Source organism: Lepisma saccharinum, chromosome 21 (genome assembly GCF_977018435.1).
Source record: "Lepisma saccharinum chromosome 21, izLepSacc3.1, whole genome shotgun sequence".
NCBI classification, from domain to species: domain Eukaryota; kingdom Metazoa; phylum Arthropoda; class Insecta; order Zygentoma; family Lepismatidae; genus Lepisma; species Lepisma saccharinum.
In genome coordinates, this window is record NC_139249.1 from 46,558,258 (window position 1) to 46,702,436 (window position 144,179).

The 144,179-nt window shown below is 37.8% G+C and overlaps 1 protein-coding gene across 6 annotated transcripts; it reads left to right on the forward strand.

The window, feature by feature from the left end:
• The first annotated feature begins 4,959 nt into the window (after window positions 1-4,959).
• LOC146004072 (extended synaptotagmin-2-like) lies at window positions 4,960-65,225 on the forward strand. 6 transcript variants are annotated; one of them, XM_083142694.1, is made up of 17 exons: window positions 4,960-5,486; window positions 5,824-5,865; window positions 10,941-11,081; window positions 12,585-12,661; window positions 16,465-16,531; window positions 17,729-17,794; window positions 20,959-21,104; window positions 23,125-23,245; window positions 24,925-25,098; window positions 30,578-30,660; window positions 31,703-31,751; window positions 34,171-34,260; window positions 50,679-50,762; window positions 54,745-54,900; window positions 56,585-56,734; window positions 62,116-62,207; window positions 65,098-65,225. In XM_083142694.1, the coding sequence occupies exons 1-16, from the start codon at window positions 5,229-5,231 to the stop codon at window positions 62,128-62,130; spliced, it is 1,719 nt and encodes a 572-aa protein (XP_082998820.1). In that variant the 5' UTR covers window positions 4,960-5,228; the 3' UTR covers window positions 62,131-62,207; window positions 65,098-65,225. The 6 variants fall into 6 exon arrangements, with proteins under 6 accessions (XP_082998820.1, XP_082998821.1, XP_082998824.1 ...); XM_083142695.1 differs by having other exon boundaries at window positions 10,941-11,078; XM_083142698.1 differs by lacking the exon at window positions 56,585-56,734.
• Window positions 65,226-144,179: the final 78,954 nt, after the last annotated feature.

Sequence of the window (144,179 nt, forward strand, 5' to 3'; positions counted from 1 at the left end):
TTTCCTTTGTCTGTTAGACATGATTCAAACTCTGGATTTGCTGAAGTTCTCTAATTTGAGGTCCCACAAAGTACCTTTCTTTCGCTTTGCTGGTGAAAGACGAGGCAATTTGTTAGAAATACACTTAAATCTTCTCCCAGTTGTGTCCATAGCCTTTACAAATTGTTTCGTAAGGCCTAGCTTGGTGTGAAGAGGGGGAAGAGGAACATCACATGCTGTATAATTTTTCTCCCACTTGTCAATTTCGTTGAGACTAATTCTTTTTTGTGTAGTGGTTCTTCTGTCATTTGTATACCACTTGCAGAGGAAGCAGGTATACTTTGTGTAGCCATGTTGGATTCCCAATATCATTACAACTATTGAATTGAATTGAAAAGTCTTTTTATTTACTACAGAGCGAGATTCATCCTTGGGCTGCTCTACCACCTAACTCTGGTGAATAAAAATTACAATACATATATTTATAATACTAAAATCAAATATATAACATAACATAAATGAATTTGACATAAATGAAAAATAATAAAATTATAAGAGAATACAATGACAGATATTTAACACACACGCACACACATACACACATGTAAATACGCAATTTCCAAATCGATACTAAAATAGCATGCACACTGGTTGAAATATTCGTTGTGTCAGATAAGTGTTTGCAAAATACATGGTTTTACTTTACTTGATTCCTGTTGCTTAGCCGTACAAGATAATGCTCAAATACACATGCTGTAAGAAACGTATGTATATTTTTGTGTTTTGTCTTTTACTATTAAATTAGTAAAAACAATAATACTTTAAGAAAGTTAAGAAATAATGTAGTGTATTTTGTAATAATAAGAAAAAGTTTCAAAGTTAATGTTCCTTAATGGAAAATGTGACCCAAAAACAAATGTTACATTAGCAAGCTCTTTACTGTGGTTCTAAATTTAGATGTATTTTTATTCTTGAAAAGATAGATAATAGTAGGCAAATTGTCCATCGCTACTTTCATTTTTTTTTGTTCTACATCCTGTGTTGTTTTAAATAATGGAAAGCAGATGTTGTCCTATGCTTATTTCAATTTGTGATCACCAGATTGATGAAAACAGACTGGAGGAAAATGGTGATGGGCAATTCGCCTACCATTTCTTTTGCCATTGGTGTACAATTTTCTCTCGCTTTTCTCTACATATTCACATAAAGCAATAAAAATACAAACTGCTAATTTTTCATTCTATTTTGGTTATTTATTAAACAGTTGGTGTTTGTATTTATATTTGATAAATTTACTTTGCTCTTCCGGCCATTTAAGTCATTTGAGATGATGATGAAATGATAAAATAGATGAATGACCAATCACAGTTCCCCTTACTTACAAGAGCGACCACAAGAAAAAGAACTTCCGTCGAAAAGTCCCACGCACCTTCCTCCTCTTTCGTTCAACTCGGGCTATAAGAGAGCATGCTTCACTCTCCCCTCCCCTCCACACTGGAGTACGGTGCACAGGACTCGCGAGTCTGCGCAGGTTTCTTTGCTTGTGGTTCCACTATAATAGTAATATAAAATTGTGCACTCACCTCACTTAGTTCTCCGGCAGTTTGTTTCTTTATGCATCATATTTGGAGAAGATGCAATTCAATCTATAGGTAGGTGTACACTGTATATAACACACCTTATTACTGACTTTCTTGACCCTGGATGTACAGGGTCAAGGAAAACAAAGAAATGAGCATAATTTTCTCTTCGGAGAAGATAGATGTTGAACCTAAACCAAAAATAACACAAATAACGAACTCAACAATGTAAATTGATGAGATTTATTAAATCATTTGATGAAGTGAACTAATTCTGAGTGGACTAATCGCAAAGGACATAATCAGCTCAGATCCCATTACTTCTTCATGGTATGTGACGTAATGTTCCCACCCAACCATTTGACGGCTTTAGTGGCTATCGCATCTCCTTTTCCACAACCTGTACCTGTAGTACATTCTCATTTAGACATTATTCTTGTTCTGGTGTTTAATATCTGCATACTGCAACACTGTCGTTCTGTCATTTCACGTGAATTTACATTGAAGTGATACATTAACTTGGCCAGTTACACGTCATCGCATGCAAAAACTTCAACCGTTACCATGGATATGGGCCAGGGCTGCCCGGAACCCCTTGATTGCTTATAGAAATTCATTCATTCCTTTATTTGGAACCTAACAGCTTTTATGCCATTTTTGTCCATAACAATACACATATAAAATATACACAATTGTTTTCCATTAAAATTATCAGTCCTTCTCCCCCTATTTTACAGATATTAGATTTTTTTAGAAAAAAGAAAAAACACTTTGCCTTTTACAATTGTATATATTACTTCCTTAAAAATGATAACAAAATATAACCAATCCAAACATCTGGATTAACAACTAAACTTAACAAATTTGTTGGAAACTGAACCTTTAGATTATTTAAAGTTTTATACAAGATATTTCTCTCTATTATATTTTGAGCATTCCAGTATTATATGTTGAGCATCTGCACTTTCCCAGCCACATTCACATTTCTTATTGTTCGTTATTCCAATTTTGGATAAATGTTGCCTAGTACATTATTAATTAATACAATTACATTTCTTGTACACGAACCATGGTTCGTGTGTTTTGAATTCAGCAAATAGTCTGTATGATTTTTCAACTGTTGTAAGTTCGTTTCGACACCATCAAACCATTCATTCAGAATTTCCTTCTTTACTCTAGGGAGAAGATCCGTATAGTATAATGATAAGTTCGTAATATTTGGAAGACGCACTGCTTTCTTTGCACATCCATCTACTTGTACATGAGAATTGCCTGTAATATTGCTATGAGCTTTAACTCAAGAAAATTCAATGGTTTTTCCAGATTTTTTGTATTGTTTGAACTAATTGTATACAATTTATAATATAAGGGGATAATTTGTAAAGACTCTTGTAAGAAGATTTAAACACTTGTAATACACTTTGCGAGTAAGTATTAAGAACTTTCGTAAATTTAATTTTTGGACATATATTAAAGCTTGGTAAATTGCATAAGATTCTGCTGTAAATATTGAACAGTCTTGTGGAAGCTGAAATAACAGATCTGTTTTATGTTGTGTATCGTACACTGCACATCCAACTCCTGACTCACTTTTAGATCCATCTGTGTATATGAAATAAAAACTTGACCATTGAGTAAAATATTCTGATATGTGCGAATAACGAGGGAAATGAACATTATCCAGAGACTGTTGAGGATAATCAAATGAAAAAACAGGCCATGAACGCATCTGTAGAACATCCTGGTATTCTTAATAAAACGAATTATAGAATTCTATCCACATAGCAGCTTTTCTGTTTCTTAATTTTCCTCTTTCATGTAAGTGTATCATATTTGTTAGTACATTGTTGAAAGGATGCTCATAATACGATTTCATTTTGAAGAGCATATTTGCTGCTAACATCTTCTGTCTACGTGAAATGGAACATTCACCCACTTCCATGTATACTACTACGTTTGGAGTGCTGTTCATAACGCCTAAACATCTTCTCAAGAATTTCCTTTGTATGACATCAATGGAATTCAATTTTCCTTCTGTCAAGTTACACATTGCCAATAGAGAGTTATCTACCATAGGCCGAAAATAATTCTTAAAAATAAAAGCATAACTTGGGGATGACATCCCCACTGAATATTTGCTATTGCTTTGAACAAATTAAACACTTTTTCTGATTTGACTTGTATTGTTTTAATTTGATCCTTCCAAGTTAGTTTTTCATCCAAGATGACACTTAAATATTTTACTCTGGATGTAATGGGAATTCTTGTTTTTCGAGACATTGAGTGGACTATTGGAGGTGTTCCCATTTTACTAAAAATTGTAATATTAGATTTTCCATTGAAATCTAGAGTTTTTTTTTATTTTCAAGCCACTTTTGCACTTCCAATATTTGTTCCTCTAAAACAGGAAAATCAGCATGAATTTGTGTCGTGGACATATAGATACAGATATCATCTGCATATTGAAGATAATTGACTGTTGGAATTAATTTCCTTTTCATTCTGATCATATATATGTTGAATGTCAAAGGACTTAAAGGACTTCCTTGAGGTAACCCTTTGCAGGCTGAATACGTTCCTCTACTTTCACTGGTTTTGGTTTGAGTTGCTGTTTTAAGTCCACTTTATGCACAGTAAGGCTAATCGGGACTATTTTCACTGAAAAAGTGGAATATACAGCTCTTTTACTCAGTAACTTCCATAATATCAAAACATAGTTGTGAGGTATTTTTAGCTGTTGTATTGTTTGGATTAGGATAATAATATCTACATTATCATAAGCTGCACATACATCTAAGAATGCAGCTAATACAATTCTGTTTCTTTTCAGTGAGTCGAAAATATGCGAGGAAAGAGTGATTAATCCATCCTGGCATCCTAATCCCTTTCGAAATCCTATTGCCTTTAGAAAATAATTAGCACATCTACTTGGGTAGAGTGGGGTGCTTAAATAATATAAGTCAAGTTGTCCATCATCGTGTTCTTTCACTCTATATGCAATACAATGTTCAAGAACTAAAACAGAATATCAGCATCAGTACAATTTATTTTCTTAAAATCATGTACAATGCAAGAGAAAAGTCAATGAAATTAGTGGTGGACAATTTACCTGGTAATTATTTATTACACTATACCAAAACTTATCAAGAACTTACATTCATTTGTGGATATGCTGAACCTTCTAAGTGCAGAGTACTTAAGAGATGTAAAAATGGATTGTGAGTCATTGCCATTATTAGAGACATTAATTATTCATTGTTATAAACAAATGAGTAAGTATAAGTGCCTGCAGAGCCACCTACCGCAGTAATTGAAACTATTTTCACTTCATACCTTTCATGTAGTTTAATTTAGTATACACTACAGATGCACAAAGTGTATTTGTTGGTTCAGTAAGCAAAGAACTAGACATTTTATCTGTATTGTAATTCTTTTATAGTGCTCGCCATCCAAATCAGACATAAAATAGACAAATTATGTTCAAATTCTTAATAAAAATTAAGTATTCTTAGCATTGGAATGTCATTGATGAGTTAACATGTGCTTAAAGGGAGAGATTTTCTAGGAAGATGAGTGAATGATTTTGAACTAGTGAAAATGAAATAGTGTTTTGTAGCCAAGCATCATTACTATATTGCATGTTAGGGCTAATAAAAATAAACACACAGCATGGACTCGTTTATGGAAAGTTATAACATTGGGAGCATTATTTATTTACTTCTTAAAAACATGATTCTAATTAGCATATTTTATGTGGGCGGATACTACAAAATCAGCATAATGTGGTTTGTGTGTCCAGCGTTATATTCTGCAGTAGTTGAAGATGCTCGCATAGAAAGAGATATCAGAAGATATATTTTACAAAGATTAGCTCTCAATGAACGGAATGTACTTTCATATCTTCCCCATTCAAGCCTTCCTTCTTGGGTAAGTATTGTTGGAGATTTCATATTTGTATGACATGAACTTTTTTCTAGTACAAGTATTTTTCCTAAGTAGATACCAAATCAATACAAAAGTGATTTGAACATAATGTGACGTTAACACCAGAAAACATGCTGATTATATTGTAACATTAATTTCATCCACATGCTGCAAATTTTATTTTAATATTTTAAGATTAATTTGCTTCCAATCTTAGATTTGGATATTTCCTTTCCACTGTTCATATCTTGTGTTGTATTTTGCATTCCTTATTTTTATTTGGTTTCATTTGATTGGTTCAGCTCATTTTTGCTGGATAAATAGTTTCATTTTCTTACAGGTGACCTTTCCAGATATGGACAGAGCAGATTGGTTGAATTCGGTATGTACTTTTGCAATGAGGATCATTTAATGATAACTTCCATGAAACGTGTATAATCATAGACACCTCCAGATTGTAAAAACCCACATTGACTTTCAATGATATCATCATAACCAAGAAGTGTCCTTGACAGTACAAGATCTCCCTTAAGACATTCTGGGTAAGACTGCAGAATATGGGCTGCTTAGGAGGAATGCGATTCATAATTTTTTGGTAACGTTTTGTAGTTAGTAATCGGGGAAAGTAAGTTTTAAGGTGCGGAAAAAATTTTTTCTTTAAAAAAAACAGAAAAACGTGTCCAGGTTTGGTGGTATTGAAATCGTAGCAACGAAGGAAAAGGCATATTCCTGCACAAATCTAGCGAAAGCAAAAAATGCCTATGTGGTTAGGTAGCTAGGTTTAGTTCAGTTAGCCTAAATAATAATTAGTCATTGTATTTATGCTAATGAAACCTAACCTAACAGGCCTAACCTAACCTTGTAGGCATTCTTCGAAGAAATAATGAAAGAAACTGTGCGTAAACAATATGGACACAAACGAATGGAGAAATGCATTGCTTTTAGTAGCAGGAAAAACATTTTTCATTGTATTTATGCTATTGGAACCCAACCTAACAGGCCTAACCTAACCTTGTAAGCATTCCTCGTCTGAAATAATGAAAGAAACTGTGCGTCTGTGGGTGGAATCCGGAGCGACAAATCAACTCGAATGCCGCGAAACGAAGGGTCTCACTTATCGCACAACACTTGAGCGCGTAAACAATATGGACGCGAACAAATGGAGAAATGCATTGCTTTTAGTAGCAGGAAAAACATTTTTTACAAGCAATAATATAATACTAATCGTAAAAGGAACACCGGAAAATGGAAGTAGAAGGTACGTACTTTCAGGGGATATAAATTTTGTTAGTCTATTTAGAGGAAAAAAGCAGCCCATGTTCTGCAGTGAGACCGACATTCTGTTTTAAATATTGTTTATTTTTGTACCATTTTTGGTAATTTTTTGAATTATTGCAAACCTGAATTTTTGTTCTTACTTGAAGAAACTGGTTGAAAATTAATGAACAGATAGGTGAAAATTTTTATTACAAGTAGTAATTCACATTTTGTATTATTTTAATCACTGTCCAGTCATTAATCTTCTAGTGGATTTAAGGTGTCTTCTCAACAGAGTAGTGATTAATGATTTGCCTTGTAGGCTGAGGTTCCCAGTTTGATCACCAGTTAGATTACCACATTGCACAGTGGTTCAGATTCCCTTTAAACACAAGGTTCAGTTTTTGTTAGCCTATGTAAGCACAAGGTGGACAACTTTGTCTATTGGATTTAGGGTGATTATTAAAGGATAAGGAGCAAATTGGCAATGTAGAGAAAGTCTCCAACTTTGTTAATTTTCAGTATACTAACTAATTTTGGCCTCCTAATCATGAATCTGTTGTAAAAAGCAGGCGGTCACGTCTGGAAATTTGAAAAAAAGCAGATTGATAAATATATATATATATATATATATATATATATATATATATATATATGTGTGTGTGTGTGTGTGTGTGTGTGTGTGTGTGTGTGTGTGTGTGTGTGTGTGTGTGTGTGTGTGTGTGTGTGTGTGTGTGTGTGTGTGTGTGTGTGTGTGTGTGTGTGTGTGTGTGTGTGTGTGTGTGTGTGTGTGTGTGTGTGTGTGTGTGTGTGTGTGTGTGTGTGTGTGTGTGTGTGTGTGTGTGTGTGTGTGTGTGTGTGTGTGTGTGTGTGTGTGTGTGTGTGTGTGTGTGTGTGTGTGTGTGTGTGTGTGTGTGTGTGTGTGTGTGTGTGTGTGTGTGTGTGTGTGTGTGTGTGTGTGTGTGCGTGCGTAGTTTTACGAACGAAATGTTATAACTATGCTTGCCTAACCTAACTGAACCTAACCTAACATTCCGTGACTGGTTTGTGGGTCAATGATCACTTTCAATAATGAATTCCTAGTTTTGTAGCATGTAATCGACGAACAATGTTTCATGGAACATGCCATTTTTCGTGAAATCAGCGGTGGAGTATATGCATAGTTTTATGAACGAAATATTATAACTATGCTTGCCTAACCTAACTAAACCTAATCTAACCTTACCTGAAATGGTTATCCATGAATGATTTGTGGTCCAATGATCACTTTCAATAAGGAATTCCTAGTTTTGTAGCATGTAACCGACGAACAATGTTTCATCACTACGGAACACGCCATATGGAGAATTATTGCGGTAAATAACAACGTTATTTTACAACTTCTACATGTAAATGTACAATTTTAACATGCGACCCCCACATCGTAACTCCAGATACTTCACCAGGAGTGCATAAGAAGTGAGTATAAGAATTAGGAAGTGAATTACAGACTTTCTCTATATTGCCAATTCTTACCAAGGGTAATAATATAATAAGGATTGTCTTCGACCAGATGGGGAGAGTAAGGCCCACTTTAGACGAAAGCATTTTCCTTAGCACTTTTCTTAACATTTATGCCATGACCAAAAATCTGCCGTGTAAAGTGAGAAATGTTATGGCATTTCTCAAGGATAGAACCGGCTCTATTTCTGCAGCATTTTTCATAGCATAACCAATCAGAAGCGACCTCATGGTCACAAGTGCAAATGTAATGGCGGTCATGTGAGATGTAAACAATGTATCACCAGGTATCACTTCACACTTTCAAATGATGATAAATATTCAACCAAGAGGAATATTGCTTCATATTAAATGGTTTTAGGTAGAGAAGAATGACACTGATTAAATACATACTTCACAACATTTAGAGTACTTGAGTCACGAATAATAGGCATAGTTAGCATGTATTGTATATTCCTGGTCTGGGCAGTTGGGAAAGGGGGATTGATTGAGTGATTGATTACACTAACTAGATCATAGTACATAGTGCAATAGATACAGGCTGATAGGACAGGTCACATTTACAATTAAACTATAACATTTTCATTGCAATGATTGCAATAAACCATAAAATTACATACTCTACAGTTAATAGCAGATACATATGCAGCAACAATTATGAAATTCATTAAAAGCATACAGATACAGTAAAACCTTGTCAATCCCAATAAGCTGGACTTCGCTTAATCCGGACAGGCAAAATGCCCCCCAAAAAAAGGTTTTAAATGTGGCTAGAAGTCAACAAGAGAACTTCCCAAAGAAAAGGCAGTCAACCATTGATGAAATTCTGTTTCCAGCAAACTTTGTACTGTTCTGTATAGTGTATTTAGGCTTATGCCCTTTAAAAACACCATAATAAACTTGTTTTGTTGCTATAAACTGAGTTTTAATGCACTTTCTACTGTTCTTTTAGGTTATTTCAGTTAATCCGGACTTTTGTTAAACCGGTCAACTTATCCCCCCATTAGTCTGGATTAACGAGGTTTTACTGTATTCTTAAACTACGTACATTTGTATTAATGTAGGATGTAAAAAAGGGAGATAATTAACAAAATATACTGAAAGACAAGTAAAATGCCCCCATGGGAATTATTCAGTGACATAACATACATTTTGGGTGTGTTGACTTGTAATCAAGGGGTCCCAGGTTCAATACCCGGTGGAGGCACATAGTGGTTTCGATCCCACTTTGAATTCTAGGTCCAGTCCCGATTAGCTTTACTGTGCATAAAGTGGACTTAAAACAAACTCATTCACTCATAATATGCATTTTCTAGTTTATCTTCCTCTTGATTCTTGTGGTTGGGTTAAGCAGTGATGGTGGAAAGAAAATGAGTGTGAAGGTGGGAGGTTATAGGAATATTTTCTGGATGCATGTTTGGGCCAAAAGAGTATTTATTTATCTACTTTCTGCTTTGCTGGTAGTGCCCCCCCCCCCCCCCCCGATTTTGGCTTCATCACTAGATATAATCCATATTCTGCAAGTTCCATTCTTCTGATGTGTTGATATGATACAAGGAGTGGGGAGGTGTAATAACAAGGTCACCAGAACAAGACCGAAAGTGAAATATTCACTGTTGTTCCCAATAAGACAACTTGCTCTTCACCCTTGCTATGTTTATGGGTCATCATTGGACAATTAATAAGACCCCAGAAACCAACACTTTCAGCTGCTTACTGCAATATGATTGTCCTTTGGACTTTGATGATTTAAATCTACGAAGAGGTGTCTTTTGATTCGTCCATATTTTCAAAAAGGAGAATTTAGTTTATTATATTTATTTATATAGATTCATGTAAATAGATGTGTTTGTTATCCTTCCTGCAGTATCTGCTAGGACTGTAGAAGTAATGGAACACACATCGTTTGCTAGTTGCTAGCTAGTGACATGTGTATAAGTTTCAGCCTTTATTGTGTAAAGGTACAACATTTGATTAAATTCATCGCTTTACCAAGAACTATATAGTCACTGTTTTTGTCCTTATTTTTATATACCATATAGTCAAAAGTCACCTGACACCCAAGTGTCATGGTCTTGGGCTGTTTTCCTGGTTTGGGCTGAGGCCTTTAATTTTGGTCAGTGGTGTTTATGAGGACATTTTAGACAATAGCATGCTGCTCACACTGTAGCAACAGTTTGGAATGGGCCCTTTTCTCTATCAGTACGATAATGCCCCTTCCCATAAAGCAGGGTCCATTGCATCGTGGTTTGAGGACAATCAGGTGGATGTGCTTAGCTGGCCCACTCAAAGCCCCGACTTGAACCCCATAGACCATATTTGGGATGAACAGGAGCGTCAGTTGCATGCCAGACCCACTCGACTGAAAACCACCCATGAACTATTAACGAGACTACAGAACGAATGGATAAATTTCCACCAGCAATATACCAAAACTAAGTGGAAAGCCTGCCCCGAAGAGTAAATGCTGTAATAATAACAAAGGGAAGTCCGACATCTTATTAGTTACCTGGCTGGGCTCTTTGGAATGAACGTCATTGAGTGTCTGGTGACTTTTGGCTATGTAGTGTAGATGTGCATTTTTATTTACAATTTTGCTTGTATAATGGTGGACAATTAGCAACGACCAATTTGAATGGCATCTTGCAAGTATCATGTTGTAAGTAATTGAGTATGTTTCTATTTTTCTATTATTCTTAGATTTTGCTTCAAATATGGCCGTATCTCAATCATTTAATTAAAAAGGTCTTGAAGGGTACAGTTGAGCCTATTATAGCAGATGCTTTGAAACCATATAAATTTGTTGGATTCAAGTTCTCCACAGTTCGTCTTGGAACCGTTGTAAGGAAATTATTGTTGTTTTTTTTTATTTAGTAGTTGTTGTAGTTAATTTTTATTTAGTTCAAACAAGAAATTAATATTATTCATACGCTTGCTCAATGTTCTAGCACATTAAATGATGAACTTTTGATCTTGACACCAAAACTGGGAGTAGAAGTTTATTGTGTGTTCCTTCATCAGTTTGATCTCATCACCTATCCTCTTCATCGTGATTGACAAAAAAGTGTCAGAAAAGCAAAAATAAAAATACAGGATTCTTCATGACTAATAACAAGAATAACGAATTTACATATTTTCTTTATTATGTTACTGTTATCTAGTATGCAAGGAAATTATCTGACAGGGTCATACATGTACGCAGTAATACAATAAGTGTAAAAAGTAATCATACAATCTGGATTTTTGACATAACGTAGTTTACTCACAGCAATTTTGGACAAATTTCATAAGTTTCTCATTAGACATATTTACATTAATGTAGTGTGATTATTGATAGAACTGCATCATAATATTGTCTTCTATTTGATATTATGGTCTTCATTGCCAGTGTAACGAAACTTATTCCTAAAACGTATTCCTAAGTAGATAATGCGAGGCATATGAATGCATTTTACACTTGTATATTTAAGCTCCCAAATTCTGCATACATTTCTGTTCCATATTTAGCAAATGTGTATCACAACAAATCATAAGTTTGTTATCTGAGTGTTACAGAATGTAAAATACTAGTAATTGAAATTATTACACTCATGTAGAGTCAAGGAAGGAAATAACATCTATTGTTTATTTTTTAAATGTAGGCCTCTCTTACTAGAGAAATAGAAAATTTAGACGGCTCTGTAAAAACAATACGGGACTTTTTTAGAATTCGTTTGTTTCATCATTAGTAAATATATATATTGATATTTTAAACTTAGAAATTGAATATATGTTTCAGCTCAACTTTCAATTGGGAGGCACATTTGCGATTAGTTGCAGTCAGTTAGGTATAATGTGGTTTGCATTTATATTTTGAGCATGTTAGCCTAGTTAGTTTTGCTTGCATTCGTATTTCCACAATTTCCTTCTTCTGTACATGTATAATGTGTTTCATAATGTGAAAAGACTGTATCAAACACCTGAAATTTACAAACACAAAAATGTCAACAACCAAATATCTTCAAAATGAATAATTTCTTAAAAATCACCAGGATTGTACTCGGAAAGTTTTGAAGATGATTTAAAATAAATTTTGATCTTGCAAATATTTTCCTTGTCTTGTATATTTTGCAAGAAGAAACCTTTATACACACTAATAATTGTTTCTAGTTGTGTGTATGTAATTACATTAAAATTACTTAGGGAGCCCCATATTAGTGATAACATAAATCATCATCATAAAGTTAATGTAGGACTTAATGAAAAAAATATATATTAATTATGACTTTTAGATAATCGATCAATCTTTCAATGTTCATGCAATGCAAATAAGCATTCCATTGATTTTGTTAAAATCTATTTTAGCCTGCGAAAATTGCTGGGATCAAGACTTACAAGTTCAATGTAGCAAGGAATGAAATTATTATGGACGTGGATATTATGTAAGTAGTAGTATATCTTCTCCTCTCTGTAGACGTGAAAAATGGCTACTTTTATTAAGCCAAATCTCATTGCATTTATACATATTTATTAATGCCCTGAGACAAGTTTTTCACAACTTAGCTTTTATTTTCATCAAGGAAGAAAAAGAAAAGAAAGTGCGTGGAAAATAAAACAGAATTCTCTATGAATCCGTTTGCTTTGCTAGTGTCCTTTGCTAAACAACCTATCTAACAGATGGAAGATTATTGCAAGATATCTTAAAGTTGATTTGGTAAATTTGAAATTTTTACACAATTAATAATTTTTCGTACATTATATATACACAGCGTGTAACAAAAGTCCGGGAACATTTTAAGAAAATTATTGTAGCCAAACGAGTAGCACTACAAAGTGAGAAAGTACATCATATCAAAGAGTAAAGCTGTAAGTTTTTGTTATCATTGCAGGTGTTACGTGTAGTTCCATATATCGTCGCTAGATGGTTTCATAATCAAGATGGCGCTTTCTGGAGCTGAGAAGGCTTTCTGCGTGCTAGAATTTGACAAAACAAAGAGTGCAACTGATGTCCAAAGAAAATTTAGGATGAAGTATGGGAAAGCATCACCAACAAGGAAGGCAATCTACAATTGGCATGTAAAGTTTGTTGAAACTGGGTGTTTGTGTACCAAGAAGAGAAGTGGTTGGCCAGGTGTGAGTGAAAATGACATTGAGCGAGTGAGAGAAGCTTTCACAAGGAGTCCAAGAAAATCTATACGCAGAGCTTCACGTGAGTTGGAAATGTCAACAATGACTGTGTGGCGTGTTTTGCGTAAAAAATTAAACATGAAACCGTACAGACTACAGTTAGTGCAAAAGTTATATCCTAAAGACAAAGACCAGCGATTCCAGTTTTGCTGTGCATTGGAAATCAAACTTACATGCCAATTGTAGATTGCCTTCCTGATTGGTTCAGCTTTCCCGTACTTCATCCTAAATTTTCGTTGGGCATCCGTTGCACTCTTTGTTTTGTCAAATTCTAGCACGCAGAAAACCTTCTCAGCTCCAGAAAGCGCCATCTTGATTATGACACCATCTAGCGACGATATATGGAACTACACAAAACACCTGCAATGAGAAAAAACTTACAACTTTACTCTTTGGTATGATGTACTTTGTCACTTTGTAATGCTACTCGTTTGGCTACAATAATTTTTTTTAAAGTGTTCCCGGACTTTTGTTACATGCTGTATTACTATATCCCATAACATTTGTGACTTGTAGATGTATTTCTAGTCTGAGTATGTGAAATGGCAAATGTAAACTCCGCACTTTAAATAAAATATGTATATCGTTCAATTGAATTAGAAGTTTTGGATACATTGGAATCACACAGACAATATATTTGTGTGTGTGGGGGGGGGGGGGAGGTGAAAGCCGCTAATATGTAAGGTTGAAACAGAGAAAACATCTGATTATACCTTTGAATTTTTGGAAAGTTCACCTTGAAAACCTGGAATTATACTTGAATTTTATCATGGTCCTAAAGTGGCCACCCTGAATAAGCATTGCACTAGTCAGTAAAGTGTACTTTTTCTTCATAAGTGAGTTTGCCACCTTGACGCAAACAATATTGATGCAAACTTAATCTTTCTTCATAAGTGAGTGTGCCACCTTGACACACAAACAATATTAATGCAAACTTAATCTTTCTTCATAAGTGAATTTGCCACCTTGACACAAACAATATTGATGCAAACTTAATCTTTCTTCATAAGTAAGTTCGTCACCTTAACACAAACAATATTGATGGAAACTTAATCTTTCTTCATAAGTGAGTTTTCCACCTTGACACAAACAATATTGATGCAAACTCAATCTTAAGGGCTATTCGCTACATTTTTCAAAATATTCTCCCTGACATTCCACACTGTGCTTCATTCTCCAAAACCATTCCTGGAAGTACTGGCACTACTGAGTTTCATCTTCATAGGTAGGAAATCACTTCCCACAAAGTTTTTCCCTCACTACTTGGGAACAGGAAAAGTCACACAGTGTCAGGGCTGGACTGGAAGGTAGGTGTGTAAGTAGTTTAACTGGAGTGCTTTTCAAAAAATTGATGATTAGGTTGGCAGAATGGATTAAAGTGTTTTCATCATGCAACACGTTTCCCCTCAAACTGGTTTTCGATTGCTTTCCTCAGACGAATTTGGTTGTGAAGAACAGTTTAAAAAATCTCAGCAAACTAATCAGGGTATTCACAGCCCTCCACACCATACCCTTTTGTGAATGAAGACAGTGGATCTTCGAAATTAATAGGATTGAACTATTAAATTGTGCAATGTGGAAGTGTGAAATCTTCTAAATTTTACGTAAGTAATCAGGGTATGTCTGATTTCTTTGAAGTGGGGTGGTATTGTTTGACAAGTACAGGGTGGTTGGAGGCAAAGTTCTTGGTGGGGAGTGAATGAGGCATGTCCTTCTGATCCTCCACAGTGATCCTGACACCAGAAACATCTTTCCTGGCAAGCCAAGCGTTGTTTTCAAATGTAAACCAACCTCCTAAACATCCTAGTCCACCATACCCCTTCACCTCACAACCAACTCCTCCCACGTTTACAAATGCAACTGCCCCAGGTGCAAAACCTGTCCCATTCTTGTCACTTCCCATACTCTCCAGATCCACTGGAAATTTACTGTCTGCTCCAAAGGAGTCTGCCACACTTCAAACATTATCTAGATCCTCACATGTGACATCTGTGGTGGCTTCTACCAGGAGGAAACTTTCACAGTCCTCAGTCTCGGAATCAACAACCACTTCTATACCACCAAAAATCTGGACTTTACTGTTGTTGTTCGTATCAACTACCACAATATCCCCTTCAATGACTGCTTCCAGGACCATCTACCACTTACTCCCAATCCAGCAACACCTCAGTACATAAAGGATGGCAGAGGGACTACATATCAGCCACCCAGTAGCATTCCCCATCCCCACCTCTCCACTCCATTGCTACCCCTCCCTCATATTGCACCCCCTCCCTTCCACATCACATCATACCACTCACAGCCTGGTGAGAGAACCATGTTTTTCTGTACCATCCATAACTTCACTCTGGGCCTGGCAACTATACAGGTTGAAGTTGTACTTCCATTTCTGCCATCTTTCTATCTTCGACATTCTGAAGGTGTACAGTGGAACCTCGATTTCACATTTTTCAGGGTGAAAAACTTAAAATGTGGGAAAATTCAAAATTTTGGAAAATTTTGTAATATTTTGTTCTATTATTGTTCTATTAAATATTGAGTGCAGAAAAATATAAAATCTGGGAATGTAAAATAGGGGTTCCACTGTGTTGTGTTCTGTTCAGGAATAATGTTAATGCATACTGACATTACTTTTACTGTCTCGAAACCGGAAGTTGAGCTACTATCCTCCTGGGTGGTATATCTAGTAGGATTCATAACTGGACAAATTACATTGAGTGGATCTTGCTGGCGATGTTGTTGAGCAGTTATTGCAGTGCACATGGTATGTAAATCAACTTTTCATCTGTTTTATGTAAATAGAAATAAATGCGTAGCTGAGTTGAGTTGAGCTTAGATTTTAAGTCCACTTTATGCACAGGAAGGCTAATCGGGACTTGACCTACAGTTTAAAGTGGAATCCGAACCACTTGTGCCTCCACCAGGTATTGAACCCGGGACCCCATAAGTGTCTAGCATTCCATAGAATGTTAACTCCTCGATATAAACTTCTTTAAGAAACAATGTTTTATAGTCGTATGTAATTATTCACAGTCATAACATCATATATTTGTTTCAGATATGCTGGTGATTGCTATTTTGAAATTACTGTCATGAGCATGAGAGCTGGTATAAAGGATCTCCAGGTAATTCATTATTATTAGTAATTCTGAGTAGTAGGTGCAGTGCTATTAATAAAGAAGTAAAGTGCTTTATGCAGTTTATATCTCACAGTATAAGCATGATCAATCTTGAATGACACAGGCAGATAACAGAAAGTTCGTTTCTCAAATTTTTATAACGACTTTCTTCCTCAAGCAGTTGCATGGCGTGACTTTTTCAAAAGTGTTACCGGCCATCAGACGTTATCATCTCCACCCTAGCCCCCCCCCCCCAAATATGCCCTCGATCTACATTTTTGTTCATTTCATTCTTTTTTTGCATTTCGCTCAGTGATTTAGCCACAATCACTCCTAGAAAGAACTATCACTCTTGAGAGAGTTACTGCAAAAATCCAGTGAATAGTGGTCAAGCCTTGCCAACTCTTCATCTCTGTTTCTTTGCAAAGAAGTGGAAAGGGGAAGAAAAGAACCACACATTTCTCGGATCAGTTTGATGTTTATGCGGTGAGCACACAACATAATTCCACTGTACGTACTACTGTTGCCAACTTAGTTCTTTGGAGCAAGGTTTGTCCAATTCACTAATCGCACCAAGACGTATCTTTTCGTGTATTACGTAAATGGTCTCAGTTGTAGTTAAATCCAGCCTTGGCTTTTCAGTCTAGCTCTAGTTGGTTCAGAGAAATAGTATCCCCGTTTTAGGTGGGATTTAGCTCTTTTCTGCCAATCCAATGTGACAACACTGGTCTGTGTCCTGCAGGCCTGATCGGTAACTGGGCCCCTAAACAGGCATATGGATAACCCCATAGCACACTTGCCCCAAAGTCTTTCCCCACTCTTCCCTTGCATTGGTGCCCTCTCCTCTTGTTACCTCTTGAGGGTAGTGGAACGGCCTCTCTCTTCGCTACTGTCGGCTGCAGAAAAAATTGTCCTCTGAAATATCTACTTGAGGGCAACGCTATTGGTTAATGTATTTAACAATGTTGTCATTTTATTGAAGCAACTTTTTAAATCTTTACATAGGTTACAAGATGGCGGATCGTACTCGGAGCATGTTTTTTCTCTCCGCAAACTGTGTTATCGTTCTTCTGGTGTTATGTTATATTTGTGTGTTTCAACATCGTATTTGTGGAGAACATCTTCCTAGTGTGTCAGTGTTGAGTATTGACTCTAAGTTTGATGGATGGAACCTGGGAAATAGGAGCTTTTTATTTCTTGCAGCTGGATGTGTACCTGGACTCTCTGCAGCCATGTCGCAGTCACCGACCCAAGGGGAGCAACCACGAGGTAAGCAAACTGTTGCCCGGCACTTTCACCTGCTATGCCTCGCGCTCATGTGCGGTGACATCCACCTGAACCCCGGCCCCTCAAATCAAAATGAAACTGCTTTTTCTGTATATTATCAGAATATGCAAAGCATATAAAACAAGCTCTCTGATTGTGCTATAAACCTCAGTGAATTAATACAATTTGACTGTTTAGTTTTTACCGAGACCTGGCTGAATGATACTGTGAGTGACGCTGAACTTCCGTTCGCCAAGAACTTTAATATTTTTAGAAATGACCGCCTAAATCAACATGGGGGTGGTGTCATGATTTGTTTAAACACAAAATGGAACTGTAAACTACGTGGTGATCTAAGTCGAGCTTGTGAAATAATTTGGGTGGAAGTTAATATTCTGAAAGGTAAAAAACTTCTTCTTGGTGCCTACTACCGCCTGCACAAAAACTCTCCCCTGCATATCCTTGAAGCTTGCAGGGATTCGGTGTTGACAGCCATGAAGTGTGGAAATGTCCTATTGTGTGGCGACTTCAATCTTTCAATTGACTGGGAAACTCCAACCACCGGAAGTGCAAATTGCTCAAATGACAAATGGTTTATCGACACTTTCATACGCGGCATTTGTTTGAAGCAACATAACATGCACAAAACACGAGGGGAAAGTAATTTGGACTATGTGCTGGCAACACTGTGTGAAATGGAGATAACTCCACAAAGGAACTTGCTACCGTCAGACCATGCCTCTCTAGATGTCACTGTGCACCTCCCGTCCGCTGAGAAGGTCAAGAACCTCCAACCCCAGAATGGACCACACCGCCTGTGGCGAAAAGCCCCCTGGAATGAAATTCGCAGAGCACTAGATGCCTACCCCTGGTTTCTGCTGGAACAGGAAGAGATCAACGACGCCGTGGAGATGTTTGTGGAAGTTCTGCATGCTGCAATAAATGACTTTGTTCCCACTAAGAAAGCGTGCTCTGCGAAGTACCCGGTTTGGTTTGATAGTGAACTAATTCATATTTTGAAAAACAAGAAACAGGCTTGGAGCTTGTGGAAACAGTGCCCTAATGAACACACTTATAAAACATTCTGTGATATTCGGAGGCACTCAAAAAATCTATTCAAAAATAAGTATATTGATTATGTAAATAACTTAACATCAGAGTGTATGACTGATCCAAAGAAGTTCTTTTCGTTAGTTAATTCAAGAAAGCAGAACCTGCGTGTCCCGATCGAAATTGTGCATTATTCTACCACCGCTGTAGGAGATGAGAGAGCGAAACTTTTTAATGTGTTTTTTCATGAAAATTTCTCCTCAGAGACAATTTCTGAACCTCTTCCTAACGTCAAGTCTGTCAGTTCACACACTCTCTATTCGATTAAAACCTCCCTTGAAGAAGTAAAATCCAGATTTAACATCCATGGGAAATTTCTATCCTTACTACAAGACTATCTGAGTGCACGAGAGCAGCGTGTTATCCTTCCTGGCACCTCTTCCAGCTTTCTTCCTGTTTTGTCTGGAGTTCCCCAAGGGAGCATCTTAGGCCCACTTTTGTTTCTTCTTTACATGGATGATCTCCCCGAGAGACTGTCCTCTCTCCCTTTTAATATACTTCTGTTTGCCAATGACTGTAAACTCTTCACAGAAATCTCAACAGAACACGATGCTTTAATCTTACAGCAAGCTCTTACAGAACTACTTGTGTGGTGTCGCCAGTGGAAACTTAAATTGAATCCTAAAAAATGCTCCTGCCTCACCATTTCCCTAAGAAGGAACAAACTCGATTCTGCTTACTATCTTGAAAACAATCCCATCAAAAAAGTTTCCTCTCAAAAAGATCTCGGAGTTATCATCGACGAAAAACTAAACTTTAATGAGCACATTACGAACACTAATAAAAGAGCAATGCGTCTTCTCGGTCTTCTGTACAGGTTCACTGAAATCCAAAACCAATCATCAATCAGCATATTTTACAAATCCCTTATCTCCCCCATTCTTGAATACTGCTCTCCTATCTGGACCATGGCTTCAAAAACAAATCTTTCCCGGATTGATTCTGTTCTCAACTTTTTCCTCGCCATTGCTCGCCACAGAATACCTTCTCTGAGGCACCTTCAGAAAACAGATATTATGCCTGTCTTCAATATCCAACCACCACACACTTGTCGCGAATTAGCAGACATTAAATTCTTGCACAAAATCATGAATGGTAAAATTAAATCCGAATTTCTGCTCAACAAATTTCATCTACGTGTTCCCACATGGCCAACCCGCAACATTAAGCTCTTCCACAATCCCACCACAAGGCTCTCCTATCTACAGAGGTCTCTTTTCTACAGGCTTCCTCACTCATATAATAACCTGCCTCCAAATGTGGACATATTCTTGCCAGAAGAAAGTTTTAGAAAATTGTTAACGATATATGTATAATTTTGATTTGTTGTACTCTATTTTGTTGTTGTTGTTATTGTTGTTTTCCTACTGTTACTATTTCAGTGTAAAATGGTCATTCAGTGCTGTATCTGAAACTTTAGGTAAAATAAATAAATAAATAAATTTTGCTATTTCCTGTGGTAACACCGGTTACATGCACTCCTCTGTCCTCAAGTAAAGAATGCTTATTACAAGTTAAGGTTAAAGGACATTTTTTAAAAGGTGTCATGACTTCCAATTTGAGAAACAAGTTTTATTATACAAGAGTCATTAAAACACTGAAATCTGCTATTGTGGTACAATCAAAATTATGAAACATAATTATTTTTTAAGGCAAAACAATGGGAAGTAAACAGTAAACTTATGATTCAATACTTTCATATTTTCAAGTAAAAATGTATTCCTACCTTCAAATACAGAGAGTGAAATCAGGTACAGCTAAGGTTTCAATGCCCCCAATTGTGTTTCCAGTGACCAGACCAGGGACAGAACCTTAGCTAATAACGATGCACTACATATTATATTTCACGTTACAATGCTTAAACACTAAATATTTTGATTTGATTGATTTTTAGTAGCTTTTAGGAGTGGCTGTTTTATAGAAATACATGAAACTTTGTCTTAGATAGCTTAGAGCTCAATAGATCTACTACAAATGAAAAATCACTGTTTACTTGCTTGTGACCTCTTCACTATATAATTGATGATATGTAATTGAAAATTTATTTATATTTCCAGATTCACGCTCTTGCTCGCATTATTCTAAAGCCACTATTTGCTGATATCCCTCTCATTGGTGGCATTCAGATATTTTTCTTGAATAACCCTTCAATAGACTTTCAACTTCTGGGTATTGCAAATATTCTGGATTTACCAGGTCTTAGGTAAGTGCTGCCATGTAGTGGAAAAATTTAAATATTTGAGGTTCACATGTTTAATACTAGTATATCAGTGTTGTTTAATTATGCCAAAATTCCAAATTATATAATTTAACTAAACTATATTGCACCTTGTATGGGATCGGGTAATATTGAATTAATGTACAGAGTATCCATAAATATTCTGTACAACTTCACACCCCAATAACAAGAATTGTAATTGGTATGCACAACATTTCATATGATTCACCAGGTTTGTCTCAGATTTACCAATAAGACATTACACAAGCACATTGGGTTGGTAGAGGAAGTTCAATTGCCTGGCCTCCGAGGTCTTTTAAAATTACACCTCTGGACTTTCTTGTGTGGGATTGTGTCAAGGACAAAGTGCACCAACTCCTTCTGTGATTAATTTTGATGATTTGAAGACCAGAATAACCTATGCCATTGGCGCTGTTGATTGGGACATGCTGTGTGGTAGGTAGTGCCATTGTGTGACATTGGTTGCTCTCACAAACCTAAAGAAAATCTCCCTGTAGATGGTGAACTTTTCACACAGTATAAGCACGTTATACTCCTCGGTGTTATTTTTTGTAACCAACTGACTGTAGTGGATTTATATATCATTCCTTCATATTCAGATTGAACAAAGCAAGGCACAATTGTGCATTTAATAAGAGACTATTTATAGAAATATCAATTTTTTAATTTGCAATCTTATCAATGATCTTCTAATCGAATATTCCAAAATCAGACATTGCATACAGGGTGTATCATAAGTAATAGCGCAAACTGACGCAGTTGAAAGTACACGATAATAGAAGCAAAAAAGTCTTGGTAAACATGGGTTTGCAAACGAGCCATTTTTGAGATAATTGAAAATGTGTGGTTACAGGCTGCTACTAACTTCATTGTTTGTAAACGTCATCCTAGTTGGTAAAATGTACTCTTCATTGCTGTAAGGTTCCATTTTCACTACGCAGTACAGCACAACTGATGTGACTCCCACAGTACGATTAGACTGTGTACTGATTGTATCCATCCTGTTTTATTACAACGCCACCTCTCGGAAATGTTCTTTTTTGTAAACAAGGAGCAAACCTTGGAACACACTAGGAGTAAAGCACTCGGTTTTTACAAAATGCAATCAGTGATGGCTTCTAACCACACATTTGCACACATTATTAGCATTTTACCAACTTGGATGACATTTACAAACAGTGGAAGTTAGTGGCGGCTTGTAACCACACATTCGCAATTATCTCGAAAACGGCTCGTTTGCAGACCCATGTTTACTGAGACTTTTTTGCTTCTATTATCATGATATGATATGATATGATATGATTTATTTCCATCCACTTGATCATATAAGTACAAATAGCACTATGATATGGGATAGGTCAATTACATGTATAATTTTGAGTACAAAGGAATTAACACATACTTATGCATATAAAAATGTATAAAGGAGTATAGAATAACATAAAAAATACAAGAAAAATCAAAGGTTATGTCTATTAATGAAAAATATGATCTAAGTACTCCTCTGTGCTATAAAACAAATACTTCATAAGCAAGCTCTTTACTATTATTTTAAATTGTTGGATTATGATTCTTGAATTCCTCTGGCAGCTTGTTATAGAGTTTTACACATTGAAATCCTAGACCACTATGTGTTTTGGATGTGCGGACAGTAGAAAGGTGGAAGGAGTTATTCATACGAGTGCTCTACTTGTGTATGTCCAGATTTTTTTAGAAGATTTTTAGAATTTGTATGAATAAAGTACAACATTTCTAATATGTACAAACATGGAAGTTTGCGCTATTACTTATGATACACCCTGTATAGAGCATTAATTAATCAGGCCTATTCATATTATACTGCGTATGGAATAAATGTGCTGTTCTGAAGGGATGAAAATTGCCACAAAGCATGAATGGTATTTATAATCATGTATATAACATTTTATTGTGATACTTTTTTACTGGGAAAATAATGTTTAGCATTATTGTTGTTATTTTTCAGCAATATTCTTCACAACATTATTGAAACACAAATAGCAGAAGCAATGGTATTGCCAAATAAAATAGCAGTTCCATTTACCGATGACATACCATCTCAAAAAGTGAAAATGCCTTGTCCACGTGTAAGTACAAAAAAATACAAGATATACATTATTTTTTTGATTGTAGCATGTCTTGACACTATTCTGATTTGTGAAACATTTCCTCAGAAAATGACAAGATATTCACTCCATTTAAGGCCATGGAAAGACCTACATGCTCTTGTTGATTTCATATTATGTTATAAAGGTATTATGGAGTTAGAAAATATCATGAAGCCAAATCAGAAATTGGCATGAGCTTGGAGTCAGTCGGTAATTCTTTGTAAAAATTTAAATTGCTTGCATAATTGGCATGACATTATCAAGATGATTACAAGTTCAGCCTGAGTTTATTAAAGTGAATTACCTCTCTGCGTAACCACCAAACGAATATCTTTAGATGCGATGTACCTTTGCTTTGTTTTTTTGTTGATTGTTTTCATGTTGTGCGTGATTTTGGTTGTAAGTGTGAGGAAAGGAATATTGTTGCATTCAGATGCCCGTGATTTAGTTGCCAATATTTACAGGTTCTTCGAAGAAAAATTCAAATGTCATAATTCCTCCAGTCAAGTTATTTTATCTGTAAACTCTTTACCATTACAAGCTTGCACCTCCAAATGACTATGCGCTATGGTAGTCTAGTCGGTAGGGTGTCTGACTGTCATGTAGGAAACCTGGATTCGATTTGAATTGAATTGAAGTTTTAAGTCCACTTTATGCACAGAAAGGCCAATCGGGACTGAGCCTACAGTTTAAAGTGGGATCCGGACCACTGTGCAATGTGCCTCCACCGGGTATCGAACCTGGGACCCATTGATAAACCCAGATTCGATTCTCAGGGTGGGTGATTTAAGGTCTGAATTTTTCCAGCCTTGTCCCCACATAAAGCGGCTCCAGGGGACACTCAGTCTCAAATCAATGGACAATATTGGGGAGTAATATCAGCCAGAGCATGGTGGTGATCACATCACCTCCAAAAAGGCTGAGAACGAGAAAGTGTCTGGCTCTACTTACACATCCCCTAATTGTGCCTTCATGGCATGGTGCGTCATGCATAGGGAACTTTACCTTTCTTTTTTTACCTTTACCCCCAAATGACTGCTCACAGAATGACCCATCGTCACATTTGCTTGCTTGCACCAAAATCATTGGCAACAATGCTCTGTAGATGACAGAGCCAAAGCAGGTTAAACCTTCTGGTCTTTAGTGCTCTTTCTTTGGAGCAAGTAGTCCTTGGTTCAATTCCCGATGGGAGCATCAAAAGCTTCAGTGTTCAGCCATCTTGTGGACGATTCGGGAGCTACTTGAATAAATGAAGTAGCAGACTGTAGTTTTGAAGGCCAGAAGACAGTAGCAATAGAACTTCAGAGCTTACCCCACACCACCCAGTGGAAAAGCTGCTTATCAGGCTTTGGCCCTCAACGGGCTGTTGCTTGGTTTGATTGGTTTGAGTTGGTGTTTTAAGTCCACTTTATGCACAGTAAGGCTAATCGGGACTGGACCTACAGTTTTTAAAGTGGGATCCGAACCACTGTGCCATGTGCCTCCACCAGGTATCGAACCTGGGACCCCTTGACTACAAGGCGACGACGCTACCACTGCGCCATCGGGGAGGCCCCTCAACGGGCTGTTGCACCAAGGACTTTAGGTTACTTTATTTCATAGTATTTAAATCTTTTGTTTTCCATTCCAACCTAGTTCATTGTTTTGTGTTTACATAGGGTGTTTTGGTAGTTAATGTTGTTGAAGCCACAAAATTACCACATAGAAATGCGACTCTGTTAAACTTTAGTGGGATGCCTGATTCCATTTTGATAGTGCAAGTTGGTGCTACACGCTTCAGAAGTCCGGCCATCACTAACAATGCAAACCCTAGGTTCGATTTTTGGTGTGAGGTATGTGAAATGTAGTTTGTTGATAAATTTCTCACTTAAATTATTTACACTGGGGCTAATAGTTTTTGATTCCATGAATAAATTACTCTGGGTCAACTGCAATGGTGAAGATTAATTATAAATTGATGAAATATATGATAGACAAACGTAATGGAATATTTATGCCTTATACAGGATTTGAAGCAGCAGAACGAATATCTTGCTATGAAGACTAGCCATCATGTAACATGGAAACTGTTGTCCAGGGCATTCTTTATTGATACGTGGGCGAATCAAAAAGTAAGTTACACCCGAGCTGTGTTCCTGTGCTTAAAGAGAGAAAATAATCACGCTTGGTGGCAGCACTGTCCGGAATGTACTCTCCCCATATCCAAAGCAGCCTTGCTGCAGCTGCTTTAATATGAGAGTAGTCGCCGTATCAGTATGGCGTGTCGTACTGAGGTGGGTTTCGTCCAACATTGAGTTGCGCTCAGCCGTCCGATTTTTGTGGACATGAAGGCATAATCAAAGTGAAATCCATCGCCAAATTGTCGAGGTGTATGGTAGGAATGCAATGTCACATCCCATGATCAGGAAATTGCCATATGTTCGAAAGATTGAACGTGAACGACGAACAGTGTGTCGGACAGCTTGCAACTGGAACACTATCGACAAAATGGAGCATGTGAATGCAATCATCCTTGCCACCATGTGAAAATTAAAAGAGATTGCAAGTGAACTGAATATATCATACAATAGTGTGTCTATGCTGATTTATGGCCAGTTGGGTGTATAGTAAACTGTGCTCTCACTGGGTGCCACAATTGTTAACCAATGAGCACAAAAGTCAACTCAATTGAAATTGGATGGAATTTTTACACACAAGAAATAAAAAAAATGGTCACAAGATTCGAAAAGTGCTTGGAACACCTTGGTGACTATGTCGAACAAAGTTAAATGTTCATGCATTTTTCTCCAATAATTATTTTCTTTCTAACATGTTTTGTTTGTTTTATACAGGGGGTGTAACTTACTTTTTAATTTGCCCTAGTAGTTAGAGCTTGTATTAAGATACAAATATGTACTTAACCATGTTATTTTTTCTTTAAACGAATGTACTAGTATTTTAATCTTGTTCCAATGATAAGTTCTATCCTTGGTTCAAATAACATGCATTTGACTTATAGGGAAGGGGACATAATAATTAGATGGTAGCACAATAACAGCATAACATGATAACAGCATTTATTTGCATAGGCTTATTTGCTAATAATATTTTATAGTTCTCTAAATATAATTGATATTCTCTCAGTATTAGTCAATGTAGGTATATAAATGTATTGATTTTGCAGGTAACTTTACTCATCCAGTATTTCTATAAATATCCTGTAATTTGGGGCAAAATTCTGCTTTTTTTGGTTTTCTTTTTTATACAAACATACAGATATAATTCATATGTGATGATTTTCTAAAGTAGATGTCTAAGTATGCAGTATTTCTTTGTAAGCCCATAGAGTCAAATGGTTACATATGTACATCATAAATTAAGGTGAATGAATTAATCGGGGTCATCATGGAACATGTACATGTTTGATTTCCAATCAGTTAACAATAAATACACTCCTGACAAAAATTTTGGAATATTATTGTATTAGGCAATAGGTAATAGGCATTGCCTTGGAATGCAACAACACATGGTATCTGTCTGCTGAATGTTCTCGTGGTTTCGTCGACATATGCCACCCTGCCTATCACCTATTGCCTAATACAACAACATTTCAAACATTTTGTGCCAAATTTAGCAATATTCCAAACTTTTTGTGAGGAGCGTAGTGTGTCAGTACTTTATAGGTATCAGTAAAAAAAAAAATTTCATACTTGTCTATTCTTAATAAATATTCTTCAAGTTACATTAGTAGACCAGCCAAGAAGCAAAAAAAAGCTTTAAAAAAACCTTTACCTGCATGGAATGTTAATAATCGTCACCCTTGCTAAATCAATCAGTCATAGGTCGAGCAGAAATACTAGGGTGGATGCCACTAGAAATTTTTATCCTCTAAGGTCCTAATTGTGACCCAAAAAGGTCAAATCGCAAAGTCATCCAAATATAGTCAAAACTTATCAAATGAAAGGTATGGATAAGACAAACAGTTTGATTTGATTTTTGAGTCTGAATATCAATCTCAGAAGTGGGTCATATAGGTCAAAGTCAAAAGTCAAAATGGGCCTTCCCTGTCGTCACCTTGAAATCAAGGGGTCCCAGGTACGATACCCGGTGTAGGCACATAGTGGTTCGGATCCCACCTTAAGCTGTAGCTCCAGTCCTGATTAGCCTTACTGTGCATAAAGTGGACTTAAAACACTCAATCAATCAATCAAAATTCAAAAGTTTTTATGAAACCTACTCAGATAAAAATATCTCGTGTTCCATCTGGACCGTATGTTATGTACAGTCCTGGAGATAATATATCAAAAAGAATTAGAAACAATATGCCAATACTGATCTGTGATATGAACATTTTTATAAAGTTATGCTACTGTTAATAAACAGTAGAAATTTCCGAAACTTAAACGATGTTAATAAACTACTTTTTTGAACACACATATACTGAAATAAGTTTTGAAAATGATAGAAATATATCTAATAATAAGCAACAACTGCTGGTGTTCACACAAATACAAACTACCTATGTACAAAATTTTACAAAGAGACCAAAATTTTCAGAAAATATCAAATAATACTTCACAAATTGAAACTTGTTTTTTGCATCGAAAGTTTGAGCTCTTGTTTTTAAGTCCAAATCATGTGCTAACTGGGGACTAGATCTTCTGTTTAAACTGGGATATCCACCGGATATCAAACTTGGAACAATTTGATTGCAAGGTGCATCGAAAGTAATCTATTGTTTATCTAGCTATTTCCATCCAATCAATTTTATGGCATTTTTCTACTTCATCAAGACGATAAGGATGAGCGATTAACAGGTGAAATGAATGAACAGAATAAACACAATGATGCATACATGCCTTGACCAGGGTTCAAAGCTGGGACTCCTGGTTTGATGCTGCCCACTCTGCCACAGAGCTGACTGTTATTCTTATTTTACATGATCAACTAAATACAAGTGAACAGCTTGCGAGACAAAAATATTCTCCTTTTAACATGCATGTAAGGTTCTAACATGCTATGAGGTTGGCAACGCTGGAGGTGATGGCTTGATTGATTTGGTGTTTTAAGTCCACTTTATGCACAGTAAGTGAAATCGGGACTGGACCTACAGTTTAAAGTGGGATCCGAACCACTATGTGCCTCCACCGAATATCGAACTCGGGACCTCTTGATTAAAAGGCAACGATGCTACCACTGCACCATTGAGGAGGCCCTAGGAGGTGATGGCAATCGCCCTACAATCACCTGCCATCCTTAGACTGGGATAGGGATAGAGGCAGGTATAGCATCCGAAATGCATGTAAAAGGATCGGAAGGCCTCCAATGACATCTTGAAGTGACAGGAGTTGAGTATACCATGGCATGGGAAGATGTAAATTTTCATCCCTTGCATAGGTAAACAACAACAGAAAATGCTCAGGATGTTTTGTGATTACATGATATAACTATTATTCACTACATAATAAGTTTTATAATTTTCGATGTAAATTCAGAAAGTTGGAGAACTTTGCTACCTAAGGAGCAGCCACTGCTTCTTTTCATCCAGTTCTATCATGAGTCCTTTCACATTCTTGTCACTGAGAACACCATAAAATTGGCAAATTGCATTGTGGAATGCATTTCTGTCAATTGCAGCCTTCTTTCTTAAAGGCCACATCCAAGGAAAATGTAAAAACCTATGCTTTTTTTCCATTCAGTGTGGTTTTAGTTGTGTTGGTTGCATACATGCCAGATTCTGTCCAGCACAGCATTTGCTTTCAGGAAGTTCAGATGTGAAGGCCACTCATCAGAAATACAGGGTTATTCAATGTGATTGTCGGGGTTTCAATATATTTTTTTAGGAGCAGGTCATGAAACATTTGGAAATTATAGCTGCACCAATTGATGGAGACACTCTTAAAGTTGTCTTTCGTAATAGGCAGTAGTTACTATTTAGCCACTAGGAGGCATTTTAAACAAGATGGTGCCTCACAGATCTGAGAAGACATTTTTTGCTCTCGAATTCCTTAAGTCAGTCAGTTACCATTGACCAAAACACTTCTCCAAAAGTCTTCTTTCGATCATGATCCTCAGGTGTAAAAGCTCAAAGCAGCATAAACAATAGGCTTCATTCTTAATCAGTTTGGTTTGCCAAGTTGCACATGGAATGCGTGGTTGGACAACTACAACTGACTGACTATCATGAAACTCAAGCACAAAAAACATCTTAGCAGAGCCATAACCTGCCATCTTGTAAAACCTGCCTCCTAGCCATCAAATGTGTAACTACAGGACACTGCCTATTATGAAAGAAAACTTTCGGAGTGTGTGTATCAACTGGTGCGGTTATAAATGCAAAATGTTTCATGACCTGCTGAGGAAAAAATATGGAAACCTCGACAACCATTTTGATTAACCCTGTATAGCAATCTCAAATTTGGGACTGGGGTGTAAGGGGTGACCTTCCACGTAGTACACCCAAATGTCAACCTCACTTCCACATTAGTACACCCTGGACTGAAGACTAACGAGGCTCTGGCGACTGGCCCCGTGGCCAGTATAATTTTGTTTGTATTGTCCTGTTCTTTTGTCCTTATGTGTGCTGAGTGCCCCTTTACAGCCTCAGCTTTTAACGAAAGTCAGAAGATTTTAATATTTTATGATTTTAGTTCTGCAACGTTAGAGTTGTTATTTGTAACGATAAGGGGCTGGATCCCGTATAATGTGACGGGTGCAAAATAGCCTTAGTGCTGACGCACCCAAAATTTTAAATTCAAATTCAAATTTGGGACTAAGACCTACTTCTGAGATCGATATTCTGACCTAAAAATAATACCAAACTGTTCGTCTCATCCATACCTTTAGTTTGATGTAACATTACTATATTTGGATGACTTTGTGATTTTACATTTTTTTGGTCACAATACGACCTTAAAAAGACCATAAAGGTCAAAATTTCTGTCTGACCTATGACTCATTTAGCATAGATAACATTCCATGGAGATAATAGTCACAATTTTGGTCTTTGGCTGGTCTACTACATCCATAATTTTACTATTATGCATTTTCCATTCTGAATATTAAAACAGATTCATGTACAGTCTTTTATGAAATGCATTTATAAGTATATGGTTATTTTTTCCCTAACTCAAGGCTCATAGTATTGAACTCATTCATAACTGCTTGCAGATTACCCATCTACTACTTTTTCTTTGTAGTGACTAAACTGTTTTATTACTCAACACTTCGACATAATTTCAAATTTTAAAACAGTATAGTTTTAATTAGTGGTACTCCATTGATGTTTCTGAAACATAGAACCAACACAGATTTTCTTTTCTTTAATTTTAGTTTGTTATAGAACACTCCAGTTCTCAGGAAATGACCGTAGAGATATACGATGAAGGCCCGGATATGGCTGCATACATTGGCAGGTAAGAATCACATTTCCTCATTGACAGAATACTCATGTAAAATAAAGTATAGTGGAACCACGAGCAAAATAACCTGCGCAGACCCGTGACTCCTGTGCAACGTACTCCTGCGAGTAGGGGACGATGAGAGTGGACCATGCTTCCTTATGGCCCGAGGTGCAGGGAAGAAGGGAAAGCTGCGTGGGGACTTTTCGTCCCAAGGTTTTTTCCTTGTGGTCGATCTGTAATAAGTGTTTCCACCTTTAAGGGAAAATGTCTTGAGTGCATGCACGAGTTATGTTGCTGGTGTATCTCTTTTATTTTAATTTGTCATCTCTAATTCCAGTCTTCATTCATTGCTACTCATCCATCTCTGCCACAACTTTGCATTTATTCTAAGAAGTTTAGCACAAAATTGATACAAAGATAAGATGTATTTGCTTCAAACTTGAAGACCACTGCACAACACTGTCAGGGAGTAACCAGCAAGGACGGTGCATTCTGCTGCAGGTTCTGTGAAAGCATTAACTGCACATGTCCGTTTCTTGGATATCAAGGTTCAGCTGTATCTGTTACCATGTATTTTGCGCACATACCCACCTTGAGCTTCTGCCTGCCACCTGGTGCTTTCACTTAGCATGAGTTGTCTTGTGGGTGATTCAACTGAAAAACTGCACCAGTACAACTGACTAGCTACTAGCTGTTTAATTTTCTGAGCAAAAGAGTTCATTGCATTATGGCCACAAATACAGTACTTATTATGCATAAATTTTAGCAAGAAATTGTGAAAAGGAAAATACATTGCTTATTGTTCATTCTCGAAGTGAATACCGTACATCACTGGGGGCCAAGTGCCCATGCAGGGAATGTACCTAATACCGTAAATAGGAATACCATTCAGGCATTTTGTGTGTTACAAATGTCACCACATGACAGGTCAATATTGTTAATATTGCCCCCAGTGACTTTTGTTTTAAAAGAACCTAACAGTTTTTTAAATACTGTTGTATAATAATTTTTATCATGTCAACATAATGTGAGTAATGCAGTATATTTCTTACAGGGTCGCAATAGATATATCTATGATAATGAAAGAAGGAGAGAGGGACGCGGTAAGCAAACCCTATACTAAGTAAATGTTAGCCTTATATGTATTCACATGTACACACACATGTACTTGCAGCATAACTGACCAAATAGCAATACCAATGTATTGCCTGATTCTAATAGTATCAGTATCAGAGAGTATTGGTTAAATCTAGAGGCACATATTTTTGGTAAATAAAAAAGCAAAATTTAGGTACAAAACCAAAGTCAATTTTGGGTTCAAAAGCAGTAAAAAAAAAGAATAATTAAATGTTATATCGGTGAAAAATTGGATCAAAAGCAGTATATAAAATTACATTTTTGCTTTAAAATTGTGAAAATAATCCTAAATTTGATTTAAAAACTGCACTCATTACACAAAATAAACATAGCCCTTTTAATAGCACATTTATGTAGTTACCAGAGTATTAAGTTTATGACTGTATAAAGGGATCCATTTTTGCTTCTCAAATATTTACAGCAGAATTAAACTATTTTCCTTGAATTGCATAACTTACAGGATAATTCAAACTTCAGAAAGTGTCATGTCAGTGAATAAACTCTAAATTTCGTGTTTATGAGTCTATTTCGCATTTTGTAGTTCATTTCGCATCATTTTGTGACAAAACAGGGTAGGAAATGCACCTCACACCTTTCAGAAACATGTGTTATTTCACATTTCGTATTTCGTCAAAAACGAAATATGCATGCCTCTAGTTATATCCAATCCTGGTCAATAATATAGTAGTCTGAATGTCTCACGGAGTGCGTTAAAATGCCAAATGACACTCTCACAATCTAAATATCCTTGCAAATATGCAAATGTGCAAAATATTTAATTTTCCCAATTTGCAACAACATTTTGGGAAGAAATGGATTTTATGATTAAGTGATTATCTCATGTGAGATTATAAATACTTCAAAGATATTAAAGGAAAAACCCTGATAAATTTTCATGATACAGTTCCAATGGAAACCTTGTATTATAAATTTAATAAATATTCATAGCTACTTTGAAAAGTTATAATTTTCAAATATTGGTATTAGTGGAAATCTTTAAGAGTATTTGCAATGGTGCCCTAATTTATACTTAAGGAGAATAATAGTTAACATGTGAGTAGGTGGCACTATTATGTACCCACAGGTTAGGCTATGTATTCTGCCAAAGAAAATAGGATATGAAGGTCGTACATGAATGTGAAATGTAAATATGAAGTGTACAATATAGTCTAGAAAATATTTCCAAAGTTTCGAGAATGGTCCATAGCCAGACAAACAGATTGGAAATACATATTTCTTTAGATACATGAATAGCAAAGAATTGTCGACAAAACAAATATGGTGATGATAGGCGTAACTTGGTGGGGCAAGGGGAGGGGGGGTGCTTGTCCCCCAAACTTTTCAGGCTTAATGAAATTTCAAGTTAGAGGTTCTTTTATTAACCTCCTGGAACATGAGGAGCAAAGTAATAAAGAGTAATATTTGTGATTTCGCAACTGTAACAATTAATTAGCAAATAATCCTGAATGTTATCTATTTGGAATGCAAAACTTTTTGGTTGTGCCCCCCCCCCCCACAAAGTTAAGTATTAAGTTCGATTCTGCCCCCTCAAAATTAGGCCCCAAGTTACGCCCATCATGATGATAGTACAGAAAATAAAGGCTGCTGCAGTGATGGGTCAGAAAAATATAAAGTATTGTTGTAGGAGTATGAAACGTAGGATCAAAACTCCATAATTATGCACAAAATGTGTGAAACTTTTTGGGTAGCAATTTTCAAAACTGAAAATAAATTTATTATAGATGTATATCGTAATGTTTGGTGTTTAGTTGGTGCTTATGCCATGAAGTGCAATGCAAATGATTTATGTTATACATGAAATCATCCGTGTTTACATTTAATGATTTACTTTTGCGATTTACATTTTGATGAGCTGTTTGGGGTGTTTCATGGAAATGGTCTATTGTTAATTGATGGAGCTTGCTGTGTGATTCGGAGCATTTGAACCCTTACATATTGAGAGCCGACTTCGAGCCTTCTGTCTGGTTGAGTTGAGTTGAGTTGGTGTTTTAAGTCCACTTTATGCACAGTCAGGCTAATCGGGATTGGACCTACAGTTTAAAGTGGGATCTGAACCACTATGTGCCTCCACCAGGTATCGAACCCGGGACCCCTTGATCACAAGGCGACGATGCTACCACTGCGCCGTCGGGGAAACCCCTTCTCTCTGGGACTGTAACAGACTAATCTTATGTATCTGTAAGCTGGACACAGTGTGTCATTAGAGGGTCTCAGTCGGCCCTCATCGCCTCAGGCTGAGGTCAGTGTTTTTCCAGGTCAGTTTTATGATTATTTTAAAATGTCTTTCTCAAGATCAGATTTCAATAATAGAGTTTGTAGTGAAAAAAATAATTGCCTTTTCATGAGATCTTTTATAAATTGCAGTGGCTACAGCTAGATGATGTAAGGGAAGTTAAGATCCATTTAAAGACATTGTGGGTGCCTGTGACTTCAAATGCAAAGGATCTATGTCCAGTAAGCATTGTGTTTGAGTATTTTTTTTTTGAATAAATATGAAATAATGAGTAGAGTGTACATATTGAATTTGACAATTATAAGAAAGATGTTGAGGGAAATAATACACCTACACCAGAGGTTATGAAATTGGACATCCAGCTAGAAGTGTGCTGGTCCCACACATAACTACAAAATGAGAAGATACATTGTCAAGGTTTTCACTGACCTGGAAATGTCAGGGAAATCAGCTTAGGTCAGCAAACTAAAAGTATACAAGGTTTGTTCAAAAAGTATCAGACTTTTATTAATAAAAAATGTGTGTGTTCAGATACCACAATCTTACATTAATCTCCTTCAAAGTAGTCCCCTTGGGCTGCCACACACTTCTCCCAACGGTTCTCCCACTGTTGGAAGCAGCGCTGGAACACCTCTTTTGGGATTGCATGCAGCTGGTCCATCACATTTTGCAGGATGTCTTCTGTGGACTGAAATCTGGTTCCTTTCAGGGACATTTTCTGCTTGGGGAAAAGCCAGAAATTACATGGAGCCATGTCAGGAAAGTAGGGAGCCTGATGAAGCACAGGTGTGCTGTGTATGGCTAGGAAAGTCTGTATCTCCAAGTGGAGTTTCTTCTGCTCGATCGTTAGCAGCTTCGGCACAAACTTCGCTGACATTCTCCTGAGACCCAAATCATTAGTCAAAATGTAATGAACATATCCAATACTGATGCCGACCTTGTCTGAAAGTTCTCTGATCATGATTCAACGATCCTGCATCACCAGGGTCCTCACTTGGTCAATGACGATCTCATTTCTGGATGTTGAGGGCCTACCATAATGTGCTTCACTCTCCACTGACGTGCAGCCATCTTTGAAGTGGTTGTACCACTCCTTTATATAGGATAAATCTGTGTGGTGCCCATTGCTTTGTCCACGAAGGCCTGTCGAATCTTGCGTATCGTTTCCACTTGGGATTCTCCAAGCTTGACACAAAATTTAGTGCAGTAGCGTTGTTCAAGTTTTTCAGTCATTTTGTCAAAAAAGAAATTCCGATGCTGCTCACTTACACCTCCTCACTTATCGGCGGTCTGCCGGTGACTGACTGCTTCTGTAGGCTTGAAAAAAAAATGTGCATTAGGATCACCTACATACGTGCATCAAACCATGCCTCCCTAACTACATTTGCTTAAGCCAAAAAAATTAAGGTCGGATACATTTTGAACAAACCTCGTACATATCACACACATAATTTTTTTTTTGTCAGAGTAATTTATGTCAATTACTTTAAGGACATTGCAGGAATTGATAACTTAAAACTAAAAGGGTATTTTCTTGAGAAGGCAACAGTTTTATGGGGAAAATATGCCTCGTTGACCCCAGCCTGGAAAAAAATACCTTGCTTGCTTGTCCCTTCCTGGTAAAAAAATCCCACAGATGTCCATTATGTACAAGTTTCATGAGCCCATACATTTGCTATTAGCCATTCTTGTGTTAGCCGTCTGAAATGAAATATGAAATAGGAGTACAGAATTTCATATAAACATATGGTGGTGATGAAATCATAGCGTTCCAACCTGAACGCGGGGATCTTAAATAGGGATGTAACTTGCCCCTCCCGATTAGTACTAGTTGATGGTAGAGACAGCCCTGAATGGGCAGGTACAAATATCTAACTTATCATTAAAATAGACTCATGATTCGTTTTAGACTGAAGTGAGCAATGTGAATGGCAGAATGGGGTGTAGACTAGCTTACCCTGTTCGGTTTAGAAATAAGACCAGTAGCTCCTGCTTCTCCGATGATTCCAGATTAAAAGACCTCGTGTCGCTCTCATGCACACCTATTTAAACCCTCGCTTGGCCTCTCGTCACCTCTCGCCAAAGGCCAGTGTTCTTACCATTTCCTGTGAAAGGCTTACCCAACACATTTCTGAGCAGGAGCTGACAAGGTCTGCCAGGGTCAATATTTCTTAATCGAACGGGTATGGTACGACACTCCCTCTTGCGAGACAATTTCTAAAATTGAAATTGTAATCATTAAAAGTTTAAATTGAACCTTCTGCCATTCATCAAAATTTAAAAGTATTTTTTATTACATGAAAAAGGTTACATAAAATAAAATAAAATAATAAAAAAAATGTCGGAGACCCTTCACCGAAAATTAAATGGAACAGAATTAAGCTCAAACTTGACTGCTGAAATAAAGTCCTTTGTTTACATTAGCTGGAAGAGTCTTTCGTAATGAGAGATGCTGACGGTATATCAACATGCGATAGCAAGTGTTGTTCGCAGGTCCGCGGAGTCAGCGGAAAAGTGCATCACACTGGATCGTAACCCGATCCATGGGAATGACTTCTGCGTTTCGCATAACAACTCGGAGAGATTGGTAATGGCATCTGAACAACTGCTAACTAAGCGCCGAACGTAAGCTGTGAGAAACCTTGATGCCGTATGCTCGCAGTCTTCCACCTAGTCAGGTTGATCGTTCGAGGCGAGAGCAAAAAAAAGCCATGGTAAACACCAATCTCCACTGGACTTCGCGGCATTGACATGGATGCACTAAAGCCAATAAAAGAAAACAACACAAGCAGTATTGGCTATCCGCAACCATACGAAGAGAAGAATATAATTGAAGAATAAATTTTCACTTGCTATTTACGTTCGTAGCACACTAATGTGGGCACACGATGACCTGCGAAGTCAGAAGGCAGGGCAATCCAAATACACTCAAACCCCAGAGTCCTGGGATATGAAGCATTGTTCCGGGAAATACACGGTCCTGGACCGATCACAATTGCACTGGGGGACCGGGTTCGAATCCCGGTGTGGAAAGTTCAGGAATACTGTTCAGCACAGGTCAGATGAAAAGACGTTGGCCGTGGAGCGGCGAACACAGGGTAGTCCATGGAGAGCCACTCCAAGTAGCGTTTCCAAGCCCCAAAATATGCATCGTACAATGGCGGACATTGAGGGGGGGGGGGGGAATGTTAGGCCCCCGAAAGTTTACGGCAGACGCCATTGCATATTTCCGGCACACATCTTACGGCGACACATTTCGTACGCTGGTTGCATGCGAAAACGGAAGGTGTACCGTGCCGTTGCATACAGTATGGAAGGTGTCCGGGGGGTTGCGACGCCTCGATCACTCCAAGAAGGCGAACACTAAACATGGCCACTGGTATGATGAAACTGTTCACAGGTAGCCTGGCAGGTTGCTGATCCACAGGGGTGGGGTCTCAACACATTTGGGTCATTGACTGTACCCGGAAAGTTCCAATATGTCGTGAAGTACTGCCTGACCTTACAGAGCAAAAGGGGACGATGTACATGAAATGTTCATGCTTCTTCTTAAGGGGGTTAGAGTCATGGGGGGGGGGGGGGGTTGCTCTGTAAGTGGAAATTTCTTCTGGTGTTCCTGGTGCTGTTCCGATCCTGGGATGTCACTTGGGATAGGATTTTCGTTGCTGCTACGCTGGTCCCAATTGTTGGTAGATAATGGGAACAGGGGCAAAGATGACCAAAAGGGGATAGATCGTTCTGATTGTGATTATCGAAGATGCATAAAAGCAGCAGCGGCGTCTTGAGGTGAAAATTACAGCTCTCACACCAGTGACATACACCGCTGAAATCCAAAGGAGGCTGGTGAGCTCCAAAGCCTTTAGGAATGCGTTCTTCTTAAGGCCTCAAAAAAAATCGCTGGACTACTTTCGAAATACCTTGAACTCGTGGAATTTCCGAACAGGGTAGGAAACAGGTAGGACATTGGAAAGACTACATTGCTCTCAGTCATTCAGTATTTAAAATATATAAAAAATGTGTAAAGTAATCGTCTTTTATAGGCAAGTGAAAATCATGAGTAAAGATAAGTAAACTAAAAGAAAATAAACTGCCTAATAAGTGATATAAAGTATAAAACAAAGTTTGAATGAAGTCTAAATAAAATAAAAGGCGGAAAATGTCATTTGACGCCTTAACACTGGAACACCATTAAAATGAAAATATGACCATCAAAAGTAATATATGTATATATTGACTAAATTATATATAACCCCTGGCTTCTCCCAAAATATAAAATAATGTGCAATATAAAACTAAAGTTATGATATATCACTAAATGCCCTTTGTTGGGACATGATCAATATACAATAAAATAAACGAAAATATCTAGGATTAAAATATTGATAAATATATAAAAGTAATATGTAGATGGTATAAAATATATCCCATGGTATCAGAAAAATAACCCGACGAAATCCATTAATATCATGTCAGAAGTGTCAAAGCATTGTAAAAAATGAGGAACTGACGAAAAAAAAATAATTAACCCAAAATTCGGTAACGTCAGAGCTGGTAAAACGGACCTACCCACAAGTAAAATAAAAGAGTAAATGACATGGCTCCAATGACGTTAAAATCATTAATTACGAAAGATACATAATAAAATGGATGAATAAATCAAGGCGACATAGTGACGCATTGTTAACGCTCACTAGTCAAGGTTGGTTTGCGCTTGCATACGCCTGACGTATAGCATAAATAAACAGTTAAAATGAAGTTCCAAATTAGTAATAGGATAACAGTAACGATTTCCTCACCCCTACAAACAACCTGGGAATCACGTTCCTTTCGTATGATATTACTTCAACTAAAGTCTATCACGTGTGGGAGATTAAAATATGAGCACAATTGCTCACTATTACCTACTTTACGAAGATTAACACAAAATTAATCTGTAAGAAGTAATTAATTTCATTCGGGAAACTTTTGAAAATTCTGAAGGAACAAGGAAAAAATCGCATAAATAAGCGCCCTTGAAGAGGCTCTTATTAACACCTCGGTTTGAGGCTAGGAATGGCAGTGTCGAAGCCACCTGAGTGTAAAGTTCATCTACAACAAATTCCGCATCCATCCCGACCCTCGACGAAAAGAAAAAAATGTGTCATCAAATTCTCTCTCTTTCCGAGACTGAAATAGTATATGTTTCTTCCGCTAACGCGAAACTGGAAATTTCCGCACGGAAATCTGTCGACTTACATGGAAGGAAAATCCTGGACTTGAGTCTTGCGACTGCACATATCCTGAGTTCGAAGGAACAAAAGGAAAACAACGAATGAATCGTGCTTTCGGTGCAGAGATTAAACTTGCGTGTTTAAACCTATCGTAAGCTGACGGAATGTAAACGTGATTATACCTAAGGGGAGGGCTTGATTGATTATACTATTCGCAATACTTCATCGTTATTTAATGAAAAAAAAATGACAACCAGTTTTGCCTTAATTTAAACAACCTTTTTAACTTTTATCGCTATTTAGTGATTTAGTGATTTGCGATGCGATTAAATAACTTCACGAAATCTCTTGAATAATGCTGAAGAGTGTTTATTTAAACATTAAGGAATGCCGTAACTTGAAATATAAATATCATAATATAAATACACATGAAATTTAAGGTATTTAAAATTCAGAGCTAGAAAATGCAAAGGGAGGAATATTAAGCTATCCTTTAATAAGTAGCTGAGAGAGACAATATATGGATAATAACAAAAGAAAATCTCGTTAATATGTGAAATACTCCATGCCTTGAATACCGCTTACGCTTCGTTCTACTTTTCATTACAAGTTGGCTTACGCCTAATTATGGTGTCTTAACAAACTAAAAGTCATGCAGACTAAGTCATTCTTATGTCATTGCGCTACAATGACAGTGTCATTCCTCTTGCTACGGGTACCTCTGTGTACACAATTAATTCGTAGAGGAAGACATAACCTTAAAACTAATGGAAGGGAGCGTCACACTTACTACCTTTAGTAGTGGACATCATTGCTCCTCTATTCCTTGAAACATATATATAAACACTTGCGCACTCTTTTTTATTTCACTACCGGTATTTCTGCACGTACAACTAAAAACACCTATTATTAATCCTTAGCTAGAACATTGAATCAACGAGCGGGTTATACTCTAACCGAATGATAGCGTCACTCTGACTACTTACGCCAGCGTATAGTAGCAGACATATAATTGCTCCTCTATTCCTAGAAATATAATTAGCATTTCGTTTTTTTTTAAATATTAACTTTACTTTAGTAAAAAAAATCCTTAAATAAGGTAAAATAAAAATTGCATTGCGACTGACTCATGTATTCTCTCGACTATCTCCTTATCAATTTGCACTACAATTATTAGTATCAAGGCTTCCATCTTCGGGGCGAGGAGATTTCAGTCATTTTAATTATAATGGAGTCGACCACTGAACCTTGTGCATTTCAAAACTAAACGTGATAAAATTAAATATCCTCCTTGCGATAATCATTAACAGTTTAAACTTAAAAGACATAAACACAAACGGCGTTACTTTTCGGATCATTAACAAGGTACGGTCTGTTTTAAAAATATATATGAAATTGAAACTTTAAAGGACTTTAATTAATTAAAAACACAATTGACTTCAGCAATACTCTCTGCTGTGACCCACTAAGTACACACACCATGGTGTGATTGAGTCGTATCGTTTATAGCCGAACTATTATAAGTCACGCACCAAATGCATATAAAAAAAATACCAAATTGTATTTCAAGAGACTACTGCAAGGACAAGGGTCATCAAAATCAAATGCCACTTTCAAAATTTAGATAAAATCCTGGGAATTGATGATAATTTCCCAGGTGGTAGTTCTGTCATAGCCATCAGGGCCTGACCGAAGGTACCGGGTTCGAGTGAACCACGGCGTTACTAGGAGCGGAATGACAAGGGCTCGTCGGTAGACGTGCCCGGGCTGGCCAAATTCTGGGTGGAATATGACACTCGAATGTCCGACAACGAACCTTCCGGCATGCGGAATGACGGACGTACCTTATGCCTAGAGGCACATATTTTTGGTAAATAAGAAGGCAAAATTTCGGTACAAAAACTGGGTCAATTTCGGGTTCAAAAGCGGTAAATAAAAGAAAATATTGGTGTTATAGCGGTGAAAAGATGGATGAAAAGTGGTATATAAAAAGACATATTGGTTTTAAAATTGTGAAAATAATCCTAAATTTGATTTAAAAACTACACTTATTCCACAGAATTAACATTTCACTTCTAATAGCACATTTATGTAGTTATCAGAGTATTAAGGTTATTTCTGTGTAAAGGAGTCTATTTTTGCTTCTCCAATATTAACAGCAGAATTAGTCAATTTTCCGGGAATTGCATAACTCTCAGGATAATTCAGACCTCGGAAGGTGTCCCGTCGGTGAATAAACCCTGAATTTCGTGTTTAAGGGTTAATTTCGCTTTTTGCAGTTCATTTCGCATTATTTCGTGACAAAATATGGTCACAAAATGCACCTCACACCTTTCAAAAACATGAAAAATTAACACTACAATGTGTTTTTTCAAATTTCGTTTTTTCGTCAAAAACGAAATATGCATGCCCCTACTTATGCCACATTGCATCGACGCAGAAAACCGCGACGAAGCAAGAGCGCAGAGCTGTTGCCTCATTGCCCGTGGCTACCAAAGGAAACATTCTATTTTCGTTTCCTCCGCATTGTAATGTGCTTTAATGCAGCGGGTGATTAGCCTATTGGGTGGGTGTGGTGGGTAAGGACTGAATTAAAGCTGAGTATCGACATTAACCATCATTAACATTAAAACTGCATGCTACGCAGCTTTCCCCAAAAATAAAGATTCGCGGAGAAAAAAACAATTCTGACATGTCACTATTTAACAAATTTCAATTTTCATTTATTTCAAATGATAAATGAAAAATTCCGCAACTTCAACACGTAGTGCTAATTTTCATCACATTTCCGTAAAATGGATGAAAAAGCCCAAGCATCTCACCCCGTAGTGATGCCTATCCTTTCAATTTTCATGTCTGTTTAAGAAAACAAGCCTTTCACGCTTTTCATTTCCAAAAGAAAATGAAAAGGCCCACATCAATCCACCACGCAGCGCTAATTTTTCATCACATTTCCGTAAAAATGGATGAAAAGCCCACGCATCTCAATCCACGTAGCGTTCCAACCTGAATGCGGGGATCTTAAACAGGGATGTAACTTGCCCCTCCCGATTAGTACTAGTTGATGGTAGAGACAGCCCTGAATGGGCAGGTACAAATATCTAACTTATCATTAAAATAGACTCATGATTCGTTTTAGACTGAAGTGAGCAATGTGAATGGCAGAATGGGGTGTAGACTAGCTTACCCTGTTCGGTTTAGAAATAAGACCAGTAGCTCCTGCTTCTCCGATGATTCCAGATTAAAAGACCTCATGTCGCTCTCATGCGCACCTATTTAAACCCTCGCTTGGCCTCTCGTCACCTCTCGCCAAAGGCCAGTGTTCTTACCATTTCCTGTGAAAGGCTTACCCAACACATTTCTGAGCAGGAGCTGACAAGGTCTGCCAGGGTCAATATTTCTTAATCGAACGGGTATGGTATGAAATAACTGGAGCAACCTGTGCATCAAGTAAGAGAAGCCTGATATATTTGATATTTTATGAAAATTTAAAATCTGAATTCCATTACAATAAAAATAATAATAAAATTACTTTTCTGCTACCACTTATGAACAGAAACTAGAATATAGGCATGAAATGATATGAAATTTTTACCGATGCCGATTAAGTATTGAAATGAAATGCACTGACGCTGAATTGATGCAAAGTTGTAAATGCTCCTTCAAGAACATGACGACCTCTTTAACCTCTGTAATTAATGCATGAAACCATGGGACTGCATTTGCCTCTCCAAAAAGAAACTGCATATTACACACTTACTTTACAAAATTAGGGCATACAAATGGAAATGAATGTATAGTATTAGCTGAGCGTTAGTATACCAGTGTTATCAATATCAAATAGTATCATTCAAAATTTAATCACCAATGCTGGCTCGTACTTTTCCAAAGTTTGGTAATCTTACAGGGTATACAAAAGTAGTTTCCCAGAGTCAGAATATCCTGGAAATATTATAAAATGCATGATTTTAATTATTGTAATGCTTGTAATAACTGTAAACTACAGGAAAATAATTCTACAATGCAAGCAATGCGTACATACAAGAAAAACTTGAATATTTAGATGACATGATTTAAAGCCATTTTCAGATTTATTTATTTCAGCTTCGAGCTGTTTCTTTATGTTGTAATTACTGTGGCGGATATTAATGGTCAACTCCTCAAAGCATATTGAGTGAATTTTGATTAGGAATGGCATTACTGCACCATTGACTACATTGGTAGGGTCATTTATATTTATCGTTTCCTCCACTGTTGGTCATTGAGTATATATACTGTCCCGACTGTGAATTACATAAGGCAATAGCAATGGAAATGTGCATACACATAACACTTAATTTTTTAAAAAACAGGTGCTAGTTTTCATAGTGACTTATTACCTATAATAAAAAAATTAAAATATTAAAAATAAAATGTAAAGAAAAGTAAAAAAGTTAAGAATAAAAAAGTTTTAAAAATAATAAAAATGTAAAAGAAAAGTATAAAATGAGAGTACTAGCACGAAATAAAAAAAGATAATGAAAGTATTTGTTGATAACTAAAAATTGGTGAGCTTGTATGTATGCTGGCGTGAGTTGGAATAGTAGCTGAGGGCTGAGGGTTGTTTACATTTTACATATGTCATTGATGGGGGAAGTGGTTCCAAAAATAGACACCCCCCTTTAGGAGGGGAGTTTGGCGAAGCAGAGCAGCGTTACTTTCTGCTAAACTTTGCAATGTCCTACAAGTCGCTAATCCTAACCACGTTTCCATTGTGTAGGGCAAGTACATTTCCATCGGTTGTCCACACTGTTTCGAATAGTTATTTTTCATGATCCGCCTATGCTGCTCCATTAACAGCTCTCGTTTTAGCATTTTTTCAATGCCTTTGCTGACTGGATGCTATGTAGGTTTGGCTAAAGGGCTCTGCCTGCCAGGAAGAATGCTTGGATCTCTCCAGTATGCATGAAATGCTCTCTTGTACGCTAGTGTACAGAGCAACCTGATTGGTTCAACAGTTCATTTGACCCTTCCTGCCTTCCAACGCAGAGGACAGCAGTAGAATTCCTACCTGTTTATTCATACTCGTGCTGTGATATGCTACAATACGCAATAGTGACTGATGGAACTATACCAAACTGAAATACAACACTTCTTAATGACCACTGCATTGTGTAATTTATCGCATGAACAGTGAAGTGCATTAAAAACTAAGAAATCAACGCAGTTTCTGTCAAACAAGTTGGTAAAGTCCTTGTGGTAGAAGTTCAGCCTGTGGCTGCTCTACCACTTAACCCATATTTTTTATTATTACTTTTTTGTTAATATCTAACTGCTTAGTATTGTGCCAATGGTAATGTTTAGCATTCATTTGAAAACTCTTAGCATCGAATGATCTCTAGACAAAATTATTTTAAAATGTTTATCAGCATTCTGAAGATGCAACATGATGTAATTCAAACAGTGGTGTGAATTACTAATCGGCACTATTGCGTCAGTAGAGTGTACGATAGTTGGATCATCTGCCCACCTCCATGTCAGAGTGTTTTGCACAATGCACTAAGATGCCAGAGGTCCCTGGTTCGAATCCCAGCCTGGGCATGGATGTTCTTTGTGAGTATCCCTTCATCAATGTTGTCAGTCATATTCATATTCGTGATTAGCCAAAGGTGGTAGAAAAGCAAAGTAAAATTAACCAAATCAATCAATAGTTGGATCATCCACAACAATGACGTCTACTGTTGTTCTAGAAGCTCTGGTGATTCAAGTTGATTTTTTAATGACTTGTATCATGCTGAAAGGTTTCCTTGATCAGCTGGATGTGCTGAAAGAAACAAAATATAGTTTTGCTATACATGTGTTATGCGTGGAGCAAAAGACTCCGAATGATGTACAGTGTATCTGACTTGCTGAACCTAATTAAAAAAGGTACAAAACACCAGTGTTCCAAACATTTGTTGCATAGTGAGGCATCTCATTTGGTAGCTAAAACACGCATGGATCATGTCTTATTGGAACCTGGCCGACTTCAGGCAATAAACACAATGAGATTGTGTTTTCAAATAGACAATACATATGGCGACTAATTCCATAAGTAAAATTCCTTTGAACTTGGTGTTACACCCGAGATGCTCATGCTACACTGCTGATAGCAATAATAACAAATAATAACAATAACAAAATGGAAGAAGTTTGCACTAAATTATAAGCTATTTCTAGATATATCAAATTTTATGGATACATTTATATGCCTATATTAGCCGATACCTGTACAGTTCTTATTAATATGTCTCATTTGTACTAGAATACATTATGGTATAAATTGTTATTAGAAGAACAGGAATTCAAATATTGCTACCATTTGAACATATTGATTGAGGTATTAATTAAGAAGTTTGATGGCATGACAGGAGGCATACTTTTTCAATGCTATTTCAATTTACACTTTTAAAGAGAGAAGGGAAAGTATCGGGCTTACATAGGGTTGTGCAACAGTGCACTTGACATAAGCCAAGAATAATCTGCATTTTTAATACGAGAGGTGTTTCACACAGGCCCATAGCTAGAGGGAGCAGGGGGTGGGGCAACAGCCCCCCCTGAGAACCTGCTTTGCCCCCCTGTGAAAAGTACGGAACACATTCCTACCTGGAATTCTCACTAATCTTTACAATTATATCCTATATTGCTCTAGCAACATAACAAAGACACTTATTGATTTTGTCATTTATTAGGGTGTATGGGATTCCGTATAATGTCGTATCAGGATTGGGAGAAAAAATTCCTGTCCAGATTCAGACTTCGGGAAATGAATTGGCAAATTTCAGTATCTAGAACAGTTGTGACTTTTTGAGTAGTCTTAAAGGTGCCTAATGTGTTCGGACGATTTTCTTGGATGTGTTGTTATGAACTTGGAACTGCTTAATTTTTTGTTTCCCAACTCTACCTTTTGATAATAGTGATTCACGTGGCAGAAAGAGGGAGTGGATATTTGATTTTTGTTACTTAGCGTTGTTTTTCTGCCACTTCTTGCTAATCACAACAATGAGTGATGACGTGAAATTAATGAAGAGTCACTCATAAACAGTGCCACAACCACAGGGGACAGAAGTCCTGTCTAGGGGAAGCAAACATTGAAGTAAAAAAACAAGACTAGGAGAATCTAAGAATAGCAGGACAATTGGGTACTTATGAAGGAATTAGTTTCATCCCTGTACTTCGAACAGCAATTCCGTACACACTCATATCCAAACCCACACACCTTTACACTTTCTTTTCTTCTAAATGTGTATAACTCTCAAACTTTCTTTATTTCATTGTTACTATAGGACACTATATATACTAATGTAAATTCATCACATTTTCCTTAGATGTAGCTTTTGCATATTTTTTTTTTTTACTATATAGGGCATCAAGTCATTATTTGTATTAATTTTGTTCAAAATGAAATGTTGTATGGGTTAATTGTAACCCTATGGAAATAATAATAATAATAAATAATAATAATAATAATAATGTGTTCCTTGCATTTTTCTTGCAGACGGCCAAGGGCACTTGCAAGGGGCACAAAGGGCAATTGCCCTCTATTTCAAATTCTATACAAATAAAAATACATTTCGTATTTTCTTGCTTACTTCACTCACAATCTCTGCTATTCTTATAGTCCAAGTTCACAGCCATAGCTATGGGACGGCGGGAGTTGGCCCTGGGAGTCAAACAATCTGTATGAACAAAAAAAAAAAAATGTTGAAGAGAATGCCATGGCGCCCCGCAAAATTTTTTTCGCTCTATTAAAACAATTTCTTTCTATGAAACTTAATATGAAATTTTAATGATGGAACTGTAATCCAATAAGTCATTGATCAATCAAGGGATTCCTATTTGTTTGTCAGGTGTCAAAACATGTGGTGCACTTGTCGCTGTAAAAAACGACCATTTGTCCTTTTTGGTGGGAGAACCGATGCAACAGCCTGACTCCATCTTAGTTAAAGTATTGCTTAACAAGAAATTTCCTCTCTATATTGGTGTTGTGTACTTCCCCCCCAAATCAACTAAGGCATTATATGACACATTTTACGACTTTGTTGAAACCCATACTAAGCCAGGTGATAAAATACTATTCTGTGGTGACTTTAATTTACCTGGAATTACAAGTGTAAACGCTGATTTATTAAGTCTTACGCCAGTGTGTTAAGATCTACAACTTTTTATGTCTTACCATGCTCTCAGAAACGTAAACAATATTCAAAATGTAAACAATAGGTTACTTGACCTTATATTAACGAATGTTAGTAATATAGATATAAGCAGAGAGTTGCACCCTCTCCTACCGGAAGACACACATCACCCCTCAATAATAACCGAGATCCAATGCCTTTCCGTAAAATCAAATAAAAAGTCAAACCAAAACATTTCCACATACAACTTTAAGAAAGCATACTACTCCAAACTCTTCAGTTTAGTTTCAGAAACGGATTGGACGCCAGTAAATAGCGCCGTTAACGTAAATGAAGCTGCCGATATTTTCTACAGATTAATTTATGGCATATTTGATCAATGCATTCCCCTTAAAAAACTACAGAACTCAGCATATCCTTGCTGGTTTACGCCTGCTATAGTGAAAAGAATTAAAGTTAAAGCTTACCATAGGTTAAAATGGAAGAAAAGTATTACAAACAAAGAATATCATTTAGAAAAATTTCTTCAGCTTCGCGCACAGGTTAAGAAAGACATAACTGTAGCTTACACTAATTACATAAAAGAGTCTGAAGACCAGATAAGTGTGGACCCTTCTCGATTCTGGTCCTATATCAAAAGTAAAAAGTCCCATCAAAACTGCGAAACTATTAAAGTCGGCGCAGACATATTGACAGACGAAAATGACATCGCGGATGCCTTTGCAACTTACTTTCATTCTGTGTACGCAGCCGAAAGAGCTAAATATGACATAAATAATCTGAAAATAAAAATTGCTAACGAACAACTTGATATTTTCACTTTGCGCAACATCTGTGTAAGCGAAGTAGAAGCTGCCATCAAGAATTTGAAATCCAAATCAACGACCGGCCCTGACAACATACCACCATATATAGTTAAAGGATGTTGCGATATTTTAAAATATCCCTTGCTGCAAACATTTAACCTTTCCCTGGATACCAATACTTTTCCTTCAAGATGGAAAACGTCGTCCGTCTGTCCTATCCCCAAGTATCACCAAAGATCAAGCTTAGAAAATTATAGACCGATAGCAATCCTTTCTAGTCTTGCTAAAATATTTGAACAAATTATTTACAAGAGGATGTTAGCACACGTCAATCCAGTTATCTCTCCTTATCAGCATGGATTTCTCCAAAGAGGTCTACCGTAACAAACTTAGCTAACTTTACCCATTACGCATGCAATGTACTAGATAACACAGGACAAGTCGATGCAATATACACCGATTTTACTAAGGCATTTGACAAAATTGATCATGATATATTACTACAGAAAATTGCTTCATTCAATATTTCACTTAATACTTTAAATTTCTTTGCTTCATATTTAGCCGATCGAACGCAAACTGTAATATACAGGAAAATCAAAAGTCGCCCCTTCACACCATATTCTGGTGTTCCCCAAGGGTCCAATCTTGGACCGCTTTTGTTTTTATTACTTATCAACGACTTACCCAATTGCATACAAAATTCTCAAAAGTTGCTTTTCGCCGACGATCTTAAGCTTTTCTACGAAATAACTACCTCTGAAGACTGTTTAAAACTGCAGGAAGATGTAGACAGAGTGATCTCTTGGTGTGAAAGTAACAAGTTGGATCTTAACCCAACAAAATGCAACGTAGTCACTTACACAAAACGCAAAGCATCTTGTGTGTTTCCATACCATATTAAAAATGTACAAATCACGCGCAAAAATGAAATTAAAGATCTCGGAGTGACCTTCGACACCAAGCTCAAATTTAATAAGCATATTGAAACTGTTACTAACGACGCTTTCAGAAACTTAGGTTTTATAATCCGATCAAGCCACGACTTCACGAAAATAGAACCAGTGAAAATACTTTACTATTCCCTCGTATGGTCAAAACTAGAATATGCGTCAGTAATCTGGAATCCCACTCAAATAAATTTAATTCATAGACTAGAATGCATTCAGTCCAAGTTTCTTAGATATCTCAAATTCAAAGCCTGTGGAGAATATCCAGCATTCGATTCATACGATAATCTAGTCTCAGAGACCAACTTCAACAAACTAGCACTCCGACGACAAGTAAATGACCTGCTCTTTCTGTATAAAGTAATTAACGGTATAATAGACGATTCCAACTTATTATCAGCCGTATCATTTAATGTTCCCATTTCCAAAATACGTCCCAAGCACAAAATCTTCCATTGCCAGAGGGCGAAAACATCAATTCTTTCTGCCTCTCAGGTGTGGAGAGCGTGCAACTCTTTCAACAAAATTTCATGTGTAAATAACACAATTGATATTTTTGCAATGAGTTTATACAATTTAAAAAATAGTATTACTGGAACGCTGAATTTATTGTAGTAATATTATGTAATTAGAGCACCATAATTGGGCTCGGCCTGTTGAGCTCTATCAATAAATAAATAAATAAATAATATAATACAATTCACACAATATTTTGCAAAACGGTTAACGTAACCAGTAGGCAAACATTGTCTGTAGTGATGCAAGAGTCTCCCCTTTGAAGGAAATAGAGTCTGTGGGGAACTAAGGGACCCATGTTTTAATGTTTTAGCAAGTACAACAAAATGTATTACAAATTTTTACACAAGTCATCAAAGTGTAGATAATTATTTAATTAATTTGATTTTTCTTGCATAATACAACGCAATGGTGTTGTTGGATTCTCGTTAGATTCCTTTGTGCATAAAAATCTTGCATACTGGAAACTAAGAGGGAATCATTATGAAGCATGATTTATAAAGGACTCCCTTAATCAGTTCTGCAGAGATCCCCAAAGCTGTTGGTACATATTAATCATCTATTAACATTATCGACCTGTAAATATCAAGTACATACAGTCCCTATTAGCCTATTTATGTTAAACTTTATATTCTTTGGTAATCTGGAAAGGTCATTATCGAAATATTGCTATTTGATGTTGCTCGAAGTTTTTTTTTTTTTTTGCAGTTTCTGTTACTTATCTCTTTTGGGGGAGGGGGCACGTGCCTCTGTGTACCCTGCTATATCTGCCAATACGACACAATATATTAAAAATTTGCCCCCTCTAGGATTGACTTCGCTCCCCTACAAAGAATTCCTGGCTACGGGCCTGGTTTCACATAGTTACCTATGTTTTGAGTGCTGTTTTATTAAGATTTTCTTACATTGCTAAAAATTTTGATTTCTTTTTTAATACAAAAATTAAGTCATTAGTATTACCACAATATATGAAAATTTATTTATTTTTTAAATTTTATTTGTAGTTTGTCCAGAACATTTCAACAGCCAGGATACATCTGAGCACAGCACTGTTAATTTTCTACATAGATTCAATCCATAATCTGCCAGTGAGTATGCATTCTCAATTTGTTTTATGCTTATTATTTAGTGTAAATATTTCATAAACTTGTAAACTTATACAAGGAAGGATATATTTAAATTTATGCTCAATGGCACCTCATTTAGATGCAAAAATATTGTCTGGTTATGTTTTTCTAATTTACTTTTTACAATCCACATGCAGAATTTTGGTTCCTTTTTTTATTTAAAAGTATGTTACTTTAAAGTCCCTCTGTGATGAATTATGAACTGTGCCCTTCGTTTAAGCTTTTACTCATTGAATGTTTGTCATAGTCTACAACGAATAGTGAATTTTTGAAATATTTTTTTGAATTATATATTTACTTGAGCATAAATCTAAATATTGAAAATTTTGTATAACCAGGAGAAATTCATACTCTAAATTCAAATTATTGTTTGGGAGCTGCAGGATTTGGATGTTTTTATTGCAGAGAAAAGCATTTTTAGAACATGGAGTCGTGTTTATGGAGCTACTGACATTAGAATGCATTTTAAAATGTAGAACTTAGTGTTCTTAATGCATTACCTTGGTGTTTCACTCATTGGAAGCTAAAATTACTATCTGTTTTTCTTTAAGCGTGGAAAAAAGATTGCCATTATTTTTAGAGAATGTCACTGAATCTAAGTGCCTAATGTAACAACGTACAAAATAAAATAAATAAATGTCTTGTCAAATGTAAGTTTTTTTATCATAAATAAAAATATCACACGCTGCAACTCATTGAAAGCATTAGCAGTCAGAAATAACTCTAGGGAAAGACAATAAAATTAACACCCTTCTGAAGAAAATATGTGAAAATGTACATTGTTCTGTATCACAGCACTTTCCATCCCTCCCCTGGAAATCGGAAATATTTGTTCTTTAAACTGTAAAATAAGTGGCTAAAATGAAAAAATGATTGATTGATTTAGTTTATTTTACTTCATTTTTCTGCCACTTTTGGCTCATCATGATGAAAAGATGCTCATGTAATGTTACAAACAAATTTTTACCCATAAAGATTTTAAAGAAGCTAAAATGTAATTAAATAAATTTCGAAATATTTGGCTTCCAATGTAGAAATGTAAATTAGGGCTGAGCTGATACTGATGCCGATGTATCGGTATCGGCCGATACCGATATCGGTATCAAAAAGTATCGGATGCAATTTATTTGCCGATACCTGCCAATACTTTTCCGGCATTTTTAAGGACTCCGTGAAAGACCAAAATGTCGTGCGACACTTTTGCGGAGTGTAATTATCTTGGAAATTATGCACAATTCGAGTTTTTTCAAAACTTTTCACAAGTTTTGTGTCAAAAAACGTAATTTTGTGATAACGTAACATGTAATTTAATATTCTAAAGTAATTCTAAAATATTTTTAAGCAAAAATCTTGGAAAATGGATGTATATAATTATTATTAAGAGTGGAATACTTAATCACTAACATTAAAATATATTTTGGAGCAACTTAATATTATAGTTTTCAAGCATCGGTATCGGTATCGGTAACAGCATAGGTATCGGTGGGAATCAGTAAGAGTATCGGCATGAGTATTGGTATCGTTTCAAAGTGGTATTGGCTCAGCCCTTAACATTTTTATACTGTGGAACCCCGATATTTTATGTTCCCAAATTTTACATTTTCCCACAGTCTTCAAGGCCCCAACGTAGGAAAATATAAAAATTTCCTCAAGTTTACATTTTCCCACATTTTCAGTTTGATCACCTGAAAATGTAAAATCGAAGTTGCACTGTATTTAGAAAACACTTTCCATGGCTTTTGTGAATGCATTCATAAAGAGTGAAAATGCTGACCAAGGCAAAATTTATTGTAAAATAAGACACTATAAACAGAAAAGTTTCCGCACTCTAACAGGGTGTTCTTCAGACAAAGATTCAGAATAAATTAAAATAAAGATATAACCATCATCTATACATATACACTCACAATACTGGGTCTACACAAAACCCCTGAAGGTGCGAGTCCTTATCTGAGAATTTCCTATCAGGAATTCCTTAGTGTGAAGTCTCCTGGCAGGTACCTGACGAGAGTCTTGACACCAACCCCTTATCAAGTGAACAGATTCCTTATCTCTTGTGCTTCTTCCCTCCTCTTTCCTTTTCTTTGTTTTTCTTCCTTCCTTTCTCTCATCCTTCCCACTCTTTCTAATGCCCCTTTCAGGGGCGCCGACTTGTCAAAAGTATTGGGGGGGCTCTGATCACTGAAATAAAGGAATGAATGACTCACTCTCTCCCTTTTTTAAAAATAAAAATTACGTCTTCGTATAGCAGTTTTTAAGCAGCTATTATATTCCTCATGCAAATGAAATGTAACATGAAAAACATGTGTCTGCTCATTTGTTTTTTAAATAACAATTAACATTTTTGTTTAAAAGTAGGCTATGTATTAACATTAAGAGGCCAACATAAGATTTATGCTGGCCTCGGTAGCCGAGCATGTTGGGTGGTCGGCTCAACTCGCTTTGATCTGGAGGTCTCGGGTTCGAGTCCCGGCGAGGGCATGGGTGTGTTTTAATGTCCGCAACAGACTTGTAAAGAAAGGACATGTGACGGGTGCAAAAAACCTTAGTGTTGACGTACCCATAAAAATAGTAAATATTTTCAATATTTAACAGTTTCATTTAATTATTTACATAACTGCTAACACAAATCGCAGGCAAATAGTTTTACTTTCTTGTTCTTGCTACAATATTTTACTTTTTAAATTTTATTTTGCAATAATAAATAAACACATAACACGCCTTGCTTTAGCAATAATGCCTTTGATCATAGCCGTTCCTGCTTTCCCAATACAGACTTTTCATAAGCTCTCCTTGCGTACTTTACTGCAAGCTAGTGTTAAATAAACTCAAAGACTTTAGAATTATTTTCCCCTTATTCTTTGGACTAGAGGAAGAAATTTCGAGGATAACTAAATATCGTACATATCAATATTGCCTGAAAGTCGTGTTTACGACCTCAAATTGTTCAGAATTCACTAAACAACATACTGGTATAATTGTCATATCACCTCGTTATTTTGAAACTCTTTTAGTAAAAATGTTAACAATACTCATAATTATATACTTAGTATATAGTAATAAGTCGTGTGTTTTGCTGTCTCCGTTCATAGCCCCCTCCCCCCAAGTTGATAGTTTAGCGGTCTCAGCCCCCCAAATTTGATGGTCTAGAACATTTCAAATGTGTATTTAAAGTTAAGTTCATGTGGCACAATACAGAGTAAACTTTACAAGAGAAGCAAAATAATACATTAGATCCTCTTAAGCAAAATTATTTGAGGGGCTCGGCACCCACATCATTAACATTGGGGGGCCTTGAGCCCCCCAAGCCCCTTGGAGTCGGCGCCTATGGCCCCTTTCCATTCTTTGTTGATCTTAATGAACTGGAATAGGGGGGACTTATGTCTTCTCCTTTCTTCTCTATTTCCTTGGCCTCTTTCCATTTCTTTACTAGTTCTCCCTTCTCCCATCCCATCCACCTAGCCTTATCCCATTCTATGTCATGTCCTGTTTCTCTTGTGTGAATATCGCATTTCTGTCTCTCTTTAGTCTTATATCATCCATACGTTTCGTTAATCTGCCTTTCAGTATATTTTTTGTTTCCCCTATGTATCACATTCTTTGCACTTAACTTCCCCTCTTCCTCTTCTCTGTTTTCTTCCTTCTTCTTCTTCGCATTCTTTGCTATCTATAGTGTTATAGCGTTTATAGTGTTATCGTAAAATGTGTAACAAACTGACTGAATTATCAAATTGGTAAATTTAGCAACAAATTAGTCAGTAAACATTTACAGCAACAAGCCATTTTCAACCAATAACAAAACAATCTCCTTACTATTAAAAATATACCATCTACATATAGTTGTTCATTGGATGAATACTTATAGATGTAAGAGAAAGAAGTAATATTTATTATGATTAGACCACACTGTCAGTTACTTCTCTTTTCTCTTTGTCTATTGAAGCCAAAGGAGAGAGGAAAACCAAACTCTTATGTAATAGTTAAAGTTGAAAGCAAGCAACATAAATCTGCTATCATCAATGAAGAAACAAATCCAGTATTTGCACAAGGATTTTCATTTCTTCTTTGCAATCCTCAAACTAGCATACTTTACCTGAAGGTAAGTTTTAAGTTCTTTTTTTAAACATGTATAAATGCTGCAGTATTTACAATTTAGTGGTCTTGACTGAAAGATTGTTGAATATTGTTAGGGATGAGTGAAGTTGACAGAATCAATTTGGTGTGTTTATTGTTTGTTTGTTCCAGTGATGAAGTACACAAGTAAATTTTTTTCTAATAAGAACCATATGTAATGATACTTTGCACTGGATATACAAGTTTTTCAAGCATCCACAATGCCACGCCCCACAAAGTTCCAGGGTGGAATGTCAATTAGATCATGAGAAATAAAGTAACATCAGATACTTCTTGATCGTACCTTGATCTTGTAATCTTACATGGTCATAGCACACATTGTTAGGCCTGAACACTAAAAAAAATTCAGCCATGAGTAAATACTTGAAGGCTTCAGATTTGATTTGTACATGGAAGACAATGCAATGGAAAGAAAAGCAGCAGGTGGTCATTGAAACCAGTGGTGCCAATTTCAAATCAATTGGGGAGGCAAGATGAACATAAAGAATATATAATACCTGTTCTCCTTGAGGAATTTGGGGGAGAAAGGACTGGGAGTGTCTGCCTATCCTCCCCTCCCCCAAGACAGCACATATACTTGAAACTCTGAGATCTGACAAATGTTTGAAATTAGCCAATATTTATTAGCAGCCATCACTTTCCAATTTCTGCATTGGTGTTGTTGCGAACATTTATGCACTATGATGATGACTTCAAGCATAAAAATAATTTAATGCAGTTGCAACAATATAAAAAATAACAATCCAGCTGAAAAATGGATTCAGTTGGACTCTTATATTTTATGAGGGTGTCAAATGATAGAGAGCCAAGCCAATGTTTTGTACAGGAACACAAGAGAACCATACACATACAGAAACATACGTGCAGTAGTTAGACATGTGCACCTCCAACCTGTGCAATTGTGTCTGGCGTTATTGCGCAATGGCTTTTTCTAGGTCTTGAGTCATCTCTGCAGCTCACACGTCCTTGCTGGAAATCCATCATTTCTCGGTGGCTAATGACATGCAATGATTGCTGTATATTGCAGACATGTGGCAATAAATCTCATGTTGAGACAGTTAAAGATCTCACCACACCATGCTGTTCTTCTTTTGGAGCCTCCATTGTGCGACGGACTGGTTTTTAACATGCATCAACTCCAGAACCGCTGTGCCTTGCTGTGCGACCATGCATAGAATGAAAGCACAGGAACTGCTGCAGCCTGCCCACCTAATGCCACATGACTGGATGAAACCATTCAACTGCATTGGCTGTCTTTCAGTTAACATAACCTTATACATTGACACAGTTGCAATTTCTGACTGTGTACACAAATTCTGAAGAAGGTATATTTGTGCTGTAAAATGAAGAAGTGAACAGCTAAACTTTAACAGTCATATATAATGCTAGAGATATACACGGTCTATTGATTTCAGGAAATAATCGGTGGTTACGCAATTATAGCTGTTCATTTCATACCCCAAAAGAGGAGTACTCGTTCGTTGCAATGTTTCTGGCTAACAGCTACCCTGCAAAAAGATATAAGTGAGGATTTTGCACTTGTCTGTTTGTAATGATTGTTTATTTCTTCTCAGCAATGATGCTGACCACACATATTTAATAGTAAGTTCATGCTAAATACCAGAAAGTTATGAAAAGTGTTGTTTCAGGTGATTGATGACAAGACAAACTCATTGCTTGGAACGTGGTCATTTAGTGTTTGCAATCTTCTGACAAAGGATGGGCTGGAAATCAGCAATGAATCATTTTTCCTAAAACAAGCAGAAAATAGTATAATATATCTCACAATGCAACTTAAGGTAACAGCCAAATAGAAAAAGTTGTTAAATTTGTGTACCAATTTTTAATTTGAAATAGAATGTTTCTATTACATTACTTTTTGACAACATGGGATATATTTCAATAAAACAAATGTAGAGGCAACTCGTTTTCGAAACATCTCTGAGTTCTGTCGCTTCACTAGTCAGCGATCCTAAAATAGTCTTCTTCCTTGTGACGGCGTAGCACGTTGCGCAGAACGACATGCCCAGAAATCATTCGTGAAAGTGATACCGAGGTGCAAGGATCTGGTGCTAGACTTGAGCGTGCTGCTGAGTGTATAGAAGTGCGATTTCGTAGTGTGTTCCTCACATAAAATATGCCTCCTGTTCTTTCCAAAGTTTATCGTAGAAAGCTTAGGGGACAAACGCGTGAAGTTGTGGCAAACGTCTTGCAATTCATGCAAGAAGAGGCTGACAAAAATGATTTGAAGTTGCCTCTTAAAAAAGTTATTGACCGCATTTGTGCTGTGACAGGTGTATCTTTAAGTACGGTAAAATCAATTAAGAAGAAAAGTTCGACGGTTCATGCTGGATCATCGTCATCATACAGTACGCCGCGTAGAAATAAAAATCGTCCGTGGCCGTGTACAGATATAGATGATTTTGACATGTGCGTTGTTTGGAGAACAATTAATGAATTTTACACCGTAGACAGGCAAGTCCCAACAGTAAAATCTGTGCTTGCAAAATTAAGGAAAACCATCGGATATAAAGGGCAGGCAACCAGTTTATTGAAGATCTTCAAAAAACTTGCGTTTAGGTGGAAGAAAGTGGAAACTAATAGACGTGTGCTTATTGAGAGGAATGACATTCGGAATGTAAGGATTGCTTATTTATGGTCCATCAGTAGATATCGTCGGGAAGGCCATCCTATTGTGTATATACCGATGAAACATACATCCATAGTTCCCACACAACCACTAAAACATGGTGCGACGATAGTCTCGATGGCCTGAAATCTCCAATATCCAAAGGGCAACGTCTCATTATTGTCCATGCAGGCAGCGACAAGGGGTTCATCCCTAACGCCCTTCTGATATTTAAATCAAATCAGAAAACAGGAGACTACCACTCGGAGATGAATTCCAGCAATTACATGCGGTGGATAAGAGAAATGGTCATTCCAAATTTACCCTCAAATTCCGTCTTTGTAATCGACAACGCATCCTACCACAATATCCAGAAAGAAAGATGTCCTTTGTCTAACACCAAGAAAAAGGAAATGCAAGAGTGGCTATTAAAAAACAATATACCATTTATGGATGATATGTTCAAGCCTGAACTATACAGCCTTATAAAACTGCACAAACCAAAGATGAAATCATACATTTTAGATGAACTGATGAATGAACATGGCCACACTGTCCTTCGCTTGCCTGCATATCATCCCGATTTAAATGCTATAGAGAAAATTTGGGGCATTTCTAAACAATGGGTTGCAAATCGCAATGTGACTTTCAAATTAAATGATGTATGGGAACTGTGTAAGGACGCGTTTTCGGTGATTGGAGAGGAGGAATGGGAGTCATGTTGCAGCAATGTTAGAAAAACTGAGGAACAATACATTCGGACGGAGGGTTTGCTGGAACCAGAAATAGAGCGTCTTGCTTTCAGTGTTGTTGACAGTAGCAGCAGTGTGGACGATTCATTGTCGAGTGCAGAAGATTCTTGTTGTGAAATGTCCGATTCAGGTTCCAAACTTGACGGCATAGAAGACCTGGAATAAATCATTGGTTTCTTCATTTGATCATATTTGCAGTATTTACAACACATAAGGTAAGCTTATTGTATTGTTTTTGCTAGTGAGCTTTTGTTGTTCTACAATTCTGCATTGAGTCATTGTTACCCACTGTTTTTTTGTTCACTTGCAACGCTGCTCGAGAATTGTAAACACGCACCAACAGTCACGTGTTGCAACTCCCTCACCAGCTGATTCGGTTTCTGTGCGACTCGCTTTCAACTTGCGCATAAGAACACCTCAGAGATGTTCTGAAAACGCGTTGCCTCTACTACGTAGAAATATTTCCACTCAGTAGCTCCATTGGTAGATCAATGGCACAGTATGCCAGAAACTCAGGTTTGAGTTCTGATTGAGCCTGGATTTTTCACTAAAATTTCTAAGTAGTATTTGCAATTGTTGATAATGAAATTCAACTCATTAAAATATCCTTGATTGACTTGAAAGTACAGCTAAAAGCAAAAGTAAGTAAGTGAATTGTCCACCACCATTTACTTCACTTTATTTTCTGCAATCATTGATTGACGTAAAAACAATAATCAGAGAACAACACTTGCATCAGCACCATAAAATTAAATTTCTTTAATCAATGCAGAATGTAGAATAAAAAAGAATAAAAACAGCAATGAACAATTTACTTCTTCGTTCACTTTGTGATTGGCTGTACAATAGAAAGAGAAATTCCAGAGAAATTACAAACACGTAAACAATCTTTGCCAAAGCAGTAGTGTTGACTGCACTTGATATGCGTATTGCTTAATACTTAACTGTAACTATCATTGAAACAAGCAAAAAATTAGTTTGAATGGTAACTTTACAAGTTCAGTTTATTATAATTTTTTCCTAGTTTCTTTAGTGATTAGATTGGATTATGTACCATTTCTTCCATTTATTCTCAAGATTGAGTACTTTTTAGAATTATTATTATCAAATGCAATAAACAATCTATTGTGCATTATGACACTGTTGTTGCTCTTCTCTGTGGAGCAACAGCCCTCTGAAGGCCAATGTCTGTCAAGCAACTTCAGAGCCTACTACTTCTATTCAATAAACTTCCCAATTGATCTCACTATGCTGGGCCAACACCGAAATTTTGGGGCTACCACTGCAAATCGAACTTTGGACCCCTCAAACCTAAAAGACAAGAGCATGCATTTGCCTGCATGGGAGTCTACTGTAGTTGCTCAATTTGTACATTTTGTGTATGCCGTGGCTGCGATTAGGAGAAGAAAAGAGGGGCATTTGCCTCCCCACTGTTTGCCCCATGCTACATATTTCCTCTTAAGGCTAAGCCTTAGTCTACCAAAACAAAGCCAACTGTCCTTGGCCCCTATCGCCGCCACTTCTGTGTGTGTGTGTGTGTGTCAGTGGCGTATTCTCCATGTTATCTGGTTTACCGCCATTAAGCTACTTTTTCATGCATACATATATAGCAATTGCTGAAAAATTTTTAGTTGTCGGACATCTGTTTTTGTTTTACTTGCTTACCTGCATTGTTATTTATGTCCATGATATTTAATTAATATACAATAAATAAGAATTATTGCAGTAAACTAGGTCAAATTTTCACAATACGCCACTGGCGTATTTACACAGGTAAAACAGCGCCAGCAAAAATGCAGGGGAAACCAGGCCGGCTTGGTAGCTCAGTGGTAGAGCAATGGTACGGATTGCCAGAGACCCGGGTTTGAGTCCTGGTCGAGCCTGCATTTTTCGCTGAAAATCTACATAACATTGGCGTGTGTTTGCAAACAAGAATATACATAGTGAGCATATAAGGAAGTAGGGTTAAAATACAAAAGGCATGAGATTGGCAGAACACTGAATGCAACCTTTCTATTTTAACCATTTATCCATGTGCATTAGCATTAGTTAACAAGGCAAATGAATCATATAAGTATCATTAAATTCATACTTGCCATTCAGGCCCGTAGCTAGAATTGATCTCCAGGGGGGGCTCACAGGTTATCAGGGGGGCTTTGTAAACCAAGTCCATTTTTTAAAAAATTAACAGTATTAAATGAAGATGTGTGTGTGATGTGGGGGAGGGTCATTAACTTATATAAAATTTATAAATATCATACAGATACTACATTTTTCTCCATCTTTTAAACCATCTCTTGAGGTGTTATACTGAATGCAACTCCAACCCGCAGCTGGGAAACAGTGAATCAGCGATCAGTTGAATTTTCGTCGACTGAGATTGGGCATTATCGAGTCACAAGGTACCGAACGATGTTCGCGGGGTGAAACAAATGAGTGTTGGGTACACCACATGTTGCCAAATGTACCATAAAGCAACTGTATTGTCAGCACCAGAAATCAGCGAGGTTAGTGCTACAACTGTACACGCAGTCCTGAACGATGAGTTTCCGGAAGGACCACCCACAGGTCAGAATGCAGGCAGACACACAGTCATATAAAGACAACTGGCACAAACAGGAGTATGCTTGGCAATGTTGCTTCGAGACAGTGATGTGATCCCTTCAGCTTTTACTTCGCAACTTACTTCCCATCGGACCACACACCCCCGAAAATGGTTTAGGGACAGAAAGGGCCAGAAATAGCCTTCAAGGTCAGCCGCCAGTTGGAGTTGCATTCAATATAATTGATTGATCATGATTGATCATCCGTTACAGTAGAGGTTCCCAAACTTTTTTGTTTCACGGCACCCCTACTGCTTCAAGATTTTTCCGCGGTGCCCTAGTCAGAATGTGGGCCTATCTTGCACTTGCAACGCCCAATTAGTGTGGTTAGGTTGCTTTCCTTAGTTAAAAAATATACACATATTTCAAATTCAGAAACATTTTACGTGTGAAAAGTATTAAATAAGCACATATTTGGAACAATATAATCATTTCAGTGAAAATAATGTAACATTTTGCGGCTCCCCTAAAACCCAGCCATGGTACACCATGGCACCGCGGGGCACACTTTGGGGACCACTGCACATTCAAATCTACTTTAGATGATAGAGATATGTATATCACACACACAAAAAACACACAATATTCAATCACATTGCCTACAGTACATTTCACCTGCAGCGGAAGCAATGACACTGCCCTTATTTCCCAAAACTTGGGAGCTGTAGACTTTTGATGCAGATGCGAAGGGAACTTGCATGATAACATCAAAGTCACAGATTTCTGTCTAAACAGGACGTCACAACAGGGACAGTGAAGGTACAGATAAAGAAGCCCCCCTATGAAAGAACTTACAAAGTCCAGATAATCTTCTAAATATTTGCAGCTACTTAGACTTCTGCTCATAAACAAGTTGAGCGAATGAAATAGCTGCTGTTCATGTTCTGTGGATTTATCCCATTTTCAATCTTCACTGGAAACAAATTACACAAAATAGTTTCACCTAATGCCAAGGGGGGCTGATGGCAGGTCCAGGGGGGCCTGCCTGCCTGGCTATGGGCCTGTTGCCATTATATACCTGATCAGCACACAATTCACCTGAGTTGATTTTATGTAGGTTCTGTATGGATATTAGTAAAAATGTTAAATCCGTACTTCTAATATTTTTCACCTTATTTGGTAATACACATTGCACATGCAGTGCAAATTTTATTACACATTTACTGTATTGGTGATAATTTTCCTTTATATTGCAGGTGAAAAAGTGTTGAGAAAATAAATATAGGGAAAAGATTAATACGGAAGACAAACATATAGTAAATCAGCGTTGCTAGTTTTCATCAAACATGTAAGTAACTTAATATTACTTGCTTAATTCATTTTTGAAATGGTATTATTATTACTGGTGGTAGTGTTGTTGGATATAGTAGTAGTAAGTAAATTATTTTATGTACATGAATTATATTTATAATATAAGGATTATAAGTTACAAAAATAGGGAATACAGTGGTTTTGACATCATTGCCTTGTAACCAAGTAGGTCTGGGTTCAATACCTGATGGAGGCCAGTGATCAGAACGCTACATTTTAAAAGTAGCTTCACTACAGTTACAGCTACTCTTCCAAAATGTAGCTTCACTACAGCTACAGCTACATTTACCAAAAAGTAGCTCACTACGCTACTCCTGTTCGCTACTTGCTACTTCCCTACTTTTTGCGCTACTTCTGCATAAAAAAACTTAAAAACAACCATGTGGATATTAAAAAATCCCCTACTTTTTGAGAATAACATACATACCTATGGAAGTGGCATTTCAATTCAAATTTGATATATGAATATTGCAATTTTGGAGTTACCCAAATTAATGATTACAACTATACACAAATTAAATTTGGTAGGATTACGTATTTATGTTCACAACAACATATTTTTCTTGAGAATAAATATTTCATTTTTGAATAGACTGATATGAAGGCAGCATTTTGAATGAAAAGTACCTGGGGCCCTTTGTTTACAAAAGGGCTCCAGGTTCGATACCCAGCGATGGCACATAGTGGCTCGGATCCAGTCTTGATCAGCTTATCTATGCATAAAATGGACTCAAAACAAAAACTAGGAAAGATGCCAAGTTGGGAGGATGGGATCCTCCTGCTCCTCCATTCACCACACTGCTCATCATTCATTATTCTTCCTTGTTCTCACAATTAGCCGAAAGTGGCAGAAAGTGACTATAGATAAGAGAATAATTAAATAAACCATGCATCTTCATTGTCATGGTTGAGAAAAGTTGAAGAGGTAAACAGAAGAGGACAAATGGGTGGTGGACTATATCAAAGCATTCAAAGATTAATATGGAACAGGGATGTACCTAAGAAATGCAAGAAGGTAATATATAACACATACTATGTGCCAATAATTACGTGACATAGAGAGACAAAAAAAAAAAAAAAAGATGCAGGCAGTGGAGATGAAAATTTTAAGGAGTCTATGGGAGAAGACTAGAAGGGATAGAATAAGGAATTAGGAGATCCGACAGACAGTGGGTGTGGGAAGCTTCAGGACAGGATAGATCAGGCACAGATGAGATGGTTCGGGCACATGAAGAGTATGGATGGAGAAAGACTAACAGTAAGAGCTTACAATGCACAAGGAGTGGGAATAAGGCCACCAAGATGTCGGTGGAAAAAGCAGATTGCAGAGAGTGTTAGGAGAAGAGGACAAGATTGGAACACCGTGGAAAGAGAGGAGTGGTGGAAGACCAGAAAATAATGGAGAGGCTTGACTTCTATGCCGACCCAGTCAGAGGCAGGAAACGGCGAAGAATGATGATGATGATGTCATGATTAGCAAAATTTACAGAAAAGTGACGCAAAAGTAGGAAAAATACATAAATTTGAAAACTATGTATATTAACTAAAGAAACTTGTCGTTTCTGCAGGAAAGTCAATAACTCCTACGTACTTTTTTCAATATGATACAATATATTGAGGAAACTGTCATGTAAACCCGAGTGTTCTAAACATATTGTAATTTTAAAATTTGTGAACAAATATTATCGCGAAAATAATTGTAAGTCCAGAAACTCTATCATTCTTGTAACAATAATTTCTTGCTGGTGAGATCCTATATACTGACAATGATCAATGCTGTTAATGTACTGAGCCATTTATTGCTGGCACTATTCCTTTGTCAGTGCAGTGGAAAATCCATCGCTTGTTTTTGCACTGCAAGTTGTGTTTTACACAGCAATTAATGATATTTTGGTGTCTCTTACACCATGGATATCCACAGGATTTGTTCCGGGGGTAATGCAAACGAGGCACTTTATTTCAGTGGTGCAGCAAACGAGGCATGTTTCACCCCAAAATAGTGATGCAGCTCAAGACAGTTAGTTATCTGGATATCTAAATTATTCAGATACTAATTAAATAACATGCAGATATCTATAATCTACAATCTAGATAATCTGTATCTCCATGTAATAGACTGTCTTTATGAACCTCCTGCAAAATTAAGGGTTATTGTCGATTTTTTCTGACTCTGTTGCCACATTCAAAATTCACCTCAAAATGCTGAGAAAAAATGTAGCTGTAGCGAAATTTTCGCTACAAGTACAGGAATTTTGTAGCTTCACTACCGCTACAACTACAATTTTCAAAATGTAGCTTTGCTACAGCTACAGCTGCAAATTTTGTAGCTAGCTACTGTAGCGACGCTACAAGTAGCATGCTACTTCTGACCACTGATGGAGGCACATAGTGGTTCGGATCCCACTTTAAGCTGTAGGTACAGTCCCGATTAGCCTTTCTGTGTATAAAGTTAACTTAAAACAAAAAGCCTCAAAAACTTCAAACAATGTGTTGCGAGAATTACAGAAAACAATCCATGAAAATGACAAGTTTTTTTTTAATATAGGATTTGGTATGAGAGTTATACAAAATGTGCCAAACAATTAACTTTATTTCATTTTTTCAGTAGTCATGCAGTTTAATCAGAAATTTAGATTTTGAGAATTACAGTCTCATAAAATTTCAAATCATGTCAATGTGATAATTTTGCTACATCTGTTTTTAGTTTTTTGAGCAATGGGAAAAATGTAACATGGATTGTACTTTTAATTAACTTCTTGGTGTTTCCCATAAAATAATGTAGTAGAAAATGTCAGTGTGCAAGATTTTGAAATGCAAAAAAACATGAAACCAAAGTCAGTTCTGAGAGTTTCTTCTTATATTTTTAGGCTCTATGTGTAAGGCTGAGTGTCGTAAGGAAATCAGGTAGTAGCTAGAAGAAGAAGGGATGTATTTAAGTTACAAGAAAATTATTTTAAGTTTCTATGATGATATGTAAATGCCATGGCATGCAAGAACTTATAAATCAATACTTGGCAGTGATGTATATGTCTTAGTTATTGAAATTAAATATATATATTAATAGTTTGTCGCTATTGACTTTTCATTTTTCCATTTTAACGAAAGCTTTCTTCAACTCTAGTGGTAGCGATGGAGTCAGGTGGGCAGTACTCATCTATAGATTATCAGTAATTTTAGTATTTTTATTAATGTAATACATAGTTTAAAATTGAGAATACAGGTATGACATTTTGTTATTGTTGTAATTAATATAAGATATATATTTTAAAAATTCATTGTATATAAAATGAATTTTAAGAACATGTACTCGGTTACAAAGGCGAAATTCATCATTATCATCATTACATTGATTAAGCGAGTTTATATCAGATAAGATAAGATTTATTTCCATCCACTTGATCATATGAGTACAAATAGCACTATGATATGAGATAGGTCAATTACATGTATAATTTTGAGTACAAAGGAATTAACACATACTTAAGCATATTAAAAAGTATGAAAAGTATAAAATAAAATTACATGTATAATTTTGAGTACAAAGGAATTAACACATACCTTCGAATGTATGTGGGTCCCCTCCCCCAAAAAGTACAAATGCTGATCCACCCAAAAATTTTCATTTTAATCAATTAAACAACATGACACTGCTACTACATTAATTTAACAGTCACGAGACAGTCTGATATGATATGACATGATATGGGATGGGTCAATTACATGTATAATTTTGAGTACAAAGGAATTAACACATACTTAAGCATATTAAAAAGTATAAAAGAGTATAGAATAACATAAAACTAGAAGAAAAATCAAAGGTTATGTCTATTAATGAAAAATATGATCTAAGTACTCCTCTGTGCTATAAAACAAATACTTCATAAGCAAGCTCTTTACTGTTATTTTAAATTTGGTTGGATTATGATTCTTGAATTCCTCTGGCAGCTTGTTATAGAGTTTTACACCTTGAAATCCTAGACCACTATGTGTTTTGGGTGTGTGGACAGTAGAAAGGTGGAGGGAGTTATGCATACGAGTACTGTACTCTTCGCAACATCTTGACTGCCCTGAAAAAATTCTAAGTCCTGAATTCGTAAATTTGACAACATAGCGCTTCAGAGTCCAGAAATAGTATCCAACTTAGCAACAGTTTTTCTTTCTAAACGAAAACGCTTTTGTGAATTTCTTTCATTCTATCACATTCCATGAAGTTAGAAACCCTAAATCAGTAATATAATACGCAATTAAACAAAAATCGTAAATTGGAAATACAAATGTTGATATTTTTTTTAAAGGCATTCGTTCTGAAATAGAAAATAGGGGAATTTATGTGCAGTTGGAAACACTGAACTCGTTCTCCACCACCTGGAGATAATTGAAATCACATTTCAATTCAATGAAGCAAATTTCTCTCGATTTTAGGCAAAATTACAGTAAAGATAAATTGCACAATACCGGACCATTCTACAAAGTGCGTCTTTTCCCTGATCTGTGGTGAGAAAGAGTTCGGAACTCCGGCAAAATGTTATTTCAACCAGTGGCGAAGCTAAGGCGTAAAAACTGGGTAGGCTGAAAAATCTGCTTATATTATTTTTATACAGCAGGTCCATGCGTCGATTCTTGTTGGTCGCAAAAGTATCAATTACTCTTTCCTTGAAGCCTTCATCAATAGAAAGTTCTTTAACCAGTTCTTTTTTTCAATGACTATTGTACTGAGACAACTTAATCTTTCATTTTTCATTGAATTACGGAGATAATTTTTTACTCTCTTGAGGGTGCTCATACTTCTTTCGGAGGAAGCTGTAGTAACAGGGAATGTCAAGACCAACTTGATAAGTTGTGTTACTTCTTTGTAGATTGTTTGAAGATCATTGTTAACTATGAATTTTAGACAGTGACGTGCACTGAGGAGTAGCTAGTCTAGCAGAAATAGATCAATTAATCTCACATCTCGAATTATATTCAAATCACAATATTTATTGTCTTGTTAAAGCCATAGTTCATATGCAACACTTCCTTTTCCACGCGCTTCTCGTCCATCGGTGTGATCCGCGGGCAAAGCTGGCTGGATACCCTAGCTCGCTCTTCTTCCGCCTGACCAGTTTCCAGGTAGAAACGGCCCCCGAAGGAAAAAGGAAGATTTCTACCTCTACCTTCCGTGCCCCCTCGACCCCCGCTGCAATAGTTGAAAGCCCGTGCTTTCAGGTCCCCCAGTCTAACAGATAGGGGATTGGTTTCTCATAGATTTTTTTGTAAATCCTGTAAAGAACTCAGGGTAAAATTTTCTGCAGTACTTATGTTCTCTGTATTTCCACAACCTTTTACACGTTGTACAATATGTACGTATATATAATAAGGGATGTAGTTTTTTTTATTTATGAAATGGGAACGTGTTATGTGCAGGCAATAATGTTATGCTTTCTTTCTTTTTTCTTTTTCGAATTTGGAATATATAATGATTAAATTACAAATATGTGCTCAGGCTCTCTCTCACTCTCGTTTTAGTAGTTTTATTTAAATATACTACTCTTGGCCTCTTACAGTCATAAATACGGATGTATTTATTTGGCCAAGAGAACGCGCGTTCATATTGTTGTTGGTTTGGTTTATTTTACTTCGCTTTTCTGTCACATTTGGTTATCGCGAAAATGAGGATGAGTGATGATATGATGAAATTGATGAAGGGACCTCATATGAACAATCCAGCTCAGGATTCGACCCCGTGATGAGTGCGCATTTTTGTCCTATGTGTTGCAGTGAATAATGAAATAATTTGGAATGAAAAATGTATCTCAGAACTCAAAAAGTCAAATGAATATCATTGAAGAAACTACAAAAAAAAGTGTTGTCTTTTGTTACCTGTTTTGTTTCTGTGCACAAAGTGTAGGGGAAAATGGGGTAGCCCCGGACATGTTCACACAGTGATGTGCTTCTTGGTAAGAAGATGCAAATTTGTTTTAAAACAAGCCTGAAATATTTATTTGGAATGTGATCTTTATTGACAAAGCAAAGTTATCGAAAGAAATGCAAAAAGAAGTACATAAACAAATGACAATACAGATCGCTACATTTTACATATTTTCACATATTGGCGGGTACCACCGGACACTTAAGATAACTGGAAAAAAATCATATTCTACACTTGGAAGGAACAATAAGAACACCTACCCACGAAGTTTACAGTGATCACATGTGTAATGGATATCAGTTGATTCGATATCGGTGCAGTTGTCATGGGCCCAGCCATCGCAGGATTGACACTGAATCCAGCCTTCATTGAACGTTTCACCGTAAATGATGCTTTCAGTTGTGCTATCCTGTTCGTCTGGTCGTATGTCCTCTTTGTTATTGTCACAAGCACGCTGATCGTGGCCCATTAGCTTCTTGCGACCTTTCTCTGCTAATACATGTGTTGAGGTCACCTTTCTTTCAAGTTGCTTCTTATATGCTGAAGATGTTAGTATCTCACTCACTGCAGTTCTTCTTGTTCGTGACGCTAAACGTCTCTTACGATTTTCTGGTAATGGTGATAACTTTTCAATAATGGAGAGCCCTTTGCTAGTTGATGGACGAGGAGATTCAGGTTCCTCGGTGACATGTAGAGAACGTGGATCCACTGCAGACGATGGAGAAGAAGCAGCCCCCGTTGCCTCCACCGCTGCTGAAGTTGAAGGTTCTGGGTCTTCACAGGTTTGCGGAGTGTAACATCTTTCAACGCGAGTCACGTTGGCGGGCAGGTAGTCAATGTCTGTGAATATATTACGGTTGAATGGATATATTCCAGTGCACGCAAATCCATTGAGAGCAATGTCCATGCGACACACCTTACGGTATGCCTCTGCAACAAGGTGCGCTACATCATAATCGGTTATCTTTACTCCAGCATTCTTGCGCATCCACATCGAACAAGCTTCATTGTATGCTCCTTTAAACGGTTTCATAAAAGACCTTGTGCGTGGTATGTGAAGGAGTACTGAGCATATGAATACTGTGATCCCTCGCATATTGGATCACTTTCAAATCCTTATGACTGCAATGTCCGTCAACAAGTAGCAGAACTGGAACGCTATCACACAGTGTCAAGAACTGCTACATTTTGTCCGGTGTTACCCTCCAATTGCCTGTCCGGCGCTAACCGACACGTACCATTCGACAATAACATGCCTCATACTATCACACAGTCAAATATATACTTGCGGTTTCACACACGATTTGTTCAAACCCTAACCAGTACACTGACAACTATTTGTGTTTCATTTACGTACCTTTATAATAGCAATGACCTTCCTTAAGTTACTTCGAGACGAACACAGCATACGCAGAAACAGAGCGGCTTGCAGCGCGTCCGCTATTCTTCACCGACCAACTCCTACTACTTGCACGTGCAGGGTAGAACAAAGTCCTTTCTTTTTCTGCTGATACAGTATTGCTAGCTCATACCGCAGTTTCGGAACTCACACTGTCCGATGGTACCCGATGTCCGGGGCTACCCGATTTTACCCTACTTAAAACACCAAATCTACCAACCGTGGGGGAGTGGTTATCACAGCGCGCTACGACACCAGGAGTTCAGGGTTCGAACCCCGACCTGGTCATGGGTGTTCTTTGTGTTTGTCCCTTCATTACTTTATCGTATCATCGTCGCAATTAACCAAATGTGACAAAAAAGCGACGCTAAGTAACAAAAATGAAATCAAATCATTGATTGATTGCTCGATTTGGTTTATTTTACTTCGCTTTTCCGCCACTTTTGGTACGATAAAATTGATGAAGGGACACGCACAAAGAATACCCATGGCCAGGCCGAGATTCGAACCCAGGATCTCTGCAGGCTCGTAGCCAGAATTGATCTCCAGGAGAGGCTCACGGGTTATCAGGGGGGGCTTTGTAAATCAAGTCGATTTTTCAAAAGTTTAACACTGTTAAATGAAGGTAAATTATGTGTGTGGGGGAGGGGGTCATTAAGTTTAGGGGTGTACGGGATCCCGAAAAGTTGGGCCCGAGATCGGGAAAAAAAAATTCCCATCCCGATCCCGACTTCGGGAAATTACTTTCCAACTTTTCTGGATCTCGAGAAGTCGGGAAATACCGAATGGTCATTTTAAAAATTCGTCAATTCTCGACATTTTCTGCATTGTAAATGTCTGTAAATTGTTAGTTTTTATTTCAAAAATGCTAAAACAATCACTTAAGGTGAAAGTGACGTGTAGAATTTGAGATTTCCAGAGCTTCGGGAAATTTCGAACATTTCTCGGGAAATTGCGAAATTTTCCCGTCCCGAATGTCGGGATTAACAAACATTCTCGTCCCGATCCCATCCCGACTCAAAAAATTCTGTCCCGCACACCCCTAATTAAGTTACATAAAGTTTAGAAATATCACACAAATACTACATTTTTCTATATTTATATTACACAAGAAAAGATGGACAATATTCAATCATAGTGCCTACCGTACATTTCACTCCCCGGCCGAAACAATAAAACTCTCCTTCGTTCCCAAAACTGGAGCTGTTAACTTTTGACGCAGAGGGAATTTGCATAATGACAACAAAGTCACAGATTTCTGTATAAATGGGAGGTCGCAACAGGGGCAACAAAGGTACAGATAAAGAAGCTCCTCTGTGAAGAAACATTCTGACGTCTAGAGAAGAGAATCTCCTAAATACTTGCCACTACTTAAGACTTCTTCTTATAAATAAGATGAACGAATGTATTAGCTGCTGTTCATGCTCCCCTGAATTTATCCATCACCAAAGTTGTGAGCAAAATAATATCTGTTGTCTACATTTTCACTGCAAACAAATTACACAAAATATGTTACGTGTACTTCTTTTAGTACTCATTCATCATTTTGCAATCTTTTCCTGTTATTGACATTCTTCTTTTTTTAGGAATTCTGGGCCATAAATGGGGGAGGGGTGTGACCCACACCAACCCCCAACCTCCTTGAGCACGCCACTGATTGCTACCCCAAGTGTCGACGTCACTGCACGTCACTGATTTTAGAGGGTCTGCAGGAGATAAATGCTTTTCTTCATCAGCAGAGATATTCTTTAAATCATTTTCTAATCGTTCTTTGTTGAAAAATGGATATGTGGACAGAAGGTTATTTAATTTCATCACAGGAAAATGTAGTTTATATCCCCCAAAGCTATTTTGGTCTAGCAATTCAACAAATTTTATCTTCTCAAGATCCCCAAAACGTATTTCCATTTGTACAGTCAGTGTGTCCAAGATTTCGTGCATCTGAGAGCCACAAAGTCTTGTTCACTTACATTATTTCACTGCAAATCCTCTTAAAGTTTTCAACACATAATTTCACAGTATTATATTTTTATAACATAAATACACTATGTGACAACAAAACACACGCGCGCATGCACTTGAAGTAAATTAACATTCAACAATGCAGCACATGAACGATTCACTTTGCACAAGAAGACTAGAAGCACAACAGGTTGGTTCTGAGCAGGGGGTGCTCGTTCGGCGGCGCAGATCGTATGCGCAGTTGTCCGTGGATGCATGACGTCATCATCGAAACGCTCGACACGGAAAAGGCTGGTAACTTATGCAAATATTGAGATATTTGACAACGAATATCTTCTAAAATATAGTAGCAGGGGAAAAGTTACAACTTTTACTGTTAAGATTCATCCTTTCTAATCAATTTATCACATAGTTGATTCAAATGTGTAAAATGGTTTTCAAGAAATCGTGTTACGAAGGAATCCCTGTTTTGTTCTCTCCAGGCTTCCAATGTAAGGGAGTTTTAACTTAAGCGCGTTGGATTTCTTTTTGCTCTATGTTTTGAAATAATATTATTTTGTTCTTGTCAACTGAAATCATGCCTAAATGCTATGGAAAGCTGTGAAAACTATTATCAGAAAACTAACGGAATAAATCTAAAATATCACAGGTTGACTGATATAAAAAATGCGGGATTGCCCATTTTTGTGAAAAAGGCATTGTGCGAGATCTAAAAGCAGAACTTTTTAATATTGTATATAAATGTAAGGGTGTAATAAACGTGACTGCTTCCCAGGCACGTATCCAAGGGGGGGGCTCGAGGCCCCCCAAAAGTTTTCGGTTTACGCTAGATAAAATGAGATTTTTTGTTTCTTGTGGTGTCAAATAAAATAATGTGACGTTAATTTAAGGAGAGAAATAATTATCGAGGCAAGACTGAGAATATTCCATAACCAAGGTGGGAATCAGGGGGCTCAAACCCCCCTATAGGAAATTGTTTTGTTTGCACTAGATAAAATACGTAGGTTTTTGGCTTCTTGAATAATGTGATAATAATTTGAGATATATAATTATCGATGCGAGACGGAGAATGTTCTATAACCCTGTTATTGTTAATAGTGCGTATCCAAGGTGGGCATCAGGTGTCTCGAGCCCCCTCGCCCAGGAAATTTTTCAGTTTACACGAGATAAAATTAGGTTTTTGTCTTCTTCAATAATGTGACGATAATTTAAGGAGACAAATAATTATCGAGGCAAGACGGAGAATGTTCTATAACCCTGTTATTGTTTATAGCGCGTATCCAAGGTGGGGATCGTAACTTGTGCCTCCCCCTCTCCCCACCAAAAAATTTTTCAGTTTACACTAGATAAAATTAGGTTGTTGTCTGCTTGAATAATGTGACGACAATTTTAGGAGAGAAATACTTATCAAGGCTAGACGGAGAATGTTCTATAACCCTGCTGTTGATAATATTGCACGTAAACTTTTCTTACACTTTCGGTGTTGTCGTAGCGAACTTGAACTGTATGTAGAGACTTGTCAGCATTTGCAAGCTGCACAACAAAGGTAGCGCCACACGTAGGGCGATTCGGATTCATTGTAATTTTTTAATCTCTGGAAAGCGCGAGAGGGAACGTTCTTGAAAAAGAGAAGGAGTCGAACTACTGGCAATATTTACGAATCATTTTATCTGCTGAACATTCTAGAATATAATGAGGATATTAATACGCGGCTTCAATTTCCCGGTTGATCTGTACAACAGAATAGGTGGAGACTTCAGACGTAAGTATGACAATTCATACAGTCGATTAGTGATCAGTCAGTGTCCATTGGTTGCTTTATAAGTTCTAGTGATTCGAAAATGAAATGGACTAAATACCGTAAAGTAACGAAGTCTACTACTAATTCCAGTTCGGTCCCAAAGCTAAAGACATTGACGACAGCGGAACTTCGAGTAGTGCTAAGAGTAGTTCAGGTCAAAAGACGAAGAGATCGAAGGTCTCTCTCTCTAAAGTGAATATTTCGGCAGTATCGGGCTGGGCATTGGAGCGATTTATTAAAAAAGAAATAAGATGCACAGATCAACTGAAAATCAAAGTTTTGAGTGATGATTTGGTTGTGCCAGGACCAAATTTTGTGTATGCAGTCCGAGAATTTCATGGCATAAAAAAATAATTTTGTTTAAGGCTCCTGGGTTCGACACACACTCAACAGACAAATTTCAACACTTGCGAGTGCTTAGGCCTGAATATGAACAATTTGGTGGGTTTCGGCTTTTATAAGAGCTGCAAACATGGGAGGACAAGACACATTAGTGGTGCTCAGGCTCGAATGAGAGAGAAATATTCGTGAACTGTCTGCCTCCAGTTCCCAGCACACAGTTTGAATCTTGTGTTGTCGAGTGGATTGTGCATCTCGTGCATGTGTAACACCTTCGTAAAAATACTTCTGGTACATAGATGTTTTGATGCCTGATGAGAAGAAATGGACAAACATACATACTGAGATGGTTCCGGCACACAATATTAATGCATGGAAACAGAGGAGTTGAGTGGTAGAAAATGTCCCGATTTCACGTTCTGATTAAAATGACAGCCTTAAACAGTGGCGACGATTTAGGAGATAGTTGCTCCCCACTCTTTTGCCTCCACACTATCACACTAAGGCCTCTTAATGCTTGTCTCCTTGTCCACCCCCCACCCCCCCCCACCCCACATTTTGGAACCCAATTGCCACCACTGGCCTTAAACATACAATTGTGATACCCCTTTAAAAATGGTGTTCAACCTCCCCCCCGAAAGGAATCCCTGGATACGTGCCTGCTGCTTCCCGTAAAATATCACTGCACTCTCCACGTTTCTCTTCTGTCTTTTCTTTGGCGCCGTCAATAGCTTCAACACGTTGTTCTTTTTTTATATATTTGTCACATATTTGTTTTAATTAGTATTCTGCTCGTTCCGCCACCTGAACGCAGCAGCTAGGGCTCAAAGGGCAGTGCAGTTACACACGAAGAAGGCTCGGAAATGGCAGGCTTCAGAAGTTAACTCATCCAAATTAAATGTGCTCTCTCTAAATTTAAATCATACTTCACAAAAAATTTGACTAAAAGTTTTAAAAGTATCTGTTTTATATAATAGTGTAGTAATTGGTGCATTCTTCTCCAGCATAGCTATAGGCAGTGACCACACTACAGGGGTGGGGCAGGAACGCCCCCCTCATTCGACAATTTTTCTCTCTCTCTCTTATCTGGCCCCAGTAAAACGACAAAATAAATAAATGAATGAATGCTCTTTTAACCAAAATATGCATTTCTGTGTCGTATGTAACGGAATAATAAACATGATTGCTCCGGGAAAATTCATCTACTATTGCGCCGTCACTAGCTACAACATATTTTGATTTCTATTGTTCCCACATATTTATTTTAATTTTAGTATTGTGAATCATATTCCACTGTGTTACCTCACGTAGCCACCCCCCTCACACACACACACACGTACGATATCAGTTGTAAGTTTTAGACTAAGCTTGCCAAATGTCTACTTATATCTTTGTATTCTTGAGCCATTTTAAAAAAAATCATTTCGCCCCTTCTTCTGGACTATTTCATAGCAATGTTTTCCCACTGGAAGCCCCTTTGCAGATCGAGATCCGGGGCTATAGCCTTCCCAAACCACCGTCCCCTCCAAATACTCTCTTGGCTTCATGAAAGAAAAATATATGTATTTCTACGAAATATTAATTTGACTTGGCAGTTTCTTTTTTCGAGCAGGAATAAGTTTTAAATTTTAATAGCTTATAAATTTACACTAGCAATTTTGAGTAAAGGTTTTGCGTAACCCCAAAAGTACATTTAGAGACTGCAAGATCAACTCTCAACATTTCAGATATATTAATAATTTTCATCACAACGTCTTGTATAATTATTTGTTACTTCAATAACCTCCTCGCAAATGTTTCTTGCATATTAAAACATATATGCCATTTTCTGTTTACTTCCATGTAATGCTGACTTCCGTGGCGAAGTGGTTAGCACAACGCTTTACGATGCCAAGGGTCCCCAGGTTCGAATTCCCGCCCGGGCATGGATCTACTTTCCTTTCTTCAATTTCATCATATCATCACGCATCCTCATCTTTGCGATTAGCCATATGTGACAGATAAGCGAAGTAAAATAAACTAAGTCTATTAATCAATTATTTTTTAAACTCTTTTATTCGTCTTTAGCATGCAACGTTTTTGTTAAAATTATATTACAATTTGTAAAATGACGAAATTTTAAAGGAGAACACGCAACTTTCTTTGTAGCGCATCGGTCAGAAAGTTTCAGGAATATGGATTTTCAAAATACATTTTTTCACATGTACTTTGCCCCCTTTTAAAAGTAGCGCGTTTTCAATTATGTTACTAATCATTAAAAGGATGCCTCGATACCATCTTGGAGGATGACAATTATTATTTTCCCCCTCCTAAAAGTAATAATATACTTTCGCTCTCTGAATCTCCCATATAAATGCTAGGGGACGTCTGCTTCAGCCGAGCTCACTTCTTCTCCGGTGACGTCACGCGTTCGTGCAAGATCGGCAATCTTCAGATGGCTTTACCTAATCTCTATGTACCTTGGGTTCTGAGGCTAGCCGCTTTCACCCAGCGAATCGGCAGTCCCCTCCCCTTACCCTCCCCTCCCACCTACACAGAGCTCACGCTGTAGCTGCCTTTTAAACGCGAGGCTTTTGGCGAGGCTTTTCTTTTCGTCAAAAGCCTCACAGTTCGGACCGAACTCGCTCTTCTCTTTCTGGCCTGACTGACGAGATATCTGGAAGGATCGGCGGAACCAAACGTTCGGATTAAATAGTTTAATTCGTTTTAACGAACTTTGATTGTAACAGGGTACAAAAACATTTTAATTTCAACATTTTTTGGGTAGGCTAAGCCTCATAGGAGCTTCGCCACTGATTTCAACTGAGTCAACTTGTTTTACAGAGTTTGACGTTAGTAATCTTCTGGAGCAGTTGGTTAGACGGTCGTCTTGTTATACTTTTTCGTCAAGAACTAAACATCATAGGTTCAAATGTCACCCACTCCTTGTTCTTTTTTTTTATTGTTATTTACCGAATACGAAGTGGTTTAATAATGAAATAGGTATAAGATCATATTAAATCACTGCAAATATTTACGCGATGCATACCTCGGGAATGTTTCTGCTCATCTTGTTGATTTTTCAGTAATTGGCAGGATTTTTGGCAAGACCTTTCTTTTAATTTAACTGTCAAAAGCTATGTTAACACACATTAAGAATTAGTACATCATAAATACATGTTCTTAAACAGCATGTTGTAATCAAGGTGTCCCCGTTTTAATATCAGGTGGAGGCTCATTGCTCAGTGGTTCGGATTCCTGTTTAAACTGTAGTCCAGTCCCGATTAGCCTATCTGTGCATAAGGTAGACTTAAAACAACAACAACAACACACACACACATACCATCACACACGTACCATCATACACACACACACACACACACAGATACGATGTTCTTTGTTTGTGTTCTTCACTGCGGACCTAAAGTATAATTCGGATTTTCAAATGATACACCCACAAATATTATGCTATATTCAACGTTTGAAACTACCCACCTCAGACTTTACATCGCATCTTTCTGCATCCGGAAATGCTTTGTCATAAATTACAAGAGAAATCTAATAAGTCGATGAAGCCCGTTGTTTGGTGGTTGAAACTACTGAAGCAAAGGGGAAAAGAGCAACTAAGTGATAATGTAGACTTCTTTGTTTACTTCAAGGTTACATAAAATATAATAATCCAATAGCGCAACAGCCCAATATCGGGCCAAGGCTTACCTACCGACTGCTGGCCTCCCTCCCACGCGAGCCACCAAGGGGGCGTGGAGATCTGCAGCCAGACTAGGGGGACGGGTGGTCAGCCCGACCGACCCCCAGCCGTTGTAGGACTTCGCGACCGGATTACGCTCACTCACTCACTCACTCACTCGGAGCTCCCCAATTTCCTCACGATGGTGGGTTGCCACCGGCCCTATACGTAGGCCGAATACATTCCGACCAGAGCCGGATTCGAACCTACGCCGTCCCGCAGCGAACGATCTCAAGACGAGTGAACGCCTTAACCCACTCGGCTACGGAGGAGGACTACATAAAATATACCTCAAGGTTTTTCTTTATAAATCATTCATCTCCTTTCCGGCGGAAGCACATAGTGGTTAGGGTCGCACTTTAAACTGTAGGTGCAGTCCCGATTAGCCTTACTGTGCATAAAGTTGACTTAAAACACCAAATCAACAAATTCATCTCCTTTCAGAGTGGGCCTTCTTCTACGATACTGTAGTCGGCCAGCATCCGAAAATACAGTTCTGCTTCGCGTACACCACAGTATAATTTCATTTAATATTGTGACTAATTTTACTTTAAAACCACAGATAAAGTGATAATAGTGTCCAGAAAAAGAACCTCAAAGTAGTCTTCACACAAAGTATTTTAATCCATTGCCAAACAATGCAGTTAAGAATAATATTATGCTTTTCCATTGACCGTATTTTCGATTTATGGTGAATTTGCTAAAAGGCGCATGTCAAGAAATTTAAATATGTAACTTTTACTAGTAAATGCATTAAAAATGCACGAAACAACAGGGGAGGACAAAAATATACCTCAAAAATAAGTAAAAATGCAACAAAAACTGATAAAAATACTGACAAATAAACTAAAAGCCAAAAAAGGGCAGAAAAATGCCAAAAAGATGTAAAATAGAAAGTGTTTTCAGGCTCTAAGCGAAGGGACACGGACATGATATCAGGTTTAGCATTGTTTTTAATGGTCAGAAAAAAAGGTGATTTTTCCTCAACTTCCGGACCCTAATTACTAATTATGACCATTGAGAAAGGTGGAGGGAAGGAGGCGGCTTACTTAATTTTTTCTTTCTGAGGCTTCGTATCGTCCCATATCTCCACTTTATAATACAGAAAAAAATCAAGTTCATATTTCGAAAATGACTTGCAGTTTTCCACCACGAGAATATGTTTATCATAGTTTGAAGTTCGTTAGTATTATTTTGCAAGGTTTCCATTGTTTTAATTTCGCACATATTTATATTTCATATGTTGAATATCCCTTTCCTTTCTCTTTTCATACAGTGTTTGGAAAAAAGCTGAACTTTCTTGGCAACCGGTTCTGGTTCAAATGACTCCTTTTCGTTCTCCTGTTCCTACTTTAAACAAACAACAAAAGACTTCGTAACTAAACGATTGCTTCTTCAAAGCACGGAATTTTTACACAATTTACAAAATATGACAAAATACCAATAGACATGTTCATCATTTTTCCCTTTCAGCGTTTCTCGATTTTTTCTGAATTCGATTCCTCATGAAAATTGCGATGAGGAAATGATAGACATGACATTATGTGTGAATTGGTTTCTTCAAACTGCTAGCAAATTTTAACATGAGCTACCTGGAGAAGAGATAGCGTGCTTGATTCTCACGAGGGAAGTCGTAGGTTCGATTCTCCATCTAGGCAGGATTTCTTCAGGAGTTTATCGTTGGATGTAAAGTTTATCTACCGTGCTAAGAAGTTAACATTGACCTCTGTATTTCACGAGGAGAAAGGAAATAGTAAGAGGAAGTTATTTCGATGATAGGAGGAAGTCACATGCCACGTGGAATGCGGCGAATCAAGCTACGTAAGCCCCGCGACAGGTTAACTTTGCAGCAGATGTTATGTATTAATCCACGCTATAACAACGCTCAGCATCTCCTGCGCCAGTCTTGCCTTAACCGCCGAGCTGTTCATATCACAGACAGTGAGAAAATCGGCAGTATTGCAGCGGAACTATATTCTGCGCGTGCTTTTGGGTCTATATATGTGAAAAGTTGCTGCAAACTTAACATGTCGCGGGGCTTAGAGCTAAGTCTGTAATGGTGGTTTCGAGTATTGCAAAGTTAGTGAGGAAATTTTGTTAGATCTGATACTCCTACTTTCTGTTTAAATAAAACAAACATTTGAGATACAAAGTAGTGACGAATTAACGATCATATGGAGGTTTTGATTTTTTTGCTTGTCATTCACTTTATTACATTATTACATTACATTAGTAGTTTCTTATCGAATCGGCCTCCGTCGCAATAATAATTTACTTATGTTAATTAGCGATTTACTATTACTTTTAGACTAATAGGTAGTGAGGGGATTGACAACAGTCATTACGAAGGAGCGGACATAAAATTACCAATCTTAGCAATTTGAACTCATTAAACGCTCTCCTTCGTTACTGTACTGCACTGCATCACTACTTAACATAACTGTACATCTTTTTTTTTAGTATATCGAAATCAAATAATCAATATTTTTGGTTTCAGTGGTGAACAAACAATACATAACTTAAATAACATTACATTTGGTGAATTAATCATGATGTGTGTGTTAACACAACATATGAACAATAACTAAAAAGAAAAGTTTTAACCTTAAATACTGGAAATCTCCAACTTCTAAGGGGAAATATGCGCAGAAGGGACGTCCCTCAAGTGTGCATCGGATTCATTTTTTTAAATATTCTGATATCAACGGTCTCTGTTCAGCAAACAAACAAAAAAAAAGGAGGAAGGGGTGGGATTTGAACCCGCGGCCTTTCACGGTTGACGAAAATTAAGGATAGTAGCGCCTAACCAATTGCTCTACGCTAACTTTAATGACACTAAACCCTTAAAAACATGTTGACTTTATGAAGACTCCCACCTTCCAGTGTTTCAAGCACATTTTCTCGACAAGTCGTGAAAAATATAATTTTTGACAACTGTTCGATATTATGCAAGCTATTGTAAATAAAATATCGCATAAACTCCTCACAAATTTGCTACTTTCTTCACAAACTTGATGGCAATTTCCTCCAGGTGGATAAAAACTCTATTCAGTGTTTCAAACACCCCAAATTTTAACTCGAGCAAGCAGAATCGTAAATGTCCTTCAAGGTTCTTTTTCCTATTTATTATTTCTGTTTGATTGTGTATTATAATAGCGGTTTATAGTTTCTAAGTTCATGGAAAGTGTTAACTTGAAAACCTCTCACCGCAGCATTTCTCGTCTAGTGGAAGGACCTACTCAAAGTTGGCTACTCTCACCTGGAGCCGAAGTGCAATGTTGCTAAGTTTACGAATTCGCTACTTAGAATTCTTTCGGGGCGGTCAAATAAGATGTTGCGAAGAGTACATATGTACTTACTATGCATCATACACTCTGATTAGGGAAGGGGAAGTCTTGATGAAAGTTCAATTGGGTAAGAAAACCTCATTTCATCTCACTATTATATTGTACCGATGGGTATGAAACAGGGGCATGTGTGTGTGACCCACGAAGCGGGATAGTACTTCAATTTCATAGAAAATAATGAACTCCAACTCCGTTAGTTCCTTTTAACTTTTATCAGATTGAAAATGCTTCACTTTCTTTAAGAGCAAAATATCGTTTAATAACGACGATAAGATTTCTCTACACTAAATTTCTGGGAGAAAGCATAATAATATAGGGGCTATAAGGGGGGCAAGGACGGCCACACCCTTCCTTTAGAAAACGAATGTCAACGTAAAAGTACATATTTCTCACGTGTAATTTGATTTCAGTCACAGTAATTTACATTAATTATTATAAATGAAATTCAGGAACACAATAATTACAAATTCAAGTGGTGTTTTATTGGGGAGCATCACTATTATCGGGGTAATATGCCTCGTTTACATCTCCGAAAAAAACTTGCTTGTCCCTCTGTGGAAAAAATCTACGGATGTCCATGATTTGGGGGGGGGGGGGGTGCCCCCCTTTCCTTCGTGCACACGCCCATTCCATGTACTATGTATTTTGTACCCCCATTGGTTACATTGAAAAGGTTCAAAAATTGTATTTCATTTTGTATTTCACTATATAGTTCAAGAAGACTGCAACGTGTATCTGAATGTTTACACTATACAACCACTTTCTTGAAGTATATCATCATGGACGTCCAGGGGGAGGGTAAGGGGGCACAACCTCCCCCTCAGTTTTAGCACCTTGCTTCCCCTGTTTTGAAAGGTTGCATGCGTGTCTCATGTTTTCTTTATTTTGAGCATCGCACCCCTTAAATTTCTTTCCGCACCCCCTCAGCACCCCTAGATGATTAATTCTGGAGCCGTCACTGTGCACAAGTGTTTTGAACATAAATATGTTGTCTAGCGTGCTATGGCCTTTGCTGAATCCAGCCTGGAATGGGGAAATTTCTGTGTCTTATGGTTTAAGATTATGTGAGTTGGATAATATCCAAACCTGCAGGAAGAACACATCTTACTTCAGTCTCCAATCCGAAATGATAAAAACTTCTGGTGAGTTGATTTAAAAAAAAAATGAGTCTGGGATAAAGAGTGGCATGCCCAGGATTTTATGAAGGGAAAGAAAGGGTTATGCATACTATTTTTGGTGTTCAGTCTTAATTTTGCCATCTTTCCCTGTCTTTGACGTTCTTTCTTAAGGACTACTTGGTCAAATTGGGCCATGACCCCCACCAACCCTCCCTTGGGCACGTCACTGGAGATAAATAAGTAAGCATTTGATCATACTGGGAGACGAAACGTTAGATGTGTTTGGAACGGAAGGGTTTTCACCGTGGATTAATTGTTTCGCGATCCAGCTGTGTTCGAGAAGACTTCCTTCGTTTCATGCCCATATATGACGAAACCGCGGAAGCTGTGACAGACAAGTTTGAACATTTGCGAGTGCTTAGGCCTGAATATGAACAATTTGGTGGGTTTCGGCTTTTGTAAAGTGCAAGATACAAGATACAATAGTGGTGTTCAGGCTCGGATGAGAAAGAAATATTCGAGAACTGTCTGCGTCCAGTTTGCAGCCCACAGTTTGTATCGGTATACTTTTGTGCTTTTAAGGCGATTCTCAGCAACATACACAATATACACAACCATACATTTTTGAAACCTTATCCCTAGGTTCAAAACTTGCAGTACCTGAATTTCTGTGGATGCTAGTTTAGGCAACAGACAGGTACTTCTTCAAATTATAACTTAACGCCCATTTCCTTTTATATATATATAAGTTTATTCATATTATATTTACATGAGTTAATTCTTGGCCGTTATTCGCAAAAAACTACATTTCGGTGTACCCTGTCCCCCCCTTTTCGAAGAGAGTGTGTGTAGACTCGTGTAGCCACTGACTTCACGAGTAAATATATATATATATATATAACCTTCAGTACCAGAAAAGGTGGCTGAAGGTATGTTTACATATGTACCCGGTTTCCCAAATGAGATATACTATTGAATTAAATGTGAAAAAAAGTTCAAGTGTGTGTATTATAAACAAGAAACAAAGTTAAAGTATCCGCCGATTCATAGTATCAATAAAAATTCTTCGTTTCGCCCCATAGAGAAAAGACACCTCTTTACCTCGCCGTATTGCGCCAAAACATCTGAGACCCACTGTTCCCCTGCCCTTCCTATTTATAGGCCCCGCTAATGACAAACCGTTACTGGAAATTTCCGCTGGTCGGCTGTCCAGCGACACATCTACCTACCCCAACGGCCAAGAACTCAAACGTACAGGAATACATAGACATACACAATTTATAACATAAAAAAGGATGCAGTAATGATCGCATCATTACAAGTTTGAATCTCGCGTTGTCAAGTGGATTGTCCATCCCGTGCATGTGTAACAGCTTCGTAAAAACACTCAAAGGCATCAAAGATGTTTTGATGCCTGATGAGAAGAAATGGACAAACACAGCACACATACTCAGATGGTTCCGGCACACAATGTTAATGCATGTAAACAGAGAAGTCGAGTGGTAAAAAAAGTTCCGATTTCACGTTCTGTTTAAATGGCAGTCTTAAACAGTGGCAACGATTTAGGGAATAGTTGCTCCCCATTATTTTGCCTCCACACTATGGCCTCTTAATCCTTGCCCTTGTCTACCAAGAGAAAGTAAAATTCCCTTGCAACCCCCCCCCCCCCCGTTTTTGGAACCCAATCGCCAGCCACCACTGGGCTTAAACATACAATTGTGAGGTTCTATCTATACCCCTTAAAAATATGGTGTTCAGCCCCCCCCCCCCCCCGAAAGGAATTCCTGGATACTTGCCTGTACTAGACCATAAGGTACCTGAATCTAATTTGGTCAACAAGTTCAATCACGTCATTCGGACAGTCTAAATGACATACCACCGCCATCTGTTGAATTTACCATGTAACTACTTGGAAACAGCAAGTAGACCATATTAGATTCAGGTACCTTATGAATACTGGCACCTCGCCTTATTTACTTCATTGTCTCCCTCCCATTTACGAAACTGCTCGCATATACCTGGATTATTTTACTTAGCTTTTCTGCCACTTTTGGCAAATCGAGACCCGCTCATACACGCATAGTAAAGGCAATGTAAGTTCCCAGTGAAAATAGCACCGTGCTATATGAAGACACATTTAGGGGATGTGCGGGCGGGGCCTCACACATTCTCGATCTCGGCTAGTGTTTGGATGTGATATGATCAGCACCATGCTCCGGCCACCTTTACCTTAAAGGGTTGGCCCTAGTTACAAATTGATTTGAGGCTGGGTAGCCACAGAGCCGTTTTATGTTGAGACAAGAACGGAAAAATTCCTACCTTCGATCACCCACATCGGAAATCGAACCCGGGTCTCCCACGTGGCAGTCAGACGCCCTACTGACTAGACCACCGCGGCTGTTACACACATATATATATATATATATATATATATATATGGGTGTATAAAATTCTGTTGGTAGTTTTCTTTATTGGATCATTTTATAATTCTATATAGGTCTATCCTTATGTTCTGATAGTACGTAGCAGTATGCACTTTTATGGATGAATGGCAAAAAGCTGTTTAATTTGACAAGATAGAATGCAATTTATTAAGTTAAATGTAATTCTACTAAATAATATATTTTTTCCAAAACGAGAGCTTCCGAACAAGTTCCTTTGCAAAATGAAACATTTATGAAATGCGAGAGGAAGTACAGCATCGCTCACTTCTGGATTTTTAACGATCCTAGAGTATTGATGTCTGACCGCCAAGCCTCTTGTGTATAGACAACACAACTAACATTGCAAATTTGCGGGTTGTATACGGTTATATATCTCGCAAGGCTTGGGGAATTGACAGAACTTCGTGTATATTCTGTCCCGCGTATCTCTGGAGCAAGACCGTGCATAGTAGCAGAGAAGTGGGGCGGGGGATCGAGTGGGGAGAGCGAAGCAGTACACTCTGCTAGAAGGCTGGTAGCTGCAGTTGCTTCCTCGCCCCCTCCACGCAATCCCATCTCCTCTAACATGCTCATTGGTGGATTCGTCTGGCGTCAGTACTTGCGCAGAGACTTGTTTTCGTTTGCTTGCTCCAGAGACAACGGGATAGGGTACCCTACCACAATAGGTAGTTATATGCCAAGGTACTAGCTAACGATTTCAGAGAAATAAGCTTCGTCTTTTATTTTGTGTGCACATTGTCTAGAAATATTTTGTTTTCAATACTCTTACGACAATTACCACTTTGGATCGTGTAAAAAATGTAAATAAAGCGTTGATTGTAAGTAGCACTTTTCTGTTTTGTATCTTTTGTCAAATATGACACGTCGATAATTAAACATGCAAGTTTTTTTTTAGAAAAATGACAAGATTGTTAAAAAAGTAAGGTGAAAAATTATTTTACTAAATATTACTGAAAACATTAAAAAGGAGCAATTCCACCGAAAATTTAAATATATTTTAGTTCATCTTTATTTCGATATACTAGGGACGTTCAATATATAAGTTTCCCTGTGCTATAAAATATTGTATAAAGCAATGCCATTAAAATGAAGCACATGGTTGACAAGCGCCATCCTTCGTCTACAAGGAACAACAATCGATTCGTTATCAGACGTGAAGGCGCATGCACTAAGGGCGAAAAGTAAATGCTTGTTCGGAAAACGCGGGCTCGCGTCATAAGGAGTTCAGAAGCATGGATGCTAAGGATGTTCTTATGGAATTTTTGGAACGAGGAAGAACAATTAATGCTAACAGTTATTGTCAAACATTGGATAAACTGAAAAACGCAATTCGACATAAGCGACCAGGTCTCCTGTCAGCTGGTGTCATTCTTCTTGACGATAACGCTCGCCCCCACTCAGCAGTGCAAACACAACACAAAATTGAAGAATTGGGGTGGAAACGGCTGCCCCACCTCCATACAGCCCCGATTTAGCGCCGAGTGATTTCCATCTTTTTCCGGTGTTAAAGTCTGAATTGCAAGGTTACCGTTTCGAAACAGACGAAGAAGTGAAGCGGAATGTGAGAATAGTGCTCAATAGCCAGAGCCTTGATTTTCTTGCAAAGGGTATGGACAAATTGGTGCAACGGTGGGACAAATGCCTGAATCTCTATGGGGATTATGTGGAGAAGTGAGGAAGGATCCTCCTACACATGTATGTATAGTTTTCTAATTTATCTTAAAAATAAAAAAAATACAGCATTCGGAAACTTATATATTGAACGACCCACGTATTATTAAATTAAATGTAATAATAGTTGTTCAAGATAATAGAAAATTCGCCATAAACGAACCCAGAATCTTCAGCGAGTGAAAATGACATGTTACCACTGGACCACTTGGAAGTCGGACAATTTCTTCACTGCATGAGGTGCACTTCGAAGCCTCGAAACTTTGAATCGTTTTTTTTCTCTGAAATGGCTTGTTAGTGCGCGCTAGTACCTTAGCATGTCAAACTCAATTTTCCAAGCCGTAACCTTGTAAGTAGTTTTGATATAAATTTGTAAGTAAAAAATAATGAATGCCGTTTTCTTTAACAATTCTTACTTCTTCGTATTTTGTGGGATATGGTACATGAGTTTGCCTTCACAGCGAAACTCTGCGAGACCGAGAACGAGACGAGCCTGTGCTCATCTCGTCTCGATACCATGCGCCATAGGATCATATAGGTAGTCGGAATCCTTACAATGGTGAATGTCGAGGAATACATAGATGCTTATTTGTGTCGATAGGTGGTATGTATGGAGCATTATTGTGAACCAATAATGCTAGATGATAATGTATTTGAAAATTCACGTAAACAATACTTAACATCCCAGGAAACAACCTTTCGATTGTTGCCGTGTCGGCAAAAGCGTTTTAGGGTACGGATGTTCTTTTCAAGCTCTCCGCTCAGTCACACGGCCTCGCACTCCAACATGGATTCAAAAGTTGCTTTTGCCCCAGCCGACCACCTGGCTGCAGCAGCCCTACAGTCTTCGGACGAAGAGGCGACCATTGGATGCTGCTGGTCCAACCTCCCCTGCGCCCTCCGCAGGCGACGGAGAAGAAGGACGAAGAAGATGCCTCCCACCTGCGTCTTCTATCTGCAAGAAGGAGGAAGAGAGGTTGCCGTTCCTCTTGAATCGGCACCTCTTGTTGACCGCGTGGTCTCCGATGTTCTTCACGACGAACCCCGGTCCTCAGGAACGCTTGTTCCAGTAGTTAGTGCATCTCAAGACTTAGAGACAGTAGTTTTAGATGCCTCCCAGATCGCATCTGCCATATACACAGGCTGTGATGAGGCAAAGGTAGTAGGTGAAAATTCCAGTGATGTATTTGATGAGCGCTCCCCAGAAACACTTGTTTCCCTGGTTTGTGCATCTGGGGATGCAAAAAAGGTAGTTCCAGATGCCTCCCAGATCACTCCTGCCATATACACAGGCCGTGACGAGGCAAAGCTAGTAGGTGAATATTACAGTAATGTTTTCAGTGTTTCTCAATGCAAAAGCCTAAATTCTGTCGCCTCCGGTGAAACTGTTTTCTACGCAGGACACGACGAGGCAAAGTCTCTTCCTGACCAAAACTATTCTAATATTGACATTATTGTTTCCGACATCTCACCAGATAGTGACAAAATGGCTGACATGATGGTCGCCTCGAATTCCATCCAATCAAGTTTACCATGTTCTGTACGCGAGATGCCCCTTGCGGAGACGTTTTCATTTGCAGTTCATGAGATTTGCAAAGAACTCCGAAATCATGATTCGGATATAAATGCGTCGGTGCCTCGGCGGACGACGACAGCGACACTACCACCAGTGGAAAGTGATTGTATTTCAATCTCTCAGGATACATTACCCGAAAGTGACGATAACTCAGATAATAATATCTCTATCGAGAAGGATGAACTTATAAGCGTCTATTTTGTTGTTAACTTAGGTACCTCTACTGATCGCCCTGCGCAACCAATTATTGAAGACAGACCAAGTTTTCCACATCCATCAGCACACGAATCAGGCACAGGTGAGCGTCACGAAGTTGCAGTGAAAGATGAAAAAGGTCTTTCACTTATTCTGCCACCCAGAACTGACAATGAAGGCTCAGTAGTTAGTGCTTCTGAAGCCAGCAGCTACGACACAGTACACGCTATTGCCCAGCAAGAGCTGTTGACCACATCCCAGGCGAACGAACCGAATGCTCCCGTCGAGCTGGAGCAGATGTGTTTCAGCCAACCAATTTACCCAAATACGCACAAAACAGCCCGTGACAATGCTAACGGCTCCCCTCAGAAGGAAGTTTCTCTTCCTGAAGCCTTGGATGTTATAGCAGCAGCCCAGCAAGTGTTGGAGAACTCCGCAGCGCCAGGCAATGAACAAAAAGCAGACTCAGCCCATTCATTGCCCGTCGAGCTGCAAGTTATGATTTTCGGCGAACCAGCAGAGCAAAATGCGCAGGAAGCATTGAATGAATCAGAGGATGAAGATATCGCAGACTCAACTGATTCATCGACGAGCTCTGATGAAGCTTCCTGTGACTTTCCGGCCAGCCAAAAGAAGAAGACGAAAGAAAACAGCTTTCTGACTTTCCTCTTCTCAAAAAAGAAGATGAAGAGAAATAAAATTCTCACCTTCTTTGTCACTATGTTGTTGCCAATCTGGCTCATCTGTTTCATTGTAGTGCCCCAAGCTGCTCTCAGAGGTTCTGTAAATCACGCCCATTCCTGTTGTGATATTAGCCACACAGACATTCTTTACCCAATGGCAATATATGATAACAATTTCCCTCTCGTTCTAGGACGAACGTGTAACCCAACATATGTGAATAATATGTCCAAAGAACTTCAAGAAGAAGTACTTTCAAACGGCTGGCTTGAATCAAGCCTTGAAAGTGATGAACTACAGCTACAATCGGTTGTGGTGCAAGATAACGTGGAAGGTATACTAAAGACAGACCATTGTGATCGTGTGTTTGAAATCAGTCTTGGAGACGTTCCTAGGAAGCAGCAGACGTTCGGGGGAACTCTCGTATTTGTAGTTACTCTCTACGACGTCTGCTCAGTAGTAAGTTTATTTCTTCAGTCGCCCGTGTTACTCCCAATTAATGAGTTTTCTCTTCAGGAAGACCAGTGTCCAGGTATGCTCGTCGTTCCAAGCATCGACAGCGGACAGTTCTGCCCTCCTTCACATGTAGAGAAAGGTGAACATAACTGTAACAAAACCGTCGCAAATGAACGTAACTATATTTCCCTAAACGTTTGCGAAGAAAATGAATTTTGTGAAAGTGGTGTGTTCTTGAACACGCCTGATAAGGACACACAAGAAAAGCAAAGAAGAGAACAATGCAGTGTCGTTAATAAATACGACTTGCCTCGAACTTCCCCAGGATTAGTTTACCCGTTTCGGGTCACTGTAGGAATAAAGCACGGAACGGAAACACCGCCAAGATGTTTCTGCGAACAAAAGCAAGATCCCTTGCAGACATTCATCTGCGCTTTCCTTGGCGCCATGCTGTGGGCGGTGTATCTGTCGACGCATCCGAATACGAAATATAGGTTTCCACCTTTTGAAAGAAAGCGCTCTCCAGAGGAAGAGTACGAACCGATCGAGAGTATTTTGAAGAGGAAGAAGGAAGCCTACCGGGCACATCTATGGGCTTTGGGCTTGCAAAAGTCACGTGAGCTGGCTTCTGCCCCACATCCCAGCAGGCACAACAGGGCTTTAAGTTTCACCACGCAGACGGATAGCGAAGAAATAGGCTCACACTGTAGGGAATTGATAGATAGGGCACGGCATCGAGGGAAAGTCATCGCTTGGTTGAAACGTGACAGAGTACTGCCTCGTCCAGCCAGACGCCGCAAGATGACCCAGTTTGTTTCATCCAGCAAGAAGAACGAAAGGTTTTTGCAGCAGGCCGAGACATACGTTGCAGAGACTCGCGAGATGCCGGAGCCACTGAAGTCTTGCCTGAAAGGCCCGGCGTCGAAACCCCGAAACCTGCGCGTGAAGTTCACGTCACCCGCCGAAGAGGATTTACGTGATGAGCCGCTTACCCTCACGCAGTCTCTAGGATCCTCCGATGGCCCTCTGGAAGATCGTGGCGTCCAGGACATGAGAGTTCTAGCGCCTGGAGAGAAGGAAGAAGCGGCAGTTGTGGATCGCGGCACCCGAAGAAGGGGATACCGTCGTGTCCATCGGAAGACCAAGAGGAAGAAAGACGAAACAATACTCCCCGCAGCGGAGTCGGAAACACATCACCATGATCAACTCTCTCACACCAGATGAATCGCTATGTACGTACACTACCTAATTCAAATATTAAAGTCAGGAAGAAGATTTTTAGAAACGATCAATATTTGTTTTCCTTCAAAGTACAATTGTAGTAGATTTTGTACAATAAAGTTACAGTGTAAAAGTATGTGAGCAGTCTTGATTCAAATATGTAATCGTGAAATATTATTACACTGTTGGAGTAAAAATGAAGCATTTGAGATCTGAAACAGACAAGTAGACCACAAATGGTGAAAATAACACACCAAAAAGAAAATACAATATAAGAAAGGCGCCAAAATAGTCTGTAATCTTTGTCATTTGTGCACTTGTCAATTTGTATAAACATTAACATAGTAAGTGTTCAGTACGTAGCTTTGCTGGGAGGAACCAGGCAACGGCTAAGTCTACAGTGCTTCAGAGGCAGCAGATTCCGTTGCGGTAGCGCTGACAGAGACGATTTCACACAGGTAAAACAGCGACAGCGAAAAATCAGGCAAGGCCAGGCGGGCTCGGTAACTCAGTGCTAAAGTGAATCTCCGTGGCGGAGTGGTTAGCAAAGCGCGCTACAACGCCAGGAGTTTCAGGTTCGAGTCCCGGGTAAGGCATGGGTATTTGTGTTTGTCTGTCCTGAGAAAATAGTCCAATTGATATGAGTGAAAGTCGTGTGAATTATTGAGAATACTTCCGCATAGGGGTATTCCTTTTATGTAAAAAAAATATATATTGGGTGAGCAATGGCACGATATGAGAGAAACCCGGGCTCGAGTCCTGGTAGAGCCTGCATTTTTCACTTAAACATTTCTATGTAGTACATATCCTGTGTGTGCCTAATCTTCAATAAATGTTCAGTGTTTGTGTTAAAAAGTCTTTATATCTGGAGATAGTTATTTCTAGAAAACGCCTAAAGATCACTGGCACACAGTGTTATTTCATGTAGCCTTTATTCGTTACTGCTTAGTACCCGGATGAGCTCCAATACATTACGTCCCTATCCTGGGTTTCCTGGTGGTCAAGTCGATAGGGCACCTGACTGCCACGCAGGAGACCCGGATTGGTTCCCAGAGTGAGACGTCTAAGGTCGGATAATTTTTGGCCTTATCCCGCTCTGAGGCTCACCCAACCTCAAATCGATGGGTACCTGGAGGCTACCCTTGGGGTGGCTGGAGCGTGGCACTGATCACATCACCTCTAAAATGGCCGAAATAGAGAATTTGTGGGGCCACCCCCCCCCCCCAGCCCCTAAATGTGTCTACATGGCACGGTGCTATATGCACGGGGAACTTGATCTACACATAAGTCTGTGTGTGTGCAATATTTTGCTTATCTTCGAAATTTTCAATGCATTACTAATATTCATTTTTGCATAATATATTATTTTTAAGTGATCAATTTTCATGTAATATTTTCCATTATTTTTCATCCTTAATTGGAGGGTATAAATATGCTCGATACGCACTATCCTCATGTTCATTAAGTTTCTGTAACTGCTTTGAATCTCCAGTTTCATGAAAAACCTTAAAAAATGAGTAGTGTATATTTCTGTATGTGCCACTTTCCACATCTCTCACTTTATGGACAATAAAACAGGTGCGATTCCTCCATTTAAGAAGTGAGAAACTTCCTACAGTTCATTTATACCTGCTTCCAGTTCTCTACTTTTAGAAGTTTAATAATAATAACGCGCGTTATAAAATTATGAGCGCAATGTACTCTTCGCAACATCTTACTTGACCGCCCTGAAACATTTCAAAGTCCGGTATTCGTAAATTTGGCAGCATAGCCCTTCAAAGCCAACTAAAAGTAGCCAACTTTGCAACATTTCTTCTTCCTAAATGGAAACGCTCTTGTGAATTTTTTTTTTGTTCTTTCACATTTCATGAAGTTAAGATACCCTAAACCAGTAATACAATACATGGGTAGACAAAAAAAAGGCAAGGACAATTTACTTTCCCTTCGTAGATAAGGTTTAGCATAGTGCGGGGGCAACTGCCCCTCCACACACCCCTAATCGTCGCTACTGTGCATGCCTCAAGTAATGCTTCTACTAATGTTCTTAATCTTTCAGTGAGTGGCAGGATTTTAGGCAAATCTTTTCCTTTCATTCAGCTGTCATAAGTTATGTTAACACATATTTTAAGAACTTATATGTCATTAATATATTTTCTTAAACAAGAGGTTGTAATCAAGTGGTCCCGGACTCGACGCCCGGTGGAGGCACGTTGCACGTTCGTTCGGATTCCAGTTTAAAATGTAGATCCAGTACCGATTAGTCTGTCTGTGCACAAAGTAGACTTAAAACAACAATACAAAAATATATACAAATAGAATGTTATTTGCTTGCGTTCTTCACTTTGTTTTCTCCATGATACTACCACAAATTTTATGCTATATTCAGCGTTTGAAACTACCCACCTCAAAATTAATAACACATGTTTCTTCTCATGCCACGCTGCATCTTGCTTACTACGATTAAAATATCTTCAGAAAATGCTGGACGAAAATTGCATAAATATAAACGGAAATTGCTCAGAAATGTAGATAATTATTCTCGTCCAAGGCAGTCTACTTTCTGAAAAAGGTCTCCGCAAAGAAGCAAGATGTTTGAACCAACGACCTTTGATTCCGCAAACAAACACGATCCCCCTACAGCACGCCGACATTTGCACGTTATTTTAAGTACTCCGTTCGAGAGATGAAGACATAGGCATTTCTGTAGAGGTGTAGTATAAAGTAGAAATCTGTAGGTAGGGGAACGGAAGGCAGCAGCTTACGTAAAGTTTCATTGCTAAGCAATTATATATATATATCAATTTTATAACACAGAAAAGTCAGGTTCATATTTGCAAAATAACGTGAAGATCAATTACGCTTGTCACAACGAAAAAAGGTTTTTCATAGTTTGTAGTTCGTTAATATGCACTTGTAAGATTTTCCGTTGTTTTAACTTCACACATGGGTTCGAGTCCGCCTGGGTTCAGTCTCTTGGTATTTGGCCTGTGTATAGGACCGGCGGCAACACACCAATGTGAAAACAAATTGGAAGTTACGAGCAGTGGCGTGAGAACCTGAACCTGACCCTGAACTTCAGGCGTTGACAAGGAAGGAATGTTAACCCCTCCCCCTCTCCTTTCTGTGAACCAATATTACAAATTTTCTCCGTACCTTTTTGGTGTAATTTTATAAATATTTAGAAAAACATTAAATTACATAAATTATTTTAAATGAAGTAAATACTTCATTTAAAGTATTAATATATTTGAAGGATAAGGAGAAAATTAATATGTTCAATGTCTGGGCAATTAATTTATCCCCACACTTATATTTATCCATTATTTCATTCACGTGACTAAAAAGAGCTCCTGCAGTTTTATCGGCGCTCATGTCATGAAATCCAAGAAATCTTTCAATGACTTTTTTCTGTGAGGCCGAAAAAAAAGTAACACTGTTGACACCTGAGATTTTTTGGTAATGTCTGATGTTTCATCGACCATCATAGCCACAAAGTCTGTGTTTTGAATTTCATTGTAGATTTCATCTCTCAGAACATCCGAAACTGAATTTATTAAATTATTTAGAATGCCTGCCGAAGTACCGCGAAAAACTGTAGAATTTAATAAATGTTCTTTTAATGAGGGATCAAACTCGGCACTTGCAATAAGGAATTCCATGTAATTGCCCTTATTTACAGATGCTGCATTTTCCTCATGGCCTCGGAATGGCAGTTCTTGCTTTGCTAAATAGCAGACGGCGTTAATCAACCTCTTTAATATTTCCCTGTTCTTTTTTACTTTTTCATTGTGTAGCTCTATTTCAGCTTTTCGTTGCGTATCCAAAAGAACGTCAATTAGTAGGGGTGGCAACAAAACTACTAAATTTAAAGAAATTATAAAGATGCAATTCAGACTCGCTGTGTTTTCTCACTGCAGTATTGAGATGATTCAAATCCGCATACCCTTGATAATTCCCAACACCTTTCTTAGTCTAGAATAATAAACATGTCCAACAGTAAAATTTATTCACCACATCACACCCGCAAAACCAGTTTGAAATTTCATAGAGTTCTTTTCGAAAATGTCTCTCAAAACCTTTTCCAGCACCACTTTTTCCTTTAACACATGTTGACATCGTGAGATTCGGACATGGTCGACTATTGTCAATCACTTGTTTCTTCTCTGAATACGAAATCAAAGAAAATGAATTATTTAAATACTTTTGAACAACACATTCACTATTCTCCATCTTAAAATAATCACATCACTTCATACCACACGTTTAAAAAATAATGCACAACAATCAGGAGCAAAACAACGTGGAACGCGGGGCGAATGAAAGCCAAATCGTTGGGAACAAATACAACGCCTTGAGAAGGTAACCATGCTGGTGGGTGGCAGGGTGCGCGGTCATCCTATGTTTTGGAGTGGTAAGACGTTGTATTTCCTCTCCAACGTCCTGGCAGTGCGGGACCGATCTGCCTGCCTGACAACCACTGCGCGCTGCGCCGCGTTCGAAAACTACCGGGCGCTCGAAACTGACAATTGAAGAAAAACGCTCAAAATCTTAATTTATAAGAGTACAGATACTTTCTTCTTTATTTCATTTTCCTTTGGCCGTTGACACACGACTTACACACCCAGAGAAATCGCCACTGGTTACGAGTGAGTAGCGTAACCCGGTCATAAAAATCTCGTATAACGGCTGAGGGTTTGACGTGCTGACCCCACGTCACCACATTACTGGTTGAAGAACTCCACACCTCTAGGTAGGGTTGTGGGAGGGAGATTGGCAGTTGGGAGATAGACCAAGGCCCTTCAAGGGCTATCGCGCCATGGATTATTATATAATATATATATATATACTTCGAGGAATGTTCCTTCAGCTCAGTTTGATTTTCTCAGACTCAATACTTGTCACGTGTTTAAGTCGTGGGAGAAGCAGGTAAGTCTCGAATTTAGCTGCAAATCAGTGCCTTCGTTACAGGAAAATCCCCAACAAACCAAGGAAATAACTAATGAATGGTTATGCTTTATGATCTTTACGGTTCAAAATAGGTGTAGAACGAACCTCTTTCGATTTAAATCTTTAAAAGAAAACCTTTTTACAGATGGAATAGGTGTATGTATGAAAGCAAACAAAACGTAAGATATCGTATTAGCTGTGGAGTTCACTCTGTTGTAGCTTTGTGGCGCATTGGGTAAAGGCACCTATTCACAGTTTCGCTTGTGTCTGTGATGAGGGTTCGATCCTCACTTCATCTGGATATTTTTATTTATATTAAGGCCTATAAGACAATAATATATGAAAGGTTCCGAAATATTTCTTACATGGGTGTATTTTTTTAATAATTTGTTAGTCAAGGATTACTCTTGAAACTCTAGAGTTTCATGCGATTTGTTTCTCGCAGAATGATCTGTTATAATGAAGGTTAAATTTTTACAAATTGTTTGTGTTCGGTAAATATCGTACTTCTGTGTCCCCTTCTACAGAAATAGAATGAGCGGCTGGGATTTGAACCTCTGGCCTTTCATTTTAGATAAAAAAAAGAAAAAAACATTTACGCCTCTTACTAACCGTTCTACAAGGAAATTGACGAAAAGTTTCCTAACGCACTTGAAGCAACAACCATCTGCGAGTGTTCCAAATATTTCTTTGCCACAGATTGTGGATAAGTTGCTCTACAGAAATGCCAGTATTGTGCAGTGTATTTTAGCTCAAATTTTGTCTAAATTCATGCGAACTTTGATGAAGAGGATTTACCAGGTTAGTTCGGAATAGTTTTCCGAGGTTTCGAGAGCTCTTTCATCTTCAGGGATTGAAGTGATGACTGATAACGTGTTTGTTCCTGGCAAGCGTGGTCGTAACTTCGATTCCTCAGGCTGAAGAATTTTATTTTCAGAATTATTATCGGACGTAAAAAATATATATACTCTTCTTGGATGATCTCTCTGTGTATTTCACGAGGTGGAAGTAATGATGAAGCGTTTAGCATTTCCGGAAACCATTTCAATGATATTACGCAATCACGCGCCACGTGGAATTGCAGAATCAAGTAACGTAAAGGAAAGTCTGAGGGTGGTTGTTTTGAATATTGCGAATTTGGTGGAACGACCGTTAGATATAATATTTTCTGTTGAAATAAAATAAATATTTTGTTGAAATTAGACAAGTATTTTGGATACAAAGAAGTGGCGAATTAATGATCATTCTCAAGTTTTGCATTTTTTAGATGTCGCGCAATATGCGTATAAATAGTTGTTAGTAGATTTTTATCGCATCGGCCTCGGTAGTAATAGTCTTTTACTTACGTTAATTGGGAATTTATTATTAGTTTCAGATGCATCGGAAGATGAAAATGAGGGGAATAAGAACAGTCATTACTTAAGAAACGGACATAACATAACCAATCTTAGCGAATTGAACACATTAAAATCTCTCGTTCGTTACAAAAATTCACCACATCAATGTAGTGGATTACTTCCTAATATAATTGTGTGTGTTTGTGTGTTAGTATTTCGAAATAATTAATATTTTAGGTGTGCAGTCAAGAGAATACACAATACTTACCTTAAATTCCATTCCTTGATTGATGATTTGGTTTAATTTACTTCGCCTTTGTGACAATTTTGGTTAATCGCGAAGATAAGAATGGGTGATGGTATGATGAAATTGATGAAGGAACCAGGATTCGAACCCAGGATTAAATACCATTACCTACAGCATCCTGAACAGGGACGGCGACAGGGGTGGGCACGGGTGGGCAAGCGCCCACCCAAAAATTCCTGTGCCCACCTGATTGCCCACCCAATCAAATTCAATACATATATACAATTAGGGAAATGTAGATGGTTCTGTAAGTATAGGCTGGTCCTCATTCCATGTATATTTTACTTGTGAATATTGTAGATACTAGAAAGTTCACAAGTTTCAATTCATCCCATAACAAGCATTGCTGTCATTTGGCGAAACTTTTCTCTAATAAGTAAGTTTACGAAGATTAGAGCAAATATCTTGTTGAATGAAAATAATTTAAGCTTTTCTTTCTACTTCCTTAATTTTGTCATTGGAAAGGAACTCTCAGAACTCTTTCTTAAAATGCAATCTAATGAACACTGCTATGATTAGAAGCAATCAACAGGCTTAGTAAGTTTTATGGGATACTCACAATTATGAGGTACGTGTATATGATCAAGAGTTCATCAGGATTTGGAGGGTTGCAACTCCCAGCTTTCAATGGGGAAAAATTGCTCTGAAATCAGTCATATATTGAAGAAGAAAAAAAGATATTAGGAATGTGGAAGTATAAAAAGTATAACTAACCATCTGACATGACTTGGGCTATAGCATAGACTAAGTCTATGGCTAAAGGTTATAGACTAAATGAAACTGAGCATAGATGGGAGTGAGTTAAATCTCGGCCTGATCAAAGTAATAAACAAAACAAAAAAAACAACATATTTGCGTTAATCGCAATGATGAGTATGTATGATGATGATGAAGGGATACTCACAAAAACACCCATGCTCAGACCGGGATTTGAACCCGGCACCCCTTGCGTCATAACGCACTGCGATAACCACTCCGCGGGTAATTTGATGTGCCACTTTCTTTATTCTATCACAGTTTTTTTTTTTTACATAACTGTAATCTTCAAATAATGAAATGTTTCTAAAATTACAATTTCTAATTTGTTCTAATAATTAATAACTAGTAATCACAGTTACTACCATACAGAGGTGGCCAGATTTTAATGTAACAGTTTTGTAGGTTTGGAAAAAATCTATAGTACGAGGCGATCGGAGAGACGACGTACAGAAAGAACTCCGTCAACTATTTATTTATGTATTCCAAGTTTCAGATACAGCACTTTTAAGGCCATTTTACACTGGAAACTCTAACAAATAAACAAAAACAAGTCAAGATGGTTTAAGGTAAAAGCAAGAAATGTTAAATATAAACATAAGGCATAAACAAGGAAACAAACAAAGATTTACATATTCATTTTTAGGGAAGATCGGAAAATACTTTCAGGGGAAAAAATGTCTATGTGTGTGGTTAGTTTATTGTATAACTGGGGCAGCCTGTGGAATAGAGCGCGCTGTATAAGGGAAAGCCTAGCGGTAGAGTTGTGGAACAATTCAGTGTTTCGGGTCGATCGAGAGGGAACTCTGAAGTTGAATTCTGTAAGCAGAAATTCAGATCTTAATTTTCCATTGATGATTTTATAGAAAAATTGCATATCGGCCATAAGGCGTCGGGTCTGCAGTAACTGGATGTTCAAAATAGTCAGGATGTCAGGTTTCTGAAGGTGCCGCAGAGAAGGAATTCTATGACAAGCAATGGCGGTAAAGAAGCTGAGGACGGAATCCATCCTAGAAAGATTTGTATTCGAAGCCATGGCCCAGACTGGAGAGCAGTATTCGAGAATCGGTGAAATGAATGATTTGAAGAATAGGCTAAGAGAAGTTGGAGTATCAATTTCAGTGTAGAGGAGGCCTAAGAGACGCATTGCACTTTTAGTAGTAGCTGCGATGTGTTCCTTAAAGTTCAGTTTTTCATCTATGATAACACCTAGATCTTTTTGAGTCGCAACTGTAGTAATATAATTGTTTTCAAGAACATAATGAGAATGCATTTTGTTCTTTTTTAAAGAGACTGTGAGGGAGGAACATTTCTGCGGTTTAAGTTGCAGATTCCACTGCTTACACCATGTGACAAGTTCGGAAAGAGCATTCTGGAGAATCACAGCATCTTGCGTGCTTGAGATTTCTTTGAAAAGTTTACAGTCGTCAGCAAACATGAGTATATTGACAGGAAGTGAGGAAAGACTTTGAGGGAGATCGTCCATGTATAGGATGAACAAGAGAGGGCCCAAGACGCTCCCTTGTGGCACCCCAGACAAGACAGGAAGAAAATCATAAGAGACGCCTGAAAGAGTGTCACGCTGTGTACGTGAGTGTAGATAATCCTGGATTAAGGAGAGAAATTTGCTATGTATGTTAAATCTAGTTCGTAATTTGTGAATAAGAAGAGCATGGTTTATTTTGTCAAAGGCTTTTGAAATATCCAAGTATATCACATCTAGCTGGGAATTTTTGGAAATAGCCCTGCTGGCATTTGAAAGGAGAACTGAAAGATTAGTCAAGCAAGAGCTACCAGGAAGAAAACTGTGTTGGACAGTACTGATATCCGGAGATGTAAATCTGAATAATCTGTCCTTAATGATTTTTTTCACAGATTATAGACAGAGGTGGCAGGAGTGATATTTAAGAGGTGGATTTTACTATTATTATGAATAGTGCTGCCCCCTAAAAAAAAACTTATTAAAATTAAAGCTATCATGTTCCTGCAGCACCCTTCCAATAATTAACATAAATTAATGTGAATGAAATGAAATATATACATATGTGTGTAATGTATAAGTTTATGGTAAGACCCATTTTCCAGGGGAGCGTGCCTCCCTTGGACCCCCTCCTACCAGATATCCATGGATTACTTGAGATTTAAACTATTTCATTCACGTACGGACAAAAATATTTGATACTTAGATAAAACCACGTCGTTTGATTGATTGAATTGCTGTTTTAAGTCCACTTTATGCACAGTAAGGCTAATCTGGACTGGACCTACAGTTTAAAGGGATCCGAACCACTATGTGCCTCCACTGGGAGTCAAACCCAGGACCTCTTGATTACAAAGCGGCGAAGTTACCACTGCGCCATCGGGGGAGGCCCTAAACCACGTCGTTGTTCATCAAAAAATGAAGTATTGTGGTGTTGAAATTTCTATCTCAACTTTCGAAGTTGATTGATTGATTTGTTGTTTTAAGTCCACTTTATGCACAGAAAGGCTAATCGGAACTGGACCTACAGTTTAAAGTGGAATCCAAGCCACCGGGACCCCTTGATTACACGGCAACGACGCTACCACTGCGCCATCGGGGAGGCCCTAACTTTCGAAGTGCTATGAACTGTTGATACTCTATTTGTGGAAAGTAATCAAGACTAATTTGACTCATCGTTATATTTCAAGTCAGTTTTCTGCTAGTTTTGATCAATGGTGACGGTGGGGTTGAATGGTAATTAGATGAACGTCATGATGGGACGAACACAAACACGTAAGGAGACAATGCATCAAGAGGATTATCTTGACTGCGTTACAGGCGCAAGAGATTCATTTGCCTACAAGAATACAGTTTCCAGGATGTACTATTCAGGAGGGAGGTTGAGATTTGAGTGTGTTCGAAGAGGTCACACTTACAGCCCAAATGATCTGTAAAAAAGATACAATGATTAGGATTGATGAATTCCTTGTGTCCAAATTTCTTTCTAAACAAGGCAAGGGGGGAATCTCGAGTAAGAGAGGGGGGATACGTGTTACTCAAACTCACCTAGTGCCTTACGTTTGTACTGCCCACCCTAATTTCCCAATATGCAGCTTCTGCCCACCCGGTCGAAAAATTCTGGCGCCGCCCTTGATCCTGAATGCATATATATGATATGTAAATTAGTCATAATGTGTGTTACCACAGCTTATGAAGAATAGATAAAATACAAAAAGTTTTAACCTTAAATCCTGGCAACCAACTAAATAAGTTGGACCTTCTTAGGGAAAAATGTGCAGAAGAGACATCCCTCAAAGTGTGCATCGGATATTTTTACAGTGTTGAAATATCAACTGTCTCTGTTCAGGAAAAAAAGAGGAGAGGGTGGGATTTGAACCCATGACCTTTGAAGCGAATGGCAAAATTAGCATACCAGCGTCTAACCAACTACTCTATATTAACTTACTGACAACGTTCCCTTAAAAACACGTTGACATTTATCATAAAATCGACCTTCCTGTGTTCCAGCACGTTTTCTCAACAAGTCGTAAAAGAAATGATTTTTCGAGAAATGTTCCATATTATGCAGGGTATTGTAAATAAAATGTCGCATAAACTTTTCAGAAATTTGGCTCTTTCTACTCAAACTTGATGGCGATTTCTTCCAGGTGGAGAAAACCCCTGTTCAGTGTTTCAAACCTATGTGATTTCAAGTCGAGCACGCACAATTGTTACAATTCTGCAAGATTCTTATTCTTACTACTATTAACTATTTCTGTTTGAGTATGTATTATATTAGCGATTTATAGTTTATAAGTTAATGGAATGTGTGTTATTGGAAACCTTCCACCACAGCGTTTTTCATCTAGTTGAGAGACCGACTCAAAGTTGGCTACTCTCACCTGGCACTGAAGTGCAATGTTGCTAAGTTTACGAATTCAGGACTTAGAATTATTTTGGGGTGGTCAATTAACATGTTGCGAAGACTACATAGTGTTCTTTTCGTAATATTATTTAACGGGTGAATCTCAATTTATTATATTAATAGATATTGTTTTATACAAATTCCTTTTGCTTTGTTATTTCGATATTTTAGCATTCTCATAACGTAGTTTTGTGCAGTGTTGAATTCAGCCACTTTTCTCTGGAGAGAACTTCAAATCTCAAGGAGGATGTCCTGGCATCAAATTATGATACTAATAAAACAGTACTAACATCTTAAAAATTGCTCCTTGCCTCTGATATGTATGAACTGTCATTTCAAGACTTCAGCACTTCTTTCGGGTTAACTTGAGCAAGGCTAGGAAATAATACATTCTTCGTTCGAAGAATGAGGAAGAGTAATATAACAGAATATTCACCAAGTAATTTACCATCACTAGCACTTCTTTCAATAGCCAAGTGGAGTGGACGTGAAATTTTATTACACATTAAAGTAGCAGTTATCAAAACGGACGATAAATTTGTATTATTTTCACTTTTAATTAACCACTAACCACAAAAACTATTTCCACTTTAACACGTCAAGTATTATTTTTCATATAACCTCTTTTGTTACTGACCCCACTTCTTCTTCCCTCATCTTCCCAGCCCTAACCTTTCCTGAAGTATCCCGGGAACCATATACCCTCCTGATGATTCCAGGAAAACCATCTCCCCTTCCCAGTACGACCACTTCCTGCTGGCACCTCAGCAAGATCATCTCTCTTCTCATACCATCACCTTACTTCACCCTTCGATCTCTATGTTTAGTCACATAGTTTTATCGTACTATTCTTCTTATTATTTACTAACTCTCACATTTTAGAGACTCTAACTTATTTAACATCCCTCAAGAAATTACACTTGTTCTATTACTAACATACTGATAAACATATATAAATTTTATTTTATTGCACAACAAGCACAAAATAAAAAATAAAACTTAACTGTAAACGAAGCTTGTTTCTGGTACACCGAAACAATCTTGGTCCACAGTATCTACAAGTATTAACCAGTTGGGTTATCGCCTCAAACATGTATAATTTGAAAGCTTCAATAAAGAAGGAGGAAAAGAAAACGAAAATTGTGGGTAATATAGGGTCACTTCCTGTGCTGAATAGGAAGGAGACTATCTGTGTAAAACAGGCTATATGGACTACTCTCCTGTGTTTAGTAGGAAGTAGAAAACCTGTGTTGAACAGGTTTTAGCTTTACTCTTCCTGTGTTGAATAGGAAGAAGACAACCTGTGTTGAACAGGTTTAACTTTGCACTTCCTGTGTTGAATAGGAAGGAGACCGCCTGTGTAGAATAGGGATGGCAAAACGGATCCGGATCCGGGTCTGAAAGTTTCGGATCTGGATCCGGATCCGAAAGTTCCTGATCTGGATCCGGATCCGAAAGTTCCTGATCTGGATCCGGATCCGAGAGTTCCTGATCTGGATCCGGATCCGAGAGTTCCTGATCTGGATCCGGATCCGAAAGTTCCTGATCTGGATCCGGATTCGAAAGTTCCTGATCTGGATCCGGATCCGAGAGTTCCAGATCTGGGTCTCAAAGTTTCGGATCCGGGTCCGAAAATTCCGGATTTTTTGGATCCGGATCCGAGAGTTTCGTATCTCAATCCCATTATAATATTACCACACCTTAAAAGGTATTATGATCTTCGATTACAAAGAATTTTTTCATTAGTTAGTCCTACAAGAATTTTTTTTTCAAGTGTTGTTCCTAAAATACTTTGCTACGCATCGGCTAACACACTCGTGCACAAAAATAATCTTACTTGTTTAACATAAAATGTCAGAGGTGATTTTGTAAATGCCATTGAAACGAATATGTATTCATTCGAATGTATTGGAAATGAAAACACACATAAATGTGAGACATTCAATTCCAGGATGAAACCTTTAACACATATAACAAGATAGAAATGTTATACAAACATTATACAATTGTTCTACAGTTACAGTTTTACAAATTAAAATAAAACATTATAATATATGCAGTGTTATATAATTACAAAGTGTAAGACTAACAAGGGAGGTTATCTAAGTGTCCCCCTCCGATTTCCATGAAACTTGGCAGGCGTATAGTGGGGCCCAAAGGAAGAAATACGTGTTTTTTTGTTTCAGCTAAAAAACGATTTTAGGGGGCAAGACCCCCTCAAATGTCAAGATGAGGACAAATTGAAGTGAGGATCTGACCCCTGTGTCCCCCTCCGATTTCCATGATACTTGGCAGGTGTGTGTATAAACGGCCCCAAAGAAAGAAATACGTGTTTTTTTTTTTCCTTTAGCTAAAAAAACTGTTTTAGGGGGCAAAACCCCCTCAAATGTCAAGATGAGGACAAATTGAAGTGGGGATCTGACCCCTGTGTTCCCCTCCGATTTCCATGATACTTGGCAGGTGTGTCTATAAACGGGCCGAAATGAAGAAATACGTGTTTTTTGTTGTTTTTTTGTTTTGTTTTTTTGTTTCAGCTAAAAAACTGTTTTACAGGGCAAAATCACCTCAAATGAAAAGATGAGGACGAATTGAAGTAAGGATCTGACCCCTATGTCCCCCTCCGATTTTCATGAAACTTTGCAGGTGTATAGAGGGGCCCAAAGAAAGAAATACGTGTTTTTTTTGTCTCGGCTAAAAAACGATTTTAGGGGGCAAAACCCGCCTCAAATATCAAGATGAGTACAAATTGACGTGGGGATCATCTGACCCCTGTGTCCCCCTTCAATTTCCATTGAATTTGAAAGGTGTATAGAGATGCCCTATGCCCCCTGTTTCTTCCTATGCCATATTTACGTGGTTTCGGGGTCAGATCCCCACTTCAATTTCTCCTCATCTTGACATTTGAGGGGGTGGGGCTCTATACACCTGCCAAGTTTCATGGAAATCGGAGGGGGAGACTTAGACCTCCCTTGAAAGTGTATTAATTACAAATCGCGCACGCGCGTACACACACTATATATGTATGTGTATGTATGTATATTATATACGTATATATATGTATATTAGCAGGTAACAATATGTTATAAGCGCATTCTTACTTTGCAAAGAAGCGCATGTGGGATGGCAAAACGGATCCGCTTCCGAAAATTCCGGATCCGGATCGGATCCAAAAGTACCGGATCCGGAAGTTTTGGATCCGGATCCGAAAATTCTGGATCCGGATCCGAAAGTTCTGGATCCGGATCCGAAAGTTCTGGATCCGGATCCGAAAAATTTTAGGATCCGGATCCGTTTTGCCATCCCACATGCGCTTCTTTGGAAAGTAAGAATGCGTTGTCGCCTTGTAATCAAGGGGTTCCGGGTTCGATACCCGGTGGAGGCACAAGTGGTTGGGATCTCGCTTTAAACTGTAGGTCCAGTCCCGATTAGCCTTACTGTGCATAAAGTGGACTTAAAACAGCAACTCAAACCATATATATATATATGAATAGTATTTTATGACTTCGTTGCCGTAAATAGTTTGTGTTTGAGGAAATCGTGCTTTGTGTAATTAGTGAGTGTATTTGTCTAGATTGGAAAAATATACACTTGTATGTATTCTCAAAGAGTTTAGAACAACCGAAATACCAACAACTCATGAAGCTGTACAAGGGACTGGGCATAGCTACATTTGCATCAACAATAAAACCTCTCAACCAATGTTTGAAAAATTCTGTTGTGGTATTCGATGATGTTATTCTGGAAAATCAGAATGAAATTAGAAATTTTTTACACAGGGTCGTCACAAAGAAATAGACTGCTTTTATTTAGCTCAAACTTATTCCAAAATTCCCAAACAATTACTACGAGATAATACAAACTTAATCTGTTTGTTTCATCAAGATCATACTAATTTGAAACATGTATACGATGATTATGTGAGAGGAGGCTTAAATTACAACCAATTTTCAAAATTCTGTTCATTTTGTTGAAGCAGCGACGATTTTGGATTTGTTACTATCGACATGACTCGGAAACCTAACAATGGTAAGTTCAGAAATAAAATCAACGACTTTTTAAACGTTGAAACGATATAAAATAACAATTAATCAAAAAATAAATATGACAAAAAACAAAATAGAAGATAATTCGAAATTACGAGAGTACTTGTCCAAACGTTTCAAAGGTTGGAAATCAGATAATCGAGGTTTTTACGAACAACACAAACGTCAAGACCAACCTATTATCGATGCAATTACTGGTCTTGGTAAAGAGATTAAGAGTGTTACAGAACAAAATAAAAATCTCATCAATGAATTGGTACCTCTTACTGCTAAAAATTATGCAGATTTTCCACGTCGCCATTATCTAGTATCCCTGGTACTTAAGGAACCACCTGCTAAAGCAGCTATAGAATAATCAGAGAAAATCGAGTTGGGTCCCCTGGCAAGGGATTATCTGAGTACAGGAAAATTCGAAAAAGATGAAGTATTTGGTTTGTATACAACTATGGAGGGAAATGAAGGCGTAGTATGGAAAATTGGCAAATCTAAACTAACATTCGAAGGGGACAACACACAAATTAATTTGGGTGGGAGAAACAGCTGGCCAGATATCCTGGTACCGTAGGGCTATGGGAGCTTATTACCAAAAAAACAACCAAAAAATTTTACAGAAGATGATTATTAAAGTTACTCTGAAATTTTTACACTCTCTGATGCTTTGTACCAAAGTAACGATGCCAGTCAAAAGCGTGTGAAATCGAGCAGCGGGGATAAATACAAAAATCTGATTAAACCTATCTGGAATCAACTCAAAACTGGTAGTGGTATAAAACAATACAATACTCTACCTAAGGAATTTGAATGGGTAAACAATGTGAGAAAACTTATAGATAGGTTGCTGGTTATAGCAGGGGTGGAAAATGCTGGGAACAATAATTTCCATAATGAGAAAATGGGTATTGTAAACATGATTAGTGACAAATTAGCTAGTTTTATTCTAAACGATCCTAAAAGTATAGGATACTTAATTAAAATTATCAATACTTTACCACCTAAATTCTGGAATATATCAGAGGGTCGAGGTTTAGTGAATGATATTACTAATAAACTTTCGTTCCAGTTACACATACCTGGTTAACAATATTGTGGTCCTGGTACAAAACTTGAGAAACAAATAGAAAGAGGGGACAGGGGTATTAATCCTCTGGATGCAGCTTGCAAAGAACATGATATTGCATACAACACACACAAAGATCTAAATGATCGTCATGTGGCTGATCAAAAACTGGAAGAGGCAGCTTTTGGAAGATTAACAAGCAGAGATGCATCATTGGGTGAAAAAATAACAGCGTTGGCTACAACCATTGCTATGAATACAAAACAAAAATTAGGATGGGGTTTGTAATATAAATACCCTGAAAAATAATAATAATAATAAAACAACCTGAAACCAAAAGGAGTTGTATACCAAATACCATATCACGATCTTAAAAATGTAAAACTTAATTCGATTTTAACTAAAAAACAACAAGAAAAGAAAAGACAATGTATAGCCAAAGGAAATGGAATGAAATTATTACTCAGTACGCCACAATAGAAACAATTGCAAAATACAAGAAAGAAAACACACAGATGAGGATTCATATTCAGCATTCCAGCTATCCTGGCTGCATTGGGGGCAGTTAGGAGCTTGGCTGGGGGTAGTGCTGCTATTGCCAAAACTGTAATTGATTCGAAAAAAAAATAAGGCAGAACTAGAAGAGCAAAAGCGTCATAATCTTGCCATGGAGAAAAAAATAGGCAAAGGTGTGAAGTCTAGAGCACTCAGAAAATTTAAAAAAAAGAAGAAGCTCTTACCAACCAAGACATTGAATCTATAAAAATATATTTAAAATTAAACACTTCAGGGGGGTTTTCATGTCTGATTCTCTCCCTGAAGTTAGTCCTCACTCTTGAGAATGTGGTGTGGTGAATTTGGACAAGTCCGAAAACGTTGGTACTCACTGGATATGCTTTATAAACATAATGACAATTCTTTTATTTTCGATTCTTTCGGCGGGGTACCACCTACAGAATTAATTCTTTACTTGAAACATATGTGGCCATGTTTGCATTACGATCCTCAGAATTTTAAATAAAATACCAAACATCAAATTAAAAGATTTTCAGAAAGCTGTATTATATATTAAATATGGGAATTTTTCATCTCTCCAGCGTGACTTCGGTTTTCAAAATACATCTTCACGATGATATTATCTATCCAAAATCCATAGCTCTGAGAGCATTCTATAGTATGTATCTGATTCCGAATGTAACTACCTACAACAATACTATATTAGTAGGTAATGAAAAAATTATTATTCCTCCCGGACAGTATAACTTATCTACTTTACAATTTGAACTTCCAACCACTGTCTTGCTTTCCCAAAATTCTATAACACACAGAGAGACATTGTAACTACCAATGAAACAGTGGACTTATCTACCATGGGAGAACTTTTAGGAATTGAGAACAATAGCAAATTAGAACCATGTGTTAGGCACATAGGTAAATTTATACCAAAATTCTTAGCTAATGAGACATTGAATATTCACTGTAATATTGCCAAAGGTATGATTATCAAAGCAGAAGAAAATTCGATTGGCAGTCACAAGGAGACAGGTATCATTGCTACATTTAAACCAAATTCAGAATTTATGGAACCCATCTTCTATTCCCCAATTCCACCAGTCTATTTCCCTATTTCTACTGATAAAGTGAATTACTTAGAAATAACAATTACGAAGAGAAAAATGAAATCATCGATTTTGCAGGTGCTAATAGCACTGCGATAATAGAAATTAATATTTAAAATATATAAATAAATACCAAGATGGAAAATATTGAGAGTTATGAATTAACAGTCCTTCTCTCCAAACAGGAGGACATTTGCAAATTTGAATCAGCCCAATAAAGAGATACAGTATGACATCACGGTGGGGGATGGGTTTATTCATCCACATAGATCTGATCTGTATATAAAATTTGATATTGTAAAACAAAGTAATGGTGAAGAATATCCCCTCCCTGGGGCTAATGTAAAACTTATAGATAATTTTGTTCCATTCATATTTTCTCAAATTGCAGTCAGAAAGCATGGTACAGTGATTGACAGGATTGATTGTCCTGGAATTACATCCACTACGGTGGGAACATTAAAACTGTCCGAATCAGAGAGTGCATATTATAAAGTTGGTGGGTTCGAAGCTGGAACAAAAATTCAAGCAACAAGTCACACAGTACTGTTCCCCATGAGATTGCTATTTGGCTTTTTCTCTGATTATAAAGAAATTATGTGGAATGGTTGTTTGAATGTCATATTTCGCAGAGCACCCAATGATCATAATGCCATCATGAGATACAAAACTTTGAATGCAGATGGAACAGCTAATGAGCCTAGTTTACCCAAAGCTGCGAAATGTGTGATCCAGTCTATGGAGTTGCGAATGCCTATAGTTCAATATGAATCGAATTATGCTCTCAAATACAAAGCCAACATTTTGAAAAATCCTCAAATTCCGATTCAATTTTATACTTATCAATGCATTCAGAAGCCTGTGGAGGGTAAATTGTTTGAATTTGATCTTACTGATCAGTTCCAATCTTTGCAATATGACATGCCAGAGTTTGTAGCTGTGCTGTTTCAAACAGGTAGAGATGAGAATCAGGAAAAGGATAGCAGCCAGTTTGATAATTGTAAAATTGAAAACGTGTATCTGAAGAATGGCAGAAATAAAGTATTTCCTCGTGAAAATTACAATTCAAACATTGCAGAACAAGATTATTTGAAGTTATATGAAGCTTATAGTGCATTTAAAAGAGTAACTGAAGGTAACATAGACATGTATTATAATCCAGATGAGTTCATAATTCACAGACCAATGTTTTTAATCAATGCATCAAAAAGAAAATTGGTAGTTATAAATGATGGAACTAATATAAAATTGATCTGTGAATTTCATGAAACTCTACCAGAAAATACTACATGTAGTGCAATTTTAACTGTGGAGAAATCATATATTTATGATGTAAAAAATGAAAGAGTGATAGAACAATTTTAATAGGAGAGAATAATATATAAAAAAATAGACTACGTGTAGATTTTTTTGTTATTTTCAAAATTTTGGTTTGATGTTAGGTTAATTTTTTTTTCACATGTGTTGAGTGCAATTATTATTAATTTCTAAACTAAAGTGCCCCCAAGGCAATGTATGGATTCCACACTCGAGAATACACCTCTTGTCGTCGTGTGGATCCAGTGCTACTTTTTTTTATTTTTTTCATTGTAATCTCATGGTTTGAGCTTTGTATTCTATTATCATCTCGAAGTATCCTCAAATATGAAGAAAGGCAATGAATATAATCCTGGAATGTTAGTTTGTTTTCCACAGTATCTTTGCACGTTCCTTTTGCTTTCTTTGTGATGCTGCTTTCTGTTCTGAATGTATACATCTTCGAATGCAAACCAGCGAACTCAACAATAATATCACCGCTACATTCATCTTTGAACTTACCGAGAACCTTCTTGTTGCGGGAAGGAATTCCAAATCTGTTGGGTTGAGGGTAGGAAGAAATGTCGAAATACCCAAGCATGGAAGGATGTTTAAGATCTTCGTAGAGGTTAGGTGTTTGTATGTCATAAATAAAACTATCTGTGTCTATGTACAAAATTGACAGCTTATCATTATAGAAAGGTTTCATAATATTATAATGAAATTCGAACATGTACAGTGGGATCTATGAGTATTACCGTGCAAATTGTCCATCACCATGTTTGTGCACTCTATTTGACCCAATAAAAGCTTCAACAATTAGAAATAAAACTCTAAACAAGCTGTCGACAACTTCTGCATCAGCATACATAAAAATCCATCGCTTAAAAACGCATAGGATGTCTGAGAATAATTAATGAAAATAGTCATGGACAATTTGCCGAGCAATACTAGTGGATCCCACTGTACAGTTTGACAAGCCGAGAACTGTTGCACCAACGTAAATAGGTTTTCTGAATTTTATTAATTTTATATCTAGATTAAAAAGTGCTAAATTCTCGTTGTAAATTTTTCGCGATTTGAATCTAGGATTAGATACCAATTTTCTACATTTATTGTTATCTGAAACCAATTTTATGTATATATGCTTTCTGACGTTCTCCATTGTTTTTCCAAAAATTGCATTATTCATTAGTTTATAAAAATCTTTATCTAATTCTGAAATGGCAGCTGTTCTGTGTCTCGTGTTAGTCTCAATATAAGATTTTAACCATGGAGTGTGTTTGAACTTCAGAATTCTTCTCACATTTACCACCTGAACACCCTTCCCAATCAAAAACTGGAGATTCTTGTAGTGGACGACATACCTCTCTTTTCTCTCCAGAGTTAACATAAGCTTGCTTTGATTAGAATCAGGTGGACATTTAATTTCGGGAGCCGGAGGTAAATCGGAAAAAATATCATGCAAATTATTTGGAAATTCAATGTCCACCTCAATAAACAGACCAAATTCACGATCGTCGAAATGATTAATATCAATTGAAATGGGGTCTATCCACTCGAATCCTCCGTATGAAAGTTTTTGTATCATTGCAAATCCATAGAGATTGTTTACGTCAGCGTAAAATATGTAATTCGATGGTCGATTTGCATCGTATTGATTCTCAGACATGTGAATCTAGTTTGCCTCTGCGTATCTCTGTGAGCATTGCACCATCCCCACACGTATCCCCCTTTCTATAAAAAGTAACATGTCCACGTCTGATATCAATTCCAACTTGTTCCTGGTCTGGAGCAACATAGCAGACCACACCAAACCAGGAAGACTGTACAATTATGCTGGATCTAATTTATAAATATCTATTGCTGTTTTTCTGAATAACTGAAAAACATCAGCAAATATTGTTATGTCTAATTTGAGATATGCATCGTGATAATCCCCGAGAGTATTGCATCTTAATTCCTTCCATATTAATTTGGCATGTTCGTATTCTTCATTCGTAATTTCGTTTTTGTTTCAGTTGACTGAAGAATTCTTTTTGAGGTGGGAGAGGATCATCGTCAAATTTAGATTCATAGGTTACATATTCATAAGGGCTAATGCCTTTACGTTTAATCAGTTCTACGTGTATGTTGGGAAAACTAGCTTTTGTAATTTTAAATTGTTCGTCAGTAAGTTTACTCGCTAAAGCATCGAGACTTGCCGATAGGAATCTAAAAGAATCTAGAAACCTCATCCCTATGATTTCATTCGTTCCTGGAATTTTATCTTTCTTACTTATAGAAATATAAGTATCTATTTTTTGCGTATCGTATCCAATATTCTTAATTAAAAAGTGGAAGTCGTAATTGGATCCATTGTGAAAAAATATTGGTACGAATTTAGGCTTCTGGATCTTGAGGTTGCAGGTGTTACAGATTCCACTAACGTAGTTTCCGGTGAAATGATTATGGTGAAATATTTTCCGATTCTCATCCGTGAAATGTTGATCACACACCGGACACGTTTCAATGTTACTGTAAGATTGAAGTTCATCGCTGGATAATGGAAGCATTGATTTCGATTGGCATAAGAAGCTGCCAATTTTCTCAACCTCCTCCACCATCTTTTTAAAAAAGAGTTCAATAACATTCGGTCCGCGATATATATATGGTTTATCTATCCTATCCTGCCAAAGAACAACATATCCAAAACTATTTGGATCATGAAGCTGGTACGGTGCTGTGGAAGAAAATTCGGGATCTGGATCGCAATTAGACAACGGTTTGAAAAAAGCCTCAAAGTCTGCAATGATAATGGCCGGATGTTCCAACAACGCCTTGTGCATTTTAAATTCTTCGAATTCATTTGCTTTGGGCATTAACATGCGAGCCGGTCTGTTGACTCCACAGTATACTTTATGTTCAGCAAGTTTTTGTTTGGCAATTTCTTGATTTTGGAAATGTTGGTAATTATGTTGCTCACGATCCTCGAATACGGTTAAATACCTTGGACAAACTTCCATGTGTGCACCAAACTTGGTTGTTTGGCTTCTGACTAAGCGGGAGAGTGAACGAATTAGCGTGTAATGATGAACATTATCGTCAGCAATAAGGAGCAGATTGAATTCCACGGCTTCGTCATCAACAATATTAGTTATCCTAACGGGATGCACAAAATGCTTAACTGAAGTATACGAATATACATTTATAGCTAATCGTTTTCCTTCTCCATTTCGTACCCTGTTTCAAACTTTGTTATGTCAGAAATAGCAACAGGGTATTTGATGCCTGTCATAGCATATTCAATGTGGTCTACATATTGTGTGTAATGACTAACCTGTTGCGGATTATTTGAACAATGAACCGGGTGAAGCGCCACTAAAATACACCACATAAAACACTTATTGTCAGTGTTATGAATATTCAGCACGGATCTCTTATGCTGAATTTCTACTGGAAGTGGAACGTAGCTGGAAGCAGAAAAAGGTGTAAATTTGTTTACGTAAGCGATTAATCTGTGAGGACTTCCGCATAAAAACCAACCCGAACCCTCACCCTCGAACTCGTCGTGTTTTCTAATCAATTCACTAGTAAGATTATAATAAAAAACGTTCAAATTATCAATGTCTGCCAAATAAAGAACTTGGTTTTTCGTTTTGTGAAAAAAATATTTCTTGTACTATTGGTTTTCTCATACTTACAGATTAGATCAACATATACTTTTATGGAGTTGTTTTCCAGTTTATTTTTCAAAATATTTATGATAGGTGTTTTAATTTCACTCAAGAAATATCACAGCCTGGTTTCGAAGTTAAAAGAAAATCCAGGAGTTGGTTGTTGAATGCAGATCTAATCGGCTTTTAATCATTAGACATCTTAATTTGTTTGGAAGTAGAAGCTTCAGTTTCAGGATGATCAATTTTTATTTTCAATGTTCCATGTCCGGTTGATGCCTTGCAAATTTTTAGGTGTTTACTTAAATGTGCAATGCTAATTATTTTTTCGCATTGAGGACAAGGCTTAGTAGGTAACAAACGATTTATTTTCAGCCTGTTTCGCTACATCTTGCCCTATGCTTACTAATATTAGTTTTGGAGATTGATATCCCACAAATAGCACATTTGATGAAATTGGTAGATGACATTTTTTTAAATATGCTTTTCTAGAGAAAACGCAAATCGAAAAAATTAAGTAAATAACAATAAAACGCACAATCGACTCAAAATTTAATGAGATAATTACAATAATTTATAGAATGTAACTTAAAAAAACAATAGTTATATTTATAATAGAATTTTTCAGCTTAGGTATTTATATATAATTTTTCTCGGAAAATTACAAAAAGAAAACGCACAATTAAGTCAAAATTCAATCAATGTGAAAAAACCACTTAAATCACCTTCAAAATAAAATAAATATTTGTACTAAGTATAAAAAAATAATTAATAATTACGATAAAATTTTTAGCTACGTTATTTATATAGAATTTTTCCGAAGACAACAAATAACATTAAATCACATCAAAACTAAATCTGATCAAAATTACTATAAAAAAACACTTGAAACACTTTTAAACTTGAAATAATAAATAGTATGTAGCTTTAAAATAAGTTAAAAACTTAGCTTTTATCAAAAAATAAGGAGCACTGCAACAACACCTTCATACTCTTCAACTACTCTCACAATACTGACTAATCTGTAATGCGAAAACTCTTTAAGTAGCCTAAGCGCAAAACCATGTTGAAAAACAGAAGACAAAACGTCAGATACAAGTCGTCATAATATTACGTAATAACCTGTTTGCATAAACATGATGGAACAAGTTACCTTCTGTGCCATTGTAATGTTGCGTAATGTTATGTAATAATGTGTTGCATAAGCATGATGCAATAGTTTACCCTTATAAAAATACAATAAAGGGAGATTAATATAGGGGGCATCACAATATTATGTAATGTTACGTAATTTAACTCATAAAAAATTATGACACTCGTACCAAGTGTGAGGTGAAAAATCACATATTTGCAATAGTATAAAATCAACAAAAACATCGTCAAAATACGTTTTTTCCTTTGGTTAAATTAATAAAAACAATAGACCTTGACACTCGTACCAAGTGTGAGGTAAAAAATCACAGATTTGCAATAGTATAAAATCGACAAAAACATCATCAAAATAGGTTTACCATTGTGCTTAATTTAATAAAAATACTTGGCCTCGTACCAAGAGTTATTTTGAAGGAATCTGATTATACTACTGCCCATTCCAAACTGTTGCCACAGTGTAAGCAGCTATTTTCTAAAATGTCATAAACACCACTGGTCATGTTGCCACTGACCAAAACTAATGGCCGGTGCCCAAACCAGGAAAAAACAGCCCCAGACAATGACACTACAGTCACGTTCACTTGGGTGTCCAGTGACTTTTGGCTATATAGTGTATGTTCTATGCATGCCTTGCAATTTTTTGGAACTTGTCAATACCCTATATGTTTATGTTATTCCAATTATCTTCTGTAATTGATAATAGGATAATTGGTAAACTTCAATATTCCTTTCAAAATGTGTAGCCATACACATCGGTAATTTTTAGCATTGGTATATAAATACCAAATTACACTTCAAATCATTAGTTCTCATGGCTTAGAAACTTCAAAGGTTATTTAACAACTTTTTAATGGGTTTTTTCCATATCCTCTCATAGAACTTGCAAAATTCATGGTCCGAGTTCTGATACTGGCGTAATTTTTCACAAGCTGTACACAAGGATGAGAGGACCTCCCTGATGGCATAGTAGTAATGTTGTTGCCTTGTAATCAAGGGGTCCTGGATTCAAACTTTAAAACTGTAGGTCCAGTCCCAATTAACCTATTTGTTGAGTGTGATATTAATTTTGAAGTTTGGAGAAATTTACTTCTTTGAGTGAACCAGAAAGTAAGATAAATATTCATATACAGAGTGTCCGAAAAGCAATGCAACCCGGTCTATACGACCGTATAATGGAATAGCGAAACGGAATGAGAAGAAACGCTTTCTGCCAAGAGTGCCCTGTATATTGGGAAAATTTAGAGAGACAAACATATGTGAGAATATGCATGTTTTAATAACAATTAAGCAAAGTGTTGCCAAAGGCGGATTTTTTCTTCTTTTGCAAATCGTGTGTATTGATGCACAGAACTCACTGAGGTAAATTATTGCAACATTTCTCAATACCAACGAACAATTTGGATGACCATCTATTGAATTTGACAGAAAATGAACTGTGACGAAGTTTCAAAAACATTGCACAAGCGAATAAATAGGCTGTTCCAAAAATCGATGTTTTCACAATATTATGAGGGACACTGGCAACTCTATTTCTGTCACATGTCACTAACAGACGTGTTTCACCTCAGGCTATCACACTAATGCACTTTTAACGACAAATGAGAAAGTTCGTTATTCTCGAAACTTATGGCGACATTAACTAAAAATTCTGACTTATTAAGCATAAAAGAAATACTAACAGAATGCTCACAAATAAATGGCGAGGTGCAGAAAATTATTGAGGATTTGGAAATTTTTGAAGAGACACCTTAGGGTGTGGAAGAAAATATAATGGAAAACATTCGTGGGGGTACACTGGAATGTTAGATCACTGAAAGCAAGAAAGCAAAAGCTGGTGAAATTAATAGATGAATATAGACCTGAAATTTTATGTTTATCGGTAATTTTTTTGAACCCATCAAACATAAATTATTTTAAAGTAAATCATTATCACATAATTTATGAAAAGATTAAAGATGATAGTAAAGGAGTTGCAATTATGATTCATGAAAGCATTCCATTTGAACCTATATCTTTTGATTATACATTGTCTGTATACGACACATACAAAATTGAAGTCGTAGGAATGAAAATTGCTTTTATGAATCAAAAAGTTAGTATTATATCTATATATATTCCTACAGGTGCAGAGTCACAGAAATTAACGACAAATACATTATCGCAAATGTTTAATGCATAGAAAAGCCTTATATTATAGCAGGGGATTTCAATTGGCCACACACAATATGGGGAGATCAGGATGAAGACAAGTTGGGGAAAGTGTTAGTAGAATGTATGGATTTGTACAACTTTAATGTAATTAATGACGGGTCTGCTACATATATAGGAAGATTAGATACTCGGCCAACAGCTATAGATTTAACGTTAATGTCAGATGATATATGTGGTCAATTTCGGTGGGAAACAGACAGTGATCAAAGACCCAGTGACCATTATTCATGTTTCTTTTATACTGATACTAGTTCAGTGAGATCTTTCACTATTCCGCTCAGAAAATGGAAAGTTAACGAAGCTGATTGGAATAAATATTCTAAATTACTTACAATCTTATTTAAAAATTCAGATTTAAGTAATATTGATAAGAATACATATGATTATTTTGTAGATTCTGTTAGTATTGTTATGGACAGATCATGTACAAGGGCAAAAGAGGAAGTTGTAAAAAGGTATCCAATAGTACACTGGTGGAATAAAGATTGCCAAAATTTTAAAATACAGAGAATTGAAGCTACTAAAGTTTATAAAACAATACCAAATCAGGAAACTTGGATTAATTATAAGAAAGCAATAGCGCAGGCCAAGAAAAGTGATATCAGTGCAAAAAGACAATCGTGGGCAAAGTATTGTGAAGACATAAATAACAAAGAGAGTATCAGTACCATGTGGGCTAAATTTAAATCAATCCGCAAACCACATACCCCTCGATTAATACCACTCAAAGAAACCTGGAAAGATGAATTTATTATGAAGGTAACATGTAATAATAAACACGAACCTGCAGATGCCCCTAATGAAATTTTCTCTTTCAATCCTAAAGATAGACATTCACAAGGATTATACACCAATACCATGATCGATAAAATAAGATATATAATAATTAGAGCCAAGGACACAACTCCAGGAAAACATGGAATAACATATTCAATGATTCAAAATTTACCGGAATGTGGTATAATATATCTTTGTAACATCTACAATTATATAATGAAATCAGGAAATGTTCCGCAATCGTGGTACAGTCAAATTATTTTACCAATATTGAAACCTGGCAAAAGTCCACATAAAGGAGAATCTTATAGACCGATAGCTTTGTCTTCAGTACTGGGGAAAATTTTTGAAAAATTAATTCTAAAGAGAATAAGTTGGCATATAGAGGGACAGGGATTATTTTCAAGGCTTCAAATTGGATTTAGGAAGGGTATGGGGTGTACAGGTGCCTTGGCAATGTTATCATCAAAAATTTATGATACAATGAAAAGGAAAAGTAGTCTTATTGCTGCTTTCTTAGATATTAAAGGGGCATATGATAATGTAAATATAAATAAATTATTAAACATTCTACAAAATTTGAAAATACCTTATATGCATCTAAAAATAATTTGGAATTTATTAAAAAATCGTTGTTTATATTTTTACTTTCACAATAAAGTTGAGGGTTCTAGATGGATAACAAGGGGACTTCCACAGGGAAGCCCTTTAAGTCCTTTACTTTTTAATATATATTTAATGGATGTTCAAAGAATATGTCCTGAGCCATTTGGATTTTGATTTATGTATATATGAGAGTGTCAAGCAAGTAGATAAAGGAGTCACCAACATGGAAGCAAAAATAATAGAGATAAAGAAATTTCTTGAGAATAGGTCTATGAATATATCGTCAGAAAAATCAAAGTTGATTATATTTAGTAAAAAAGGAGCTCCGAAAAATGTGAATCAATACACAAAAAAGCTACACATTCCCATAGAAGATTCAGTAAAATATTTAGGCTTTATATTAACATGGAAACCTCATGTGAAAATGTTAGTGAAAAAGACAGAAGTAATTTACAATGTATTTCGTTCTATGGCTACAACAAAATGGGGAAATCATCCTAGTACCATGATGAATTTTTACAAAAACTATTACAAACCAAGAATAGAATACGGGATTATAGACTTTAATACAGTTTCGGAACGTGTATTTCGACCTTTGGAAGTAATGCAGAAGAAAGTTCTACGAAAGTGTCTAGGACTGATGAAGAGTACTCCCAATGTTGCTGTATACATGGAAGCATGCAAATGGAACTTAAGTTATAGGAAAAGAGAAATGTCTATTAAATATCTGTTAAAAACAATGTCAGAAGTTAATTATCCGTTTAACGACATTCTATTCGACTTGGTTTAATTAGATGATACAGCAAAATTAATAACTGCGAAGATATAGGATGGGCGCAATTATATAATGAGTACTATGAGGATCATCAAAAATTATTGAAAGTAAAGAGTAAACCCATTTATACTCTAGATTTTCCCGTTTGTGAATATAGAGATATTTATTTTCCTGAACAATATACAAAATATGATTACATGGAAAGATGGAAAGATTATTACTTTATATATACAGACGGTTCAAAAAGTAGTCAAAATGTAGGATGTGCTGTTTATGATGTACAGAAGAAGGAATCAATTATGATACATTTACCGGAAGATTTTTCCATTTTTACAGCTGAAGCTTATGCAATTTACCAAGCACTAATTTATACATATAAATTGCATGAAAAATATATTAATCTTATCGGATTCCAAATATTCAATTCAGTCCAATTATCATTTATTATTTAAATGCTCCCCATACATTATAAACTGTGTAAAAACTTTACAAAATTTAAGGAGTAGGGGGATAATAATTAATTTAACCTGGGTTAAAGCACATTGTCAAAATTTAGGAAATGATATGGCAGATTTGTATGCAAGAAAAGCTAGGGCAATTCAACCTGTTCTGGAGCTGAAAACCTGGTACACAGACCTTCTACCGAGGGTGAAGAAAAAGTTGAAGGAAAATTGGACGGAATGGTGCAAAGGTGAATTTCAATATGCAGGCAGCTTTTATCAGAGGATTGCTAATTTCAATAGAATGAGGCCTTGGTTTACAAAAGTTCAAGGTTCATGGAATGTGATAGTATTACTAAATCGTATTAGGTCAGGATATACAACTACTAAAAGTAATTTACAAAAGATCCGGATTGTACAAAACCCAAACTGTACATGTGGCAACAAGGAAGATATACACCATATCATATTTGAGTTTAATAGATACACACAAGAAAGAGAGACAGTCTATAAAACTCTTATAAACTGTGAAATTCCTTTTCCTCAGTGTTTGGAATCTTCGATTTGTGAACCTAACCTTACAGTTGGATATATATTGTTATCTTCTTTTAGGAACTGTGGCTTAACTATTTAGTAAAAAAATGTTGATAGTATCTTTTAATAATAATGTACTAAAAAATGTAAGTTTATGTACAGTACATATATAGATATGAGAAAAACTGCTTAGTGGTAATCCCAAGTAAAATGTAAATAAAAAAATAAATTGCTAACATAAAACGTGCAAAACTGCTCAGGCTCATTGCCATTGTTAGTGTTCTGAATCAACATTATTCTCAATAGTTTATCTGCTTGACTAACCTTGTATTAATTCCAAACTGATTGTAAAGGTATAAAAGGTGGTGTTTCATTTCAACCGAATTGCCGCAATCACCCACAGGTAGGAAGAAAAACTAATAACGATAACTAAAAATCAATAACAAATCAATCAAATGAAACTATCTCCCCATTTTTGTATGAAGATATATAGAATTCGTAGTTCAACTATAAAATTTTGCCTTCCCAAAAATTCCCATAAGATAGGCATGTCATGAATTCCCCCTGTGGGTACCCCTGCTCAAAGTATGTATTAACACACAAAATTAGAAATCAAACCATGTAAAAAAAATGCTTATGTGCCACAATTTGTTCGCATTTAAATAATCGGAAATCAAGCTGATATAATCTCTAATGTAAACTGATAATGAAATTGTATATTATACAATGTACCTTCTGAACTGTAGCTGGAAATCAGCAAATCACAGATGGGTACAATTGTGTTCAGCTGTCGTTTACATTAAAACCCTTAGTAGGCCCTGCGTTCTGACGAAAGTAAGCCCAGTGTCGTCGAGGCTTTGAGCGCGAAATTGGAATTCGTATACATAATGGAGAAAAATCGTAATAACTCTGGCACTATGGGACCAATCTACTTCGGATCACTTTTGTTTTGCAGGTAATACATCGATACATGCAACCATGTAAAATTTGGATGCCCCAACCGCGGAGGGGTTACGGGCGGGGGCTGCATCCCCCGAATTTCAATGAAAAAAAACATAAAAATGAGGAGTTTGCCCCCTCTTCTCCAACTACTTTGGGGAGAAAACCGAAACTTTTGCTTTTTTTCAAAGAATGGACCTTCCGCAAAAGAATGAAACTTGATTCATGTTCATGGTTGCAATACAATTTGAATAATAAGGCAAAACGTAAAACTTGTTTTTTTCCTCAAAACAGCGAATTTGCATATTATTCATAAAATTGTTATAACTCTGACACTACGGGACTAATCTACTTCAGATAACTTTTGTTTTGCAGGTAGAACATCAGTGCATGCAACCATGTAAAATTTGGATGCCCCAACCGTGGGGGGGGGGGGTACGGGCGGGGGCTGCATCCCCCGAATTTCAATGAAGAAATCATAAAAATCTGGAGTTTGCCCCCTCTTCTCCAGCTACTTTGGGGAGAAAACCGGAACTTTTGCTTTTTTTCTTTCGCACTTGCATCTTGTGTAACTACTGTGAATATATTTCTTCCATGTCGATTCGGCTCTTTGTGGAAATATGTCCGGAAGGAAACGATTGTGCCTTAGGGAAATCGATGAGCTGTTATATGATACGAACTGTTTATGGTGAGGCCTTTCCTAACAGAGGAGGGAAGGGAGCCTTTGCAATCGTTTGTTTTGTCTCTACTTCTGGATAGACTCACGCTTCTGGCGCCTCTGGCTATCGTCAAGCTTCACTGCATTTCTAAGATAGAGGCGACAGAAAGCTGACACCGCCAAACCTCATCCAATCCCCTCTCTCCTTGCCCCCCCCCCGCCACTACTTCAGCTGGATCACCAGGTCTAAACACAAAGAAGAATGTGTGTCTTATCAGTACTAAATCACAGCGTTGGAAGCTTGGAGGAAAACAGCATCGTAAATACCAAGCATTTATTGTGTCTGTCAACTGACGAGAGCAAACACGCAAGCCCAAGCCCAAACACGTGACATATTCCGACAAAGGAGGGAGGGGAGAGTTGGAATTTTCGTAAACACGATTGCAAAACATGTTTCCGAACGAACTGTCAGTGTTTCAACCTCAATATACAAATATAAGTGCGGCAAACCCTCGATAATTACATCTAAAGCTGTTTATAACATATGTGTTACAGCAGCTACAAGGGACATACTTTTTTTGTAACATATGTCTTACGGGGGCGGACTAAGGGATTTACTACAAAAAATCACTGATTCAAATCACTTTAAGAAATAATTTGTAGAATAATGTACATAAGGATCCTGTAGATATCAGAATCAATTTTGGTGAAAATACATTAATCTTGCAATCATTTAATGCTCTAAGAAAAAAAAGGAAACAAAATATGTGTACTGATGGGGTGAAGTTCATAAGGAAGGAAATGTAATATGTATAGGTAAACTGTAAGCACACGTAAATTTCTCTAGATTTAGAATTCAATTTACAGAAAACTGCATATTTATATGTAATTTTCAAAGTTGGCTTAATTAAACTGTTCAGATATATTTACAGGGATGTTTACCATATGCAAAAACATATCTATATGTATGGTGCGAAAAACCATACACCCAAATTTAAGTGTGTTTTTTTTAAAAAAAATAGATTTAAATTTAAAAAAAAATCATCAAAAATGATTTTTTTCAATAAATATCGCGATTTTTATCCCCCTGCTACTATGGCACTTGTAATACCAAAAAAACTAAAATCTGGGCTATTGTAGGCAAATAGTTTCGTCCCTTGCATAGTTGTAAACATGCAAGTGTTGCTAAAAAGAGTCCTGTTACGAGGTGACCACTCATGAGTGCAAGGGAAAATAGCCGTTAAAAGGAACATGATGGCAACAAGGCATTATTAAGCTTGGCGAGTGATGTTAATTGTACAGCATCCACCACCACCTGCTCAAAAGCACACCCCCTCGAAGACAACCAACTTAAATAGCTCCCAAAGAAACCAACCAGCAGACAATTTAATAGGTACATTTGGAGAGTGGAGCTTAATATTACATATCACAAATATATAACTTCATTTTAGTCACAATGATTTGCATTAATCTTTATATGGGACTAATAATTGCAAGAGACTGGTTAAGGTTGTCACAAGAACATGTTTACTTCAGATTGAAGCACTACTTATTGAGGGAGCGGCAAGCTTTGGTAAAAAAAAAAATGAAACCGTTTGACTCAACCTCCTTGACAATTACATCATTTTTCTCAATAATCAACATTTCGATGTTTTATGCAATATAAAATTGGTCCCAGCATGTGGAACAGGTAACGCAGATATTTGTTTTCAAAGTATGGCATGCAAAAGTGAAAACCTGCCATCTCAGAGTACTTTCGCTGCCTTTTATTAGTGAAAACTGTTTGTACGCACACTCAAATAGCGAAAGAACAGGTTCAAAAGATAACACCATCGAACTTAACAAACACATTAAAAATTGCTATCAGCCTCAAACCTAACAACGTATAATTATAAACACCAATAAATCTAACGTATATCTAAGAATTTCACTTTGGTACCAGTTCCAAATGTTTAATGATTTCTCGCAAGTTTTATAGGAGTAATAGGAAGTACTTTAGAATACTAGAAATAATTGTGGGAGTAAGTTCGAAGTTTGGAGTTAAAAGCTTCATTAAATATTAGTTACAGGAGAAATTACAATTTGGAATGTAGCTTGTGCGAACAGGCATTCTTGGCAGTATGAATGTAGAATATAGAGAATGTCTCCAATTCCTTTCCTAATTCTTATACTCACTAAATATGCAGTCCTGGCAACGTATGTGGAGTTAAGATTTAAGGGCCACGTGTAACAATTGTACACTTACGTCTATATGTGTTGCAAAATTACGTTCTTCATTACCGCAATCATTCTACATACATAAACATAACAACCATGTTTGATGATATGAACAAGTGACGTTCGGCATTTGTTGCGCTGTCTACAGCATTGCCACACTGTTCCTTCGTTACTTGCAGAGCATTAGCTGTTGCTTCATTACTTGAAGAGCATGTGGAATGCGGACTTTGATTAGAGGTAGATTTGGCAATGGTGTTCGAGCATTCTTCTAGAAAAATGGCATATTGTGCAGTAAGGAAGCTAATGCTACAAAACTTATTTTTTGTTACAATATGTGCTCATTGGGAAAAGATTTAACTGATATCGCCACAAACCTTTTTCTGGCAAGGTTAGGGTAAGAAATTATCTTGAATTTTGAATGAGGTGCAACACAAACAACATTGGAGATATTGAATTTGTTGAATCGGCAGAGAAAATCCGATTTGCAGGTTGTAAACTTCTATTGGCTCCCGAGCGTTCATGTGTATAAATGCAACCCCCTCCCCCGAATTTTTTATAATTCTCTAAGCTTTGAATTAATAATGGAGGTTAGCATATTAAATCTTTCACCCGAAATTCATTATAAAATTTTAAAATTAATTCTTAATGATTTATTGATTTGGTGTTTTAAGTCCACTTTATGCACGCTAAGGCTAATCGGGACTGGACCAGGCATGGAACCCGGGATCCCTTGATTAGAAGGCGACGATACTACCACTGCGCCATCGAGGATGCTCAATTTTTAATGGGGATGTAATTCAAATTATTAATATTACAAAAGCCTCCCCGTTATTTATTCCACCCTGTTTAATGATTACGAAAGATTGTTGTTTCAATTTAACATGTTAGAAGGGTTTGAACAGGTATACCAGAAACATAATCGGCGTTGGCTTCCAACGTTTTGAGCACATACAAAGCAACAACATCTCATCCCTGAAGATGAGAGCAATGTATGCGATGGAAGCTAATGCCGATTTAACCTGGCTGGTAACCCGAGAACCCCTGTTCGATTGACGTCACCAGGAAAGCTACAACTTCTATGTAGAAGGGTGGAAATGCAAAAGAGTTCGATGAGATAATTGAGGAAATTAATGAATGATAAGTCTGATGAGGTGGAGGCCAAAATAAATATGTACATAAGAAGATGGGAATAGTGGTAATATTTCATATGTTCAAACTCTTTGCACAGTCGACAGAGAAAGATATAGAGAAAAAGTGAAATTTTGCGGTGTAGATGCATATGAACTGGACCATGGTGGAATGACAAACAGGTGGATACATGTGCATGTCTCTCAGCCATTATGTCAGAGCTTTGACGTCAACATAGTGGCCACAGACAGGAGACGGGGTGCTTTTCAGAGGGTGACAAGTGGAGTTTCTGGTTTTGTTCTCTTCTGTAGACCACTGAACTGAATGTTTCTTTCTTTTTTGTTGCCTTCGTTTCACTTCTAGTGAGAAGAATCTAAGTGCATTGCAAAAGAAAATATGCATAATTGTGCTATTTACGACTGTAGCAATCATTACACGAAAGGAACGAATATCAAGTATTTTGGATTTCCTGTTAAAGAATAATAATTTTGTCACAAATGGGTATTGGCTTGCAGGCAGAAGAACAAAATAAACCTCAGAAATGATAGTTCTTATCTCTTTAGACACACACACACACACACACACACACACACAGACACACACATACGTGTGAACGTGGTCTTATAAGGCCCGAGTGAGTGTACATATGTTGTTGGAACCACTATAATTTGATAAATTAGCAAAATAAAATTCATTTTAAAATGTCGAGACCATGCATGTGATTACAAATACCACCGTGGTTTTTGAAAATTATCATTTATGCAGTTTTCCTCACGAAAAAATGGTTACTATTCTTGTTGGAACCTGGTACCAATATCACCTGTCTAATTTACGTGTTGTAATTTTTAATACAATTGCATCCGTTGTGGGTACCGATCAATATTGCACAAACCGTCCAACCAATCACAATTCTTGTAGGTCACATGATTTCTTCCTGTGTGTAAGCAGCTACGTACCATACCGAATTGAGCAAATAGTTGTGAAATGCGCTTTACGGCGTCAATTGAGAGCGCGTAACTTGGACGTTTCTGTCTCGGCGTAGAGCATTCGGAAGGGGAGGGGGAAAGAGTTCCTCTCGCGGCGGTCGGAAGGGGAGGAGAAAAAGAAGAGTTCCTCTCGCGGCGGAGTTAGGAAGGGATTAACTGTTGTGCAGTCACAGCCGTACTTAAGGAGTTTTTGCCCCACTGTGGAATTGAGAAAATAATCACATTTACCCTAATCGCTGACTCTTAATTTTTACTTTGCATACTTTTATGTGTTGTTTGAAGATTTCAGAAATCAAAGCAGGCTTGTGTGGCCTATCATGCCGCAACTGTGTGAAACGAAGCTCTTTATTGGAACGCTACCAAGCGAAACGCAATAGGTAACAAGCGACAAGAGATACGTATCGCTTGGAATTGAACCCTCAGTAATCAATTCGACCTTTCGCATTGATGCGACTGCGCAAGATACACATGTCGCTTTCGGCTCGGTGCATTAGGTTTTTCGCGCATGAGCGGTGAATTTCTTGCTTTAGATCGAAGTCGCCAGTGTTCATGGGAGTCCGTAAGGGGGGGGGGCAAGGGGGACCCGTGCCCCCTTTGGAAAATGAAAGTCAACCAAAAATTATATATTTCACACATATAATTCCATTTCAGCCACAATAATATGTGTTAATTAATGCACGAACATGATAAATTCAAATGTAAGCAATGTTTTTTTGAAGGAACATTGGGTAAAATGTGGCTTATTTGCTCCCCCTGTAAAAAAAAATACCTTCCTTGCCCTTCCCTGGAAAAAACCCTGCTGACGTCCATGCCAGTGTTGTCTGTCGATTGTCGCCTGCCACTTGTCGCTTCGATCTGAAGTCTCCTTGAAGGGGTCAGGGGAAGAATTCTGACGGATGCGACAAGCGACAGTGTGCTTCCACATCGACAAGAGACACGGGTCCCTTTTGTCTTGTAGACTAAAACATTCACCGCCCGTGCACGACAAGTGGAGGCATCACGATGCACAACATTGATAAAGTAGCCAGTTTGAGTGACACAACCAAGCGACATGCAATATTTGCAGCTTACCGTGCTGTATCAGTTCGAAACGTTGCAATGATTACCGAGGCTTGTCGCTTGTCGCGTTACGCTTCGGTCTGGAATCTGCTTAAACGGCATAAACGACAGGCGACTAGCGACATGGAGATTTTATACCAAAGCGACAAGCGACATTAGACCATTCAATATAAGGCAAATCATTCACCGCGCATGCGCGAACAAAAGTACGAAGCGACATGATGCACGGTATTAACAAAACTGGCCAATCAGAGCGACACGCAAGCTACAAGCGACACCTGCATCTTGTCGTGTCGCTTCTGTTCGAAAGGTTCAATTCATTACTGCTGGTTCGCTTCCAAGGGACATGTGTTGGTTGGCGCTTTCTCTCCCTTACAAGGCAAGAAAGCTGCAAACGACAGACGACAAGTGACAGGCGACAAGCGACACGGAGAATTCACACAGAAGCTGCAAGCGGCAAGCGACACTAGCACAGTTAGTCTAAATCCAAACATTCACCGCGCATGAGCTAACAAGAGCACTAGGTGACAGGATGCACGGTATTGAGAAAACGGCCTAATCAGAGCTACACGTGCAGCTTGACCTGTCTTGATACGAAAGGTTGAATTTATTTCTGAATGCTGGTTTGCAAGTTAAGCGTGTCACGTGCCGCTCCCCTCTGAAAGCTACACCAAGCCATTGTTTTATTGAATTCTCCTCAGGAAAGGAAGAGAATGCTTATACAAATACAGTCTCCGTAGATCATTTGCGAAGCCACTCATTATATTTGAAACTCAGCTTGCACTATAATCAACTGAAGCGGCCCTAACAAATTATTCGCTGGAACTTGGATCTCACTTTCCTCATCGTTGTGAAGGGTCACTCGCAATAGAATTGTTACGATTTTATCTCTCTGGTTGAGAACAGAATTTGGAGACTATAGTCGACAAAAAAGTTATTTCTGTTGGAGTTATTAGATTTGGGGAGGAGGGTGGTGCTTCAGATGGCTGTTCCATGTAGACTGTACATTTGAACAAAAGGAGCAAAGGAAAAGTAACTTATTTAATTTCTTTGTAAAATGAATTAAGTGTTAATTTACCAGAAGTCCAGTACAGCGAAACTATCCAAGTTTATAATGGTGTGAGTCTTAATGGACATTTTAATTAAACCTTTCTTAACAAACTGATTCAATATTGAATAGGGTAGTGGTTCCCTAAGGGTGCGCCGCGGCGCCCTGGGGTGCCGCGAAATGTTCCGGAATTTTAACTGAAATGCCACTTACTTGTTAATCTACACAGGGTTTTAGATATGCTTGTTCCAAACATGTGCTTATTTAGTACTATTTACATAAACAATGTTTCTGAATTTGAAATATGTGCTTATTTTTTAACATAAGGCAAGCAACCTAACAACACTAACTTAGCGTTGCAAGTTTTAGATAGGCCTATGCCTATATTCTGACTTGGGCGCCGCAGAAAACTTTTGAAACTACAAAGTTTGGGATCCCCTGAAATAGGGCATAATTGTAATAAAGAATGATTGACGTATAAACTTGATGTGAATCGTAGAGAAATGTTTGTTTCGCGAATGGAGCGAACAAGAAAATGTTTTATAAATCTCATTCCTTGCAACCACCCAATCACAGTAACTGTTGATCACCTGACCTCTACTTCCACGTCACCCATGAAGCCTGCTGGTGCTTCTTTGCGTCCTAGCACCTAGACCACAAGCATTTCGTTTTCGCGCCTTTTTTACCGGACGCCCGGTCCTTTCTTATTTCGGTAGTTCTTCTCGCAGTCAAGTAGGAGGGGTACGAGTTCCACTTAAAGCCTCCCCGATGGCCCTGTCGACCTCCGTGACGGTGTGGTTATCACAGAGCGCTACGACGTCAGGGGTTCCGGGTGCGAGTCCCGGGTAAGGCACGGGTATTTGTTTGTCCAAATGAGAAAAACTGAAAATGGAGAATAACCGAGAAATGAAAATCTTGATAATATAGTGAAAAACGGGGGATACTTCCGGTTAGGGGTATTCCTTAAAAAAAAAATGGCGTATTGGTTGCTTCGTCGCCTTGTAATCAAAGGGTCCCGGGTTCGATACCCGGTGGAGGCACTTTGTGGGTTGGATTCCACTTTAAACTGTAGATCCATTCCCAATAAGCCTTACTGTGCATAAAGCGGACTTAACCAAGCAAAATATGTACTATTTTGCGAATGTGGGAGTTGTTGGAAAGGTTCCCAATATAGCTATTTTGTTCTTTGATTATTGGGCTGGTTTAAATAGAATTAGTGAAGGCAACGAGAGCAAGTGAAATATTCATTCGAGAATTAGACTGCAAGAATCACTAGCAGAGTTGTCTGTTTCCATCCGAATCGTGGCGCGCCAAAAGCAAGTTCCGAGCGACCCAGCTGGCCGCTGGCGCCAAAGTGTCTGGAATCGTCTCAAGCAGACCGACCTGCAGTGAGCACACAGGCAATGAATTCGGTTTCTGGTGAAGTGACACTTATATATATACACACACAAGACCAGGAACGTGACCGGGGATGGAGGGTTGGGACAAGATATACATTGTTAAATTTGGACCAAGTTATCTGTTTTTACCATGTATTTAGTAACTCTATAGTCCAACAGCCTTTTGAAGACCAGAGCTTATCAAATGGGTTCTTCGTTGATCGCATTCAGTCCCATCGACGCTGTTATCAGACTTTCTCAATAGGAGCCAGATCGTCCTTATTTAAAAAAAAAAAAAAAAAAAAAGTGAAGGGAAAGTGCTCCCCTGTGCAATGCACCACGCCATGAAGGCGTATAGGGAGCGTGGGGTTAGGGCCTCACACTTTCTTGATTACGGCCGAAGGTGGGGGTGATGTGATCAGCACCACGTCCCTTGCCGCCTTTACCCCCAGAGTTTCCTCCAGGTACCCACTTTATACGACGATGGGTGGACGCCGGAGCTGCCTGAACAGGTGGAAAAATTTCCGGTTCTCACCCGCCTGGAGAACCTTATTAAGTCTTTGAATTATATTAATTGTGTTGTGTCATCACCCAAATTTTGGAGCTCTCATTTAAGTTCGAACCCGGGACCGCAGATAATACGCAGGAGACCTTTTCATGGTAAGAGTATGATAATTACAATGGAATGAGAACCCAGGAGCTAGATATTTGGCACCCTAGTAGTAGGGTGCCCATAATATTTTGACCCCAAAACGGGACATCCCAAGGAGATCAGTGTACCTCCTCCCCTCCTGAAAAATCAGTTAGGCCTAATTATAAATTTATTGATTTGATTTGTTGTTTTAAGTCCACTTTATGCACAGTAAGGCTAATCGGGACTGGACCTACAGTTTAAAGTGGGATCCGAACCACTATGTGCCTCCACCGGGAATCGAACCCGGGACCCCTTGATTACAAGGCGACGACGCTACCACTGCGCCATCGTATAAATTTATTGTTATAATTAAAGTATTATTATTATTTTATTATTTGAAATATGATCTCTCATTGTCAAAAGCTATTATTTATTATAATCTCGGTGTGACTTACACAGTATTTCTGGTTCCTTCTGATCAACCTTTGATGTTAGCCCTACGCAGAAGTTGGGGAGTGCCAGAAGTATGTATCAGAACAATCAATCTTCTTGAGAGCGGCTTTATTTTTCACCAACCGTTTGTAAATCTCCTCAAAAACCTTACCCCACACATCTGACGCGAGATTTCCCACTTCAGTTTGTGGTTTGTCCCAAGTTCATATTGAAACTGCATATACGTTTCTTGGGCATACTTATGCACTCTCTACAAATAACGGAACACACGCAAAACAATACAACTTTTTTTTTTTTAGCATGAAATATCTCAACTTTATACTTGGTTTTCAAGCTAACCCCTAGGCTTTTCTAAAACGGTACAAATAGTGTTTTTAAATAATATCGAAGGGACGACCGGGACACGCCTCTCAAACAGGACTGTCTCGTTCAAAACGGGAAACGTCCGTTTCCATGGTGAACAACAAGCACGGCAAACTCTCTAAATAATTGTTTGTTATTATACCTCTAAACATTTAGTTAAAGCAACCACGATGTAGATAATATTTTCGCATTGAGTTTACCAATATATGTACGTAATTGTATCTGGGCTGAAACTCCTTATTATGTAGATGTCACCCTCGTTTGATCCACCTTTTCAAAGCCAGGAGTTGATTCAGCTGTGTGTTGTAGATCTGTGAGAAATATAATGTATCTCCACAATTAAGAATTGAAGGAAACAGTGTGTGCTGCAAAAAATGTCCGTGGCAACGGTTGCTAAGGACGTGAAAAAAGAAGGGCTATTTGAGCTATTTTTGAATTTTCTCGGCCTTTTGTGACGATTTCATGGGGTGTCGTAGTTGGGCATTTCTCGCCTCCGGGGGTTCCTTCATGGAGAACATTTGTGTCAGTGAGTCAGTCAGTGGTGGGATTGGGGCTTTATATATATTGGATAACTCGGCCTTTCATGTACAATTTTCTGAAACTTTGAGTGAAGTTACGAGCTAGGCACATTGTAGCTCTGTTTGTATACTCTGTCCCGAGAGTGACTCGAGAGTGCTCGACCAATTAACGCGTGAGAGGGAACAGGGAAAATGGGAGAAAAAGGAATTTTAAATTCGTCGTTGAAATCTTCAGTGATACTTATTCTAAAGGTAAAAGGTAAATATAATCTACGTGCATTGAATCATGCTGTGAAGGTACACAGGGGTCAAAGGTGGAGCTCTCCCACCGTTGAAAGACCACAAGGTGAATGCAACGCGGTCCTGGAAACTCTCCCTTCTGAAGCATGACGTCATATGAGTTGCAGAGGCGGGTCCCGTTCCTCTGTAGGCAGAGAAGAAGTGAATTGGTGTTTGCAAAACAACAATATTTCATGAGCTTTAGAATATTAGGAGGGAACATTTAAGAAAGTCAACATCTTCTAAAGTCCAAAATTTAGCACTAAAATATTTCTCTAGAGCACGGGATACTTTAGTTAGTCGTTAAACTCACACCTTGGAGTAAAAAGTATTTTGACAATTAGGCTATTATCAGTCCTTCTGATTTTTATCAGCCTGGCGTGCAGCATTTTTCATTGCATTGTATGGGTCATACGTAGATAGCTCGGTGGTCGAGCGTGTTCAGTGGTAAACTGGCGACCTAGGTGCCAATGGATCCGGATTCGATTCCCTGTGTGAGGTGTAAGGCGTGACGTTTGTGAAGAGTACAAATTCCACGCAGTAAAACCCTGGACCGCATTCTGCAGAATAATGAGGATCTGGAGCCCAGATGCACGGACAGTATAATCCTCTGCGGTTGCGTGTTGGCGCCCTGCATGCTAAGTTGCCCTTCGCAACATCTGTTTTTAACTAGGGTGTACAGACTTGAGTCTTCAGACGACGGCAGTTCTAGTATTTGCCTCGACTGTACGTAATCACTGGCGTAGGCCGAGGGGGGATGGTTGAAGGGGCTACGGTCCACTCCGAAATTTTAAGAAAACCAACATTTTCAAATGAAGGCAGTGAAGAACTGGGAAATGGGGGACCAGAGTGAGTGTTAAATGTGCTGACGTGTCCATAATTTAAATAAATCAATCAAGTATTTTTAAGTTCCGGCCTGCATGAGTCTACCTTTGTAAGTGTAACTCATAATTCATCTTCGTCGTCGCCAATAGTGGCTGAAAAGCGATGTAAATATTAATGAATGCAAACATAAATTCTAGCTCTACGCTGTAGCAATTCTGACCACCTCTCGTACATAAATCAATTTTGTATACTTTTTCTCCATGTCGATGCTTCTCAACAATATCTGGTTAGTAAAGGTAGAATGAGAATGAGAGAAAGAGAGATGTTTCCAGATGTTTCCAGCTTTGGCTGCAAATCGCTTCTCCCATCTCGCTAGAACTCGAGAAAGACCAAACTGTTAAAATTCCAATTTGGAGGCATTACGGGAAATATAACTTTCATTATTGTAGTGGTTGTTTCTACATATTTTATTTTTTGAGGACACATTCCAGGGTGGTCAGGCACCATTGGCACCCCCCGTGCGCAAGACTATGCCCTCACATATCAATTTTCATTTGCTTCATCTGTAGAAGAAAGTATTGACGGTAACCAAAATTAGCGATGTTGTTTGAAAGTGTGTTAATATCGGGTGTGTTGTAGAAGAAAAGAAAGCATTATTTACACTGTTACTCTTCCTTGCACTCGTATTGTGTTTCGTTTGTTAACTGGGACCTCCCCGTTGGTGTAGTGGTAACGTCGTCGCCTTGTAATCAAGGGGTCCCAGGTTCGATAGCGGATGAAGGCATAGGAATATAGTGTTTCGGGTTCCACCTTCAACTGTAGGTCTAGTCCCGATTAGCCACACTGTGCATAAAGTGTACTTAAAACACAAAGTCAATCAATGAATCGTTTGTTTACTGAACGATGCTATTCGAATATGAGCAAAGCGCTTTCGTTACTTACGAAAAATGCTTCTACTTTAACAGAATTATAATCGAACCTTTTTATATCTTTCAGCTATGATTGCTTGGAAAAGTTAAAGGACGTTAGGATTGTAAAATCTCGGTGGACTCATTATCTTAGCACCAAAAATTCTGGGTTGGAATTCCTATGTCAGTTTCGTATCTCTAATGAGGCAAATAGGAAATAATTTGGAAATATGCTCTGCCCCAGGTTTCTCTGCAGCGGCCGAACGAAAGCAAGTCTCTGCGCAATCAGTCAATATGGAGGACTGACTAACGAACGCGTGCGAGGGAACGGGATTGTGGTAAAGGTGAACAACGACCACCCTTTCCAGCAGCGCTCCGCTTACTCACTCTTCCCCTTTCTTGCGCAGCCTTGCTCCATAGATACCCGGGACAGAGTATAGAGAGAATTGGAAGAGACAGCAAACGTGCCATTTTGGTGGCAGAAGTCCTCACTGCATCTACGCACAGTATCGGCAGTTTTAAAAAAAACAATGGCATCTATTTGAGTTGGTAATACATCAAAAGGTGAAGAAAAGCAAATGCTGTTATTCACTTTGTTGATGTCTGGTTAAGTATTTTCCTATCTCGTTGTTGTTAACTTTATCGAAAGAGATTTTTTTTTTACTCTGCCAAAGATAAATCGTAATTTTGTCACGCCTTGCATGTATCCTGCAGCTAAATATTGACAACAGTAAAAACGCAACAAAACCAGTGTAACAAAGGACTTTGGCCACGTGTGTAGAAATGAACGTTCCTTTCAACGAAACTCGCACGACTCCACCGCTAACTTTTACTGGCGCCTAAGAGTCTGGACTCTGGAGTTGTTTCGCCCAGACATGTGTGCTGGATCTGCTGCGAGAGCTCGAGTTTCGGGTTCACTTCCAAGTGAACGAGAGTAATGTATACACCCAAGCATCAGTGGCGTGTGCAGGGGGATAGTTATAGTTGGGAACGCAATACCCCCAATTGATTCAAGTTCGCTGCACAATTAACGTGAACTGCAAAGAAAGATGGGGAAATAGTATGACTGCTGTCCACTATCGCAAGTCACGTAGTGGTAACGGTATCACATGTAACGATGCGGCGGTCCGGCGTTCGAGCCTCAGTGGTTCAGTTTCCACTGGATGATATTCATTGCGCGAAATCACACCCACCGTCATGGCCACGATTTCGGCAAACATTTCGGGGTGTTTTTTTAACACACTTGATAGGCATTGCGCCTACAGTATTTGTGGCAGTGACTGAAGGTACGCATATAACGATTACATTCTAAATGCAGTTCTTCTTCATTTTGTTTTAGTCTCGTAAAGATTAACAGACTATCTATCAGACTATCTAAAAAGATGTGTAAGGCCTCACACACTCTTCGATCCCGGCCAATTTGGAGGTGATGTGATCAGCACTACGTTCCTGTCGCCTTTACACCCCAGAGTTTTACCTCTAGTTACCCACCATTTATTTGAGGCTGGATGAGCTCCAGTCGCTTTACGCGGGGACAACGACGGAAACATTTCGACCTTAGATCATCCAAGGGACTCCCGTGCGGCAGACAGGCGCCCTACTGACTAGATTACATTATATTGTGCATAACCATTATTTATTTGGAATCAGCCCCTCCCCCGCACCCTTAATTAAAATGATATATTGTTAGCACTAGCTTACCCGGGGGGGGGGGGGATTCCAGGCCAACCAAATTCTCAACTGTGGACATTTGTATATAAAAAATGAAAATAAATTGAAATACGTTGCAATGGTCCCTACCAATATTTCTGAATTACTTTTGCTCATACAATGATGAAGGTAACGTACATAGGAGGAAAATTCACGCTGTGGGCCTATCAGTATGTTCCGCCATGAAACTTGTGCCTGCAACAGTGTACAATTGGTTGATAATTATGGTAATTAATGTAGTTATTATAATTACTTGAGAACAGCACATACGAAAACAAGAAATACCATCGATTCAACATTAACATGTAATTTTGAGATCTAGTGAATGATAAAATGTGTGTGAGACTCGTGTAATAATTGGTTCACATGATGGTCATTTTGCAATTATTATATTTGTTATATAAGTTATATGAAAAACAAAAGAAAAAATTATTCATTAAAAAATTGTTCCATGAATTTTAATTTTAATGTTAAAAAGGAAAAAAATGTCTGGGCCTCTGAGGCCCCCTCAGGTATGTTAATTTCTTGTACGGCAGGGGAAGCTAGGGATAAGAAAAACCAAACTTATTCCAGTCTTAACTGTAGTTCTTTTGTAAAACAATGGTTTTATGCTTGCAATCATGTATTATATGGTATTGCTGCAAGAGTTCTTCGCTTTGGTCAGATTCCCATTCATTCAACAATTTGGCTGCCACCTTTCCTCTTCTGTCTTTTACTCCTGAGCTAGAATACAATTCAAATGTAGTCGAAAAAAGGTATAGGCTAGGTGATGTAATTTGTACCTCTTTCATCTTCGATTCCTACAGATCATAAAATTCTAAAGTCACGACTTCAATAACATAAATAATTTTCGTCGGAATAACAGTTTTAAGTAAGGTATAAAAATGGCTACAAATTGGCCGTTGTTCAACTCTAGATATTAGAGAACCAAGTTATATCATTTGAGCAGGTAAAAATACAAAATACGTATGTTGATAGGATATACGTATTGTAGAACAAAGTGAAAACTATAAAAACCAGTGAAATTGAAATAAATCTACATTTCTCAAGTAAGCATAAAGGAAAGGAAGAGTAACGCACAATTCTTGCAGTAATGATAAAATATTACTAATTTCGAGAGCTTAACCGTGAAACGATTGCCCCGCCATCGATATGGAGACACACGGGAACGAGTCATACAATTCGACAAAGACTGCTAGGCCTCTATTTTGACGTGAACCAAGCTTCGTAAGTTCTTTTTAACAAACATTGTTTGAATGTGCGCGAGCTACACCTCCGCAGTTCTATTCACTGGGAATGACCTACTAAAAGCGCGAATTTTCATGAAAGGCTAGCATGTGAGTCAATGTGTGAAGAACCACGTCTCCTCGGATTAAAAGCGCGGAGTTAGAGTAGAACCCAGAGCCCCCTGGTAGCAGCAGATTTTTTGGCGGATGGAGTGGGGGAGGGTTGCACGTAATATTTCGTTTATGCTGTAGGAAAGTTCAAGTCCGTGCTTCTCAAGTAAGACATGGATGCCGAAATATTGAGGACAGCGACAGAGTGCTGAAAACAACTTTTACCACCCTCTTTTTTAATTTTTTTTTTACTAGCGTTTTGGATAAGATTGATTGATTAATTTTTTGTTTCAAGTCCACTTTATGCACAGGAAGGCTAATCGTGTTTTGGATAAAAGTATTTACATTTTGAAGACATAGTTTCCCTTCCCTTGTAGGAATAATGCGGTGAATTCAGCAGTCCTACATAAAAGTAAAACATTTTACCAGTAGTCTTTAGGTGAGCCTACCTACAAAGATTTAATTTTCCATAATTGTAATTGCTAGTCAGTTAACAAAGCATACACCCTTAATCCACCATCGTGGAATTAACATTTATTTTCGCATGCATTTCTCAAAGTTCGACTACAGAAACACAATTAATTGACTTGGTGTATTAAGTCCACTTTATTCACAGTCAGATTAATCGGGACTGGACCTACAGTTTAAATTGGGATCCGAACCACTAGTGCCTCCACCGGGTATCGAACACGAGACCCCTTGATTATACAGAAACACAATGACCGAAAATATGGGAATAAATAATATCACCCATGAAACAGCAAAATCAAGTTAAGGTTTTGCAACTGATGTGGTGAACGCTCCGTGCAGACTTGAAGACGCCAATGCAACAGTCTCTTTTCATCTTCCCAGTTATATCGTGTACGTCTCGGAAATCACTCCCGCAAGCCGGCTCTGTGGCTGAATTGTTAGCGTTGCGTGCCACAAAACACACGGTGTCCTAGGTTCTCATCCCGGTTAAAAAACCTGGACATGAAGTTGTGTTTGTTCCAACAGTCTGTTTCATCATTCATCCTAGCCTTCACATTATATGCGACATTTGCATGAAGACACGACATTTGCTGCTGTTATCTACTTATTGATTTGATTAGTTTACATCTCGCTTCTGTCTCTTTTGGTCACGCGAAGATTAGGGTGAAATTGAAGCCAGGCAATGACGAACACGCATGGGCGGTTAGCAACACACAGACTGAGTGTGAGTCTAGACGCCAAAGCCCCGTTTGTGTGCAAAATGCACACTCTGTACTAATAGCACTTGTGTAGTTTAAAATATCGATACATCTGATTAAAAATATTCATTAAACTTCATTGTCCTTTAAAACTGCCACTTTCAATATATATTTCGCCATATAACACAAATACCGCAAACGCACTAAAGGAAAACAATAGCCACAATGGACGCGAACCAAGAAACAAGGATGTTGATTTCAGCCTTCAATATCTCTCCACTTGACTTTTAATTGTTGGCATTCAAAATGTTTACATTCTTATTTCGAGGAACAATTGTTTATATTCGAGCAATAAAATTGTACATATTGTTTGTATCACGTGACCTTTGAAAATATGGTCATGATGTAAGAACTTATTTAAGCGCTAGATACTCCTTCGTTCATGAAATTAGCAAGAAAAAGGATTTGACATGTTCTATTCTGCTATTATAACAACGTTAAGAAATTTTAATAGTCCATGGTCTTCTTCACTTCTGCTCCTTCAGCTTCTCATTTTTGTGCGGCCCTAGGTATCCTAGTACCAACCCCCCGCCCCCTTCCTTGAGTCCTTCGTGTCGTACCTAAAAGAGACGTTGTCATTTAGGCGCTTGAAGGAAAGTCATCCCTTACACCCCGCTCCTGTTTGTGGGTAATATTCCCACCCTTTCAGTGGCGTGCCTATAAATGTAGTAAAGGGATGTGAGCATAAGGAGGATATGAGTTATTTCTTACCACTCCTGGATCATGCAATTTTTTCCTAAATTTGACGTTTTCTTAAAAGGAAAGTTGCTCTAAAACCCCTTGTACGAGTAGATAGGCAGCTGTTCCATAACTTTCCAGCTGGCATATCATAACCAAGTGACAGAATTCGGCTCTGTTTAGCGTGAAACACAATACAAGCTGACGTAGTGGTTAGGATAACAGACTGATTCTTCAATATTTTCCCGCTCATCTTATCAATTAATCATCTATATAACAGTCACGATGAATAAACTCCGTGGCGAAACTGCCCTTGAATAACAAACGCCTGTTGATTGGTTGACACGTGATCAGAACATCGAATCGCATTGCCGCTGTTATCTGGTTTTCTCGATCGGATCCCACTAATTCACGTAGCTTCCCACCTGGCTTCAAGAGCCAGAAATGTTCGAGCTCCCACCGGTAAATAAATCTGTTATCACGCTAACTTGATTTCTTAGTTTACTTTATGCTAAGATGGGCTCATCAAGACTGGACCTACAGTTTAAAGTTGTATCCGAACCACTGTGTGTCTCCCCCGGGTATCGAACCCGGATCTCCTTGATTACAGGCCGAAGAAATTACCACAACTACATAGGGCTGGCCGTATATGTTAGGCAATAACCGTTCGACTGCTTCAAAGCACTTTGAAAATCGTGGGTTGAGTACGGAAATAATATTGGTAAAGCAAACACAGTTACAGTAATCTTTGCGGTAATGAATTACCAGTAAATCTTTTGAACAAACCAAAGAAAAGTTTCGCAAAGATACTCCGTAACACCGTCTTTCAGCCCTGAAAGATGGGTCAAACGTTCCTTTTGTAGCATTTTGACTATCTATTCCGTCCGCACCACCGGACACAGGTCTTCTTGTACTGCATGTACAATGTAGTTTGGCGAAAGGGGAAAAAAAAGCACGCAGTTCTTATCGCTTTCTTGCAGGAAGGGAAAGTGACAGAGCAGAAACGTTTTTCATCCTCTTAGCTTCTTAGTTCTTACACAAGGCATGATTTTTCCTGCATTTACTTGGGTCTCCCCGATGGCACAGTTGTAGCGTCGTCGCCTTGTAATGAGAGGTCCCGGGTTCGATACCCGGTGGAGGCACACAGTGGTTTGGATCCCACTTTAAACTGTAGGTCCAGTCCCGATTAGCAGAAAGTGCTATTCAAACACCAAATCAATCAATCCTGCATTTACTTGAAAGGTGAAAACGTATCAGCATCAAAGGACGGAATTAGCCGAAGAATGATTGAAAGTCGAACTTCAGCTAAGAAAAATAGAGAGAATGAATTTGATGTTTAAGCTTGACCAAGATGAGAAAAATCCACTGGCCCTGTTATTTAATTTTCAACAGTAAGGGAGCGGTCGGAGAGTAGTGACGCAATGAGCTCTTTACCATGTGATCCTGCCCCTGCGTTGCCAAAATGTTCAGCATTCTTCAACAGATGGTCGTCACCTTTATTCAGTGCTAAGCATTATCATTATGAACGTCACACATCGAAAGTCGAGATGTAATATTTATCGTTGTTGAAGCTTTTGATAACGAAGGAGTGAAGGAAACTGGCAACACGGCGGTACTCGAGTAAATGCGGAAGAGAGAGGAGAAAACAAATGACTGCCAGTGACGGATCTACATATTTTGGGCCCATGGCAAGCATCACTTAAGGCCCCTTCAATGTAAAATACAGAAGTATGTGAAAGGAAATGTCAAAATCTTTGCTGCTATTCCGTTTCTTCAATGTATGTATATATTGTTCGTGTGTGCGGGCCCATGGAAAAATTTGATTTTGTTATTTAGCGTCGCCTACAGAGTGTGTCTAATCGCGACGATGAGGATGAGTGATGATAGGATGAAATTACGGAGTGGATGCAGCAACACTCGCAAAGAACAGCCATGCCCAGCAGAGATGCGAACCCGTTACCACTGGCGTCGTAAACTCTGTGCTAACCACTTCGTACGGAGGTCGGTATATCTCTGGATTTTTTACGGATAGTTTTAAGTCCATTTTTATGCACAGGTAGGCTAAATGGGACTGGACCTAACGTTTTAAAATGAGATCCGAACCACTATGTGCCTCCACCGGGTATCGAACAAGGTATACCTCTGAAGAGGAAGGTGGAATTGGAAAGGTAGAGTTTTGCAAAATCATGGACAGATGAAACTTTTGATAAGTCACTTATGAGAGATGTCTAAAGATAAAACTCAGCTGGGAATGATGGACCAATAACTGTTTCTTAATACATTTCATTCTACATTTGCTCGTTATTACTTTTAATATGTCAAGCTTTGGGCTGGGTATGCAGTAGTGTTTAGGTAAGCAAATCATATTTTGATGGTTCCCAATGTAAATAGTAATTTCGTTCTATCCATGGGATTTTCGTCCCTTGCTCCGCCTGTCTGTCACAATTACAAGTATTATATATTCATTGGACAAACCATTCGTAATATTAATACTATGAAGGTTCTCTCCAAGAACCAAGTACGAAGGTTCACTTTGGCATTCCGAACTCAGTCTCCCTTTGTCTCGGGGGATTAACAATTTCAAATAAGGTATTCTTACTTTTCTTTGATTGTCGTTGTAAATACAAGATTTAGAAAAATAATACAATAATAATATTACATTTAGAAAAACTGGGAATGAAACGTTCGACCACAGGTGAGTTTCCTAAGTAAACTGTCACAGAAAAACCAACGCTGTTATTCATTACGTTAATTCATAGTTCATAACTTTGATATCCCGTTGTTGTTAGTTATTGGGAAAGAGAAAAGTATTTCACTCCGCAAAAGGGCAATCATAATTAATCTCTAATAATAATCGTCATGTTATATGTGGCATTAGGTATAATTTTGTTACACCTTGTTACCCGACCCTGTGGCCTAGTGGTTAGCACATCGCGCTGCGACGCCAAGGGTCCCGGGTTGGAATCCCGGTCGGGTTTGGTTGTTTGTAAATGTCCATTCATCAATTTCATCATTTCATCACTCATCCCCATCTTCGCAAATTAGCCAAGAGGCACAAAACGCGAAGTAAAATAAACTAAATCAATCAATCATGTTACACCTTGCTTGTAGCCCGCAGCGAAAATTAGATACCAGTCAAAATAATTCTTACGCACTACTCTCGCAGCCAAACAAGTGGGAGAAGCGGAACGACTGTAGATTACGGCAGCAGATAACACCCACTTGCGCAAGCAGTAGAAAAACACTGCCGTTGAAATATCGAATTGGGACGTTAGTACAGTCACTGACACTGCTGGTTTGTAATTGTCGAATTGAAAGTCAATGAAATCGTTACAACCCAGAACTGTTCGTGACTGTACAGCTGTCATGATGCAAGAAAGACAAGTACAAAGCATGCTTTTCTGGGATTCGAAACCTGAAACGTTACCCTTGCGCGCTGCACGTAAATAAAGACGGACTGGAAGTAAAATTTAGATCTGACATTTATGTTAATCAGGTTCACCAGAATATGACGAAGAGAAACACTCGTGTTTTAATTCTTAGTTGAAGTTTGTTGTGAAGGAGAGAGTATAAGCAACATATCTTTGGTCTTTGGAAACACTCATGTAGTCTGCAGGTCATGCTAATTTCGTGTTAAAGAAAGGAACATACTAGTATTACATTTTCGGGTTAGTGTACTATTTTTTTTATTTGTCCCTAAGTAATTTGGAGTTCTCGATTATAATTTGGCTGGTGTGTCTTTAGAGGCTCTCCCCGATGGTGTAGTGGCAACTTCGTTGTTTTGTAATAAAGATGTCCTGTGTTCGATGGAGACACATAGTGTTATGATTCAACTTTAAACTGTAGGTCCACCATGACTAGCCTATTTCTACACAAAGTTGATTTATAATAAAAGCTCAAGTCAATTTAAATCACCTGGTTCGTCTAACCTATTATGCACAAAACATCAACAAAACATAGGACAGCTCTATTATTCAGAAATCCTGGTAACGACGAATTGTCCATCGCCAGAGGTGGCAAGGGGGCACTTCCTCCCTTTTTTTGCAACTTTTATGCTAAACCTTATATACAAAGGGAAACTAAACTGTCCTTGCCACCTTCCCCCCAGTTTTGGCATCTTCCCCCCCCCCCCCCCGTTTTGGCACCTTGCACAGCAGTTTTGGCACCTTGCACCCCAGTTTTGGCGCCCAATTGCCGCCACTATCCATCACCATTTTCATTCAGTCTGTATTACACAGTGTGATAAGAAATATTTGAAATAATGACATCAATAAGCAGAGGCCATTGCCCGCTTCGAACTAACGTAGTTTACTCCTAAAAACAACATAGCATGTACAATAGAATGAAAATGTAATGAAAATAGCGTTGGGCAATTTTCCTACCATTATCTTTGCCGTTGACTGTGCCTTGGAAGTGTCAATCCCAGAATAAAATGCGTAGGACAGCCAGTTATGGATTTTAGATACCAGGTTTCGGTGTATCGAAATACAGGTCACATCGAAGATGCAGAACATATTTGTTTGATGCCAATACTTGGGGGTCTGCTATATTGATATTTCCAGCAGCCGTAATAAGTATCACGTTTCTTACAAGTTGTATTTATATTGAAATCAGACAACGTCCTGCATTTCTGCACTTCTGTGGGTCCAGTTCCGATTAGCTTATCTATGCATATAGTGGCCTTAAAATACAAACTCAAAACTAAAAATATATGGGGGGTGAACGTGCGTTCGTTTTTTTTTTTTTACTAAATTGGGAATCAACGCAAAAGGGATAAGCTTTATGAAAATAATGCAACTTTAGACAAATTAAGTATTACTTCTATTTATACTAAGTAATTTTATGGCACTTTTGTTTGTATTGGGTTAACCGTGACGATCTTATATACTTCTAAACTGTGAATAATGTGAGTAATGTTTTACTAATATATTAGTTTAAGCGTATCCTTCTCTCACTGACATTCGCCAGAATGCAAAGTCAAACAGCTAAACCATAGGAAAGGGGAAAGGGGCGTGACTTTTCGTGATAGGCAAACGACGGGTCAATTTTCCATTTCGGCTAATTATAACACACATAATACGTAACGTCGTTAACTTGTAATGAAAGGGTTCGATACTCGGTCGAGGCGTAGTCATTTCCCACTTTAAAGTGTGGCCCAATCCAAATTAGCCTTTTTGTGGTACTTAAAAAGTGGAATTAAAACAAATTCAACAAGAACCACCACATAATATTGTTTGTTACCGAGACACTTTTAACTGATTGTTGAAAATTTTTCCGTTTTTCTTACTTGATTTGGTTATGCATAGCTCAGGGCACGGTCTCTCATAATGCACCACCTCCAACATTTCGGTAGAAGTTCTTCAACTGAATGAAAAAAGATCCCTAATCGAGTACTTACCTGCACCACTGCAAATCGGTGGCTCGTCTGGTTTGTCATCCATGGCGGTCATTTTCAATATAGACCCTACTTTCACTCGAGATAGCAGAAGCACCACACGAAAGAACAGAATGACACAGGACGATGGCCACAGTAAAGAAAACGCGTGTCCGCAGCACCCACGCTACGCTACCAAATAGCACCCTCTTCCTCACCCTATTTGCAATGTTACATACGCTCTATATTTCGGAGTTACTGATCACATGCAGGATATGCCCAAGTTTTGGTTGGTGATTTTACTTATAATAATATACCATACGGCCATTGATCATTGCCTAACTTTATAAGGTAATGTGTTGATTACTGAAAAGTTTCACACACGCATAATCGTACCGAGTTAGCTGGTTCCACTGATGCATGTAAAATTCTGGAATTTAGAACACTTTTGGGCAGCGTAGACGAGTTCTTTCCAACACCCTTGCCAAGGACAAACGCGGGCCTGGAATCGCTTTTTATTTAGCGTGAAGGGGGACGCACAGTGACCATGTAAGAACTGCATAAAGCATGACGTCCACTGAGACGCGGAGAAACTCAGCAAATGAACACGACAGACCCGTTTCCGGCGTCTCAGTGGGCGATAATCTGTAAGATAACCTGCCAAAAATTTCGTGCTTCGGTTTCGCGCGTTTCACTGTAGTGGGCGTTACACCATTTGATTTAAGTAGAAGCAGACAGCAGATCTGTTGCCGGAAATTTCCATGTTTCGCCGCGTCTCAGTGGGCGTCAAGCTTCAGTCTCTTCCTTGTAACGCGATCAGCTAACCCGCGTGGCTGAGCGAGCCGGTTTATGTTTGCAGGCAATACCACTGCAAATAGGAGAACTGAAAGGTCTGCACATGTAAATATGTTGTAGAAATTAATTCCATTCTAAGGTGTTAAATGCATTGAAAGACATGAACTTAAGATACAAAAATGTTAAA

What these genes read in the sequence shown, in the direction of transcription:
- LOC146004072 (XM_083142694.1), top strand. Translation starts at nt 5,229, where the DNA reads ATGGACTCGTTTATGGAAAGTTATAACATTGGGAGCATTATTTATTTA. An exon ending in ATTCAAGCCTTCCTTCTTGG is followed by an intron (nt 5,487 to 5,823) that starts GTAAGTATTGTT and finishes ATTTTCTTACAG; the next exon opens with GTGACCTTTCCAGATATGGA. An exon ending in ATGCAAAGGATCTATGTCCA is followed by an intron (nt 34,261 to 50,678) that starts GTAAGCATTGTG and finishes TTTTATTTGTAG; the next exon opens with TTTGTCCAGAACATTTCAAC.